This window comes from Ovis canadensis, chromosome 2, assembly GCF_042477335.2.
Source record: "Ovis canadensis isolate MfBH-ARS-UI-01 breed Bighorn chromosome 2, ARS-UI_OviCan_v2, whole genome shotgun sequence".
Taxonomy (NCBI): domain Eukaryota; kingdom Metazoa; phylum Chordata; class Mammalia; order Artiodactyla; family Bovidae; genus Ovis; species Ovis canadensis.
Window position 1 is genome coordinate 244,813,486 of NC_091246.1, and position 144,179 is coordinate 244,957,664.

The window sequence follows — 144,179 nt, forward strand, 5'->3', positions numbered from 1 at the left end:
ATTCTATCATTTCAAGTTTATCTCTTAAAAATGAAGTACTATGTACAAAATGAATTTGTCAGTCAAATTCCATTTTGGATAAGGATTCAAATGAACTCCTCAGTTGACCTAAAAGCAGAAAGGGTTAGAATCAAAATCTTTCAAGCTATTCCCTGGCAAGGTGGAGATTCTGAAGTAGTTGTAATTCATAGTGCTGGAAAGCAATACTGAAAAATTCTTTGAAACCTAGGGATACCCTAAACATGCTTAGAAAAGCAGGGAGGAAGCAGGTGATTCCCACTCCTAGAAACATGATAGAATTGAGTTCTGTCTAACACTGAGTTGAGTTCTGGTCTGCATTTAGTGACCAAAAGTAAGTTTCACTCCCATGACTGAGAACTGCCTCTGAACAGAAGGGGAAAAAAAAACACACACACACACAAAAACAAAAACTGAAGGGAGAAGGCTCAAGGTGTTTTAATTTGCACTGACTGAAGCATAATTTCATTTTGACATTTTTGCTAGTGGTACAAGGGAGTGTATCTCCACTCCTTAACAAAACAAAACCTGTTCAGGGAGCACAGATCTAGCAGCTAACAAGTTCCTGTTCTTGAATATTCACAGAGGAAGTGGCCCGCATGACACTTCTACTCTACCCTATACTACAGTACTAGTTTTAATTCACTTGAAGAGAAAACTTTCCATAAAGAAAGGAGAAAGGGAGAAAGAGAAAAGGAAAGGAATAAAGAGACAAACAGAATTTGTATGTTCAGACTAAACCCTTGTGATCCTTATAATCAGAGAATTTAAAGCTATAAGACAGCAACTGAGGACACTTGGGGCCTATGGGTTAAGTAACTTGTTCAAATACCTATAGTGAGTAAATAAGAGAGTTAAGATTCTCCAGGCCTTCTGTACCCCAGTCAAGTTTTTGACCTCCAAACCAATGGTTTTCAACCATGGTTATACCTGAGAATTATCTGGAGCTTTAAAAGTCCCTATATCCAAGCTATAACCCCTGCTAACTAAATTAGAATCTTGTGGTAGGGGTACCAAGATATCAGTATTTTTTTGTTTCTAATGTGAAGACATAGTTAAGAATATCACTGCCCTAAACCATGGTGCCCTCAAGGTGGGCAAAGCACAGATAAGGATAATTCTGTGAACAGGTTTGTTAGGCCCATTTAGCAGAACCTCTTGGTAACTATTACAAGTTCTAGGCCATTGCAATTCTAGGCCAAGGTCATATTTGCAGCCCATGATTACTATTACCACACCACCATGGGATTATATAGTATAATAGAACAGAACTATGGTGGCTTCATTTAACCCAAACTGAAAAGTGTTTTGTTTTTTACAATCAAGCCTTTTTTTTCTTGCCTGGAGTATTATAAATGATGTATTCAGGTCCAACTATAATTTAGAGCTGAAGGGGCAGTGATAGTAGAACCAATGAATTACCTCTGAAGCTGCTGCCTGGGCCTCTGTGACACCCCAACAGCTCTATTCTGTTCTTCAAGGAAAGGGTCTCTTCCACCCCCAAACCAATCCTCACCTGATCTCCAGTTTTCTTGCAGGTCTCAGTTTTTCTCTGGACAGCACATCATCGGATATCTACTGCATTAGGATGTTAACGCATAGAAACTTATAATAGAAGGTTTTAAAATGTTTATTTGTATTATGAGGGTGAAATGATGCAAGAGTGCAAAGAAACTTAAGTATTTAGCCCTTGTTTCCCTGCTGTTCACATTATTTTAGGAAAAGAAGATTAAGGAACATTAAAAGGAATGGAAGAAGTAAATATAAATATACCTAGCCAAATCCTCTAATTCACTAAAGGATGAACTGAAATTGTTGGCCCAATTCACATTTATTGAGAACCTAAAAAAATTACTTCCCCCGTAACCTCCCTAGACCTGTGAAAAAGGGGAGTGGACAACATTTATATTACAAGACAGCAATCTTTTATTGAAACATTTTTTTTGGTCTAAAATTATGCATGGAGAGATTAACCTCTTGTTCATAAATTAGGATAATTCTAACATCACTATTCCAAACCAATATTATTTACAAAAAAAGTACCTTTTCTTTGTTTTCTTGCCAGTTCACAGGACTAAATTCTAAATTTTAAACCAACTTCAGTCTAGCTTTTAAAATTTCCCTGCCACCAAATGCCCAGCAAACCTTATTAGGGTAGGGGGCAGCCTTTTGACGGCAACAGTCATCATTTACCAGGAATGTAGAACCACAACTGAGCAACAACAACAGAAGATTAAATCATTCCAAACAATTCCTGTTTGCTTTCCAAAAGCATGCTTTGTCTAATTCTCCCATTCTATACAGACAGGTGGGAGAGGAACGCCACAGAGCATCGTAATGTTGATTCAATTAACCTCTTCAAAAAGTGGACAAGATGGTTTAGCATATATATGGATGAACTGCAGTCAATGACACTAACAAGTAATAAACTTTAAACCCAGATTAACACATATTCCCCAATAGCTGGCCAGCTCAGATCATTACTTCTCATTTAATCTGGATCACATGTGCAATTTTTTACTCTCTAGTTAAATACATTGCCAAAATTTTTCAAAGCATATAGGGAACAGGCTTCTTAGAAATTCAAATTAAAATGTTAAATAATAAAAGTTGCTGGCTTATTATACAGTTTCTGACAAACTCCAATGTGCTGGGTGACCGAAAGTAATTCTATCTCAGTTGCTAGTAAAAAGGTAAATCTTGTATATACATAAAAAGACAATATTACAAGACTGTAGTGTTAGCCTACCGAAACAAGAATATCTAGAATGGAATTTTAAGTAAACACTTGGGATGATGAGCAATCAGAATACAAGAGAAAAGAAAATCCACATAAATTAATTCTTAATTTGAGAAATCAATAAAATGTATACACAAATTGATAAATACTGTCTCCATAGGTCACTAATTCCAAGGACTAGTTAGTAGTTAGTTTCTAACTAAATTATTACAAGACATTCTGGTGTATTCTCTCTTCTTATGATCAGTTTGTTCTGGCAAGACTCCAACAAGCACTTGCCCTTGAAAACAGCTCAGCGGGAGAAGGCTGGAGGCAATCACTTCATTTATTAACTAGCCACAAAATAAATCCCAAGATTACAATAATCACTGACAGGACAAGCACCAGGATACAGATCTTCTTGCGAGATTTTTTCTGAGGAGAGAAATATGTAAAGAAGACACTCATGAAACAAGTAAAAAATGTTTATAAAACTCCAGGAGTGCTTCATCAGTCGGGCTCCTGGTAATGCAAAATTAAACTGTGTATGACTATGCAGACACCTTCTCAAAAATCTCAAGGTACCAGTGCTAGACAGCAGTGCAAGTCCTCATTCAATGCTCCCAAATACAGTTTTGCAAAGGAACTGTTTATGTTGCAAGGTGTTATTTGCCATAAAATAAGTTATTTGTACATGTATATTTGAATAAAGGTTTTATACCTATTATAAAATTTTATGTTCACTGTAAAAAATACAGACAAGCAGAAGAGAAAATAATCACCCACAGATAAAACAGCTGACATTTTAATTGTATTTTCTTCTGATCTTTTATCCAGGCAAATTTATCTGACAAAATTGGAACCATACTGTATCATGTCTGATGGTTTTCTCACTCAATATTTTAGAATAAAATTTGTGATATTATAAACTCTTCATAAACATCTTTTAATTCCCACATAAAATAACATGAAGTGGATGTAGATAATTTACTTGACTGTTCTTTACTGTTGGATATTAAAGTCATCACTCACTTTTTAAAAGGAAACTACTGTTAAATACAATTTCTTTAAGAACAGTCCCAGGGGAAGTACAATTATCTTAGGAACATGGTAAATGACTAAATGCTATTTGTTTCTAAAAACCCATGCAATACCAGGTTGAGGAGAAATGAGAAGGACCTCATTCACAACATGTGTAAACTGAGGTGAAGACCCAGATAAAGTTCGTAAAATCAGAGTTTCAAATAATATGTAGAAAAATACCACTTTACAGAAAGTAGAACAATTAACCCCTATTTGTTCACAGCAAAATAACCCTCATATGATAAGCCAACTAATTCATACATAAACAGCAGTCCAAGTTGAGCCTCTGTCCATTTTCTGTGGCAACAGTCAACATAAATTATCTGCAAAGTCCTACTTTGTACCTATTACTATCCTAACTGAAACAAATTTCATCTGTTTAGGTTAGAAAATTAGCCTTACCCCAAATTAGGTATCATGCTAGCTTATCGGGATAGCTTTGTAGCTAAGAGGCTTTTATGTCAGTTTATTCAAAGTTTGATGCCTTTTTTGTAGATCTCTCTGCAAAGGAAAATACTAAAAATGGGGCTGGGATGGCAATTACGACTGCCTGCCTCCAGCTTAAGACCAAACAGACGGCTGCAGCTGTTCTCCATGTGTCAGTGACTCTGATGGCCCCTAGAGTCTACAGCAGAGTGACTTTCTTTTGTACCTGCTTTTACCTGATAGTAAGCAGCTCGCTGTAGCTGGTCAGTGGCTCTTTCTACATGCACCTCTGAGCTTTCCACGTTGGCTTCTATGCTGTCTGCAAAAGAGAAGGGCAGAGGATGTTTTACCACAGTTGGATGTTTCAAGACTGCAAACTGAAGAGCATTCTGATGCTAAGGGTCCTGTTCACCATCATCACTCCAACTATCCAGCCATGAGATCAAAAGTTACCAACCCCATAAGAGAACAGCCCTCTTCTTTGGAAATAAACACTGAAGAATTATTTAGAGGTAGAGGGTTATGAAGTATGTAAATCATCCACAACAGTTCAGAAAAAAATCAGGTAAATAAAAACAGTGCAAATAAAAAGCAAATGGGGTAGAATGTTAACAAGAAGTAAATCTAAGTAAAGCTTATAAAGGAGTTCCTTGTTATTTTCATTTTTGCAACTTTTTGTGAACTTGAAATTATTTCCAAATAAAAAGTTTTTTTAAAAAAGGGTTTCAAATCCCATAGTTGTGCAAGTTTCTGGAGATAAAAACTGAGAAGCTGACAGCAATTTCCCTAAACAGCCAGACTTAACATGAGGCTACGGCAAGTGAATGGGCTATTCATGGAAGCCTCATTTTAATTTCCACATTTGACAAGGTAAGAAAATTGCTAAGAAAATGAATTTAGTGATTTTTAAATGGTATTCCTAGATTCCTAAGACACAGCTTACCGACTTCTTTGCATACAAAAACTATCCACTCACCTTTATGTTAAAGGTATCAATAATACATACCAATGATATCACCTTGGTCATGGATCATCATGGCCAAATCTTTAAATATCTGATTGACATCCAAAATATCAGCCTAAGGAACATACACACAAAAAAATTAACCAATATTAAGTAACATGTTGGAAGATTCATTTCCTCTACTTACCTAAAGTTCTGGCTATTAACATAACACATGTGTTTTTAAAGCTTATAAATCATGCTTTCTCTATAAACAGAAAATGAAAATAAAGTTAATTATTAACACTTACTAAGTGACTTCTGTATGCAGAGTACTATGCTGGTAGGTAATTAGAAGCACAGTCTCTTGGAGCCTATCAGTTACAGAGGACTGTTAACCCTCCACAGTCTTGTTCAACCTTAAATTGAGAACTTCTTTGGACCTCCCTACTAAAATGTGGACAATGACAGTACCCATCTCATAGCATTTTCAGAAGTACTAGATAAAAAGTTCTTCAGTTCAGTTCATTTCAGTTCAGTTGCTCAGTCGTGTCCGACTCTTTGCGACCCCATGAATCGCAGCACGCCAGGCCTCCCTGTCCATCACCAACTCCCGGAGTTCACTCAGACTCACGTCCATTGAGTCTGTGATGCCATCTAGCCATCTCATCCTCTGTCGTCCCCTTCTCCCCCTGCCCCCAATCCCTCCCAGCATCAGAGTCTTTTCCAATGAGTCAACTCTTCTCATGAGGTGGCCAAAGTACTGGAGCTTCAGCTTTAGCATGATTCCTTCCAAAGAAATCCCAGGGTTGATCTCCTTCAGAATGGACTGGTTGGATCTCCTTGCAGTCCAAGGGACTCTCAAGAGTCTTCTCCAACACCACAGTTCAAAAGCATCAATTCTTCGGTGCTCAGCCTTCTTCACAGTCCAACTCACATCCATACATGACTACTGGAAAAAACACAGTCTTGACTAGATGGACCTTAGTTGGTAAAGTAATGTCTCTGCTTTTGAATATGCTGTCTAGGTTGGTCATAACTTTTCTTCCAAGGAGTAAGCGTCTTTTAATTTCATGGCTGCAGTCACCATCTGCAGTGATTTTGGAGCCCCCAAAAAATAAAGTCTGACACTGTTTCCACTGTTTCCCCATCTATTTCCCATGAAGTGATGGGACCGGATGCCATGATCTTCATTTTCTGAATGTTGAGCTTTAAGCCAACTTTTTCACTCTCCTCTTTCACTTTCATCAAGAGGCTTTTTAGTTTCTCTTCACTTTCTGCCGTAAGGGTGATGTCATCTGCATATCTGAGGTTATTGATATTTCTCCCGGCAATCTTGATTCCAGTTTGTGCTTCTTCCAGCCCAGCGTTTCTCATGATGTACTCTGCATAGTAGTTAAATAAGCACGGTGACAATATACAGCCTTGACGTACTCCTTTTCCTATTTGGAACCAGTCTGTTGTTCCATGTCCAGTCCTAACTGTTGCTTCCTGACCTGCATATAGGTTTCTCAAGATGCCGGTCAGGTGGTCTGGTATTCCCATCTCTTTCAGAATTTTCCAGTTTATTGTGATCCACACAGTCAAAGGCTTTGGCATAGTCAATAAAACAGCTGCTGCTGCTGCTGCTGCTGCTGCTAAGTCGCTTCAGTCGTGTCCGACTCTGTGCGACCCCATAGACAGCAACCCACCAGGCTCCCCTGTCCCTGGGATTCTCCAGGCAAGAACACTGGAGTAGGTTGCCATTTCCTTCTCCAATGCATGAAAGTGAAAAGAGAAAATGAAGTCGCTCAGTCGTGTCTGACTCTTAGTGACCCCATGGACTGCAGCCTACCAGGCTCCTCCGTCCATGGGATTTTCCAGACAAGAGTACTGGAGTGGGGTACCACTGCCTTCTCCACAATAAAGCAGAAATAGATGTTTTTCTGGAACTCTCTTGCTTTTTCAATGATCCAGCAGATGTTGGCAATTTGATCTCTGGTTCCTCTGCCTTTTTTAAAACCAGCTTGAACATCAGGAAGTTCACGGTTCACGTATTGCTGAAGCCTGGCTTGGAGAGTTTTGAGCATTACTTTATTAGAATGTGAGATGAGTGCAATTGTGCGGTAGTTTGACCATTCTTTGGCATTGCCTTTCTTTGGGATTGGAATGAAAACTGACCTTTTCCAGTCCTGTGGCCACTGCTGAGTTTTCCAAATTTGCTGACATTATTGAGTGCAGCACTTAAAAGAAAGGGTATTATATGGTAAATGACTAATAAGTGGTATAGCATTTACCTCAAGCAGAGAAGGAAGACTATGGCAGAAGAGGCAGGACTTAAGAAGCCATATACATAGAACAAACAGCCCAGTTTGGCTATAACATGGATGTGATATTATGATTCATAATAAGAAATATGTATTTGATCTTTGTCTCAACCGGAGCACAGAGCTCCTAAAATTTTTTTCTAAGTGATAAAAGAGATAAAGATGTCCTTTTTAATTCAAAACAAACCCTTTCAACCACTCCTAAGTATGTTAATAGCTTGGCTTTTGTAAAAACCCCTAAGGATGGGGACTAGTTGCCAGGGGAACCAACCTGGTGTTTAGTTGATTGGAACTTTCAGCCCCAATTCCAACCTCTGGGGAGGGGTGGAGGGCTCAAGGTTAGATCAATCACCAAAGGCCAATTATTTAATTAATCATGCTCATGTAACCAGAAGTTCAGAGAGCTTCTTTGTTAGTGAACACATGGAGATATGGGGAGTGTAGTAGGCCTGGAGAAGGCATGGAAGCCATGCATGCGTGCATGCTCAATCATTTCAGTCATGTCTGACTCTTTGCAACCCTATGGACTATAGCCCATCAGGCTCCTCGGTGCATGGGATTCTCCAGGCAAGAATACTGGAGTGGGTTGCCATGTCCTCCTCCAGAGGATCTTCCTGACCCAGGGATAGAACCCATGTCTCCTGAATCTCCTGCACTGCAGGCGGATTCTTTGCCACTGCACCACCGGAGAAGCCCCATGGAAGCCATGTACCCCTGGCCATATACTTTGCCCTATGCATCTCTTCCGTCTGGCTCTTCCTGAGCTGTATCCTCTTATAATAAACCAGTAACCTAATGAGTAAACTGTTTTCTTGAGTTCTGTGAGCTGCTCCAGCTAATTAATCAAACCCAAGGAGGGGATCATGAGAACTTCCAATTTCCAACCTGTTGGTCAGAAGCACAGGTGACAACCTGGATTTGCGACTGGCACCTGAAGTCGCAGAAACGGGGGTCAGTCTTGTGGGACTGAACCTTCAATCTGTGGGATCTGAGGCTAACTCCAGGAAGACAGTATTAGAACTAAGTTGCACTGTAGCGTATCTTGATGATGTGGCAGAATTGCTTGATGTGGGGGGCAAAAACACATATTTGGTGACCAGAGTGTGGGAAGGATAGAGTGGGAGTAGAAGAGAAGCACACCGGAGTGTGTTGCTGCACTGTTAGAGCAGGGTTTGCATGTTAGATGCAGGAAATGACTGGACACGAAAGTGCAACAGCTAAGGAATTAGACCTTGATTCTGTTGAACGTGAAGTGCCCATGACACTCCTCTCCTCAGCTCCACACATCTCATTCTACTCTCGGCTGAATGGGATTTCTCATGTGAAAGAATCAATTAGATGATTAGTAGCAATAGATGAAAAAGAAAACACATGACATCTTTGAAGTCAAACTTCTGGCTTTCCCTGATGGCTCAGCCGGTAAAGAATCCACCTGTAATCCAGGAGACACAGGAGGTATGTGTTCAATCCCTGGGTTGGGAAGATCCCATAGAGTAGGAAATGGCAACCCACTCCAGGATTCTTGCTTGGAGATTCCCTTGGACAGAGGAGTCTGGCAGGCTACGGTCCATGGGGTCACAAAGCACAAGTACGAGCACAAGGATGAACTGTTTCATCAAAAAACAGAGGGCAACAACAAAATTCTGTAAAGCAATTATCCTTCAATAAAAAAAAAAAAAAGAAGAAGTATCAAGAGAAAAAAACAGAGGGCTCTAGGGCAATGTGTCTCAACCTTGACTGCACTTTGTAATCACCTGGGAAGTTTGTAAGATAAAAAATGCCCTCACCCAGGGCTTCCTGTGGATGTTTGTCCATTTTTAACCTACAAAAAAATAAGAAAATCACATGCAGTTCAAACTAGTAATTGGTGGGGGGATGAGAAGAGGTGGGGCATTAAAAAAAAAAATCTCCAAGTGATTCTAAAAGTACAGTCAGGGTTTGAACCACTGCCACAGATGAAGGTCAAGGAGGAGATCAAAGTTTCTCCTCTCTACAACCCTCCTCCCCCCACTGTCCCCAAGATGGCAGTCTTCCATCTCCATGGAGAAAAGTACTCAGGTTTAAGGATATTTTACTGGTCATCATGCAAAAAATTAAAGTTGGAAACTCAGGTAAGAAAGGCCTTGAGACTTCTCTCTCAACCCTCACCTCAAAAATTGTTCCTGTTTCTCTGACTCACAGATGGGATACCCACAATTTGTGATTGGACTTTCAGATGAGCAAAAATGGAGCAAACTTTTTGGCCTGTCTTTACTCTGGGTTATTCAGGCTAAGCAAAGGGCTCTCCGTAGAGCCCCACCGAACCTAGAGACTGGCATTGAGGTTTGGGGACAAGGTCTTAATAAAATATTTGTTGGCCTTGTTCTGTTCTCCATGGGTATTCTCATGGAGACCTTATAAAATATGGTGACTGAAAAGGGGGTCCAGGTATCCTCAGGCACCATGACCAGTACCATCCTAGTGAAGTGTGAAAGTTGCTCAGTCATGTCCAACTCTTTGTGACCCTGAATCCTCTTTGTGGCCTGATTCTCCAGGCCAGAATACTAGAATGGGTAGCCGTTCCCTTCTCCAGGGGATCTTCCCAACCCAGGGATTGAACCTAGGTCTCCCGCATTGCAGATGGATTCTTTACCAGCTGAGCCATCAGTGAAGCCCAAGAGTACTGGAATGGGTAGCCTATCCCTTCTCCAGCGGGTCTTCCCAACCCAGGAATCAAACCAGGGTCTCCTACATTGCAAGTGGATTCTTTACCAGCTGAGGTACCAGGGAATCCTGATATGGTCATAAGAGTAGGTCAAATTCACCATGATTACACTGACACATAATATGCAAACTGTACAACTCATTTCATCCTTTTTCATAATCAATGAGAGAAAAACCAGATTGCAGATACACTGAGTCAAACAAAAAACATGACCTGGCCCTCACCTCCAGCTGCCGAATCGCTGTCTCCCTCTCTTTAATAAGCTCCAGGTCCTGTTCGGTGATGGCCACCTCATCCTCCTGTCTCTGCATCTGGTTCCACTCCTCATGGCTGCAGGGAGACAAGCACATGGGCTGATTCCTCCCCGCAAAGGTGTACCTAAGACATATCATCTCTGCTGTCAGCAGAGCCTGTCCAAAGACGGTACCAGGCCTCCAACTCCTCTGGTAACAATACAAGTCCCTGGGGGTTACATTCTTCACATCCAGAGGCAAAGAACTGGTAACACCAAGAAAACCAAGTCTCAGCTTTCATGGGCAAAACTAAGAGAAGGCAGAATTACAAGGGATGGGACTCCTTGCTGTTTCCATCCAGGGATACACGCTATAAAGTTGCTAGACAAGAAGCAGGCAGAGATTTGAAATCTCTGGCCCATTCTCTCCCAGGACACTCTCAAAGTGCAAGCTGTGTTGGCATCTCAGGTACTAAATGGGTAGAGAAGAGCAGGTTAAGTGACCTGTCAGTGCCTCACCAATTAGTCTGACAGAATTATATCTCCTGGTTTTCAAGGATTTCTTTGAGGCTATTAAATGTCTCTTAACAGAAAAGCAAAGTGAAAAAGCTAATGAAATGTTACAACTCTTCTTTTCTGGTACCATATTTAGAAGAAAGGCATATGACTTATGAGACATGGCACTTTGAAAATTCAGCATTAAATGTACCTTTCCAGTAGTACTCATAAATCACATGTCATCTCCACAATACTTAGAGAACTTTCTCCACGTGCTGGAGATATAAAACTGAGTGAGAGGGCACTCCAGGCCTCTGAGGCACTCAGAGTATAGGGGTGGCAAGATAGATGCACACCTGTGACAAAACACTTTATGTTCTGAACTAGTACCATCAATACATCTCTATGGAATTAGTTAATTCAGTTTGGAGGAGGAAGGGGATGTCTTGTAGATACAAATCATTTGCTTTTTCTAGGGTTGCCTCCATTTTAGGGATGAGTAAACAGAAACCCAGGAACTTTGAAGAACTAATATCCGAATTATAGGTAAAATCTCAGCCCTCCTAAATTGTAGGTTTTGGGGGTTTCTATTTATTCCTCTTGAGTCAAACCCTCTCCTCAACACACAGACATCAGAGATTTCTTGAAAGTTTTTTATTCACTTTGAAATTATCCCTTTCATAATTCAAAGATCATGGAAAAGCCCACTGTTTTGACTTTTTTTAATTTGATGGATTATAAATTACCTACCCCAGGGCTCTTGAGAGTCCCTTGGACTGCAAGGAGATCAAACCAGTCAATCTTAAAGGAAATCAGTCCTGAATATTCATTGGAAGGACTGATGCTGAAGCTGAAGCTCCAATACTTTGGCCACCTGACGCGAAGAACTGACTCCCTGGAAAAGACCCTGATGCTGGGAAAGATTGAAGGCAGGAGAAGGGGGTGACAGAGGATGAGATGGTTGGATGGCATCATCAACTCGATGGACATGAGTCTGAGCAATCTCTGGGAGCTGGTGATGGACAGGGAAGCCAGGCGTGCTGCAGTCCATCAGGTCACAGAGTTAGACACAACTGAGAGACTGAACTGAACTGACCCCAGGGGTCCCTTTATTTTTCCTCCTTTTTTCTCACTGATTTTTAAAATTAAAAGGAAGTATAAAGTATAAAATCCCATCTCAACTATCTACCTTAGAACAATTCCTTTACCTGTCAAAGGAGACGAGCTGTTCCTCTCTCTGCCTCTCCTCCGCCTAGAAAGTAGATGGCATTATTGCTGCTGTTATTCACAAACATGTCACAGACACAGACACACACACACACACACACTCACATACACACAATGACCTCCTTTAGCTACAGTATAAAGAAGCAACATCCTTTGACTCTGATAGGATCTATAAGATGACACAGGGCTCTGGCAATCTGTCTTGACTAGGAATGGGTGTGAAGTAGTCAAAAGCCAATCTGCACTCCACTTTGGGTTCAGAGTCAAAACTATACTAAGTAGGATGGAAAGAACATGGTAGGAGAAAGGAATAAAAACTAATAACAGTGATAACATTTTTAAATCTGGAGAGAGGTGGGTTAAGGGAAAGAATGGAAAACGTGAAAGCAAACACATTTTCAGAACTTGTAAAGATTTCTTTTAAAAATAGACCTTTAAAGCATATCGGGTTCTAAAGTGACAAACTGACTTCAAAAATCAGTCTAATGATACATTACTTTTGTAATTTAACAACTAAGAAAAAAGGTTAAAAGAGCAATCTATTTTTTTAAAAATTCCCTTTTTTTATAACAGTAATCAAAAAGTTAAGCAACATAAAGAAAATTTCAAAATTCTACCCACCCAGAGGAATACAGTGGGGTTTTTTAAATTATTATTAGTTTTCACTCTCTCCCCAGATCAAGAAACGGAACACTGCTTGTGTCCTAAAGCCTACCTCTGTGCTCTTCTCCAATAACCACCACCTCCCTCTCCTCCACAGTAACCATTATCCCGACTTTTTGGCCACCATTTTCTTGTATTTTTAAAATATTGATATATATCAATATTTAATATTTTATCTGATTTTGAATTTTACATGAATGGAATTATACTGTTTGTATTCTTTCATGCTTTGATTGGATCAGATTAGATACGCCAGATCCATCCCTGATGCTAAATATAACTATGGTTCATTTTCTCTGTTGTAATATATTATAGTACCACCACGTATTTATCTCTTCTATTGTTAATTGACATTGGAATGTTTCTGACTGAATGTTGCTATGAACACTCCTGTACTTATATCTTTGTACAAACATACAAAGTTCTCTGGGGTAGAATGGCTGGGTCATAAGGTGTTTTGAAGTTACAGCCAAATGTTTTCCAGTGGTTTTTCCAACTCATACTACCACTGGTCAGGTAGGAAAGTTCCTGTTGCATTACATCCTTTGTGTACCCTGGGCTGTTTATTACACTGCAAAAATTATTTGCCAGTATTCTTTGGGGGCTAGGATAAAAGATGTGTTAACAAAGACGATTTGTATTTGCTTTTGTTTGCGTGAAGGTACTCAACCAGACCAGGACTTCTAGAAGCTTCTTCAGGCTTCTGGACCATTCAAGTAGTATGAATTTGGACAGCAAATCTGCCTGAAGGTTACTCTGTGGTATAATTTACCGTCTGGATTTCCCCTCCCTCCTGCCGTCCTCAGTGTTAATGCAATCTTTTTAGCAGTCTGCTAAGGAACAGGAGGGCTTACTTTTCATTTTTTTTAGGGCCCAGTTTAATTTGCAAGCACCTTCTCTTACAATATCCATCTTGCATGGACCCATTACTTTGACTTCATGCCATAAGGACATCAAAACTGAATTTACGTTTGCCCTCAGTAAATATAATCGGTGGAAAAGTAGTTTTTTTCGGTGCTCTGCTTATCTCTATGGGTTCACACCTTCTCTTAGGCTTTGATCTTAATATTTTCATGGCTCTTCGATATTTTTGAGACACTGAGTTGTTAAAATCTAGTATCTGTTAATTCTTTTCAAAGGGAAGGCTAGTCCAAATAACCTGGCCTTCTACATTCTAGGAAACGGATTTAACCTTTCTTTTTAAAAAGCTTTTAACATAAGATCAATATGACAATGAGAAAAAAGAAAATTACACATGATTCTACCTGTCATTTTTGTAAATCTTTGTGCACATTCCTTTCCAGTCTTTGACCGTATGTACACTTTTTTAACAAAGGTTATACCAATCTGACATTTTCATAGCAGCTAATGTCCATATTTATTATTCGCAGGGATAGTAAGCAAAGACAAATGGTAAAAAAAAATTTTTTAACTTAGGAAAGAACATCCTGAAATTTGCAGAGACCTTCTTTTGGAAATAAACTCACAGAAAGACGAGATCCAGCTCTTGCTCGGGCAATGCTCTCCTTCTCCTTTTCAGATACCCTTCTCTGCACAGCCTGGAAACTGTTTAAGGCTGCAGAGAAGTCATTCATGAGACGTTCCTTCTGAAGTTTCTGCTGGCGCTGGGAAATTAAACAAGAACTTAACATTTCATATTAACCCAGAATCATTTGGTTTTAATTCCCTTTAAAAGCAAAAGTACACCCCCTAAAAATTCCCAACTAGGAAAAGAACTATGAAATAGGCTCTTCCTTAAATGAATGAACTTGCTCTTTTCTAACTCAAATCTCTGGTTAATACTATAGGCCAAGTCAGAGTTTTCCTTCTTTCATTCTTACAAACCTGTGAACTAGGTGTCTTTTACCATGTAAGGGAATCTCAGAGGGAACCACAGTTCAGAATTTTAGTTCCCAGGAGAATCTAAAAGCAGAATAAACACCTATGGATTTAGACTAGACTCAGAGACTGTTTCCTTGCTACATGTTCAACTGTATTCATCTATAGTTAGTTCACAGCTTACCTGAACACCACAGAATCGTTTGCCTTTACACTGAAGTGAGGTTCAAAATCTTTGAGAACCTAAAAGCTTATTCTGCAGAGTTACAGGCTATGTTTATTTAGCTTACTGATACTATGTCTCAAAAAGCACATACTGAGAGCACTTGCTATAGTCAATTGGTACTACAGGTTATACAGAGGCAAGTATAATCAGTAAGAATCCAAGTGGTCAAGGCCTCAAGAGGTGGTGGACACTAAGGGAAGAGTAAGGCATGAATAGTAGAGAAGGGGAAAGGCAAAGCCATGCAAGGTAACTGTGTGAGCAAAGGCATGGTGGCAGAAATTTGCAGAGGATTTATAAAAAGATAGTTTGACTGGAACCAGAGGTTTTTTTCATGAGAATAGCTAAAAGATAAAATTGAAAACATAGGGAAGGAGCTGGCCACTGCAGGTTTTATATTTATTCTTTAAAGATTTGCTTACTTGGCCATACTGGGTCTTAGTGGCACACGCAGGATTTTTGATCTTCGTTGTGGCATGCAGGGCTTCCCAGGTGGCACTAGTGATAAAGAACTCACATGCCAACGCAGGAGACTAAGAGACGGGGTTCCACTCCTAGTCTGGAAGATCCCCTGGAGTAGGGCAGGGCAATCCACTCCAGTATTCTTGCCTGGAGAATCCCATGAACAGAGAAGCCTGGCAGTCTACAGTCCATAGGGTCACAAAGAGTTAGATATGATGGGAGCAACTTACGACCCATGCACTCAGGCATGCAGGTTCTTTAGCTGTGGCCTGTGGAGTTTTTAGTTGTGGAATGTGAACTATTAGTTGTGGCATGTAGGATCTAGTTTCCTAAGGATTGAACTTGGACCCCCTGCATTGGGAGGGCGGAGTCTTGGCCACTGGACCACCAGGGAAGTCCCCACAGCAGGTTTTATTTTATTTTTTAAATTTATTTTTGGTTGTCCAAGTCTTTGTTGCTTCACACAGGCCTCCTCTAGAGCAGGGGTTACTCTTTGTTGCAGTGCGAAGGCTTCTCAATGCAGTGACATCTCTCATTGCGGAACACAGGCTTTAGAGCTCAGGCTCAGTATTTGTGGCTCACAGACTTAGTTGCTCTGTGGCATGCAGGATCTTCCCAGATGAGGGACTGAACCTGCGTCCTCTGCATGGGCAGGCGGACTCTTAAACACCGGACCCCCAAGGAAGCCCACCCGCTGCAGGTTTTAAATGCCAAGCTAATGAGTCTGGGATTCAAAGAGCAATGAGGATTTCTATGAGGGGACCATGATGTGTACAAAATGATAACTTCCACAATGGTGAACACAATGGAATGCGAAAATGAAATAAGTCAAAAAGATGACCACAATAATCAAGGTTTAAGGTTAGGAAGACATGGTATCAGTAATGAGAACACAAAGAAATGAGTCTAAAAAACATTATGCGACTGGCTGTGGGAAAGGAGGATAAAGTCAAAGGATGACTCACATTTCACACCTGGGAGAGAGATGGTAACACTGAAAGCAAATTTAGATGAGGGACTTTTTATCCCATTCCTGAGATTTTAATTTTTACATAAACATTAAATAATAGAGGGGAAAAAACATCATTCCTCAATCTCACTATCCAAAAATATTATCTTTTAAGTATATCATAAACATTTTCCATGTTAACATACTCTTCACAATTCAGTCTTTGCTATACAATACTCCATTAAGTTGATCTAGTAAATTTTATGTAAGCATTCCTTCTAGATTGTTCTATTTTTAACTATTACAAATAAATAAAGCTAAAGTAAGCTCTATTGTAACACTAATATTTATACAATGCTTATCACATATCATATTGTTATAACCACTTTATATAATAACTCATTTAATCCATCTATCAACCTATACTATTAAAGTACCTATTTGACAGATCTGGAAAATGAGGCACAGAGAGGTTAAGCAATTTGCCTAGGATCATATAGTAAATGGCAAGGGCAGAATTTAAATCCAGGAAACCTGGCCCCAGATTGCATAGCTGGGTTTTTTTCCCTTAGAACTTAGAAACATTTGCATGAGTGGAAATATTAGGTCAAAAGGCACAAACTTTTTTTTATGACAATAAGTACCATCAGTCAGCTTAGTGAGGGGTTTGGGTGAAACAGAAGGGATTCATTAGCGTATCAAAGAGGCGATGTCAGAGCAGGAATCAGCAATATGGGCCAAGTACTTAGAGGTGCAGGGGCAAGGGATTGAAAAAGATTTGGGGACCATGTCATAAAAGTCACAGGAAATTCATAAAAGTAGAAAAGACTCCTGGGAGAGAAAGCATAAAATAACAAAATTAGAGGATCACTGGTAGCACCTCGGGGCACACCCACTTCTAACAAGACACAGAGTCAGAGAAAGACGCTGAGACTCAACCTGGGGTAAGAGAGACAAAAGGCCAGAAAGGGGTCACCAGAGTCAGGGGACACGAAATCTACTTTGTTGTCTTTACTATGGAAATCATGGGAAGAAAAAGGAAATTTCAGTAAAGACAGGATGAACAGGAGGATCAAATAAAACAAAGAGAAATGAATAAAAATGCAAAAAACCTCCACTGGATTTGGCAATTAGAAGATCACTGATAACAGTGCGTAAGTATGAAAGAAATGTGAAAGTACGATGTATGGTTTGATAGTCCAGTAGCAAAAAGATGAGTGACAGGGCTAAGGTTAATTAGATAAAGAAACAGTTGAAAAGGAAAAGAATATTCAGCACAATAGGAAGAAGGGAATCCAGGATTTATATTTCACCAGAGATAATACCTCTGTGGATTTGTTTTATGTTCTTAATGATTCAAACTTTGCCAACAAAGGTCCATCTAGTCAAGGCTATGGTTTTTCCAGTAGTCATGTATGGATGTGAGAGTTGGACTATAAAGAAAGCTGAGCACCGAAAAATTGATTCTTTTGAACTATGGTGTTGGAGAAGACTCTTGAGAGTCCCCTGGACTGCAAGGAGATCCAACCAGTCAATCCTAAAGGAAATCAGTCCTGAATATTCATTGGAAGAACTGATGCTGAAGCTGCAACTCCAATACTCTGGCCACCTGATGTGAAGAACTGACTCATTGGAAAAGACCCTGAGGCTGGGGAAGATTGAGGGCAGGGGAAGGGGACCACAGAGGATAAGATGGTTGGATGGCATCACTGACTCAATGGACATGAGTTTGAGTAAACTCCGGGAGTTGATGATGGACAAGGAAGCCTGGCAAGCTGCAGTCCATGGGGTCACAAAGAGCCGCACATGACTGAACGACTGAACTGAACTGAATGATCCAAGATAATGGAAGGAAACAAGAAGATGCATAATCCAAAAATAATTTCTATTTGATTTTGGAATATATTAGTTTTTTTTTAAGCAGATTGAACTTTCTATTTTGCTTATGCTTCTATTTAACACTTTGCTACTGTTCAGCTGCTCAGTCATGTCCAACTCTGAGACCCCCGTGGACTGCAGCACATTCTGTTGACATCAGACTCTTAGATTCCCTTTTTTTTTTTTTTTTACTGCTAAAACTATCTACAAGTGTGTATTCCCTATGTGGACAGCTGGGAGAGGAAAGGGGTGATTTGGGAACAATTTGAAAGAATGAATGGCAAGGGGAACTGGTCCAGTATGAGAAACAACCAACACAAACAGCACACAGGCAGTCAAAGGGTGATTATGTTAAGGTGACTACTTTGTAGCAGGATGACAAAGCACCTGGTTTTGGTTCTTTTCTTTTGTGCAAGGGGACGCCAAAAATCCAAAGACTGAACACATACTTCATTAAACGCCTTGCCAGGAATGAGTTAAACTGACAATTTTCAAACTTTTTAAATGGAGATCCAGAATAAAAATGTGACATCTTGACCTAGCATCATATATACACATATGTGTGAAACAAAAGTTTCATGTAACAGTATTTCCCTTAATTACATGGTTACACACTCTGATGTTTCTATTCTGTTTCATTTCTTTTAAATGGTGATCACAATACACTAAAATTATATTATGTTCCAACAGTTACAATTCACAGACAACCCAGGAAGGGGAAATGGTAGGCTTCATCTTTATAGCCATCAGAGATGAAATATTATTTTTAAAAATTCACTAATAAAAAACAATGTAAGTTAAGTGCTCCCATGAATGGTATAGAAACTAAAGCAAGATAAAATCACAATAGTCTAAGATAGAGAAGATTTTTGTCCTAGAAGAGACAGGATGTGAGGCAGACCGTGAACAGTAGGTTAAAAAGTCAAGCTACAATGGAAGGGACACATTTGACTTCAAGAACAAGTGAAGGAAAGGCATGGCATATCAAGGGAACATTGAATTCCAATAGAAACTGTGTCTTTAAAGGATATAAATGGTCACTGAAGAAAATGACTTGAGTAGAGAAATCTTTCTCAGAGCATTTCCTTAACTGGAAACCTACAAAAACGTGACATGAAAGTGACTGCAAAGTAAAAAAAGACATTTGCTTGAAATTTATAGATACTGGACACAAGCACACTAGAATCAAGCCAGAAAGCATAAAGCTGCTAATCAAATCCCAGTAAGATGTAAACACTGAGATTCTTCTTCAGTTAAGCCCATTTTACTAATATATTAATATATTATTGCTAATTATCACAGCAGCTACCCATATTGAGTACCTACTAATACCTTGCAAGATCTGGTACATGCATTCTTTCTGTTGTCACAGTAGATACTTATCCATTTTATGGATAAGAAAATTGAGGTTCAGTTTGAAGGCCAAGTTTGTTTCACATGCCGCCTCTCCAAAAAAAACAATATTTTTCTTATTCAAAATAAATAAATCAAAACCCCAGAAAATACCAACCTGTTCTGAAGTAGATAAAGGAAGGGGCAAGGACCCCAGTTCCTTCAGTAATTCATTTGTTTCCTTGGCAAGCTGATTTGTAGAGTGTTGTAACTGTTGCCTAAGAGAGAAAAGATGTGCTTTAGGATATTCTCACTTCTTGAGAGCTGTTAGGATCAGTCTGGTCTCAGAGCATCTCAAGATGCAGGGAATGAAAAGGCACCTGAAGGAATGGGTTCCCAGATGCTCAGGTTCATAACAAAATTCCAAAAGTACCACCTAGTCAAACTCACTTCAAGTTGTCTTCACGTTACCGAGTAGAAAGAACCTACCTCAATGAAAACTGCTGATTAGGTATTTTAATTCTTTGGGGAGAAAAGAAAAGCATTCTCAGCAGTTCTGATAGAAATACAAAAGCAGCTGCCCCCACACCTCAATCTAATAGTTTTAACATGCTGAACTCTCTCTGAAAATTCTCACGCTGATTTGCCCAAGTTCTGCATGGTTACTGTCTGTCACAGTCCACTGACTAGTGACAGAATCCACGCACTGGGGGTTGGATGAAATGTGCATTAGAAGCATAGCTTCTACCCTAGGGAACAACCTCCGAAGATCAACTCCCACGTTTGTGCTTAAAGCTGGTGCTTTTTCAGCTTTATCCTTGGCTCCCTACCTATGCTTTATGCTTGACTTTCTGGCTCTTTCCTCCAAAACAAAGAAGCCCTATACTGTGTTAAAAAAAAAAAGTAAGGAGCAGAGGGGAAAGGAAATTAAAGAGGGAAAAATGTGTGGGATTGAAAGGTACTGGAAATACAAAAAAGATTCCTTTCAGTCATGGTTTCTCCTACTATCTGGCCATTTCTGCAAAGGTTTTAAGGGAGGACAGAGAAACCACACTACTAATTACTAATATTTTTTCACTGCAAAGGGGTCTCCAAGATAGAAGGAAAAAGAAAAAAAGCAAAACCAAAAAAAATTTTTAAAACCATGAGAGTCAAAACCAACAGGGAGTCAAAAAACCAAAAAACAAAAATGGGAATTTCCTGGTGGTTCAGTGGTCCCCTCTTCCACCGAAGAGGGCACAGGTTCAATCCCTGCTTGGTGAACTAAGATCCAACCAGCCATATGGTATAGCAAAAAAAAAATAACAACAATAAAATAAAAAACAAAAGCTCCCAAAAAGAGTCAATCCGAAGCTTGAGCATCATGGACAGTACTAACATACCCACAGCTACCTCACGTCTCCCTCAAAAAAGCTCAAAGTACTAACAGTAAGTGATTCTCTCACTTCCCAATGTCTAGGACAGGAAACAAAAATAGTGTTAACGATGAAAACTAGAACTTATAAGAGCAGAGACAGAGTCAAGGAGGACATAATAAAAAGAAGCTATTCCACTATTCTCTCCTCGGGTCATTCCGAATACACTTCTTTAATATTATATACAGCTGGAAATCCAACAGATTAGACAAGCACTGTAGATCATCAGGAGGCCTGTGCCAACAAGGAAGCTCATGTAGGGAGAATGCAGTTTAAGAGTGGTAGGGATTCCCTCTCTACTTCCCTAAATTGTTCTGCTAAGCAGTCCAAGGGAGGAAGAAAAGCAGAGTCTAAGGACTCTGAGAGGCAAGGGAGATCACAACCCTTTAATGTAGTCTGTTGCTCCTCTTCTAGATCCAGCTATGACCTCATGTCCCCACTGCCTCTTGTGCAGACTTCACAGGCCTGCAACCTAAGCCGCCAAGCAGCAAAAGCATTAAGTGTGTCCCCAAAAGGCCCTCACAAATCCCAACCTTGTTAGGAAGCTACTCACAGATTTTCCTGTAGCTTGCTTGAATCCTGCTTAGTTCCTAGTTGGCTCATCAAGTTCTTTATCTGAGCGGCTGGGAAGAGGAGGAAAAAAAAAATTATTAAAAAGAAAAATACATTCATCACAAGCACCCTGGGGAGAGGGGAAGGGATAAATTGGGAGACTTGAGACTGATATATACATACTAACTATATATAAAGTAGATACCTAATAAGGACCTATTGTATAGCACAGGGAACTCTACTCAGTACTCTGCAATGGTCTATAAGGGAAGAGAAACTAAAAAAGAGAGCACATATATATATATATATATATATATATATATATACACACACACATACATACATATATATATACATATATATATATCTGATTCACTGTGCTGTATACCTAAAACTAACACAACATTGTAAATCAATTATACTCCAATAAAAATTAAAAAAAAAACCAAGCACCCTAATTCTCAGATCACTGGTCTCTCCCCATATCCTGAATAAGTATGTACAACTAATAGGAAGCATGCTATGATCAAGACCCTGGTCTTGATCTTCTAAACTATTCTCTTCTAAATCTACCTGTGAGATCTACCTTTCTCCTAGAGAGTAACTATGACACTAAGCAGAAGGTGGTGGTTTTATTCGTCACTCCCAAAGAACTTCCACATTCTCCCAGATTTCCAGTGGCACTGGTTAAAATGTTTGTCTCTTTTGGAATGGCCTTGATACCAAGTATCAATTCACAACAATAAAAATTTAAATTCATGAATACAAAATAATTTTCTACAGCAAACATCTTTGGAAAGACAACATACATTTATCATTGATAATAAGTTACCACTAGCTGAGCACTTCTATGTGCCAAGTACTATATTAGGAGCTTTGTATACATAATCTCATTCATTTTCATAGCAACAGTCTGAAGTAGATGTATGTTCATTTTGCAGATGAAGAAATAGATTGAGAACTTAAATATCTTATGTAAGCACACACACAAAAAGAAGTAGGGCAAAAAATTCAATCCCAGGGACATCATACTCCAATACCTATGTTCTTTTAACTATGCTGTCTGTAGACAAATAGTACATTGCTTTGTTCAGATTACTCTACCAAGATATTGTGCTAAGATTAGGAATGGTCATATTTGAATCCTAGATGTTTAAGCCCCTAGCCCTGGACTAGGAAAGCAGAGTTCTGGAGGAACTGATAGTCAGAAACAGACTGGCTGGGAATCTGAACACCCTTGTCGCTCACTGACTTCTACAACAGGAATAGAGCCCCTGATTTCCTATGTCCTACTTTCTATCTTCTTTTTCTGTTGGCAGAGAAGATGGGGGAGATTCATTCATTTATAGAGCCTGAAATTTTATTGTATGACTTTTCTGTTTGTTTGCATGCTTGCATTTTAAAAGCATTCACTGTCTTCTATAGGGCTTCCCTGGTGGCTCAGAGGGTAGAGCGTCTGCCTGCAATGTGGAAGGCCTGGGTTCGATCCCCAGGTCAGGAAGATCCCCTGGAGAAGGAAATGGCAACCCACTCCAGTACTCTTGCCTGGAAAATTCCACGGACGGAAGAGCCTGGGAGGCTACATATAGTCCATGGGATCGCAAAGAGTCGCACATGAATGAGCAACTTCACAACTATCTTCTATTGCAAGAAGCTGGAATACAGAACATAGTAACAAAGTACTTTTTGTCCGGGGGAAACATACTTATCTTTAAGTTTCACCAGAACTGCAAGAGATAATATATCACAATAGGCATAGGGCTCCTCTGGCCAAAAGACAGTTTCCTTTGTGAGGGCCTCTCCTATCCTCTCAGGTTTAACTCCAGTTTCACTTGTGAAACACCAGACTGCTAAATGACTAGCTTAGGGGAAGAAGATGAGGAAACCAGTGCTTACTGTAACAATTTGTATCTATCATAGGAACAGATTATATACAAGGCTTCAATGTCCAATAAAAATGAAACTTCACTTATTAGAATTTTAAATTTTAAAAATTAATTGTTCCTTATGATAGGGTGCTTCTTAAATAACAAAATTTGGCGGTCACAGTCATAACCCTGACCTTAATTTGGTCACCAAGAGTAGTAAAAAGGCAAGCTTAGTAAGGACCAGTTACCTTACAAAAACACAGATGTGTTAATAGCTTCTAAGTCTGTTAAGAAATAATAACTAGCCAAAATCTTCTAGGTGATTGCTGAGTGACTCTACAGCTAAGGGAAACTGAACAACCTAGCCCTTAACAGCATCTAGGAGTTATTTCTCCTGCAAAAAACTAACAAACGGAAACCTCAATTAAATGGAGTTGGGAGATCCCAAGGGGGAGCTCTCACACCTACCAGATAGCAGAGCCCAGCAGGAACACTCCTCTACGCCAATGAAAAGCCATGGACTCTGGGTTTGCTGTATTATTACCAACCTTCTTTTACCCTTTCCTTGCTAGGAGGGGGCTTGCACTTGGCTTGCCCTGATTGCAGCCCCCAAACTGCAACTCTCTGGTAACTCTGAATAAAACTGTCTTTGCTGGAGAAATATCTGGCAGTCTATTTTAGGTCAACATCCGTAGCCCAGATCACTGTGCCATTATGGGTGTTACAAAGCAAAAGTTTCCACAGTCAAGAATATATATGTGTGTAACACTTCAAATCATGATTTTATCTTAAAGACCATCTTTTAAGCAAAAATATAACTCCAATTTTATAACAGAAATATAGATTTCACATGATTAAAAAGTTGCCTTTTGACAAACTTTCCTAAAATATAACTATTCCATTAAATGGGGATTTTTTTAGCTTAATGGTTCCATAGGAAAATGTAAAGCACTATAAAAGATTACATTCTGCTTAAAAAAGCATTATGTAAGATATAAATAACCATTTTTCATCACTAAGATGTATAATGTCCTTCTTACCTAAGTCTAATGGGAATCAGAATCAAAGCCATCAACTGACTGGACAAACAAATAATTTAAGAAAGAGGACAGACATTAGCAGCTACAGAGTGTTCACCATGTGCCAGACACTGGGCTATGTACTTGATGTGGTATAATAAAAAGCAAATTTGGTCTTTGTTCTCAGTTCCTGGCAAACAGTCCCTAAAAGCCTTGGAATTTCCTGAGTGATAGGAGTGTCTTTTGTTATTCATAAAGGGCTCCTTTGGAGCATACAGAGCTTACCTATTGAGGTGACCTGAACCTCAGATATGCAGATGACACCAACCTTATGGCAGAAAGTGAAGAGGAACTAAAAACCCTCTTGATGAAAGTGAAAGTGGAGAGTGAAAAAGTTGGCTTAAAGCTCAACATTCAGAAAACGAAGATCATGGCATCCGGTCCCATCACTTCATGGGAAATAGATAGGGAAACAGTGGAAATAGTGTCAGACTTTATTTTGGGGGGCTCCAAAATCACTGCAGATGGTGATCGCAGCCATGAAATTAAAAGACGCTTACTCCTTGGAAGAAAAGTTATGACCAACCTAGATAGCATATTCAAAAGGGGAAACATTACTTTGCCGACTAAGGTCCGTCTAGTCAAGGCTATGGTTTTTCCCGTGGTCATGTACGGATGTGAGAGTTGGACTGTGAAGAAGGCTGAGCACCGAAGAACTGATGCTTTTGAACTGTGGTGTTGGAGAAGACTCTTGAGAGTCCCTTGGACTGCAAGGAGATCCAACCAGTCTATTCTGAAGGAGATCAGCCCTGGGATTTCTTTGGAAGGAATGATGCTAAAGCTGAAGCTCCAGTACTTTGGTCACCTCATGCGAAGAGTTGACTCATTAGAAAAGACTCTAATGCTGGGAGGGATTGGGGGCAGGAGGAGAAGGGGACGACAGAGGAGATGGCTGGATGGCGTCATGGACTCGATGGACATGAGTGTGAGTGAACTCCAGGAGTTGGTGATGGACAGGGAGGCCTGGTGTGCTGCGATTCATGGGGTCGCAAAGAGTCGGACACAACTGAGCCCTGACAGCCTTAGGGTGGGTAGGATTTGTCACCAGAAAGACCAAGTAATTGGCAGGTTGGAAATTTCAGTTCCACCCACCAACCTCTGAGAAGGGAAACTGCGGGTAGGGAGAGGAAGTACAGATTAAACTCTATAAATTCCTGAACTAGATTTGATGAGCTTCCAGATTGGTGGACTCCCCAGGTGGTTCAGTGGTAAAGAACCTACCTGCCAATGCAGGAGACTCAGGAGACACGGGTCCGATCCCTGAGTCAGGAAGATCCCCTCGAGGAGGGCGTGCCAACCCACTCCAATATTCTTGCCTGAGAAATCCCATGGACAGAGGAGCCTGGCACAGTCCATGGGGTCGTAAAGAATCAGATATGACTAAGTGACCACACGCACACAAGCACTGACTGGTGACCACACGCAGATGCAGGGAGGGTGTCAGTGCCCAGAGAGAGAATAGAAATTTGAGCTCTTCCTACATACCTTGTTCTAGGACTCTCTTCTATCTGGCTGCTCCTGAATTATATCCTTTTATAATAAACCAGTCCCTGTTGGGTCAGAGGGTAAAGCGTCTGCCTGCAATGTGGGAGACCCAGGTTCAATCCCTGGGTCAGGAAGATCCCCTGGAGAAGGCAATGGCAACCCACTCCAATATTCTTGCCTGGAGAATCCCATGGACAGAGGAGCCTGGCAGGCTACAGTCCACAGAGTCGCAAAGAGTCGGACACGACTGAGCGACTTCACTTTCTTTCACTATAATAAACCAGTAAGTGAATGTTTTCCTGAGTTATGTGAGCTGGACTAGAAAACGAGCTGAACCTGGAGAGGGGCTCATGGAAACACCTCCAATACAGCTCACTGGTCAGAAAGACAGATAAGAACCAACACTTACAATTGGCATCTGAAGGGGGTGGGGTTGGGGGAGCCTTGTGGGACTAAGCCCTTAATTTGTGGAATCTGATGCTAACTCCAGGTAGTGTCAGAATTGAATTAAACTGTAGGACACCCAACTTAAGTCCAGAGAAACTGACCACTGGCGTGTGGTAAACCCACATACCTGGTGTCAGAAGTATTGAGAGTGGAGGAAACATCAGAAAAGCGCTTTCCCTTCACTCCTGATAAGCATTATCTTCCTGTTGTTGTGCTAGTTGCTCAGTCGTGTCCAACTCTTTGCGACCCCACGGACCATAGCCCGGTGGTTCCTCTGTCCATGGGATTCTCCAGGCAAGAATACTGGAGTGGGTTACCATTCCCCTCTCCAGGGGATCTTCCCAACCCAGGATTGAATCCCAGTCTCCTGTATTGCAGGCAGATTCTTTACCTTCTGTCCCACCAGGGAAGCTCCTTATCTTATTAGATAAGCATTATTACTATGAAGACCTACAAGACCTTTTAGAACTAACACCCAAAAAAGATGTCCTTTTCATTATAGGGGACTGCAATGCAAAAGTAGGAAGTCAAGAAATACCTGGAGTAACAGGCAAATTTGGCCTTGGAATGCGGAATGAAGCAGGGCAAAGACTAATAGAGTTTTGCCAAGAAAATGCACTGGTCATAGCAAATACCCTCTTCCAACAACACAAGAGAAGACTCTACACATGGACATCACCAGATGGTCAACACTGAAATCAGATTGATTATATTCTATGCAGCAAAAGATGGAGAAGCTCCACACAGTCAACAAAAACAAGACCAGGAGCTGACTGTGGCTCAGATCATGAACTCATTATTACCAAATTCAGACTTAAATTGAAGAAAGTAGGGAAAACCGCTAGACCATTCAGGTATGACCTAAATCAAATCCCTTATGATTATACAGTGGAAGTGAGAAATAGATTTAAGGGCCTAGATGTGATAGATAAGAGTGCCTGATGAACTATGGAATGAGGTTCGTGACACTGTACAGGAAACAGGGATCAAGACCATCCCCATGGAAAAGAAATGCAAAAAAGCAAAATGGCTGTCTGGGGAGGCCTTACAAATAGCTGTGAAAAGAAGAGAGGCGAAAAGCAAAGGAGAAAAGGAAAGATATAAGCATCTGAATGCAGAGTTCCAAAGAATAGCAAGAAGAGATAAGAAAGCCTTCTTCAGTGATCAATGCAAAGAAATAGAGGAAAACAACAGAATGGGAAAGACTAGAGATCTCTTCAAGAAAATTAGAGATACCAAGGGAACATTTCATGCAAAGATGGGCTTGATAAAGGACAGAAATGGTATGGACCTAACAGAAGCAGAGATATTAAGAAGCAGTGGCAAGAATACACAGAAGAACTGTACAAAAAAGATCTTCATGACCCAGATAATCACGATGGTGTGATCACTCATCTAGAGCCAGATATCCTGGAATGTGAAGTCAACTGGGCCTCCAAAGCTAGTGGAGGTGATGGAATTCCAGTTGAGCTATTTCAAATCCTGAAAGCTGATGCTGTGAAAGTGCTGCACTCAATATGCCAGCAAATTTGGAAAACTCAGCAGTGGCCACAGCACTGGAAAAGGGCAGTTTTCATTCTGATCCCAAAGAAAGGCAATGCCAAAGAATGCTCAAACTACTGCACAATTGCACTCATGTCACATGCTAGTAAAGTAATGCTCAAAACTCTCCAAGCCAGGCTTCAGCAATATGTGAACCGTGAACTTCCTGATGTTCAAGCTGGTTTTAGAAAAGGCAGAGGAACCAGAGATCAAATTGCCAACAATGCTGGATCATGGAAAAAGCAAGAGAGTTCCAGAAAAACATCTATTTCTGCTTTATTGACTATGCCAAAACCTTTGACTGTGTGGATCACAATCAACTGTGGAAAATTCTGAAAGAGATGGGAATACCAGACCACCTGACCTGCCTCTTGAGAAATCTGTATGCAGGTCAGGAAGCAACAGTTAGAACTAGACATGGAACAACAGACTGGTTCCAATTAGGAAAAGGAGTACGTCAAGACTGTATATTGTCACCCTGCTTATTTAACTTCTATGCAGAGTACATTATGAGAAACGCTGGGCTGGAAGAAACACAAGCTAGAATCGAGATTGCGGGGAGAAATATCAATCACCTCAGATATGCAGATGACACCACCCTTATGGCAGAAAGTGAAGAGGAGCTAAAAAGCCTCTTGATGAAAGTGAAAGTGGAGAGTGAAAAAGTTGGCTTAAAGCTCAACATTCAGAAAACGAAGATCATGGCATCCGGTCCCATCACTTCATGGGAAGTAGATGGAGAAACAGCATCAGACTTTACTTTTTTGGGCTCCAAAATCACTGCAGATAGTGATTACAGCCGTGAAGTTAAGACGCTTTCTCCTTGGAAGAAAAGTTATGACCAACCTAGATAGTATATTCAAAAGGGGAAACATTACTTTGCCGACTAAGGTCTGTCTAGTCAAGGCTACGGTTTTTCCCGTGGTCATGTGTGAATGTGAGAGTTGGACTGTGAAGAAGGCTGAGCACCGAAGAACTGATGCTTTTGAACTGTGGTGTTGGAGAAGACTCTTGAGAGTCCCTTGGACTGCAAGGAGATCCAACCAGTCTATTCTGAAGGAGATCAGCCCTGGGATTTCTTTGGAAGGAATGATGCTAAAGCTGAAGCTCCAGTACTTTGGTCACCTCATGCGAAGAGTTGACTCATTGGAAAAGACTCTGATGCTGGGAGGGATTGGGGGCAGGAGGAGAAGGGGATGACAGAGGATGAGATGGCTGGATGGCATCACTGACTCGATGGACGTGAGTCTGAGTGAACTCCGGGAGTTGGTGATGGACAGGAAGGCCTGGCGTGCTGCGATTCATGGGGTTGCAAAGAGTCGGACATGACTGAGCGACTGAACTGAACTGAACTGACACTGAGGCTCACACTGTTCCAAAACTCATTCCTTCATTTAGAATACCTATTCTACAGTTATGTGCTCTAGAAGACATTGTTCTCAAGAAGCTTTCCTTTTTAGGAGAAGAGATAATAAGCATGTATCAGGTAGTGGTAAGTGCTATAAAGAAAAATAAAATCAGGTAAGGGTTGGAATAACAGGGTAGGGAGAGGGTACTAATTTACACAAGGTAGTCAAAGATGACCTCTCTGATAAGGTGACACAGAGTAGAGACCTAAAGGAAGTGAAAGATCAAACCATGAAAATATCTGGGGGAGAAGTTTTGAGCAGAGAGCATGAAGCACAAAGTCCCGAAGGCAAGAGCACTTGCTGTGATGGAGAAACAGGGGGCCAGTGTGACTAGAGAGAGATGAGAGAGACGGGGGGAGCCAGAATACATAGGGCCCTGTAAACTGGAGCAAGGCCTTCCAATTTGAATGAAATGGGAAGCCCCCGATGGTTTTAAGCAGTGTCATAAAAGTGAAAGTGAAGTCGCTCAGTTGTGTCTTTGCGACTCCATGGACTGTAGCCTACCAGGCTCCTCTGTCCATGAGGTTTTCCAGGCAATAGTACTCGAGTGGATTGCCATTTCCTTCTCCAGGGGAATCTTCCCGACTCAGGGATCAAACCATGGTCTCCCGCATAGTAGACAGACGCTTTACCACCTGAGCCACCAAGGAAGTCCATAAAAACCAGAATTCAAATCCAGGGCTAATTCCAATAACTATATATTTTTTTAATGTCACGTTAGACTCTCTCATAGGCATAGGGACCTTTAGAGGAAATACACAGAATGTAGTGACTTAGGGCAGGCTTCCATTTGCCAGTGTTGCACTTTGCCCCACCCTGCTTATCTGACAGCTCCCTAACTTAACAGCTCTCTCCTCCAGATAGGCTGATGCCCTTGCTCTAACCCGCTCCCTTCCCTAAGGCCCTGCCACCTTTGGGAAGGTTCCTGCATATTTACTGGAGTCCAGCAGAGTGCCAGCACGCAGGGAGCAGGAAGCAATTGCTGATTAATTCAGTTAGCCTCAGTTTTGAGACTTCCCTGGTGGCTCAGACAGTTAAGCGTCTGCCTACAATGCAGGAGACCCGGGTTCGATCTCTACGGGGGGAAGATCCTCTGGAGAAGGAAATGGCAACTCACTCCAGTACTCTTGCCTGGAAAATCCCATGGGAGGAGCCTGGTAGGCTACAGTCCATGGGGTCCCAAAGAGTCAGACACAACTGAGCAACTTTACTTCACTTCCTCAGTTTTATGCTATGCCACTTTCAAGGCAGCAGATGTGAACAAACATGAGCTAGGCATCATGAGACCTAAATTCTAAGCCAAACAGGACCACTAACTATATGTACGGCACCAGATAAATCATTTCCTGTTGCTGGGTCTCTTTCACCAATTATATATGATATTCAGGTTTAACTAACACATATTGAGTACTTATTGTCTGTCACAGTACTTACTATTTGTGTGGGCGGGGCTTTCTTCCTCATTCAATTATTACGACTACATAAGGACTAAATGACCTCCAAGTACTCCCACTACCGCTCAGTGATAAAAGTCAACAATAATGAAGAAGCTCTAATGCCAGAATGATGCTGTGTAACCAAGCAGTTTTTTTTTGCAAGCCAGAGTTTGGCTGAGAGAGACTCTGCCTCTCTGTACAAATGGGACTGGACTGACTATACACCTCTGGAGAGGAGGGACCACATTCTACTCATTTTTGTATTTGCATAACCACACATGCATACACACTCCTCCAGAAAATAACTGGTTACAGGGTGACACATAAAGGTAAATGTTACTAGTATGGCAGTTCAAGGAAACAGATCTCATCTTATTGACTGTCTTTAGATAGAGCATTCTCTTTAGAAATTCTATAGAGATTTCAAAATTTCAAGTTGTTAATCACTGATCAAAATGTATTAAATGCCCTAGAGAGCAAAGGGGATTTTACAGACTATGGGGGAAAAGTCAATTTAAAATCAGCTGTTCTTGGCTTAAACTCAGCTGAGAACTTTTTTTACCTAGTCTTTTCTGACTTCTTTTGTTTGCTCAAATATGTAAATTGGGAAGCGTCACTTGTTAGCTAAGCACCAGAATGAATCCAAGCTTTCATTAATTCTACTCAAATTCCTGAATATTGATATTTTCCTAAAAGTTTCCAGCAAGATGCCCCAAAACTCAAATGATAAGGACAGTAGCGTCTTTGTTTACTGGAAGTAGAATTCTTTGTATAATGCCCTCCATAACCCCCAACATCAGAGTTTATTTGAAAATAGTGACTCAATAACCCATCTGTTTCACAACCAAGAACTGTATCACTTGAGACTTCCCTGATGGTTGAGTGGTTAAGAAGCCACCTGCCAATGTGGGGGACATGGGTTTGATCCCTAGTCTGGAAAGATCCCACATGGTGGGGAACAACTCAGCCTGTGTGCCACAACTATTGAACCTGAGAGCCTAGAACCTGTGCTCTACAAGAGCAGCCACCGCAAGGAGAAGCCCACACACCATGACTAGAGAACAGCCCCCGCTCTCTACAACTAGGGAAAGCTCCCGGCAGCCCGGCAGCAACAAAGCCTGAGCCCGGCTACAAAAATAAACAAATAACTCTTGTTAAACAGAGAAAAGAACTGTATCCCTTAAACCTAAAGCACAAAAAGAAACAGTTACACACACACTTATTTTTCCCTTGAATGCACTTAAGATGTTAAAAAGTAAAGTGATACTTTTTGGAATAATTTTTATCAAAATGGGTTAAATCTAAGAGTTTTCTGGTCAGCTTAGTTAATGAGAAAACTTTTCTAAGCATTCCAGTAAATGAAAGTTTTACTTTTAGATTGATTTGTTATATTTGGGATGAAAATCACTGGGTATCTATCCTCTATGAAATGCTACATAATCTGGAAACCAGATGACTAGGCCAAATGTAAAGAAAAGTTCTTCAGTTCTGTGTAAGCCATTTTGTTATTTTTAAAACTAGGCCTCAATTTCTCCTATCACGGACCTCTCATGTTTAAAAGCATGTCCTAGCTAAAACTTTTATAAGACTACAAAGCAAACTAATTTATTGCACATTACAGCTAATATCTACACTAGGAACTGCTCTAAACTGAACACTCGTCGTGGACTTTTAGCTGATATCAGCTTTGAGCAGAATCTGAATCTCCAAATGAACCTTAGTCCATATCAGTCTAGACACACTGAAAGCAACTACCATAAAGGTAAACAAGCAAACATATATTCAAGGAAAGAATCGTATTTACATAAAATGAGAACATGATAGCTTATGTTAGCACATAAATCATGACAATGAAGCCATCTCAGCGTCTTACTCTGAAAATTAGGTTTGCATTGTTTTTGCAAAGCTATCGTGAAAATGACCTGACTTTTTAGCCACTATAATAGGAAAGCGCTAAACTAAACTAAACTGAACATGAACACTGAATATAGAAGGTATAATCTTCTATTTACCATACCTATGACAGAACACACAACGGGTTAAGAACATAGACTCTGAACTGAGACTACCTGTGTGTTATTCCCAGTTCCACACTTCCTAGTAAAAGCCTCCACTCCTTTGTGCCTCAGTTTCCTCACCTAAAAAATGGGAATAACAAGAGAATCCTCATGTGGCTGCTGCGAGGCTGACATTAAGACAATATGAAGCTAAATTCAGAACAGTGTCTGGCACTTAAAAGAACTCAATCAAGGATAGCTATTATTATCAAACTCGAGACCAAGAAAAATGTACTTAGCAATGATAAAAATCAATTAGGTACATACTGAATGCCAACTATTAACACATATCCACTGCAGTGCCAGGCCCTGTAGTTAAAAGAGAGCTGTACAATGCATGGCTGCTATCCTCACAAAACTAACAGTGATCTCTCAGTTGGAATAACAAGGTCAAAAAGCATGAATTAATCACAGAATACAGAATAAAGTAAGTGCTAAGCTTGCAAATTCAAAAAGAAACACAAAATGACAGTTAACATTTCTTAAACAATGTTGCAGGCCTGCTTCAAGCACTTTACATAAATTTCCTCATTTAATTCTCATGAAGTAAAGACTGTTAACTCCACTTTATAGATGAGGAAACTGAAACAGAGAAGTACAGCAATATGCTTACATAGCGAGTTAGAAGCAGACCTAGGACTCAAACCCAGGCAGTCTGACTCCTGAGACCGCTCATTTAACTACTAAACTATAGTGGAGCAGGGGACTCAACCAATTATATTCCAGCCGGGCACTACACTAGGTACTTTCAAATAACCCATTTCACCAATAGCATTCATTTTACAGATGGGGTAACAGACAGAAAGGGGAACTGCTCCAGGCTAACAGTACAACATAGAGGAGCAAGAACTCTGTCACAGATCTGCTAAGCCTAACTCCCAGGCTCCTGGTGACTTCATTCTTTGAAAAGCAAGGGAAAGCTAAGTTACAAGGGGCAGGATTTAAGCACAACTCAAAGGATTTGTATAATTTAGGTGGTTTGCGAGGTAGGGAACAATTGAAGAAAGGAGGAATAGAATGAGCAAAAGCTTGCTCCAGAAATCAATGTTTAGGGATGTTAAGAAAAATGGCCTGCCTGGAGCAAAGGGTGACGAATAGGAGAAAATATGGCTAATTTGGATTAAGATGACAAAGACAGTGGAAGCAAAGCGGAATGCTAAGACCTGATGCAGCAACAACAGCCAGCCACTGTAGGCTCTTGAGGAGGTAAGAGGGATTTTAGACATATTGCTGATAGCATTGTTGGGATGAACTAGAAAGGATGTTGAGATCATGAAGACTTCACAAAGAGGGCAATGAAATAAACAGCAAAGGGAAACAATTTTAAAAGAACAGCCTACAGGATTTCACACAACAGTCAATTTTAAAAGTTTAGCTGCTTTTAATTTTTTAGTAAACAAAATCATATCAGTAAATTAGTAACATTAAAGAACAGACATGCTGTTCTTTAATCTCTTCAGAGATAACTTGGAGCCTGTTAGGTTATTGCCCTCTATCTGCCCAGACCCTTCGTTTCACAACAGGCGGAGTCAAGCATTTTTCTTCTGTTGCCCACACATACTGATAACAACCATCTGTGCCAGGCAGTCAACCTTAGCTATACCTGTAACAACCCACACAGTGGCCTGCCGTATTTCAGCCTGAAAGGCTCAGCAATTCCAAACCCACAAATGCAGCTGAAAAGTTGAGAAAAAAGAACAAGCTATTCTCTCATATTTTCAATAAGTACAGGTCCTTGCAGGACTATATGGATGCGGGCATACGTCTGAGGCGGGGTGGGGAGGGTGGTGTCACATCCAGACTATACACTTAGGTACACTGGCCAAGTTTGGGGAAGGGGTACCAGCCTGGTAACTGGGTAGAGACGATGTCACCCTACCCATTCCCAACTCCCAGAGCCTCACTAAACAATCCCAAAGGGAAAATTTCAACTCACACTGCCTAGGGTCATAAGATGTGGTAGGAACCACACAGCACAAGGTAAATGAGGCAGGGAGAGGTGGAAAAAATCTCATTCATTCAAATCTACTAAATACAATTTACTGAGCATCAAGACCCTAAATAATATGATCCCTGGCTATCTCCAGGGCCTCTTTTCCTACTATGCTTCCTTCTCTAACTGCAGTCCAGACACATTAGTCTCCCTGCCATTCTTGAAGGCACTGAGGTCTTTGCTCTTGCAATTTCCTCGGCCTAGAATGCCTTCCCTCAGCTACTCACATGGCTCTCTCCCTCACTTCATTCAGGGCTCTACTCAGAGAGGCCCTCCTTGACCATCTGATGTAAGATAAATAGCACTTCTTTCTCTGGTTACTTTGTGTCTCCTTATCCTGCTTTATTTTTCCTTCATAGCACTTATTATTTCTCAACATTAGTTATATACGTGTATGCATGCATATGTATGTATATACACACATTCATACACACATATATATACACCCACTAACAGGGCAGGGTTTTGTCTATCTTGCTCGTCACTCCATCCCCAGTGCATAGCAGGTGCTCAAAGAATATCTGTTGAACAGCAAATGAGTGAATCTATCATATGGATAGATCTGAGGTAAGTACTAGAAATATAAAGATGAATAAGTCATGTCTCATTTCTTCAAAGGCACTAACAATCTAGCAGGAGAGGTAGACAAACCACAAGGGGAGAAAGTTCCACAGCTCAGGTATTCCCCATAGCTTCCTACGAAGAGTTCAAAAAAAAAAAAAAGTCACTTCTCACCTGCTGAAGTGTTAACTGCTACAAAACTGTAATATTAATTAAAAATTTTAAGAAAGCTAAATGTTGGTCATAAGAGACAGATCTGGTTTCAAATTTCTTAGCCTGTTTCCTAACCCATAAAAAGAAATAATACTGGTAATTACTTCAAAGGGTTGTTACAAAATCAAGTTAGATAATGCCTGTAAAGCACTTATATCGCCTGGCACACAATATGCATAAAAAATGTTAGCTGTTAATGTTATTAATGGCTGAATCCAACTATTACTTGAGCCTGATGCCTAACCAAGAGCTAAATCTTATGAATTCTATCACCAAAGACACCTCTCCTATTCTTTCTTTTCATTTTCAGTTCCTAACTGGTATCTCCGATTCCAGTCTCTCCCTTCCAACTCGATTTACACATTTCTACAGAATTAAATCCAAACCCATTAGGTTAGCACTTAAAGCCCTTCATATCTGGGTCCCAGCTTAAACTTTCCAAGTCTACTTTGCACTACGTTCTAGAATCCACCACGCTAGCCAAATTAAACAACTCTACTTTTCTATACACAGCACATGCTTTCCCCTACCATGCCTTGTTCATTTAATTCCCTCCTAAATGCCCTTCTCCTATTTACTGTAAAAAGTTCAAATCCTTTCCACCATCTTTCCAGCCAGACCTAACTCAAATGCCATAATGCCTTCCCTGGTCCCTCCCACATGAAAAAGATGTCTCTCCTGACTACCTATAACTTTATTATATCTCTTCTATAGCACCAAATCCTTTCAGTTCCTATGTATGCCAAAGGCTCCCTGCCAGTTCTTATACACAGTACATGCATGATACTCAAATAAATGCATACAGACTGAACATTTCACAAATAGACATTAAAATTAGATTTGGTCTCAACAACAAATTTTTGGCTTTGAATCAGAATTTTCTGATCTAGCCTGTATTACAGCTCCCTCACAAAAGGAAACTGGAACACAAAGTACTATACTTCCTAACCAGTGGTCATATATTTAAAAAATATTTTTATATTTTGGCTGCACCGTGCAGCATATGGGATCTTAGTTCCCCAACCAGGGTTTGAACCTGTGCCCCATGCAGTGGAAGCATGGAGTCTTAAATTCCCTGGACCACCAGGACAATCCCACCAGTGGTCATATAAATTTTTGTTTCAAATTTCTGGATTTCACAGATGACATAGTCTTCTTTCCACTTCTAAGGCGCCAAGACTCAAATGATTTCCATCAGAAACTTTCCCTCTCTCAAATTCTACATTACATATTAAATTTAAAAGCTAAGTGGTATTTTTCTTTAAAATATAGAACACAATTGTGATTCAGGACCAACTAGTTCTACCTATTAACAAGGTACAGCCAAGCTCACAAAAACACAATAATAAACAACAAGGATGATGATACCATTCCTTCCAAGTAGTTGCTGCTGCTGCTGACCTCCTGTTTATAAGTCTCTGAGCTGATCTTCAGGCACAAGATTTAACTCATCTACAGTCTCATTTAGACCCTAACAGTGGGGAAGCAGTTTTAAGACAAGCAATGACATTCTGAAATCCACCACCAATTCTACCATGTCTTACTTGCTATGTGATTGTGGCCATGTCCCTGAGCTTCTCTGTGTATCATGCTTGTTCAAAAGAGTAACTAGATGGGGAAGGAAAACAAAAGACTCATCAGCTTGAAATCCAAAAACACGCAAATCTTCTGCTACAAAAGACAAAATACTGTAAACTGAAGTGTCTTTGGTGAATTCTCTTTTATTAAAATAGAAGTCATCTGACCCCTTGAATACAAATCATTGTAACTGACTTCCAAACATTACAGGAAGAACTGTATTAAAGTCACCAAAACACATGCATTCTCCACTCTGCTTAATTGAAAGCAGCTGACTTTCAAGAAGCCAGAAGCTGAGCAGAATGTAAAGTCTAAACCAGTAAACAACTCCCGATCCAAACTGGTCAAAGAGAAGTGGGTGGAGGGAAGCAGATGACAGGAAAAACTCGGCTGACCGCTGCATCAGGTCGACTCACTCACTGCTCTGGAGCAAACACACCCTCCTACCCTGGGGCTGTCAGGACTGCTGTCTTAGCCCCAAAACACCTTAAGGGCAGAACTCCTGAGAAGAAACTCGAGCTTCAGTTGAGGCGCCGGACCCTCAGGGTGCCTGGGCCTGGCAGATTAGGGGATGGCAGCCCACCGTGTCCAGAGCGGAGCGCCCGAGACGGCCTCAGGTGTGGCTTTGGCAGTAGCCCCGGCTGGGCTCCGCCGTCCCGGCAGCCTCGTCAGGACGGCCCCCGCCCCCCTCAGCCGCCGCGGTACCCCGGCTCACTGGCTTGGCTGATCCGCTGGATGTTGCCGCTGCACGTCTGGATGATGCTGTTGAAGTCCCGGAGCGGGGGCCCCGAGGCCCCCGGGTTCCGGTACATGTCTAAGGGACCGTAGGACATGACGAGGAGCAGACAGCGACTCGACCTGCACCGCGCTCCTACCGGAAACAGCCGCCAGACCCGACCCGCAGGCTGACAGGGAAACCGGGAAGAGAAAGGGCGGGGACGGGATGAAGCTGCGTGCGCACTAGCCCCGCCCCCTCGCGACGCGCTCGCGACCGCCCCGGCTCGACCCGCTCCGCATTTGCGCAGGCGCCGCCGGAGCTGGCGGCTGAAAGGTAGCTTAGAGACGCGACGCCCTGGAGTTTGCGGGGCGGAGCGATGACGTCATGCCGTTGGGACTTGGATGAGAGAATCTGGGGTGGCGGTGTTGTTTATTGTCAGGGCACGGCGACAGAAGGCAAGAATTTTTCGATTAGCATAAAATTGTACCACATGATCTCAGCCCTAACATCCTATCCTGGTCTATTCTGAGAACTTAGGCCCAAATATGGAGAATTCGACAACCTTGAAACCCAGATCCGTAACCAAACTCCTGAGATTCCTCACTGTTTTCATCCCCTAGGGTTTTGGGAGGATTTTTTAAGCACTTTTATGGTTTACAAATCACTTTCATTTCTCTCTCCACCCCTCTTCTAGTCTGCGTGCTTAGTCGCTCAGTCGTGTTCGACTCTTTGCGAGCCTATGGGCTGTAGCCCGCCAGGTTCCTCTTGTCTCTGGAAGTTTCCAGGCAGGAATATGGGAGTGGGTTGTCATTTCCTTCTCCAGGGGATCTTTCCTCACCCAGGGATAGAACCAGCGTCTCTTGTGTCTCCTGGATTAGCAGGCGGATACTTAATCAGTGCGCCACCTGGGAAGCCTAAACAATAAAATAATAATAATGAAAAGATTTTTAAAGCACATATTATGTGTGACACACACACACACACCCCACTGCAGTTCAGTTATTCATAAGCTGTTTCACGCCAAGGGACGATGTCCTAACTATTCTTACCTTCAGACTAGATAACGGACCCTATGGACTGTAGACTACCACTCCCCTCCATCCGTGGGATTTTCCAGGCAAGAGTACTGGAGTGGGTTGCCATTTCCTTCTCCAGAGGATCTTCCCAACCCGGCTTTCCCGCATTGTAGGCAGATGCTTTACCATCTGAGCCACCAGGGAAGTCATAGATAATGGACAATCTATTTTTAAATATTGAAGTAAAGTAACAACAGAACAAGCATGATCATTTTCCCTATTTCAGGTGAGAAAGTTAATGCCACAGAGGTTAATTTGCTTTTCTGAGATTTGACTGCAAAACCCAAGCACTAAGCTAATCGTATTGTCATCTTGCTATGTCCTTAAAATGCATTCTCATATTACCAAATTCATTCTCCATCTACATCCCTCCAAATAGCTTCTTCATCTATATCCCAAACCAGGATTTCTTAGAGAACTAGATTCTCAAATTTTTTAAATCATTCCCTTAAGTAACTTGTAATATATGACCTCAGTGTTTCCATAGAAGACTGCATTTTGTGAGCTTATGGTAAATGGAAAAACAAGTGTAGATTTTGCTTTGGGGAAGATCAAAATAGACATAAGTGAGGGGAACCTGGCAGTAGTTTTTGTTTCTGTTTTTATTTTTTTTTCCGTTTTCTCCACCCCACTTCACCCCAGTCTGCTTTGCAATCTCTGGGGAATGACCAAGAGAGGAAGCTTCTTGCCTGTGTGGGAGGGGACCCTTAATGGGTGAATGAGCCTGCATACAGCCTTAGAGCTTTTATAAGCAAATCTGTCTCTATTTTTTTTGTTGTTGGAGCATTTATAAGAGCATTTTTTTTTCCTCTTTAGAAAAGGACAGGTGATATTTGGGGGCTCTCATTCTGGTTTTTAAAACCATATATATACTTTTAGAATCCATAGTTTTATATGTTTGCCGGCTAAGTCGCTTCAGTTGTGTCTGACTCTTTGCAACCCTGCGTCTCTTCTGTCTCCTGCATTGGCAAATGGGTTCTTTACCACTAGCGCCAACTGGGAAGTCCATAGTTTTATATATCTTGCCAGCAAAGATCCATATAGTCAAAGCTATGGTTTTTCCAGTAGTCAGGTATGGATGTGAAAGTTGGACCATAAAGAAGGCTGAGCTGAAGAATTAATGGTTTTGAGTTGTGGTGCTGGAGAAGACTCTTCAGAGTCCCTTGGACAGCAAGGAGATCAAACCAGTCACTCCTAAAGGAAATCAACCCTGAATATTCATTGGAAGGACTGATGCTGAAGCTGAGGCTCCAATACTTTGGCCACCTGACATGAGAGCCAACTCATTGGAAAAGACCCTGATGCTGGGAAAGATTGAGGACAGGAGGAGAAGGGGGTGACAGAGGATGAGATGGTTGGATGACATCACCTACTCAATGAACATGAGTTTGAGCAAACCCCGGGAGATAGTGAAGGACAGGGAAGCCTAGTGTGCTGCAGCCCATGGGATCACAGAGTTGGACACACCTTAGCACCTAAACAACAATGGTAGTATTGTATGGACTTCCCAGGTGGCACTAGTGGTAAAGAATCCCCCTGCCAATGCAGGAGACCTAAGAGATGCTGGTTTGATCCCTGGGTGGGGACGATCCCCTAGAGGACATCATGGCAACCCACTCCAGTATTCTTGCCTGGAGAATCCCATGGACAGAGGAGCCTAGCAAGCTACAGTCCATAGGATCACAAGAAGTTGGACATGACTGAAGCGACTTAGCACACAGCACACATAGTAGAGTAAATCAGTATTCTTGTCTGGGAAATTCCATAGACAGAGGAGCCTAGCTGGCTACAGCCCCTGACAAGAGTTGTACACGACTTAGCAACTAAAGCACCACCATAGTTGGGGAAGGAAATGGCAACCCACTCCAGTACTCTTGCCTGGGAAATCCCATGGACCGAGGAGCCTGGTGCGCTGCCATCTATGGGGTCGCACAGAGTCAGACACGACAAGCGATTTAGCAGCAGCACCACCACCACCACCACCATAGTAAATCATGTACATTGTACTTTTTACCTAGAAAGTAGCCTTGGGAATGTTTTCATTTACATTTGACTCTGTTCAACGAAGTGAAGTTCAGTAAAGGTTTTCATCCTGGTTTGAAGTGGTGGTTGTTATTGCTGGTTTTTCTCCAACTAAAATAAGAAGTTGTTTTCCATCTGTGCCATGGCTATCTGTGCTGTCACTTGTAGCAATACATTTGTGCCTTGCAAATACTAGATGTCAAATGAGTATATATTGAATTTATACATGAATAATAAATAATAAGTATCATTTCTTAAATGCCCATCCAGGCAATGTGAACACATTTTACAAAGTTATTGGTAATTCCCAAGATGAAACCCATCTGATAGAGACCACCTATGGTCTGACAGATTTATTAACTTAATGCTGCAAAAGGGACTACAAACTAGAGGAATTATGGGGCATCTCACCAAGCACAGGGAGAGAGAGAATTATTCTAGAATTTTTAAGGAAGGACTGTAGGTAACATTTAAAAGAAGCAGTGTTTTTGATAGCCTCAAAGCATACCAGGCTATGTGTAAAGGGATTATCATCGGGCCTGAGCTAACAAGAGGACTCAGAATCCTGTTTCCTTGGAAACTAACAACGTGAAGATAAATGTGGAATGCTGTATCTAGAAACCCCTTATCTGAAGCTCTGCACCTGGGTTGGAAATTGAGGCTGCTTCTCTGTGTCAAAGTCACTCAGATGCTCCAGGCAAGAGTGGAATGTTCCGGTCTTACTGATATTTCAAATAGCAGATTTTCTGAAAAAGCACCACTTTTAGAAAATGAGATTTCTCAGCATTGTGTCTTTTTTGCTAATTGACAAAAACTGTTTCTCATAGTTTGAACTCATCAAGGTGAGATTAGCTCCTTGGTAACAGATGAAGAAACTGGTGTTCTCCAGAGGTCTGGATGCTTGCCCACCATCATGCAGCTATTAAATTGCAGAGCCATGATTCATGCATATTCTATGACCCAGTAATTCTACTAACTATATACTCAACAGGTGTGCATCATATGTGTTCCAAAAACCAAGTATTAGGAAGCTCATACCAGCACTTTTTATGACTAAGCAGAATTCATCTGTATTAATTTTTATTGTGTTAAGATTAACATACAATAGAATACACAGATATTACACGTTCATGTCAATGAATTTTGACATTTGTATATACCCACGTACTGTGTTAGTTGCTCAGTCATGTCCAACTCTTTGTGACCCAGTGGACTGTAACCCGCCAGGCTCCTCTGTTCATGGAACTTTCCAGGCAAGAATAATGAGTGGGTTGCCATTTCCTTCTCCAGGGAATCTTCCCAACACAGGGATCAAACTGGTGTCTCCTGCATTGCAGGCAGATTCTTTTCCATCTGAGCCACCAGCCACCAGGGAAGCCCATACACCCACATAACCACCACCCCAATTGAGAAACAACATTTTCATTGTTATCAAAGAAAGTTTCCTCAAACTGTGGTCCTTTTTTTGCGGGAGGGGCTGCACTGGGTCTTCGTTGCTGCGTTTGGGCTTTCTCTAGTTGTGAGCAGGAGCTGTCTCTAGTTGAGATGCTTGCGCTTCTCAGTGTGGTGGTTTTTCTTGTTGCAGAGCATGGGCTCCAGGGCACATGGACTTCAGTCATTAGTTAGGGTTGGAGGCTCAGTAGCTGTGGTACACGGGTTTGCCCCCGGGCATGTGGGATTTTAGTTCCTGGACCAGGAGACCAGGGACTGAACCTGTGTCCCCTGTATTGGCGGGTGGATTCTTAAACACTGGACCTCCAGGGAAGTCCCAGCTGTGCTCCATTCTAATCAATTCCCCTCATCCCCAGAAATCACTTTCTGATTTTTATCATCAGAGATTGGTTTTGTCTATTCTCAGGCTTCATCAAGAAGGGATCATACTTTATCCTTTTGTTTTTTGATCATACTTTGTCTCCAGTTCAAAGCTATTATGAAGAAGGCCAGAGAAGCTTTGTTTTTTTCTTAGATCTATTTTGTTTTTATGTTTTAAAAATTATGAAAATATAATAACACATTTACAGGAGACTTGGAAAATACATAACAAGGTTACATATAGTTCTATTATATATTATAGTTATTTTTTAAGTAGATAAGATTTTTGGTTGGAGCTTCAATATCAAACTCTCAAAAATTAATAGAATGAATATACAGAGAAGTCGAAGGATATAGCAGACCTGAAAAGTACTATGAACCAATTCAACATAATTAAGATTCATACGATTTTCATGCAACGATAGGATACACATTTTATTCAAGTTCACATACATTATAAACTAGGAGACCCTGGAACATATCTAGGGACATAAAACAAGGTGCAAAAATTTCATGGTCAAAGGTATTGAAATCATATAGATTCTGTTCTTTTATCACTGTGGAATTATGTTAGAAATCAATATCAAAAGACATTTGAAAATAATTTTCAAGTGCAATATGACATTTACCGAGAGAGATCTTTGACTTAGCCTTTGAAAGCCACACTAAAGTTAGAAGACTGAAAAAATGCAGAGGGTGATTGCAGAAAAGAGAGCATTAAAATAAGAGATTAATATAAAGATACTTTTAAAATCTCATGTATTTGGAAATTAAATGTCCATTTTAAAGTGATGGGTGTATCTAAGTCATAACAAGGAAAATTAGAAAATAATTTGCAAGGAATAAAAATGAAAGGAGAATTTACCAGTTTGTTGTATGGAGCTGAGGCTGCTCAATACAATTAAATACAATGTGGAGTCTTGAATAAGATATGAAAACAAATAATGGACACTAGCATAAAATTTTATGAAATTTGAACAAAATCAATACTTTAGTTAATAATACCATTCAGTTCAGTCGCTCAGTCGTGTCTGGCTCTTTGCAACCCCATGAACCGCAGCATGCCAGGCCTCCCTGTCCATCAAAAACTCCTGGAGTTCAGCCAAACCCATGTCCATTGTGTCGGTGATGCCAGGCAACCATTTCATCCTCCATCGTCCACTTCTCCTCCTGCCCTCAATCTTTCCCAGCATCGGGGTCCTTTCAAATGAGTCAGCTCTCCACATCAGGTGGCCAAAGTATTGGAGTTTCAGCTTCAACATCAGTCCTTCCGATGAATATTCAAGACTGATTTCCTTTAAGATGGACTGGTTGGATCTCCTTGCAGTCCAAGGGACTCTTAAGAGTCTTCTCCAACACCACAGTTCAAAAGTATCAATTCTTCGGCACTCAGCTTTCTTTATAGCCCAACTCACATCCATACATGACCACTGGAAAAACCATAGCCTTGACTAGATGGACCTTTGTTGACAAAGTAATATCTCTGCTTTTCAATATGCTGTCTAGCTTGGTCATAACTTTCCTTCCAAGGAGTAAGTGTTTTTAATTTCATGGCTGCAATCACCATCTACAGTGATTTTGGAGCCCAGAAAAATAAAGTCAGCCACTGTTTCCCCATCTATTTGCCATGAAGTGATGGGATCGGATGCCATGATCTTAATTTTCTGAATGTTGAGCTTTAAGCCAACTTTTTCACTCTCCTCTTTCACTTTCATCAAGAGGCTTTTTAGTTTCTCTTCACTTTCTGCCATATGGGTGGTGTCATCTGCATATCTGAGGTGATTGATATTTCTCCCGGCAATCTTGATTCCAGCTTGTGCTTCTTCCAGCCCAGCGCTTCTCATGATGTACTCTGCATATAAGTTAAATAAGCAGGGTGACAATATACAGCCTTGACGTACTCCTTTTCCTATTTGGAACCAGTCTGTTGTTCCATGTCCAGTTCTAACTGTTGCTTCCTGACCTGCAAATAATACTGTGCTGCTGCTGCTAAGTTGCTTCAGTCGTGTCCGACTCTGTGCAACCCCAGAAACAGCAGCCCACCAGGCTCCCCCATCCCTGGGATTCTCCAGGAAAGAACATTGGAGTGGGTTGCCATTTCCCTCTCCAATGCATGAAAGTGAAAGTGAAGTCGCTCAGTTGTGTCTGACTCCTAGCAACCCCATGGACTGCAGCCTACCAGGCTCCTCCGCCCATGGGATTTGCCAGGCAAGAGTACTGTAGTGGGGTGCCATTGCATCACATGTTAATTTCCTATTTTTTTAAACAACATAGTATTTCTTTATATTCTCAGAACTGGATTAGAAGTTTCAAGTTTCAAGCCTCATTCAAATTTTCTTTTTTTAAATCACTAATATAATAAATATTCTAGACTTTTAGCAGTAATACTAGATGCCAAAATACATGAAACTATATCAAAGTTTTGAGTGAATATAAATTAGAAATGTAGTATTTGTATCATAGTAAGTCAAACAAGTAGAATCAAATGGCAAAAATTCACAAGTTTTCTAAAATATATATATTATACATGATTATATATGTATACATATTATACATACTAGTTATATGTATATTATATATATGCATAAAAAAGTTTTTCTACTATGCTTAATAAAATCTTGATAAAGAACAACGGTAACCAAAAAAGAGGGACAGGAAGCAACAGTTAGAACTGGACATGGAAAAGATGCTTCACAATAAACTATGGAAAATTCTGAAAGAGATGGGAATACCAGACCACCTGACCTGCTTCTTGAGAAATCTGTATGCAGGTCAGGAAGCAACAGTTAGAACTGGACATGGAACAACAGACTGGTTCCAAATAGGAAAAGGAGTACATCAAGGCTGTATATTGTCACCCTGCTTATTTAACTTCTATGCAGAGTACATCATGAGAAATGCTGGGCTGGAAGAAGCACAAGCTGGAATCAAGATTGCCGGGAGAAATATCAATCACCTCAGATATGCAGATGACACCACCCTTATGGCAGAAAGTGAAGAGAAACTAAAAAGCCTCTTGATGAAAGTGAAAGAGGAGAGTGAAAAAGTTGGCTTAAAGCTCAATATTCAGAAAACAAAGATCATGGCATCCAGTCCCATCACTTCATGGGAAATAGATGGGGAAACAGTAGAAACGGGGTCAGACTTTATTTTGGGGGGCTCCAAAATCACTGCGGATGGTGACTGCAGCCATGAAATTAAAAGACGCTTACTCCTTGGAAGGAAAGTTATGACCAACCGAGATAGCATATTCAAAAGCAGAGACATTACTTTGCCGACTAAGGTCTGTCTAGTCAAGGCTATGGTTTATCCTGTGGTCATGTATGGATGTGAGAGTTGGACTGTGAAGAAAGCTGAGCACCAAAGAATTGATGCTTTTGAACTGTGGTGTTGGAGAAGACTCTTGAGAGTCCCTTGGACTGCAAGGAGATCCAACCAGTCCATTCCGAAAGAGATCAACCCTGGGATTTCTTTGGAAGGAATGATGCTCAAGCTGAAGCTCCAGTACTTTGGCCACCTGATGCAAAGAGTTGACTCATTGGAAAAGACTCTGATGCTGGGAAGGATTGGGGGCAGGAGGAGAAGGGGACGACAGAGGATGAGATGGCTGGATGGTATCACGGACTCGATGGCCGTGAGTCTGAGTGAACTCCGGGAGATGGTGATGGACAGGGAGGCCTGGCGTGCTGCGATTCATGGGGTTGCAAAGAGTTGGACATAACTGAGCGACTGAACTGACTGAACTGATTCACTGGAAGGACTGATACTAAAGCTGAAACTTCAATACTTTGGCCACCTCATGCGAAGAGTTGACCCATTGGAAAAGACCCTGATGCTGGGAGGGATTGGGGCAGGAGGAGAAGATAAGATTGTAAGAAGGTAAGAGGGTAAGATTGCTGAATGGCATCATCAACTCGATGAACATGAGTTTGAGTAAACTCCGGGAGTTGGTGATGGACAGGGAGGCCTGGTGTGCTGCAATTCATGGGGTCACAAAGAGTTGGACATGACTGAGCGACTGAACTGAACTGAACTAAACCAAAAAAGAGGTGGAGAAATTGGAAAACATAAACTAAATGAAGTGAGAGCACTGAATATGAAATAGGAAAAGTGAAACAACGGGATAAAAGCAAAAAATCATTATACAGTCCAGTTGTTTTTAAACGTGGTTGCTCACCAGAAACACTTCTGAAGCTTTGGAGAAAAAAAGCAATACCTGGGCATTTGTATTTTTCAAATAATCGCAAGATAATTCTGATATGCATCTGGATTTTTAAAAGTAATTACAGGTTTTTCAATTTAAAAATGTTAATGTAGTGTTAATGATGTAGAATTCTATTATTTTCTGTTGCAGAGCAGCATTTATTTCTACAGGTTCCAAACTGGAGACAACCTAAATGTCCATCAGCAATCAGATGGATAAACTGTAGTATCACAGAGCATGAAAATTAATGGCTTATTACTATGTGAACAACATGGGTGATTTTGTCCAAACATAATGTCTGGCCAAAGAAGCAGACAAAAATGAGTACATTCTGTATTATCATCCTCTGCTGTCCCCTACTTGTTTTGCCTTGAGTCTTTCCCAGCATCATGGTCTTTTCCAACGAATTGCCTCTCTGCATTAGATGGTCAAAGTATTGGAGTTTCAGCTTCAGCATCAGTCCTTCCAGTGAATATTCAGGGTTGATTTCCTTAAGGATCGACTGATTTGATCTCCTTGCAATCCAAGGGACTGTCAAGAGTCTTCTCCAGCACCACAGTTCAAAAGCACCTATTCTTTGGTGCTCAGCCTTCTTTTATTGGACCATAACGAATAGTGAAGGTCAGGGAAACCTGGTGTGCTCCAATTCATGGGGTCGCAAAGAGTCGCATACAAGTTAGCGACTGAACAACAACAGCCTTCTTTACGGTCCAGCTCTCACATCCATACATGACTACTGGAAAAACCATAACTCTGACTGTATGAGCATTTGTCAGCAAAGTAATGTCTCTGCTTTCTAATATGCTGTCTAGGTTTGTCATAGCTTTCCTCCCAAGGAGCAAGTGTCTCTTAATTTTGTGGCTGCAGTCACCATCTGCAGTGATTTTTGAGCCCAAGAAAATAACATCCATCCTTGCTTCCATTTTTTCCCTTTCTATTTGCCTTGAAGTGATGGGACTAGATGCCATGATCTTAGTTTTTTGTTGAGTTTCAAGCCAGCTTTTTCACTCTCCTCTTTTACCCTCATCAAGAGGCTCTTTAGTTCCTCTTTACTTTCTGCCATTAAAGTGGTATCATCTGCGTTTCTGAGGTTGATGATATTTCTCCCAGCAATCTTGATTCCAGTTTGTGATTCTTCTAGTGAGGCATTTTGCATGATGTACTTTGCATATAAGTTAAATAAGCAGGATGACAGTATACAGCCTTGTCGTTCTCCTTTCCCAATTTGAACCAGTCAGTTGTTCCATGTCCTGTTCTAACTGTTGCTTCTTGATCTGGCTACAGGCTTCTTAAGAGACAGGGAAGGTGATCTGTTACTCCCATCTCTAATAATTTTCCATTTGTTATGATCCAAACAGTCAAAGGCTTTAACACAGTCAATAAACCAGATGTTTTTTGGAAACTCCCTTGCTTTCTACATGATCCAACAAATGTTAGCAATTTGATCATGCAACTTCAGGCATGTATGTCCTAAGTTGTTTCAGTCATGTTCAAGTCTTCATGACCCTATGGACTGTAAGCCACCAGGCTCCCCTGTCCATGGCATTCTCCAGGCAAGAATACTGGAATGGATTTCCAGGTCCTCCTCCAGGGGATCGTCCCAGAGATTGAACCCGGATCTCCTGCATTGCAGGTGGATTCTTTACCCACTGAGTCACCTGGGAAGCCCTCACAGCTTTGTACATCCATCAAAATCCTTTGATCTATACACTAAGAAGGATAAATTTTGCTATATGTAAATTATATCTTATTAAAGTTAAAAATGGCACTCTAAAGATCAGTGAAATGAAGTTGCACATATGAAGTGGGTAATATGGAACTGAAAAAAAAAAAGGACATATTAATTGTGGTTTTGGTGAACGTTCTGGTGACCTAAAAGTGATCTTGGAACCAAGTAACTTTGGAAACAAAAAACAAGTGAACATACATGTTCATTCTATTTTGTCACTGTTGTTTTCCCTCTCAAGAAACAGAAAATATAGATTCTGTGGGAGTCTTGCATAATAATAACTTCCCAAATCTAGGGCATACTATGTGTCAAGCACTGTTCTAGAGACTTCTCAGTTCAGTTCAGTTGCTCAGTCATGTCTGACTCTTTGCGACCCCATGGACTGCAGCCCACCAGGCTTCCCTGTTCATCTCCAACTCCCAGAGCTTGCTCAAACTCATGTCCATCGAGTTGATGATGCCATACAACCATCTCATCCTCTGGTGTCCACTTCTCCTCCTGCCTTTAATCTTCCCCAGCATCAGGGTCTTTTCCAATGAGTCAGTTCTTTGCATCAGGTGGCCAAAGTACTGGAGTTTCAGCTTCAGCATCAGTCCTTCCAATGAATATTCAGGACTGATTTCTTTTGGGATTAACTGGTTGGATCTCCTTCAATGCAAGGGACTCTGAAGAGTCTTTTCCAACACCACAGTTCAAAAGTATCAATTCTTCGACACTCAGCTTTCTTTATGGTTCTACATACATTATTTAACGTATGTAGGATCATACATACATTGTGTAGAAGGAGACTTCCGTATACATTATTTAATACTCACAGCAACCCTAAGGTAAGTAGAGATAGAATTCAAACACAGGCAGTCCAACTTCAGAGCTAACCACAGCCTGACACAATCTCACTTTTCAAGTAGAGTCGATAATCTGCTTCAATGCCAGTCTGACAAGCACTAGCAGGCTAAGTGGTTATTGGTTCCAGTCATAAGTAAGAAATATGAACTCCTTCCCCCCAAAAGGTAACTTTCATTCCTGCCTTCAAAACCCAGAGATTCACATAGCTGTTACTCCGTCTTATAGATCAAAGGCCAACGTAGCAGCCAGCCTCCCAGGTGGAGCCCGGTGGTCTGCCTGCTGATGTGAACGCACCTGGGTAGTCTCATTCCACACTGAAGGGTCAGTGATTTGTTCTCTGTAACCAGCAGGCTGTGGAAACATTGAGGTGTGACAGTCAAACATAGGCCATGAGACATTGCAGCTTCTGCCTTGCTCTCTTGAATTTGGTTTGGTTCTAAAACCCATTCCCTACGCGGCAGTTTCTATTTTAAAAAATTGCCACCATGGTGGTTTCCATCCCACATGCTCTTCTACTTTGTCACCTTCTCATCAAGAGAAGGGATCTATGTCCCTTCCCCTTGAGTCTGGGTGGACTTCTGCTTTGACTAATAAAATGCTGCAGAAGTGAGGTACTGTGACCTCAGAGGACAGGTCAGAAGATGAAATACAGCTTCAGATTTGTTCATTGGATCACTTGTGCGATGGAGTCCTGAGCCACCATGGAAGAAATCTGATTACCTAAAGGCTGGGGAAGGCCAAGCTCTATATGGAGGGGCCCATTCCATAGGTGCTTCAGTCAGCATTACTAGACTTTACCATCTCAGTCCAGGCACTAGATACACAAACAGAGCCTTCAGAGAGATGATTTTCCAGCTCCAGTAAGTGTCCTTCAGCTCTTCAATCTGCCCAGCTGAGGACCCAGAACTTAAGCAACAAAGACAAGTCATCCCCACAGTGCCCTGTCCAAATTCTTGATCAACCGGGTCTGGGGGCATATTAAAATGGGTGTTTTATAAAACTAAATTTTGGGAAGTTCTCTGGTGGTCCAGTGGTTAGGACTCACTGCTCTCATTACCACGACCCAGGTTCAATCCCTGGTCAGAAAAAAGAGACCCACTAAATTTTGGGGTAATTTGTTGTGTAGGAATAATAACCGCAGCACTCTTCAGCTCCTGACAGTTTGGGCTTTCCCCAAAACGGCCCCTCCTCCAAGAATCTAGATGACCATTAGCTGAGGACAGTTATACTGCAGGTAACATATGGTCTTAAACTGCAAAGGATGGGACCAAAAGTCTGCTAAGTTACTTTAAGGTCTTTTGTTGAAGAGCTTCACTTTCACTTCACTTTCACTTTCCTGAAGAACTAGATGATGTCTCTCTCTCTTTATATTATACTCTTTCCCTCTAGCGGCTTTTAAGGCTGAGTGAATGAGTAAATTAAAAAGCAGAGACACCACTTTGCCGACAAAGGCACATATAGTCAAAGCTATGGTTTTTCTAGTAGTCATGTATGGATGCGAGTTGGACTATGAAGAAGGCTGAGTGCCAAAGAATTGATGCTTTCGAACCACGGTGCTGGAGAAAACTCTTGAGTCCCTTGGACAGCAAGGAGATCCAACCAGTCCATCCTAAAGGAAATCAACCCTGAATATTCATTGGAAGGACCGATGCTGAAGCTGAGGCTCCAATACTTTGGCCACTTGACATGAAGAGCCGACTCACTGGAAAAACCCTGATGCTAGGAAAGACTGAGGGCAAGAGAAGGGGGTGACACAGGATGAGACGGTTGGTTGACATCACCAATTAATTCAGTGAACATGAGTTTGAGCAAACTCCAGGAGATACTGAAGGACAGGGAAGCCTAGTGTGCTGCAGCCCTTGGTGTAGCAAAGAGTCAGACACAAGTTAGCATCTAGACAACAAATGGGCAAATTAAGAGAATTCACACAATAAAGATGGTCATAAACATAGTCTACTGTCTTAGTCTGTTTGGACTTCTATAACAAAATATCACAGATTGGGTGGCTTATTAAACAGAATCTCTCAAAGGCCCCACCTTCTAATACTACCATCTCTAGGCATTAAGATCTCAACATATGAATCTGGCAGGGTGCATGGGTTAGTCACTCAGTCCTGAGTCTCTGCGACACCATGGGCTGTAGCCTGCCAGGCTCATCTGTCCATGGAATTCTCCAGGCAAGAATACTGGAGTGGGTAGCCATTCCCTTCCCCAGAGGATCTTACCCACCCAGGGATCAAACCCGGGTCTCCTGCATTGCAAGCAGATTCTTTACCATCTGAGCCACCGGGGAAGCCCCTGGCAAGGAGGGAGAGCAGGAATAAACATTCAGACCATAGCACCTATTAAACTATCTTTTATTTAGAGGAAATACACTGTCACTGAGCCTACAGAAGAGAATGACCAGGATGTGACAATGACGTCCGAAAGGCACTTCTTACTGATTTAGAAACCTACTAGCGCCAGGGTTTCAAACCAACACATTCCTGTCCTTGAGATGGCATATCAAAAACCTTTCATTCATACCGTATGAAATCCATCCCATATTAATTGTGAATAATAATGGTAAATATAAAATCAAGGAACAATGGCATTGTCCAATATTCTATTAAATGGGGGTCTCATGAGGAGAGTAAGTTTGTCAATTGTCTTCCCTGCTGTATATTCAGTGCCCACCAGAACTTACAAGCAAGCAACTGAACTGAATAAATATAATCACAGAAGAAAGAAATCAGTTTGCTCTCTGATGGACATAAAACTCCCTATTAGCACCGCTAGGCTTTTAATTGTTTAAAGTCTACAAGCAAGACAAACTGACTCTTTTCTAGGTTGAAGGGGATTATGGAATATGTCTATTGGTGAACCAACAAGAAATAAATGAAAAAACAAGGAAAGCAATAGTTATACTTGAGTCCATATGAATTTTTATTAACACACATTTTTCAAAGTCTGTACAAACCAAAACATTCCTGTTTTTTAAAATGTCCATTATTACAAACATACAAATAAACAAAAGGTGTTACCAAAAGTTAGCTACTCAATTTTATGGTAAAACAGTATCATGATTTTTAAAAACCAAAATTTCAAGACTGAGGTTTCTTCCTTCTCTTTTTGGAACTCGTGGAAAGTTAGAAAATGTATGGATTTGCTTTATATTAAATGCCAAGACCTTAAAAAAAGATTTAGTATAAAACTAAATATGTTTTTACATTGTCACTTCAGGTAACAGAATTTCTCAAGTCTTTAAAATTAAAAAAAAAAATCCATGACTGCAACTTTTTTCACAATCTTTTCCCCATAGTCAATGTAAATGCATCTGAAAAATATTATCTGACAGTTTGTCTTTACCTAAAATTTTCTCATTCAAAAAGTTACAAAACTATTTAGCACTGCCATTTCCCTTGCTTAGAAGAGAAAATTACATCCCCTACCAGAGTGATAAGCAACATGACCCATTGTTCCTCTTATCTGAAGGAAGCCACTCATTTCCACGTCTCTGTCCAATTAAGTGCATGGCTCCACTCGTGAGAATGTTCACCAATTAGAAGCCTTTGCTCCTGGGAAATGCCTAGTAAGTTAAACTTACTGCTACACTTCTGGTAGCCTGAGGTACAAATGTCATCTGCCCTTATGATAACCTCTAACTCCAGTATCGACCCCTGCGTTAAAGGATTCCAAAGTAGCTGGTTTTACTGTTTCATGGCACACCACACATCTCTAACTTTCACAAACATCACAGAGGACCTGAGAGTATGGCTAGAAATGCAAATCTATCCTCTCACATGAAAAGTAAATCCATGTGCCTGCTGGGTCAAGAAGGGAAAACAGGACACAACTCAGGTTGGGGCCAAGCTGCTTTTGAGAAGCACCTGATTTCAACACATTTCCATTAAAAGCAGGGAGTGTACAGGCGGCAGTGGGTGAGGAAGAGTGGGGAGACAGTACATACAGGGATACCATTCTCCCAGTTACACTCAGAGTCCATACTTGAGCAGCTCATACTAACTTCCAAAATGCTCTGTAGTCCAAATCTTATCCCATTTTGAATTATTTAAAAAAAAGCTATCCGACAATGGCCCAGTATGACAGCTGATATGAGTGTTTTTTTGTTTAAAAAGAGGTGGCAGTGTGAGAAGTTAAAATCAGTCACATAAAACAATCAAGGAAGGAGAGGGAGAGGGAAGTGTCCAGTACAACCTGGACAACCTTTCTTTCTGCCCTTACTTAGAAAGACAGACTCTCCAAATCTTTGCTACCTCCCTCAAGCATCTTCTTACATGCTCTTCCAAGAAACCCTCCAAAAGGCACTTAACTCCATACTTATATATTGAATTGTTTCACCTTAGCAATCAGTTTTTAAGACTCCAAGGTAACAAGAAAGAAAAGATCTGACTCTTTCACTAAAAGCTAGAGAGTAGTACTTTTTTTAAAAAAAGAAGCATCACTTTTACAAGAAGAACAAGCTAGGCTACCATTATTCCTTTATCAAGAAAAAGTTTCTTTTTTTAAAAAATAAATAAAACTCTGGCTATACATAGTACAAAGTTCATACATAATATACCTGGAAAAAAACCCAAGGGTATACCCTGAAGCAAAAGGTTTATTGGAGAGAAAAAGTCTCTTCCATTGTACCAAGTCTTAAGGTGGCAGTTTTCAAAGTTCAGAGGGTGGCAGTGATATGTAATTAATGCCAAATTGCTTGCTCATGGGTATGGCAGGATGCAGTGATGGACCAAAAAAAAAATCATTCTGCACATAACACTGAGCAGTGACTACCACAAAAAGGAAAAAAAAAAAAGTAGCAAAAGAGAGACAATAGTACTGAGAGAAGAGCTGGGGGTAGAGTGGAGAGAGGGGAGTGGGAGTGAGAGAGTAAGAGAAAGAGAGGGGAGCTTGAAACCCCAAACATTCAAGCATGCAGTCATAACACAGCACAAACCAGGTGTTTCCATTCAGCCCAACGCAGTCACACAAAGAAAGATAACTGTAATAATATAGAGATTTCTTAAGGAAGCTTGCAATTCCCAGAGAACAGCCAGGTTGCCACCCTAACCGAGGAATCCATTTGCTGTTGCCGGGAGCGTTCTTGTGGTCTCTCATGGAGAGGTTATAGCTCCTGACTTCTCTGACTTCTTGCTCTTGGACAAGGCAGCTGCCTGCTTCAGGAGCTCCCGGTTTTTGGCCTTAAAAAAAAAAAAAAATCAGTGGGCAAAGGAAGTTTTAGCAGGATAGGATGTTTTTCATGCAGATGCTAAGGGAAACAATGTAGAGGTCAGGAAGAGGTGAACAAATTCTAGAGGCAGAAAACAATAGAAAAGCTCTAGGGTTTGGTTGAGAGGGAAGAAAGTATTTGCTGGAAGTTAATCAGAGTACTTGCACCTCCTGGGATCCATTATTATAAACGGATACTCTATGCAACACAAACAAACCATGGAGTGCCTTAGTGGGCTAGATAAACAGAATTTACAATTTAGACATCTGGAATCACATCTAGTTTATCCAAAAATCAAAGAACACTTTTATTAATTCCACTGTTTGTTGACGTAAAAAGATTAGAACACATCCAAGAGAAAATAATAAGAGTCATCTATAAGGTGATTTAATGTTAACTGACATATCAAATTTCTGAGAAAAAAAGAAATCTAAGAGAAGATCACTTAAAATATCAAGATGGGCAAACAGTGGAAACAGTGTCAGACTTTATTTTTGGGGGCTCCAGAATCACTGCAGATGGTGACTGCAGCCATGAAATTAAAAGACACTTACTCCTTGGAAGGAAAGTTATGACCAACCTAGATAGTATATTCAAAAGCAGAGACATTACTTTGCCAACAAAGGTCCGTCTAGTTAAGGCTATGGTTTTTCCAGTAGTCATGTATGGATGTGAGAGTTGGACTGTGAAGAAGGCTGAGCGCCAAAGAATTGATGCTTTTGAACTGTGGTGTTGGAGAAGACTCTTGAGAGTCCCTTGGACTGCAAGGAGATCCAACCAGTCCATTCTGAAGGAGATCAACCCTGGGATTTCTTTGGAAGGAATGATGCTAAAGCTGAAGCTCCAGTACTTTAGCCACCTTATGTGAAGAGTTGACTCACTGGAAAAGACTCTGATGCTGGGAGGGATTGGGGGCAGGAGGAGAAGGGGATGACAGAGGATGAGATGGCTGGATGGCATCACCAACTCGATGGACGTGAGTCTGAGTGAACCCCGGGAATTGGTGATGAACAGGGAGGCCTGGTGTGCTGCGATTCATGGGGTCGCAAAGAGTCGGACACGACTGAGCGACTGAACTGAACTGAAATACACCAGAGTTACCATATTAAATAAACAGAGTTACCTGCAATTGTTCTGTGACTTCTTTGTGGGTTTTCTCCATCTGGTTCATTTTGGCTCTCATCTGAGATTCTTGGTATTGAAAATCAGCCTTCAACTCTGTGATCTGAGGGGGAAAAAAAGGCAGAGTGACCAGAAGAAATTTCTGTGCAATGAAAAATGTTTTGGTACCAGAGAGCTAAATAGTCCCCTAAATTAATGAAACCCAGGGCTCTCCTAAAGAGCCATACCTAAATCAAAGCCAGGGAACTGTGGCTTTGTATCCTATTTTTTTCTATTGATTTCCTGAAAATTATATAAAATTCTGCATTAGCATGTCTGCTACTGACCATTTGCTAGAAGGTTTTAGATATTTCATGTACTCGGTATAGGCAATAATCTTTCAAATTCTCAACTCCAAGTAAATCAATGATTATAACAAATATGACTGATAGTTTGAGAGAAGCCATGAAAATAACAGCTGCTGTCATTTACTGAATTTTTTCCCTGTTCCAGGCAAACTGTTTGATTATATTATTTTATCCAATCCTATGATAACCTGTGGGATAGTAGCATTATTCTTCCCATTTTATAGATGGGAACATCAAGGCTTAGAAAGGATTAAGCAAAGTGGTTAGCAAGTAGCAGAGTCAGAATTCAAACTCCAGGCCTTCTTCTATTGACTATGCTATTTAAGGAGCACAGACAAGAGGTATTAAATCAGAGAAATGAGGTGTGAGCTAAGTTTTGAGATACAAGTAGCAACTAGCACATGAGGTACGGAAAAGGGCATCCAAGCAAAGGGAACAGTATGGGCACAAGCAGAGTGCAAGATAATGGAGAACTTATTCAGATGACTGATGAGTGTGTCGGGAGATGAGGCCACAGATAGGAAGGCATGATGCGGAAGAGCCTGTGTTCTAGCCAAGGAATGTGATCTTGATCCTGAAAGTTATGGGAAACAATCTACTATTTGTTTTTGCTCCTTTTAAAACCCTAACTTTGCAGGAATTCCCTGGAGATCCAGTGGTTAGAACTCGGTGCTTTCACTGCTGTAGGTAAGGGAATTAAGATCTTGTGACTGCAAAGCACTAGAGACGAGTATTCATTTTGTCTCTATTTTGCAAAAATCCTTTCTTTAATGTGCCATTCTGATCTAGTTCATAAAGAAAATATTCTTGGGTCTGCTTTCATCTGACAGTCATGTAGTAAACTGAAAAGAATACTGGTCTCTTCCCACGAACTTCCACCTTACTGGCAGAGCAGAAATGCAGCTCAGTAGAAAGAACGGGAGGGTCAGAAAGATTTAGGTTCATTCCTTTGTTCTGCCTTTTACCAGCTGTGTGATTTGGATGGGTTGTTTAATCCCTTTCGGTCCATTTCCTCATCTATAAGATGAGGTAGGAATCAGATACAAAGAATGCACATCAAGATTTTAACATTGCAGGACTTCCTTGGTGGCCCAGTAGATGGGAATCTGCCTGCCAACACAGGGGACACCGGTTCAATCCCTGATCCAGGAAGATTACACATGTTGTCGAGCAACTAAGCCCTACCACCATAGCTTCTGAGCCCATGGGCAGTAACTACTGAGCTCGTGCGCCACAACTACTGAAGCCCAGTACCTACAGATGCACTCTGCAACAAGAGAAGCCACCAGAATGACAAAAAGCCCACGCACCACACCAAAGACCCAGTGCAACCAAAAATAAGTTAAAAAAATGTTTTAACATAAATGTCTTTGTTAGCACTCATCATAGCATTCCGAACACAGTGGAAAACAACATACAGCCTCGGGGAGAAAACAGAGCTAGAGGAAGGAACCCTAAGGGGAAATATATTGAAGGCACTGTTATCTATGAATGATGATAACAATTCCTACCTCAAAGTGATATGGGGATAAATGAGTTAGTACATATAAAGCACTTAGAATAGGGATAAGCAGATAGAGGTGTGTTAGTCGCTCAGTCGTGTCCGAGTCTTTACAACCCCCTGTGCTCTTCTGTCCATGGGATTCTCCAGGCAAGAATACTGAAGTAGGTTACCATTCCCTTCTCCAAGGGATCTTCCCGACATAGGAACCGAACCCCAGTTTTGTGCATAGCAGGCCAAAGCATCCAATAAAAGTTAACTATTATTATTAGTTATTAGAATAATAAGGTAAAAACGAGACATTCTCTAAGAATCTGAAAGTAAGAAATAATAGAATGAATCAGAAAAAGGACATAAAAAAATTCCCCTAAAGAGGGGAATATGATTCTTAGACCAGAATAAGACTTCACTGAAGATAATAACGAGCTTAGAGAATAGGTCACTCAGGAAGGGAGTTGTCACCAATGGAAACAAAGTGATGTAGTGACTACAGGAAGGCCTACCACAATATTGTCCGGGGACGAGGCAGATTTGAGTACTACTGTCCCCTAGACACAGCCAACCCAATAATAGAGATGGAGGCATCAGGTTCCCTTAGCCTGAGAGCATTAAAAATTCCAACTATGTAACTACTTCCTCTTGTCCCAACTCCATGCTCACTCAGCACCCTCTGATTACAAGCTCCCTGAACAGCTTACGCTGAGAAGAGTAGCACTCTGCTATATGCCCCACTATGAAATAAGAGGTGGACACTGTGGTTTTACACATCATCTCTGTAAGCTTAGTGAACTTCAGTCTTCCCTTAGAAGTGCAAGCTTCTTCCAAATGAAAGAAAGAAAAATCAACCCTCTAAACCACTTGACGGAAGGGGATTGACAACAGTTATGCCATGTCACGATCCTCGAAGACAGCAAGCTCCTCCCTAGGACATCCCAACCTTGCCACTGGATATCTCTCTCAGAGCTTCAGTGGTATGTATCCAACAAATATCCATTAAACAGCGAGCATCGTTCCCTATACCACATATCTTACCCGCTTGCCTCATTCTGACCTGAGAAGCGCTAACTAAGCAGTACCTTCTTCTCTTTCTCTAAAATCATTTGATCCTTTTGATGCAGCATCTTCTTCAGAGTGGCCACTTCCTCCTTCAGTTGAGCAATGATGACAAAGTGGTCAGTGCCTGGTGAGTCCAGAGCCAGATCTGGGGAAAAGCTGAGGGGGAAAATGGAGGGGGAAAATATCAGTTGGATGCATAAACTTTTTTCTACCTGAGGTCACATTACAGGCCACTTGACTGCAACTTCAAGAGCAGGAGCAACTAGTTGAACCCCAGCCATCAAGCACAATACATGCCCGATCTGAGAGTATTTGCTAAACTGCACAAGCAAGGTGGCCATCAGATAACTATACCAACCAAAGCCACAGCCTGCAGCATTTCTGCAGCATCTTTGCTCACAAGCATGCTGTGCATGCGTGCTAAGCCACTTCAGTCGTGTCCGACTCTGCGACCCTATGGACTGTAGACTGTCAAGCTCCCATCCATGGGGATTCTCCAGGCAAGACTATCGGAGCGTGTGGCCATGCCCTCCTCCAGGGGATCTTCCCAACCCAGGGACCGAATCCCTGTCTCCTACATCTCCTGCACTGGCAAGTGGGCTCTTTACCACTAGTGCCACCTGGAAAGCCCACCTTTGCTCACATTCGGGACTAAAATAAATGCCACCTCATAAGAGCCAAAGATATTTTGTTTCAGGTTCATTGAAGATCCCTAGTTATTGTAGGTGAGAGTTATAATTTTTTGTGATTAGATAATTTCCCTAGAATCTGGATAAATTGTAATTTCATGCATTTTTATTTAAAGATCCCCATAGAGATTTTGACTCTTTGTTTTCTGCTCCAAAGCCCATGCTGTGGTACAGCTGCGGAGAAGCTATTGCTTTCCACCTCAGGTACAATCTTTTTAAAAAGTGATAAAAAAAAAAAAAGAAGATGAAATTAACAGCAAAGAAGCCAACTTCCCCTACTACAATTGGCCTGTGCGCTGTCACTTCCAGTATCAACAGTTCTGTGATATTTAGTTAGGAAAGGAACAAAAAGGTGGCAAACTGCAAAATAATATCACAACCTGGGTCTTCAACAGAGTCCTCCCTGTGATGGTCTCTGAGCACTACATTTTGTCAAAGTGCCAGGTGAACTCTGTCCTTTTAGTCGAGTGTCTTAACCAGGAAAGTTTCAGGGAAGTTGTAAGCCCCTGAGATTGCATATGCAATTTTATGTATACATACAACAGGGTGGTTTCTAGGATGGGGATCCAAGGCTCTCCTTAGTCTGGTCAGAGGTGTCTTAGACCCATACAAGTTAAGAAATCACTGCCAAGAGAGTTCAATTCTACCCTTCTCTAGAGACCTACCCAAAGGAAACTCTTTACTTTTCACAGGGCAACCTGTAAAGTAAAACACAAACCGGTTTTTCCTAGAAAACTGCAATACTGATTCCCAACACCCTATATCAATATAGCAACTACTCCAGATCCCCCTTGCTGTTGGATCTTTCCTACACCTTGAATAACATCTAATAACCATCAATTTTCTACACAGGTAGAAACTCCAAATAACATGGGGAACTGCTGGACAAACCTCCTCATAGTTACCAAGTTAAGTGTTTCTACGGCTAGAATGGGAAGACAGTCCATTGATAAAAATATTCTGCCCTCAGTCTACACAAAACATATGAGAAGGATGTCAGAGGAACAATGGATCACTGCTTTGCTAACTAATAAATATGCAGAATTACTGGGTAACAAAAACAACATGTAAAATAATAAAACAAGGCATGCAGGAGAAAATATTAAAAGGATCCATCACGGTCTCCACCAGTTTCCAAACTTGCTGAGGGGCTGTCTTCCCTCAACCCAACAGAATCTATTTAAACCCATAACCAGAGTGACAAATAAAATGGAGTAATGGGCTAATATGCTCCACCTGCTTTTTAAACTGAAATATAATTGACATATAATATTATGTTAGTTTCATACATAATTTGACATTTGCATATATCGCAATCACTCTAAGTCTAGTAAACGTCCGCCCATATATAATTATCATTGACTACATTCTTTATGTTGTATGTTACATCCCCATGACTTATTGATTACATAACTGGATGTCTATAGCTCTTAATCTCCTTCACCTGTTTTGCCTATCCCCCAACCCCCAACCTGCTGGTAACTACCTGTTTGTTCTCTGCACCAATGTTTCATTTTGCTTTGTATATTAGACTGACATATATGTGAGATCACGCAGTATTGGTCTTTCTCCAACTTATTTCACTTAGCATAATATCCTCTAGGTTCATCCAGGTTGTTGCAAATAACAAGATTTTGTTTTTTATGACTGAGTAATATTTCATTGTTTGTGTATACACACACACCCCCACACACGCCACAGCTTTTTAGCCATTTGTCCATCAACAGTCACGTAGGTTGCTTTCATTATCTTGGCTCTTGTAACTAAAGCTACAGTGAACATTGGGATGTATATATCTTTTTCAAATAGTGTTTCTGTTTTCTTTGGATAAATAACTAGAAGTGAAATTGCAGGATTATATGGCAATTCTATTTTTAATTTTTTAAGGTACCTCCATACTAGTAGCTTCACCAACTTACAGTCCTACCAAGAGAGCACAAGGGTGCTATTGTCTCCACATCCTCGCCAACATTTATCCGACAGCCATTCTGATTGTGAGGCAGTAGCTCACTGCCATTTTGATTTGCATCTCCCTGATAATTAGTGATATTGAGCATCTTTTCAGGTGACTATAGGCCATCTAGAGAAGGCAACAGCACCCCACTCCAGTACTCTTGCCTGGAAAATCCCATGGATGGAGGAGCCTGGTAGGCTGCTGTCCATGGGGTCGCTAAGAGTTGGACATGACTGAGCAACTTCACTTCACTTTCACTTTTCACTTTTATGCATTGGAGAAGGAAATGGCACCCCACTCCAGTATTCTTGCCTGGAGAATCCCAGGAATGGGGGACCCTGGTGGGCTGCCGTCTATGGGGTCACACAGAGTCGGACATGACTGAAGTGACTTAGCATTACCATAGGCCATCTGTATGTTTTCCTCGGGGAAAATGTCTATTCAGGTCCTCTGCCCATTTTTAAATGGAACTGTTTCTTTTTTCTTTTATGTTAAAATATATGAGTTTTTTGTAGATTTTGGATATTAACCCGTTATTGGATATATAATTTGCAAATATCTTCTCCCATTCAGTGGGTTGCCTTTTCATCTTGTGGATCATTTCCTTCATTGTGCAAAGGCTTTTGAGTTTGATATAGTCCTTTGTAAAAGCAAAAGTAAACAAATAGGACTATATACCCTGAGGATACATATCCAAAAAAAACTGCTAAGACCAATGCCAAAGAGCCCATGTTTTCTTCTAGGAATTTAATGCTTTCACAGGTCTTACATTTACGTCTTTAGCCTACTTGGAGTTATTTTTGTCAGCAGTGTGAGAAAGTAGTCCAATTTGATTCTTTTGCATGTAGCTGTCTAGTTTTCCAACACCATTCAATGAAGGGGCTGTCTTTTCCCCACTGTACACTCTTGCCTCCTCTGTTGTAGAGTGACTGCCCATATAAATGTGGATTTGCTTCTGGGCTGTTTATTCCCTTCCATCAGTCTGTGTGTCTGTCTCTGTGCCAGTACCACACTGGTCTTCTTGTTTTGTTTTTGGCTGAGTCAGGTCCTAGCTGCGGCACATGGGGTCTTTCACTGTGGAGTGCAGGCTCTTCATTATGGCACACAGGTTCTCTAGTTGCAGTGCGTGGGCTCAGTAGCCCAGCAGCATGTGGGATCTTAATTCCTCAGCCAGGGACTGAATTCACGTCCCCTGCATTGGAAGGCAGATTTTTAAATACTGCTCCACCAGGGAAGGCCCTAACCCCATACTGTTGACTACTGCAGCTTTGCAGTACAGTTTGCAATCAGAAAGCATGACACTTTCAGGTTTGTTCTTCATTCTCAAGATTGCTTTGACTCTACCTGCTTCTTGAGGGAAGATTCTTCCCATACCAATAAATTGCTGACAAATCTCATTGTGTCTTTCCTGTGTTAGGGACTGTACTGTCTAACTCTGTAACTCCTGATGAATAAGAATCGCTGGGAATCAAAATGAAAAAAGATGGCTAGGTTACTAAGGCAGAAAATCAGATCTAATCTCTCTCTAAACACCACCAAAGACAGGGAACTTGCTATTTACCCAGGAAGCTCAACATTCAGAAAACGAAGATCATGGCATCTGGTCCCATCACTTCATGGGAAATAGATGGGGAAACAGTAGAAACAGTGTCAGACTTTTTTGGGGGCTCCAAAATCACTGCAGATGGTGACTGCAGCCATGAAATTAAAAGACGCTTACTCCTTGGAAGGAAAGTTATGACCAACCTAGACAGTATATTCAAAAGCAGAGACATTACTTTGCCAACTAAGGTCCTTCTAGTCAAGGCTATGGCTTTTCCTGTGGTCATGTATGGATGTGAGAGTTGGACTGTGAAGAAGGTTGAGCGCCGAAGAATTGATGCTTTTGAACTGTGGTGTTGGAGAAGACTCTTGAGAGTCCCTTGGACTGCAAGGAGATCCAACCAGTCCATTCTGAAGGAGATCAACCCTGGGATTTCTTTGGAAGGAATCATGCTGAAGCTGAAGCTCCAGTACTTTGGCCACCTCATGCAAAGAGCTGACTCATTGGAAAAGACTCTGATGCTGGGAGGGATTGGGGGCAGGAGGAGAAGGGGATGACCGAGGATGAGATGGCTGGATGGCGTCACAGACTCGATGGACGTGAGTCTGAGTGAACTCCAGGAGATGGGGATGGACAGGGAGGCCTGGCGTGCTGTGATTCATGCGGTCACAAAGAGTTGGACACGACTGAGCGACTGAACTGAACTGTCTTTTCCAAAACTTAATAGTTTCTCTTTTCCAAAAACTTAATAGTTTGGAATGTCTCATCCATTGGTCCTGGATCTGTCCTCAAAGGCCACAAAGAATTAAGTCTAATCTTTCAGGTATATTTTAGAGGAAGAACACAATAAAATGATAAGGAAAGGAAAAGAATGTCTTAGAAACAATAAACCACAAAGTGTGCCTGGAAGTCGCTCACTGTTCATTGCCCATCAAACAATAAACAAAAAAGACTAAAAAGTGCATTTCTCAGGGATGGAAAGCTAGGAATGAACTTGGATTTTCTTCAAATTGAAGGATTTTTGTTATAATTTTGAAAAACTATAAAATATTGAGATGGAAGCTGTGAATTTTATAGGATACTAAAAAAGACTAAGGCATTTTCTAAGTATAAAACCATGAGAAAAAAAATTTTTTTTAATTCTATAAAGTAATGGGTTCTCTCTGTATGATATGGAAGGCTAATAAATAAAGAAAAAGAGAAAAAATAAATCAAATATGCCTCAATATTTAAAAAATAAATAAAGAGGACTTTCCTGAAAGTCTAGTGGTTATGATTCTGCACTTCCACTGCAGGGCTCTCGGGTCTGATCCCTGAATAGGAAACTAAGATCCCATATGTTATGTGTGTGGCCAAAAAAAAAAAAAAAAAACAAAGAAATATGATAGTATATGGTCAATGGAAAACTGTTAAGAGAACAATCTTTTGAAGACAGGAGAGGATAAAAATGAAAGAATAGAAGCATAAATTTAAAAGTGGATTGTGATTAAAAACTGAGAGGGAGTCACAATAGATAGTAAAGAAACAAAATTGGTAATATTTACTCCAGAACTGAATTCAAAATAGATATTCAGCAAAAAAAATTTTTGGTTTCCATGATATTGAAAAAAGGACTGTTCATGGCGAAGGAAATGGCAACCTACTCCAGTATTCTTGCCTGGAAAAGTCCATGGACAGAAGAGCTTGGCAGGCTGTGGTCCACAGGGTTACATGACTGAGCACGCATGCATGAGGGTGGAGGGAGATGGGCTAGTAGTAGTAAGCTGGTAGAACCAAAAAATATAAAGGACAGTTCAAAAAACGTCTTGGACCTCCTCAGTGGTCCTGCGGTTAAGATTCCATGCTTCCATTGCAGGGGATGTAGGTTTGATCGCTGGTCAGCCAAAAGAGAAAAAAAAATAATTAAAAAAATGTTTTTCAAGTCCTGTCAGAATGTTCCCCAAGTGAAGGAAATGCAAGAAAAAGTTTTACCCTCTGAGCCACTAGGGAAGCTCCTAGTAAAAAGGGAAGAAAAAACGTAATTTACCTTGTATATAAACTTTTAAAAGAAATGTAAACAAGTGAAACAGATTAAGATTGCTAATGCAGGAACAAAAAGCCTCCTGATGAAAGTGAAAGAGAAAGTGAAAAAGTTGGCTTAAAGCTCAACATTCAGAAAACTAAGATCATGGCATCTGGTCCCATCACTTCATGGCAAATAGATGGGGAAACAGTGGAAACAGTGTTAGACTTTATTTTGGGGGGCTCCAAAATCACTGCAGATGGTGATTGCAGCCATGAAATTAAAGGACAGTTACTCCTCGGAAGGAAAGTTAAGACCAACCTGGATAGCATATTACAAAGCAGAGATATTACTTTACCAACAAAGGTTCGTCTAATCAAGGCTATGGTTTTTCCAGTAGTCATGTACGGATGTGAGAGTTGGGACTGTGAAGAAAGCTGAGCACCAAAGAATTGATGCTTTTGAACTGTGGTGTTGGAGAAGACTCTTGAGAGTCCCTTGGACTGCAAGGAGATCCAACCAGTCCATCTTAAAGGAGACCAGTCCTGGGTGTTCATTGGAAGGACTGATGCTGAGGGTGAAACTCCAAAACTTTGGCCACCTCACATAGAGTTGACCCACTGAAAAAGACTCTGATGCCGGGAGGGATTGGGGGCAGGAGGAGAAGGGGACGACAGAGGATGAGATAGCTGGATGGTATCACCGACTTGATGTACATGAGTTTGGGTAAACTCTGGGAGTTGGTGATGGACAGGGAGGCCTGGCATGCTGCAATTCATGGGGTTGCAAAGAGTCGGACATGACTGAGTGACTGAACTGAACGGAATGCAGGAACAGTCAAATGCCACTTGCATATGTATGCAAATAATTTTTGTGGCTGCAGAAAAATTTTTTCCAAATTTTCAAATTATTAGGTTGCTTTTTTAATTATCATGCATATTTAAAGAGAAATTTATTTTTAAAGATCCTTCCCAGAGGACATTATGAAAGATCATGCATCTGAGTTAAGGATCAGCATCCTAATTGAGGAAAACAATCATGGCTGGTAACCAGATGCAATAAAACACTGAACAGACAGTTTAAAGTCTTTGGCTTGGTGAAGCCATAGCAATAGTCGGCAAAAACAGTGGCAGTATCTCAAAAACAAAATGACCTAACAGAAGGCAAACTTTAAGGCCTGTTGGTTAAACTAAAGGCTATGAATGAGATTTTTCGGGTCATTCAAACATAGCACACATCATCAACAGCACAAAGCAGAAATGATGAGTCTAAAGGCTGTGGGTCTTGGCTTAGGCCTTCATAAAGCAGGGCATTCAGAATGGTTCATTCCCTGAAAAAGTTTTTACAGGATCATGCATCCTCGCAGATGTGAGAAGACAATCAGCGCCACATCCACTTTCTTCAGAATGGTCAAACTAGCTGCTCAGAGAACAAACAATAACAGTAAAGCTAACCAGAAAGATGGTCTTTATGGTTCCTTCCCCTATGTAATTAGAATATCTAAATCAAGCATTTCTAGAAGGATCAATTCAAGAAGTTTGAGGCCAATGATACCAGAAATACAAAAAAAGTCTGCAGAGTCTCAAATCAAGTTAATGAAAAAGCCAACTTCATAGATTCTATGCATACCCCTAAATAAACAAAATTCAGCCCCAGTAAGCCTATATGCTGGTCTGCTCCCATATCTACCACTGTCTGGGAGAGAGAATGGAGAATGGGAGTTTTCAGAATGGAGATGATTCTAAGGATTTTAGGGATGAGTGTGCCAGGTGGTCTCACTTCAGAATGCCCAGCCTGGAGGAACAGGCCCCAAGACTCTGTTGAGAAGCAGCCCACTACACCAACATGGATGGGGCATCCTGGATATGAGGAGAAAATAGCTTGGAAGCATCACTAAGAAGGAAAGGGGAAAGTGAGGAATAAAAATGCATTCAGAAAGGCTTAAAATGAAACAAAAATATTCAAATGCATCTCCTTCCCTCCTGATTCAGCATCTGCAATGGGTTATCTCCCTTAATGCTAAGGAAGCATGGATTATCCCTCACAGACTGAGCAATACTGCTTTAATTCTAAGTTGTCAGGAATTCCCTGGTGGTCCAGTGGTTAAGAGTGAGCACTTTCACTGCCACAGCCAGGGTTCAATCCCTGGTCAGGGAACTAATATTCCGAAAGCTGTGCGGTGTGGCCAAAAAAGAAAAATTACCAATCTGTCTCTGTTTTGCCTCTGCAGACCAACTCCTGCCCTGCCTGGAGAAGGCTGTAGGCACAGATCACAATAAAAAGCCTGTCTTTGAATTCTTGTGAGGAAGTTATTTGTGGACTGCAGAAAATTCAACTGCTATTAAATCCAGTTATATGTTCTAGACAAGATTATATTTATAAACTAATAGCAGTATTGTTTATTTATCAGGTAAGTGGCTAGTGTAGTATCGCTGAGAAGTTCACTGACAACCATAAACTAGCTCCATGACACACCCTAAAATGTATTCCTGCTTCAGGAACTGTGTATGCATTTCAAACAGGAACATGCACACACACTTGAACTGGCTTACCTATCTCCATTGGTTGTGATCGACTCAAACTTGGATTTTTTCTTTGGGATTTCATTTTGAATTGAAGACGTAGAAAGGGTTTTCTGACTTTTAATGGCAAAAAAGAAAAAAGAGAGAGAGAGAAAGAGAGATACACACACTTTAGAAATCAAAGATTAATAAAACATCACAAAATGAAAGTCCTGTCAAATGGGACCAACATAATATTGTACCTATTCTATGCAAGAGCTAATTATTTTTGATCATTAAAATTCACCCAAGTCTTAATTCCACAGATGCATGGATAGCTCGTTTCTGTAGTCCTTCCCCAATTTTTAGCTGTGATTAAATATTATCTGCTTTATTCATAACTATGAGAACAAGTCAATAAAACCTTAATCAGAAGCATAATCCATCTTACAATTTAAAAAGTACTTTCACATTCATTGTTCCCCATGCATCTTATAACACTGTAAGACAGATACAAGGGATTATTTCTATTTTGCAGAAACTGAGGCTCATCAACACTAACTTACCTACCCAGGGATATACAGCTAGTTAGTAGTGAAGCTTTATGTATCTGAACACCAAGTCCAGTTCTTCTTCACTCTGTTTCTGTAAATCTTCTAGTAACTAAGAGTCTCATGACAACCATAAAGATCAGTTTTAGTCTCTAAAACTCGTCTGCAACCCTTTTACTTTGATGGATATAAAACTGCCAAGCCCAAAGGATTTTTCAGACCTTTTCTTATTGGCCTCTTTTCAATATTTGACACCACTGATCATGCCTTCTCCCTATCATGTCCAACTTTATAACTGACAAATATAATTGTACATTAATTAAAATGTATGAGGTGATAATTTTATATATATTATAGAATGATTACTACCAAGATCAAGATAATTAATACACCCATCACCTTGCATACCTGATTTTATTTTTTGGCTGTGCCACGTGGCTTGTGGGATCTTAGTTACCCAACCAGGGACTGAACCTGTCTCCCCTGCAGTGGAAGTGCAGTGTCCTAACCACTGGACTTCCAAGGGAATTCCATTTTATTTATTTTAGTGAGCATGCTTGAGATAGCATCACCAACTCAATGGACATAAACTTGGGCAAACTCCAGGAGACAGTGAGAGCCAGGAAGGCCTGGCGTGCTGCAGTTCATGGGATCGCAGAGTCAGATATGACTTAGCGACTGAACAACAGGCTTAAGATCTACTCTCAGCAACTTCCAAGCATACAGTCACTGAGCTGTACATCAGAACTCAGAACTACTTCTAATGAAGTTTGTGCCCTCTAACCTACACCTCCTCACTTCCCTCTCCTGTTGCACCTGGCAACCACCATTCTATTCTCTATATCTATGAAATCAGTTTTTAAGATTCCACATAAAAGTGTGGTGTGTGTCTTTCTCTCTGCCTCATTTCACTTAGCACATGCCTTCCAGGCTTATCTGTGTTGTAGCAAATAGCAGCATTCCCTTCTTTTTTTATGGCTGGATATTCCAGTGAATGTTTATATCATATTTTCTTCAACCATTCATCCCTCCAAGGACATTCAGGTTGCTACCATATATTAGGTACTGTGAATAAATGAATGGAAATGCTGATCTCAGTTCCTTCAGATATATACTAAGAGTGATTGCTGGGATCATATGATAGTTTTATTTTTAATTTTTTGAGCAAACACTATACTGTTGAGTTCTTTATATATTTTATTAACCCTGATTAGAGATTTGGTTTTCACATACTCACTCCATCCTTGAGTGCTTCTATAATCTGTTTTCAGTTTCCAGCCTAAGTTGTATCAGTCAAGAGTATGGTTTTAACAACTATTATAGTGGGTGGAAATGATGTTCCCCTGATCATCTCCATGAGAATCATCTGAGAGGTTTATAAAACAGATTCCTGGATTCCATCCTAGATCCTACCGAATTAAACTCTGGGGTAGGGTCACAGAAATCCACATTTTAAAATTAGCTCTGCTACCACCAACTCTTATATGCTACCAATGGCTCATGTTCAAACCTCTTCTGAATTATAGCCTAAGCTCCTACTAAATAATAATCTTTTTTAATATCAGATCTTAGTTTCTTGCTACTTCCAGAACATTTTATTTTTGACTGGGCACAGACACAGAGGTTGAAGCTCTCAGAGGATAGCTTCTGTTCTTGACAATCTGTTCCTTGCACTTTTCTTTGGCCTCCCTTGTTCTCTTGGCCAAAAGTTTAGCATATTCTGCAGCCTCTTCCTTATTTTCTTAGTACACTGTTTCTTCAGAGCAATATGCTGACATTTGTGCTGCAGAACATGTGGAGTAAAAAGACGCTGAATTTTGGGTGCTTTGGTCCTGGTTTTCTCATCATCTCTGCTGCAGGGCTTCCTCACAACATACTGGTGGACATTATCTTCAGTCAGTTCAGTCGCTCAGTCGTGTCTGACTCTTTGTGATCCCATGGACTGCAGGCTTCCTTGTCCATCACCAACTCCCGGAGCCTGTTCAAACTCATGTCCATCGAGTTGGTGATGCCATCCAGCCATCTCATCCTCTATCATCCCCTTCTCCTCCTGTCTTCAATCTTGCTGAGCATCAGGGTCTTTTCCAGTGAGTCAGTTCTTTGCATCACGGGGCCACAGTATTGGAGTTTCAGCTTCAGCATTAGTCCTTCCAATGAATATTCAGGACTGATTTCTTTTCGGATTAACTGGTTTGACCTCCGTGTAGTCCAAGGGACTCTCAAAAGTCTTCTCCAACACCACAGTTCAAAAGCATCAATTCTTTGGCATTCAGCTTTCTTTATGGTCTAACTCTCACATCTATACATGACTACTAAAAAAACCATAGCTTTGACTAGACGGACCTTTGTTGGCAAAGTAATATCTCTGCTTTTTAATATGCTGTCTAGGTTGGTCATAGCTTTTCTTCCAGGGAACAAACATCTTTTAATTTCATGGCTTCAGTCACCATCTGCAATGATTTTGGAGCCCAAGAAAATAAAGTCTGTCACTACTTCCCCATCTATTTGCCATGAAATGACGGGACTGGATGCCATGATTTTCGTTTTTGAATGTTGAGTTTTAAGCCAGCTTTTTCACTCTCCTCTTTCACTTTCATCAGGAGGCTCTTTAGTTCCTCTTCACTTTCTGCCATAAAGGTGGTGTCATCTGCATAGCTGAGGTTATTGATATTTCTCCCGGCAGTCTAGATTCCAGCTTGTGCTTCATCCAGCCTGGCATTTCGCATGATGTACACTGCATAAGATAAATAAGCAGGGTGACAATATACAGCCTTGATGTACTCCTTTCCCAATTTGGAACCAGTCTGTTGTTCCATGTCCATACGGTTTTTTTAACTGTTGCTTCTTGATCTGCATACAGATTTTTCAGGAGGCAGGTAAAGTGGTCTGGTATTCCCATCTCCCTAAGAATTTTCTAGTTTGTTGTGATCCACACAAAGGTTTTGGCATAGTTAATGAAACAGTAGATGTTTTTCTGGAACTCTCTTGCTTTTTCAACAGATGATCCAACAGACGTTGGCAATTTGATCTCTGGTTCCTCTGCCTTTTCTAAATCCAGCTTGAACATCTGGAAATTCTCAGTTCACATACTGTTGAAGCCTCGCTTGGAGAATTCTGAGCATTACTTTGCTAGTGTGAATGCACTGGTCATAGCAAACACCCTCTTCCAACAACACAAGAGATAACATAGATGTCACCAGATGGTCAATACAGAAATCAGATTGATTATATTCTTTGCAGCTGAAGATGGAGAAACTCTATGCAGTCAGCAAAAATAACACCAGGAGCTGACTGCGTGTGGCTCAGATCATGAACTCCTTACTGCAAACTTCAGACTTACATTGAAGAAAGTAGGGAAAAACACTATACCATTCAGGTATGACCTAAATAAAATCCCTTATGATTATACAGTGGAAGTGACAAATAGATTCAAGGGATTAGATCTGATAAGAGTGCCTGAAGAACTATGGACAGAGGTTTGTGACATTGTACAGGAGGCAGTAATCAAGATCTTTACTTCAGAGATTATAAAGTTTGCAGACTCTAACTCTTGGGCCCCAGGTGGAGTCCCAGTATTACCAGTAAATCTAGGAATATCCTCTTCTCCCTTTTTGACAATGACCAAATTGAGGACACTCAGACTGGCATTCACAGTGCAACCCATGCAGATTTGCTCTTTCCTTCTCCAGTCTTCCTTGGCCTGTAACAGAATACTCTTTAACTCAGTAGTAGGTGAACACTGCCATGGGTCGACACCCTGCTTCGTGGTTCTTTGCCTGTCATTCCCACCACTGATTCAAACACATAATCCCTCCATTCTTTACCTGGAGCATCAGCAGCAACTTCCACGGCCACTAACTTCTCACAGACAGTACAAAGTCTGCGTTCACTGTCCACTGTATTGAGTTTCTGGCAGCCAGTGGCTGCGAAAGAGATATTCTGCTTCACCTTGGAGCAGCTGATAGCCTCAAAGGTGCCACAAAAAAGAGCTAAATAGTTCTTGACACTTCAAATTCAACTTTCCAAAACCGAACTTCTTTTTTCCCCTTCTGATAGTCTCTCAGATAAGGATTCACTCACTCATCCCAGTAAGAAACCTGAGAATTATCCTTTATTCACCCAGCTCCTGCCCATCTACCTGTTCAACAGATTACCTAATTTACCCATAATTCTCCTTATGAAATATCTTCCTGAATCTACCTCTTCGATCTTTAGTGCCACTACCTGAGGGTCTCTATTAACATCTCTTTCTGGACTCTGGCCAATAAAGCTTCTTAACTAGCCCCCAGCCTCTTTTTCCTCCAGTGCATTCTTCACAATAGTCTGGGTTAATCTTTTCTTTTAAGGTAGATTTGGTCCCTGCCCAACACAGGTCCTTTCAGTGGCTTCCTATTAATATTACTAATATCAAGATCATGTTACTTACCAGGTCTGCCGGATTCCTTTCCATCCCATTTTCCAGCTCCCAATCATAAGCTCCAGCAAAATAAAAGGATCTGCTGTTCCTAAGTTCCATGTGGTCTTATGCCCTCCATGTCTTTGCAATTACTATTCCCTCAGCCTAGGATGTCTCCACCCATTCCTTATCTGGCGATTCTGACCTATCCTAAGATCTAGCTCCAATGTCACCTCTTCTCTGATCTCTCATTGCTTGACCTCCCCAGGCAGTTAATTACCACAACCTCTTATGCCTGTATCTTGACATGCTTTCACTGTGATACCCTCAGATTATCCTGCAATAATTTGATTACAGGTCTGTCTTCCCTACCAGGCTGCATACTCTCAGAAAACAGTGATTCTTTTTACTCATTTCTGCATTCCTTGCAGAAAATCTGGTCCATGAAAGTAACTAACAATGAACAAACGAAATCATAAAGGTAATGATAACAATGCATAACCATCATGTACTGAAGCTTCCTATATGCCGGTTATAAAACTAATCACTATTCACATAGCATATAATTTATTTTCACAGCAACTCCATGAGTTAATATTTCCCTCATTTTACATATGAAAAAACTTGCCCAAGATCCCATACAGAGAACTTGGCAGACCCAGGATTCAATCCAAAGCCAGAACTCTTAACAACACAACAGAGTCTCTGAAAGGAAGCTTAAGACAACAATGAAGGGACATAATTTTGACTGGATCCTATAAGGACAAACCTAGAATATCTATCAATCCCCTAGCCAAATATGCATAAGAAAAACTGCATTTCCTCAGACTGTGGAACGTCCGGTCTTCTAGGGAGATAATCACTCTTAACGGTGGGGAGAACAAGACACAACACAATCAAGTCAGAAAACCCTAATGCCTTATGGACGTCTCTCTGGCCCTTGGATGATATATGAATTATAAAATACATCAGAGGAGATTCCCTCTGTAGATTAGTAACTAGAGAGAAAATATGAAAATTTAGACAAAATAGTATCTTCCATGACTGCTTGTGTATTACATCTGACCTACCAGAACCTCTTGTTCTATCTCAGGCATCCTGGGGTTACCTGTTGTAATGGCTGCCGCCACTCAGTCGACTATACTGCTCCTTCTCCTGGTGGCTGGCACGGGAAGAGCTGCTCAGGTGCTTCCTCTGCTCTTTGGTCTTCTGAAGGACCCGTTTGTATGAAAGTGTGCATAGCCAGCATAGCAATTTCCCATCTACCTGAAAGATGAGGAGACAAAGATAAAGAAGGAATGTGCTAGTGAGGAAGCTAAGAACTTGGGTATTAGGAGCTAGAACCCCTGGTTAAGTCTGGATCTGCCACTCATGAGCTGCGTGACCTTATGTGTAAGTCACCTGGGCACTACTGGGATCAATTTCTTCATCTATAAAATGAAGGATAATAATATGTACCTCAGAGGGCTGGTGCAAGGATTCAGTGACATAATGGAGGTAAAGCATGGTGCAAGGTACATAAAAACTGCTTAATAAAATATCCACTGGAGAAGGGAATGGCAAGCCACTTCAGTATTCTTGCCTTGAGAACCCCATGAACAGTATGAAAAGGCAAAATGATAGGATACCAAAAGAGGAACTCCCCAGGTCATTAGGTGCCCAATATGCTACTGGAGACCAGTGGAGAAATAACTCCATAAAGAATGAAGGGATGGAGCCAAAGTAAAACCAATACCCAGATGTGGATGTGACTGGTGATAGAAGCAAGGTCCAATGCTGTAAAGAGCAATATTGCATAGGAACCTGGAATGTCAGGTCCATGAATCAAGGCAAATTGGAAGTGGTCAAACAAGACATGGCAAGAGTGAACGTCGACATTCTAGGAATCAGTGAACTAAAATGGACTGGAATGGGTGAATTTAACTCAGATGACCATTATATCTACTACTGCAGGCAGGAATCCCTCAGAAGAAATGGAGTAGCCATCATGGTCAACAAAAGAGTCCGAAATGCAGTACTCGGATGCAATCTCAAAAACGACAGAATGATCTCTGTTCGTCTCCAAGGCAAACCATTCAATATCACAGTTATCCAAGTCTATACCCCAACCAGTAACACTGAAGAAGCTGAAGTTGAAGAGTTTTATGAAGACCTACAAGACCTTTTAGAACTAACACCCAAAAAAGATGTCCTTTTCATTATAGAAGACTGGAATGCAAAAGTAGGAAGTTAAGAAACACCTGGAGTAACAGGCAAATTTGGCCTTAGAATGCGGAATGAAGCAGGGCAAAGACTAATAGAGTTTTGCCAAGAAAATGCACTGGTCATAGCAAATACCCTCTTCTAACAACACAAGAGAAGACTCTACACATGGACATCACCAGATGGTCAACACTGAAATCAGATTGATTATATTCTATGCAGCAAAAGATGGAGAAGCTCCACACAGTCAACAAAAACAAGACTAGGAGCTGACTGTGGCTCAGATCATGAACTCATTATTAACAAATTCAGACTCAAATTGAAGAAAGTAGGGAAAACTGCTAGACCATTCAGGTATGACCTAAATCAAATCCCTTATGATTATATAGTGGAAGTGAGAAATAGATTTAAGGGCCTAGATGTGATAGACAGAGTGCCTGATGAACTATGGAATGAGGTTCGTGACATTGTACAGGAGACAGGGATCAAGACCATCCTCATAGAAAAGAAATGCAAAAAAGCAAAATGGCTGTCTGGGGAGGCCTTACAAATAGCTCTGAAAAGAAGAGAGGCGAAAAGCAAAGGAGAAAAGGAAAGATATAAGCATCTGAATGCAGAGTTCCAAAGAATAGCAAGAAGAGATAAGAAAGCCTTCTTCAGGGATCAATGCAAAGAAATAGAGGAAAAGAACAGAATGGGAAAGACTAGAGATCTTTTCAAGAAAATTAGAGATACCAAGGGAACATTTCATGCAAAGATGGGCTCGATAAAGGACAGAAATGGTATGGACTTAACAGAAGCAGAAGATATTAAGAAGAGGTGGCAAGAATACACAGAAGAACTGTACAGAAAAGATCTTCACGATCCAGATAATCATGATGATGTGATCACTAATCTAGAGCCAGACATCTTGGAATGTGAAGTCAAGTGGGCCTTAGAAAGCATCACTATGAACAAAGCTAGTGGAGGTGATGGAATTCCAGTTGAGCTGTTTCAAATCCTGAAAGCTGATGCTGTGAAAGTGCTGCACTCAATATGCCAGCAAATTTGGAAAACTCAGCAGTGGCCACAGGACTGGAAAAGGTCAGTTTTCATTCCAATTCCAAAGAAAGGCAATGCAAAAGAATGCTCAAACTACCGCACAATTGCACACATCTCACATGCTAGTAAAGTAATGCTCAAAATTCTTCAAGCTAGGCTTCAGTAATACGTGAACCGTGAACTCCCTGATGTTCAAGCTGGTTTTAGAAAAGGCAGAGGAACCAGAGATCAAATTGCCAACATCCACTGGATCATCGAAAAAGAAAGAGAGTTCCAGAAAAACATCTATTTCTGCTTTATTGACTATGCCAAAGCCTTTGACTGTGTGGATCACAATAAACTGTGGAAAATTCTGAAAGAGAAGGGAATACCAGACCACCTGACCTGCCTCTTGAGAAATCTATATGCAGGTCAGGAAGCAACAATTAGAACTGGACATGGAACAACAGACTGGTTCCAAATAGGAAAAGGAGTACGTCAAGGCTACATATTGTCACCCTGCTTATTTAACTTCTATGCAGAGTACATCATGAGAAGCGCTGGGCTGGAAGAAACACAAGCTGGAATCAAGATTGCAGGGAGAAATATCAATAACCTCAGATACGCAGATGACACCACCCTTATGGCAGAAAGTGAAGAGGAGCTAAAAAGCCTCTTGATGAAAGTGAAAGAGGAGAGCGAAAAAGTTGGCTTAAAGCTCAATATTCAGAAAACGAAGATCATGGTATCTGGTCCCATCACTTCATGGGAAATAGATGGGGAAACAGTGGAAACAGTGTCAGACTTTATTTTTGGGGGCTCCAAAATCACTGCAGATGGTGACCGCAGCCATGAAATTAAAAGATGCTTTCTCCTTGGAAGAAAAGTTACGACCAACCGAGATAGTATATTCAAAAGCAGAGACGTTACTTTGTCGACTAAGGTCCATCTAGTCAAGGCTATGGTTTTTCCTGTGGTCATGTATGGATGTGAGAGTTGGACTGTGAAGAAGGCTGAGCGCTGAAGAATCGATGCTTCTGAACTGTGGTGTTGGAGAAGACTCTTGAGAGTCCCTTGGACTGCAAGGAGATCCAACCAGTCCATCCTGAAGGAGATCAGCCCTGGGATTTCTTTGGAAGGAATGATGCTAAAGCTGAAACTCCAGTACTTTGGTCACCTCATGAGAAGAGTTGACTCATTGGAAAAAACTCTGATGCTGGGAGGGATTGGGGGCAGGAGGAGAAGGGGACGACCAAGGATGAGATGGCTGGATGGCATCACGGACTCAATGGACGTGAGTCTGAGTGAACTCCGGGAGATGGTGATGAACAGGGAGGCCTGGTGTGCTGCGATTCATGGGGTCGCAGAGTTGGACACGACTGAGCGACTGAACTGAACTGAACTGGGCACGTCCCTGGTGGTCCAGTGGTGAAGACTCTGTGCTTCCACTGCAGGGGGCAGAAGCTCAATCCACTGTTGGGGAACAAAGACCCTGCATGCCATGGGGCATGGCCAAATTTTAACATGCTAATTATATTTATTTTTTTATTTTGTTTTTCTTCAACTTCACACACACCAGAGCAAAGTTCCCACAAGAATTTCAAAAGACAGAAATATCTCCATAGTTCTCACCAAAGAAAATACAGCAGGGAGAAGATAAAACATATAATTTGTACTTTAGCTTTCATACCTTATAGATGACTCATAAAGTGGTATGCTGGATATCTTTTCTCAGATGGAAAGAAGGTTTCCAGAAAAAGACTGATGGGCAAGTAGCTTCCAGGGCCCCAGTCCCTGGTGGTGACTACTATGGCACTTTGTTTGAATCAGAAAAAGTCGATCACTTTGGGCAGAAGCACCTCTACACCAAGGTGCAGAGCACAGGGCTAGGAAAGCAAAATGGGGCTTCCACAATCCTCTGAAGCTGGGGCCCCTCTGTACCACACTCAGATTGCAAGCCTGAGTTTGTGAAGTGGACTAGTACAAGTGGTAGGGCAGCAGAGCTATTAGCTCACACTTGCGAGGGAATGTGCTGATATTTTACAGAATTTCAGTTTGGGGCATTTTAGTTTTAGTCTTGGCAGTTTAGTTTTTAATTTTGTCTTACCTCTAAATTGGACCTTCTGCCCTATTTTGAACATGGGTAGGTAAGCCACACCATTATTTATCTGAAGTATTTTTCAATCTTGTTAGCAAAAACCTCTTTGCCCCTCACTCTCCTAACCTATTACATTAGCAACTCATGGATCTGATCTATCCACTTCTTTCCAACTCCACTGCTTCCACCCAAGCAAAGCCATTCTTATCTCTCACAACTACAAGACTCACCCAGGGACTTCGCTGGTGGTTCAGTGACTAAGACTCCACACTCCCAATGCAAGGGGCCCAGGTTTGATCCCTGGTCGGGGAACTAGATCCCACATGCCATGACTAACAGTTTGCACATCTCAATTAAAAACATGCTGTAACTAAGACTTGGCGTAACCAAATAAATATTTTTTAAAATGACTCACCCAAATGATCTCTCTGTTCTTCTCCCTATCAACCATTCCTACATAGGTGCCAGAGGACTTCTTAAACGTAAATCTGATTATAACTCTCCTCACCTTAAAATCATAGATTATCTTATATAAAAATTTAAATTTTTTACCATGGCCTACATTGACTTAAATGTAGCCCTTACTTGCCTTTATAATCTCACTCCCGTGCTCACTCTGCCTCCTTATTTATTTGGCTGCACTGGGTCTTAGTTGTGGCATGTGGGATCTTTGACCTTCACTGCTGCATGCAGGATCTTTGATTTTCTTTGCAGCACGTGTGATCTAGTTCCCTAACCAGGGATTGAGCGCTGACTCCCGCCCCAGCGTTGGGAGCTCAGAGTCTTAGCCACTGGAATGTCAGGGAAGTCCCCCAGGCTCATTACTCCTGCCACAGGGTCTTTCCATAGGTGGTCTCTCTTCCCAGGATCTTTGCCCTCCAGAGATTTCCATTGCAGCTTCCTTCTCGTCAAGTTCAGTTTCAGGTCAAATGTGATCTCCCTGCAGGTCCTCCTGAATGCTCCACTGAAACTGGCCTCCCCAGTCACTCTCTACCAGAGACCCTGTTTCTTTATAGCACTTACATCTAAAACCTGTGTTCACTCAACACCTTGTTTGTTCTCATCCATCTCTTACATATGTAGATAAAAGCTCTGAGAGAATAAAGTGTCTTTTGCTTAGTTCATTAGTGTATTTCCAATACCCAGAACAGTGTCTGATACTCGACAAGCATGTAATTATTTGTTAATGAATACATACATGAATTTTGAAACCAAACTTCAATGAGGTGCATTTCATGGTTATGGGATGTGGCTTAAGGCCTGATTTTAAAATACTCTAGGAGACCTTGGCCAGGAAAGAGCTTTCATTGAAGACAGGTTTGAAAACAAAGCAACCGCATTGAAAGAGAGCATTAAACATGAAAATCAAATACTGAACCACAGGACATGTTATTTCAATCTTCCCTTCACAAATAAACTTTAAAAATAGAAAATTACTCTCTGAGAATTAAACTATCATAAAGAAATCATCACAGATAACACTGAGTACTTATCAAGTGCCAGATTCCTTCTGAAGGCATTTACACCCGATAACTCAACCTTCCTAACAATGATGACGTCTGATCAGCCTCATTTACAGATGAGGAAACTGAGGCACTGATAGATTAACTTGACCAAAGTCACACAACAAATAAGTGACAGAACAAAGACCAACCCAGGCACTCTGAGTCCAGATTATGCATGCATGCACGGTCAGTCATTCAGACGTGTACAACTCTTTGAGACCCTATGAACTACATAGCCTGACAGGTTCCTCCATCCATGGGAGTCTCCAGGCAAAAAATACTGGAGTGGGTTGTCATTTCTTCCTTCAGGTGATCTTCCCAACCCAGGGAACAAACCCACGTCTCCAGAATTGGCAGGTGGATCCTCTACCACTGAGTCACCTGGCAAGCCCACTGAGTCCAGATTATCCACCCTTAAGCCCTAAGATTAGTTTCCTTAAATTTGTAAATAAGTGATTGATGATACCTATAATTATGCAAACTCTAATCATAGGATTGTAACTAGAAAGTAGAAACTTAATGAATTCTAATGTAATCTAATTAATAATAATATAGGTACCATTTCCTGAAGTACAGTATGTCCTAGGCTCAAAATTAAGTGTTTTATATGACATACCTATATCAATTAAATCTCCTTATGCCCTCCTATGTCACTGTTATTCTCATTGTAAAGATGACAAAACTAATGCATAACAGGAGTAAGAACTTTGCCCATGATGATCCAGCTAAGCCAGGAGTGGGATGGAACCTACATTTGTGGGACTGAAAACCCTGTGCTCGCTCCAACTATTATATGTTACCTTCTGATTACCAATTCAGCTTTTCCAGTATCTTGATTCAGGGAAGAAGTGCCCTGGTTGGCAGGCAGAAGTACTCTAGTCACTGGCAAGTTACTTCCTCCCATTGTAAATTAATGAATTGGGTTACAAGAGTCAGCTCTTGAGAGACTAAGCCAACTCTGAAAAGCATCTCTGGACACTGAGAATTTCCGTACAACACTCTTTCACTCAAACAATATTTATCAAGTACCTACTATCTATAAGAGATGGGAATACCACACCACCTGACCTGCCTCTTGAGAAACCTATATGCAGGTCAGGAAGCAACAGTTAGAACTGGACATGGAACAACAGACTGGTTCCAAATAGGAAAAGGAGCACATCAAGGCTGTATATTGTCACCCTGTTTATTTAACTTATATGCAGAGTACATCACAAGAAATGCTGGGCTGGAAGAAGCACAAGCTGGAATCAAGATTGCAGAGAGAAATATCAATAACCTCAGAAATGCAGGTGACACCACCTTTATGACAGAAAGTGAAGAGGAACTCAAAAGCCTCTTGATGAAAGTGAAAGAGGAGAGTGAAAAAGTTGGCATAAAGCTCAACATTCAGAAAACGAAGATCATGGCATCTGGTCCCATCACTTCATGGCAAATAGATGGGGAAACAGTGTCAGACTTTATTTTTGGGGGCTCCAAAATCACTGCAGATGGTGATTGCAACCATGAAATTAAAAGATGCTTACTCCTTGGAAGAAAAGTTATGACCAACCGAGATAGCATATTAAAAAGCAGAGACATTACTTTGTCAACAAAGGTCCGTCTAGTCAAGGCTATGGTTTTTCCAGTGGTCATGTATGGATGTGAGAGTTGGACTGTGAAGAAAGCTGAGCACCAAAGAATTGATGCTTTTAAACTGCGGTGTTTGAGAAGACTCTTGAGAGTCCCTTGGACTGCAAGGAGATCCAACTAGCCCATTCTAAAGGAGATCAGTCCTGGGTGTTCTTTGGAAGGAATGATGCTGAAGCTGAAACTCCAGTACTTTGGCCACCTCATGTGAAGAGTTCCCTCATTGGAAAAGACTCTGATGCTGGGAGGGACTGGGGGCAGGAGGAGAAGGGGACAACAGAGGATAAGATGGCTGGATGGTATCACCAACTCGATGGACGCTGAGTTTGAGTGAACCCCAGGAGTTGGTGATGGACAGGGAGGCCTGGCGTGCTGCAATTCATGGGGTCGCAAAGAGTTGGACACGACTGAGCGATTGGACTGAACTGAACTGAACTGAACTACTATGTGTCAGACTGCTGGGAACACAGCATGAAAACAAGATGGACAAAGAGCTCATAGTCCAGAGAGGGTAGGCAAACATGTACGCAAATAAACAAGATAATTTCTCATAATGTTACGTGCTATTGAAGACAATAAACAGAGTATATGATAGAGTGACTGAGCGTTAGTAAAGGTCCCTGTGAGAAGGCGGCAACTGAGCTGAGACCTGACATGAGGAACCAGTCATGATGCTGTGGAGAAGGCTGTGTATCCAGCACACCCAGCCAGCACAAATGAGACGAGCACGTCTGAAGGACTCAAGGTAGACAGTGCAGCTGGACCAAGCGGAAAGGGGGGAGAGTAATGGGTGATGAGACAGAGTCAGGTACCGGCCTTGCAGGCGATGGAAGGAGTTTGGGATTTATCCTAAGAGCAACTGGAAGCCACTGGAGGGTTTTAAACAGACCAAATCTATACCATTTTAATTCCACCAAGGTACCATCATTCCACATAGACCTTTATCTGTATCATTTTCTTGTGATCTTCAACTTCAACAGAGAGAAACATCTGAAGAGCTAGATTGTAAAACTGGTAATACACTTACCTTGCTTAAGTCACAATCCCTACAGAGTTTTGTAGAATTTTGCCAATCACCATTTCACTTATAAGGGATATTGATCACTGTAATTTAGATTCTCATGAAACACTAGCTAAATGTTAGAATATAAAGGTCCACATTTTATAAGTGAAGAAAACAAAGGCTGAAAAGCTTCCTCAAGGTCAATAACAATTTGGAGAGGAACTGAGAAATCAGTCTCTGTTACATGTCTTTTTAACACAGTTGGCCCATCTTAATTTCTCTGAAAGAAAAAAAGAAAAACACAGAGACTTACCTTCTTTCTATCATCTTTCCTGTCAAATGCACACTGCTGCTTGCACTGTTCACAAGAATACGGTGGTCCGTACTTCTTCTCTGAATTTGTGCAACGCTGACACTTGTTGCCAATAAAAGCTGCGATTATGTTGCAATACTGACAAGGTTTGGGCTTTAAGAGGAAAAAAAAGGTGTCAAGTAAGTACACTATAAAATACCAGTGCATTTTTTAATGCAATGATTTCTATTATACACGTTCACTAATCAATGCAAAAATGCATTCCCAACTTTATAAATTTCCTTTTACATTGATCAAAGAAAGCCCAATTTCTCATACCAAGTAAAGTGTTTTTATGCACAGGACCTACTGATTTTTAAATAAAATAACAAAATCCCATTAGCATATATGCTGGAACTTCTCTAACAAATTCAACAGAACTAGCTCTTTGGAGAAACCAGCAAGCGCTTCCAAATCTCTGAAAAGGCCTCTTTGCCATTATCAGTGTATAAACATGTTGGGAGAATGCCTGCAAGAACACAGTATGCTGAACCTTAACACTGGAAAAAAAAAATTATTCATCAAAATGAAAGTCAACTGTTACCAAACAAAGAGCTCACACCATAGGATTCATCTTTCCCCTTCTCTTTACATACTGGTTACTGAAGCTTCTCAAGGAAAATTATATCACAAACCTGTTATAGTGACTATAAACACAGAACTCATTAATACTAAGTATTAGCTAACTTTGAAAACTAAAATACTAGATACATTTTTCTGAGAAATTTTTACATAACTAGGTCTTCTAATTAAAAAAACTGTAATTATATTAACAGTTCGCAGAAGGTAAGGTCCCAAGAGACCAGACTACTCACTGTTAGGTGTGGAGAAACCCTACTTACCGTTCCATACAACTGCACGTTCTGAGCACATTTCTTGCATATAGTATTAGTTTTACTGTTAAGGAAGAAAGAGACACAAGGCTTCGTAAGGAGAAAAAGTCATTTGACTTAGAACATCTCAAAAGAGATTCTTCCTTAACGCCAAGGAATGTTTTCATTACTAAGTGCCAAGGTAAAAAATGGTTTGGATATTAGATTAACTGAAGGTTGAGTTATCTGGCCATGAACCCTTTTAATTCTTTTGTAGTTTCAGCTCAAATAAAAAAGGCTTTGGTTTAAGTGGAGAGTGAGCTGTTTCTGATTATGAAATTTCCAAGTATTACCCAGTAAAATTATCAGATATGGAGAGGACAATCAAAAGAAATATTATGTCAGATGAAAAATGTACTCAGAAAAGAAATTAATCCTCCTTAAGTCAGATGACCAGGTGAGAAATTTGAGATGAGGAATAAAGTATTTGTGTTTGGGGTATAAACTCAGAAACTCTATTCATGTTGACCTTACTCTGTCTACATTCTCCTCGGTAAGCAAAAGTATATGAAAATCCCAGATGTGGAGAAATAGATGTGAACATTAAATATTTTTTCAAAATTTCAAGTACTCTAGGAGCTAAGCACTGACAAAAATAAACACACCCTTTCCCTTGTGAGGGGACTTCCCTTGTAGCTCAGTGAAGATCCAGGTCACAGTATTTCCAACTTGCCTAAACTGATAAATTGCCTTGGAGAAAAGAAATCATCTTCAAATAAAGTCTAACCCTTCTCACAGGAAGGTACAAACAAATACCTGATGTTTAAGAACAGTTTAAACAATATTTGAGGGCTAAAAACAAAATCACATAAAAATCCAGTATATTCACTACTTTGATTTTTTCCCCCTACTATTCCTATCAAAGTGACTACAAAGTTAAAAGCCAGAAGAAATACCTCAAAGTAGAAAAAATTAAGTTAAAATGAGATATTCAAACAAAATATTTCCCAGGGCAATTTTCTGCCATTAAGAAAAGGCAGTTCAGGGACTTCCCTGATGGTCCAGTGGGTTAAAAAAAAACAGCAGTTCAGGAAGTGAAGTACATTGAAAAAGACCTCTAGAAAGAGAATTAGCATCAGTGATGCTGTGATGTTGAACATTTGGTTTATCTTAGATTACTCAAGGAGTGGGATATATATATCAATATATATAAATCTTCTTGACCCCTCAGAAAAAAATGCAAAAAAACCTATAATCCATCTTGAATTAATTTTTATGTATGGTATGAATTAAGGGTTAAACTTCATATCTCACCCTACACACAAAAACTAATTCAAAACGGAATCACAGGCCTAATGTAAGAGCTAAAATATAAAGCTTCTAGAGCATATTCTATATGTTTCCATTTATACGAAGTTCTTGAGCAGGTAAAACTAATCTACAGTAGAAAGGAAAATCAGAACAGTAGTTGCTTGGAAAAAAGCAAGGAGGGTGGGGACTGACTAGGTTGGAGTTATAATCTCTGGGGTGACAGTAATGTTTTATATTTTGATGGGGTTTGGGGTAAAACAGATGTATACTGTTTTTAAAACTCATCGAATGATGCAAATAGGATGTGAGCATTTCACTGTGTGCGGATTTTACCTCTAAAAAAACATGTTAAAACAATAAACAAAAATTGAACTCTAGTTAATGATATGCATGCTGAAGTGTTTAGGGTCAAGTACACTAATGTTCACAACTTTAAACTGCATCACAAATAAGATGTATCAATATACTGATGGACAGAGAGACGGACAGATGCAAATATAGTAAACTAAACGTAAATTGTAGAATTTAAGTAGTGGGTAGATGAGTGTTTACAGTCTAGTGTTTTTTGGGGTTTTGTTTGAAAATACACATAACAAAATGTCAGGGGAAATAGTCCCAAAATTGAAACGACGCTGACTGAACTCAGGCTTCTAGGTCAGTGTATGAGCTAGCAAATAAGACCCCATCCTGCTTAAGGTAATATTACCTACAGCTACAGTTCCACAAAAAAGTTGAACTTGCTATACCACTCAACCACTCTGCTGCCATTAAAAAGTCCCCCATAGATGTGTGCTCCTTTCACACCCAGGTATTTTTCACACTTCTCAAAATGAGATTCACACAAGGTAAGTGTAAAGGCAAGTGAGTTTTTTCAAATGTGACTAGGGCTAACAAACCCTTTATCAGGATTGTCACATTTCCAAAAGTATCTTCTTTGAGCTTATAATTTCTTCAAACTCTATGTATAACCGTACTAGAACACAAGACTCATGTTTTCTGTTGTGGGATTGCTTTCTTAGTGTCAAAAATATCCAAACCACAATATGAAATTATCGAGGATGAAAAACAAGTAATTTGTAAGCAATTAATGAATAACTAGATAACAATGTGTATTTTGCATCCATTGCGTTATAACCGGAAATGGCAGCGCCTGTGTCTGATACAATTGATTACCTCTCCTGCTGGTATTCAGTCCTACAGTAGGTACACTTCACAACAGGGTGTGCAATCCGACATTCCTGAAATGAAACGAGGATACAGCTTTAACAGGCAGTCAGAAATGGAAACAGTCTTCAGGAGGAGGCAGAAGATGGGAGTACTATTCCAAGCACAAGCACTGTGCTTGACTGAGTCACTTTAACTTTCTGGGACTAATTTTCTTCGTCTGTAATACTGGCATCACCACCCTGCATTGATGTGGGAGTTAAGTAAGAATTTACATGGAACTAGTCATAAATTGTAAAACAAAGGTATGAATAAGCCTCAGACATGAGGAATAAAAAGCCCTGAATTCTAGTCCGGTTCTGCCTCTGCCACTGCGTGATTTTTCAGCAGGTTCATTTGTGAAATCAGAGTACTGCATAAAAATTATTGCTTACATACATAAAACTCCCTTAAAAGCAAATACACACGTACACACAAATATGTATTTAAGGCCAAAAAGGCACTCAACTATTTGAGTTTTGAGATCTCTCATACCTAGTTAACAAAAAAGTGTCAAATTTACGGCCATTTGAGGCAATAACGATTGCCTCAACACAATTATGAGTTATCCATAATAGACACACAAACTCTGGATTAATCTGGAGATATCTCGACATCACTCTACAGTCGTCTTGGTGACTTTTAACTGTCACCTCATTGGAGAAGGAAATGGCAACCCACTCCAGTGTTCTTGCCTGGAGAATCCCAGGGATAGCAGAGCCTGGTGGGCTGCCGTCTACGGGGTCGCACAGAGTTGGACACGACTGAAGCGACTTAGCAGCAGTAGCAGCACAGCATCTCTATTCATTTAAATAGGCAAAGAAAGATGAAGCAACTTAAACGAAAAAGAGAACTTGGACCTTCAAGGGTAAAAACTGAACAGCAGCTGGTTAGGGGGAGGACCGAAAGTCAATAACTAGACGCTGAAAAAACTCATCCTTTTGCTTTATGCGCTTGATTGCGGGGCTTTATTATGAAGCCTGTCTACCTCTGACTCTGAAATTGACTGAAAAGTGCCCATGAGGCGCCCGAGTTCGAGGCAATCTTCCCAGGCAGCACCCGACTCTGGAGTTTAGTCCCAGGTGGGGTAGGAGGTCCCTAAGTCTGAAGCCCATCAGATGCCGGCGGGGGCTGGGAGCTGGGCGGGGGCTGGGAGAAGCCAGCCCAAGAAGAATCTCCGGCGCCGCTGCTCCAGGGCGAGCCGGGGACCAGGTGTCCCCTCCCCCGACCTCACGGGGTCCGAGAACAATCCCTCACGGTTGCTAAGCACCCGGACACGCCGGCCGCAGGGACCTGGACGGGGCCTGGGTCTCCCCCACGTGCCCCGCCGTTTCCCGGCGGGGCGGGTGCGCCTCCTCAGCTAGGCGGGCCTGCCACGCCCTGGCCAGTGGACCCCGCCGGGCGTCCCCGCAGAACCGGGAGATCCGGGCCGCGCCTCGAGCGTCCCAGTTCCCGGCCGCCGCCCCAGCCCGCGCACCTTGCACAGCTGCTGCCCCTGAGACAGCGCCTCGAAGGGGAAGCGCTGGTGGCACTTGGTGCAGGCGTAGAGCGCCGCCATGTCCGGCCCGGGCCGCGATCACCGCCCCGCCGGCCCGGCCCGCCGCTTTATCTGACAGTCTGAGGCACAACCTGGCGGCGGCAGGCTGCGGGCTGCGGCAGGCAGGCGGGCCCTCGGGTGCGAGCGGACCAGGGCGGGCGCGGCAGAGCTAGATGCCCGTTCACTGGTTCATTTGGACGTCTATCAAGGAGAAAGGGCCGGAACACAGAGCTTCTTAGGACTCTGATTCGGTCTGGACTGGAGTACGCCACTTATGACGCGCGCGGCCTCGATTATGTAAAGCGCAGTCACGCGGGGGCGCCTCTGGGAGGGGCGGTCTCCCGCCCGGGACCTAGGAAGCGCCTAGGCTCCTCCCACTCCTCTCTCGGCTCCCGCCCTCGCTCCTCCTCTCTCCGCCGCAGGCGCAACAGCGCCTCTCGCGATACCTTCGCAGAGTTGTGATGTTTCAGTTTCCATGGAGTTGCCCTTTGGTAGCGTGTTGTGCCGAGTGCGGTGCATTGTTGAACTAGAGCACGGTCGTCACTGCGAGCCTGAAGAAGATTGGGGGTGGGGGGAGCGGGCGGGGGCGGCGCTTGTGAGAAAACAACCCCAACCTCAGAGCCAGAGGGCCCTGCACAGCCCTCTAACTCGAAAAAGTAGCGGAAGCAGGGGAAACAACTTGGACGAATGTTCTCTGAGACTCCTAAAAAAGAGGGACCTGGTCTAGGGTCTCTGACCTCCAGAGAGAAAGAGAAGCCCCAGAGAAAGCACCCCTATTTTGTGGAAGAGGGGTGCTGACCCTTCAGAAAGGAAAAGACAGATACTAAAGCGAGGCTCTCCACTGCTGAGAGTTCTTGTACCCTCGAGGACGCCTCCAAGTGGGATGCAATTGGCCTGAGGCCTGCTCTCTACTGCGTCTTATCCAGTTGCACCCTCAGTTTATATCTCTCGAACAACCACCTGGCATTTCCTGGTTAGATCTGGCCACCGGAAAGCAAGCCCCATCCTTCCAGCTACTCTGCCTCTTTCCAGTCCCCACTTCCAGTTCCCAGCCTGGTGCGTCTAGGGGCTGTCCAAGGAACTACAAAGTTTTTATTCTTGAGACTGGCAAAGCTTCCTGCAGTGCTGACCTTTCCGAGTCTCTGCTTCATAGCTGCTCTGGGGCTATTACTTTTGACTCTGCCAACCACCTGAGCCATACTAATTGCAGTTTTACCTCAATGTGCGGATTTGTTTTCTAGTTTTAAACAACCGAGGGCACATTTATAGCTTATAAATCCCGCCTCCACCAAATTTTCTCTTTGATACCCAAATCCAGCCCCCTACTTGTGATTTTGCCAAAAGTTGTGTATTTGTTTAAAACTATGTATTTATTTTTGGTTGTGCTGGGTCTTGGTTCCTCTGCGCAGGCTTTGTCTGGTTGCACTGGTGGAGCCTCCTGTCGAGTTCTTCCCATTACGGAGGCTTCTCTTCCAGGGCACTGGCCCTAGGGCACATGGTTTCAGTAGTTGCAACCGGTAAACTCTAGAGTATGGCTCAATAGTTGTGGTGTAGGGACCTTTAGTTGCTCCTCACCATATGGAATCTTCTTGGACCAGGGATCGAACCCATGTTCCCTGCATTGGCAGGTGAATTCTTAGGCATTGTACTATGAGGGAAGTCCCAAATATGTGTATTAATCAACGATTTAAACTCTGGAGTTAGAAAACTAAGGTGCAAAATCAGTGCTCCATGTCTACTGGCTCTATAACCTTAACCTTCTAAACTTCTCACCATGGCTGAACTGCTCAGAGCCTTACTTTTCTCAGTTGTAGAATCAGGTCATTGTGGGGATCAGAAATTGCAGCTGGAGGGGAAGAGGGGAAGCTGCTTCATGGGTAAGTGGTTTTCCTTTGGAATGAGGGAAATGCTTTGGAACTAGATATGACAGGGACAGAGCAGGTGATTAAATAGTTAATCCCACCAGGGGATATTAAGTGGAAAAAATATGGGCAACCCCTGTAAGTTAATGATTACTTAAGAGAGCAGATTTGCTTAACAAGAGAACCGTGCAGCAGAAGCACAAGACCTGCCCTAAGCAATAAGATAATCGTGACATTAGACCCACCTACTTCCCAGTGAGCTCAGTAAGTTAATGATCTCTAAGACATGCTCTTTGCACACGTAAAAACAAAACAAAGCATGTTTGTGGACCTAGCTTGACCATGTAGGGACAAGAAAACTTCCATGTTCAACCTGGAGGAGGAGCTGATGATGAAAACATGACGTGTACTCAAGAAAAACAAAAAAGCTCCCCCCTCCCCATTTTTCCTTTGATTATAAAACTGTAGCCCAGTAAGTTCTCAGGGTACAGCATTGGTAAGGCTACCCACTTGTAAGCCTTGCAAGTTTCCTATTCTAATAAATCACTTCTTATCTATCACTTTGTCCTTGCTGAATTCTTTTCTGTACCAAGACATAAAGGACTATGGTTCCAGAGGGCCCCTGAAACACTACCAAATGGAGCTCACCAAACATTTTCAGATAGAGATGTTGTTCATCACAACACATAACACTGTGAATGTATTAATTGCCAATGAATTCTTCACTGCTCACACACATACTTCACACTGGGGTATGGGCCTCGCTGTGTTTCTATCGCCTCCAGTTCTGATCTCCACTGTATTATTTACAAGTTTTGCAACTACCTATTTACTTGTTATCCATCCATCAGACTATTGCATCTGGAACAGAAACACTATACCTGGGTCCTGTATCCTTTTCAACCAGTGCAAGGATAATCAATTCACTCAACAAATATTTAAGTATTTACTATATGCCAGGCTCTGGCTTAGGCAGTGGAGATACACTGGTATATAAAACTGATGTGATCCCTACACTTGTGAAGCCAACAGTCTAGAGGCAAAGACAGCTAAATGGCAAGGACTGTGAATAAAACACACACACACACACACACACACACACAAACGCTGCAGGGATAAAGAACAAAATTGAGGGGGAAAGGAAGGAGGAGTCACATGGGTAGAGAAGAGGTCAGGGAAATTTTTTCTGAAGAGATGCCAAGGTCTGAAGTTTGAGGACTTAGACATATGACTTGGCCAAGAATGTTCTGGTCAGAAGGAAAGGTTATGATCTTGAGGTAGAATATTGCTTGGCATTTCCAAGAAATGGAGGAGAGGCCAGTATAACTGGAGCTTAGTAGGACAGAAGGCAAGTAGAGAGGTCAGCAGGAGTCATCAGGGGCCAGATGTATAAACCCTGTACACCTTGATATGGATATGATTTTTTTCTCAAAACGCAACATATGAAGTATAATACGAAAGAACTCATAGGCAGTTTTTAAGCAGAAAAGTGACAGAATTCTCCTTTTTGAAGATTTTCCTGGCTTCTGTGCCGAGACTAGACTGTGGGGGCCAGCGTAAATGCACAGAGGTCACTGAGGAGGCTATGGCAGTCATCCAGGTAAGAGGTGATGATGACAGGTTTGAAGTGGAGATAACTAAAAAGAGTCAAGATACATTTTGAAGATAGAGTCAACAGGACTTAGAGATGGACCGGATTTAGGAGGTGGTGAGAGAAAGGGAGAGATTATAGTCTATGTGCCCGGTTGTGTGTGGATGATAGAATCATTTCCAGCAAAAGGAAAGACCAGAAGAACAGGTTTCAGAGACAAAGCCAAGAGTTTTATATATAAATAATTAAAGTTATTTATTTTTAATTGAAGGATAATTGCTTTATTGTGTTGGTCTCTGCCAAACATTAACATGAATCAGCCATAGGTATGTCCCCTCCCTCTTGAAACTACCTCCCACCTCCCTCCCCATCCCACCCTTCTAGGTGGTTACAGAGTCCCGGTTTGAGTCCCCCTATTATTATATTTCTTTGGCCACAATTTGCCTCTATGGGATCTTAGTTCCCCAACCACAGATCAAACTTGGGCACCTGGCTGTGGGAGCTAGAAGTCCTAACCACTGGACCGCCAGGGAATTCCCAGGAGTTTTATTTTTGACATTCAGTTCAGTTCAGTTCAGTTGCTCAGTTTAGTCTCTTTGCGACCCCATGAATTGCAGCACGCCAGGCCTCCCTGTCCATCACCATCTCGCGGAGTTCACTCAAACTCAACGTCCATCGAGTCAGTGATGCCATCCAGCCATCTCATCCTCTGTCGTCCCCTTCTCCTCCTGCCTCCAATCCCTCCCAGCATCAGAGTCTTTTCCAATAAGTCACCTGTTCGCATGAGGTGGCCAAAGTACTGGAGTTTCAGCTTTAGCATCCGTCCTTCCAAAGAACACCCAGGACTGATCTCCTTTAGGATGGACTGGTTAGATCTCCTTGCAGTCCAAGGGACTCTCAAGAGTCTTCTCCAACACCACAGTTCAAAAGCATCAATTCTTCGGCACTCAGCTTTCTTCAGAGTCCAACTCTCGCATCCATACATGACCACAGAAAAAACCATAGCCTTGATTAAAAAGACCTTTGTTAGCAAAGTAATATCTCTGCTTTTGAATATGCTATCTAGGTTGGTCATATCTTTCCTTCCAAGGAGTAAGTGTCTTTTAATTTCATGGCTGCAATCACCATCTGCAGTGATTTTGGAGCCCCCCAAAATAAAGTCTGACACTGTTTCCACTGTTTCCCCATCTATTTCCCATGAAGTGATGGGACCAGATGCCATGATCTTCGTTTTCTGAACGGTGAATGTTATGTTTTTGACATAGTAAGTTCTAAATGTCAATGGGACATCCATAGGGGGACATTGTGTAGGCAGTGGCTCTAGTCTGTATATCTCTAGAGGGGAGACCTGGGATGACCACAGCTTGGGGGAAAATGATCCACATATATGTGGTATTGAATGCCTGGAGACTGGATGGTATTACCTTGGAAGCCTAGAGAGAGAAGATAGCAGTGCTCCTTCCTTAGTCAAGAGGAGGTTCATCCAACAGAGCTCTGGTCAGGAGGAGATGTCTGCAAAGGAGCCATGAGCAAGAGAGTTCGGAGATGAGAGTGGTTTCACCAAAGCCCAGAGGAAAGCAGGGAGACCTCACTCAACAGTGTCATCAGCTGTTGTTGTGCTTAGACACTCAGTCGTGTCTGACTCTTTGTAACCCCGTGGACTGTTACCCTCCAGGCACCTCTTTGCAACCCCGTGGACTGTAACCCTCCAGGTACCTTGGTCCGTGGGGATTCTCCAGGCAGGAATACTGGAGTGGGTTGCCATGCCCTTCTCCAGGAGATCTTCCCAACCCAGGGATTGAAACCAGGTGTCCCTCGTTGCAGATAGATTCTTTACCAGCTGAGCCACCAGGGAAGCGAGGGCAGTGACTGATGCTTCCTGAACTAATCTGAACACACACCTGTGTTTGCTGAATGTCTAGCTGGTCAAACCTTATCCCTTCTTTCCTTTATCGAGTCTCCCTCCTTGTGTCTTTGGATTTGTCCCTGTGGGAGCAGTAAGAAAAGAGAATATTTCTAGCAGGATTGTTCACACTAACGGAAGAAAAGGGTGGGGGGGATAACCATAAACAGAATAATGGATGTCTGAATTGTGCTGTGCTTAGGGTATTATGGAAGTACACAAGAAGGGACACTTAGCTTCAATGAGGTCAGCTCTCCTAGAATGTCACTGCTTGCCTCCTATTCACAGTCTCCTGAAAATCTTCATGCTAAGGAGGTGGTGTAGGACCAGGCTGGAAGAGGGGGAGTTGATAAAAGTTGAAACTGGCTTCTGTTATCAGGTGTAAATTCTTGATCCACAAACTCCGAAATAAAACTTTTCTAAAAACTGAATTTTAATTTTTTTAAAAGCTAATTTTAAAAATTTATTGAGATATAATTGACATGTAACATAATTTAATTTCTATATTCAGTTCAGTTCAGTCACTCAGTCATGTCCGACTCTTTGTGACCCCATGAACCGCAGCACACCAGGCCTCCCTGCCAAGGTCCAGCCCCAGTGGATCCAGGGTAGTTCAAAGCGGGGACGGCGTTGGCGTCTAAAGATTAATTGTTTAATTAATTAAAGGTATAGAGGGAGATTAGGAAGAAATAGTGTAGTAGGAAAATAAGTGGAGAAAAGAGGCTGAATAACTTGGTTTAGGCAGAGAACCAATAAAACCCCAAGACAAGGGGTTTGCACCACCTACGTAGGCCACAGGCGTCTTCCCCGTCTCCCGAAGGAGTGGAGACACAAAGTGTCCCCCTGTTCAGATCTTAGAAGCCCAGGCAAAGTAGTATGCTTGGCGAGCCTCCGCGCTCCAGATAGGAATTCAGCCAGAAAAGAAGAGAATGAGAAAAGACCACACGGGGGAAACCAGTCTTTCCAGGAACTGGTCCGTTTCTTTATTTTCCAGGTCCGCTTTTATACTTTTTGTTATACATAGAGATAAATGGAAAATACAAAGTCACGCAGGGTCAGCAGTCCTGACCCTTATTGAAACCACGCTTTCTTTCTGCATTCCTTCCGATATACAAAGTTCTCAGGTGATTTACATCATCTTCTGGCCAAGAGGCCTGCTAACATTTTATGATCCTTTCTGATGATGATTAGTCAACCAGAAAACTTATTTTCTCCAAAGGTGATTTTTCTTAAGTCAGGCACCACCCTCCGAAGGCACCAGATAAAGTTGCATTCCTACAGGGTAAAGGTGCAATGGGCTATAATCAAAGAATTTAGCCTAAGGTCTAACGTGATTAATATCAAGGTTAATACTTATTTCTCCTATATGCTAGTTATATTCATGTGTATAAGGGGCAAGGGATATGGAGGCTTAGCAGCAAATATTGGCTCAACAATGAAACCCTCCACTGGTATAATTTCTAACTAACTCGCTAATACTATACTAATAATTTTCTAACTTCTCAAAAGAATCTGTTTTTAGGAAGTTTAAAGCATCTCGTGCCTCTCACAGTTGGGAGGCTGTGAACAATCACGTGGCCAGACAAACCTGTCAGGTAGGCTAGAGAACCATCAGAGGAGTTTTTGGACTGAAACACTCTTGTCGTGCCCAGGAGATTTATTAACTGGAGTCCTAAGTTACCTCCTTTTCAGAGAGAGGTGGTGGGGGATAGCCCCCTGTAATGTCAGCAGTGTTAGTGAAAGCATAATGCAGTAAGGTAGGCAGACTCTGGTTTTGGGGGTAGATGCTCGAGAATCTCCAGGAGGACCCCTGAGGCTTGATCCCACCTTTGCGTATTGTCAGGCCTCCTTCCTCATGACCTTTGCATGGACAGAGGAGCCTGGTGGGCTACAGTCCATGGGGTTGCAAAGAGTCAGTCACAGCTGAGCAACTAACACTTGGACTTTCGATTCCTAACCTGGCCCTTCCCATCTGGTGTCATTGTCCATGTGGCTTGCTGCCATGTCCTCCTCTTCATGTTTGCCAACAACATTGCCACGCCTACTCTGCTCAAGGCTACCACAGAAAATGTGCCACCGTCCCCTGTGCCACCCTCAAGCGCAGGGAGTCACATCCATCAGCTATTCCTTTTCTACTGCTCCCGGATTGGATTGGGTGTGGGGACCTAGGGTAAGCCTGGGCTGCTGTTACAAGGAGAATGAACAATCACTCAGCACCTTGAACAAGACGGCAGTTCCTTTTTCTCTTATATAATTGTAATGGACTGAATATGTCCTCCCCAAAGTCACATGTTGAAACCTGATCTGGAATGTGATAGTTATTTGCAAGTGGAGGCTTTGACAGGTGGTTAGCTCAAGAGGCTACCCCATCACCAAAGGGATTAGTGCCCCTTTAAGAGAGGCCCTGGAGCACTCCCTGGCTCCTTTCACCGTGTGAGGACCCAGAAAGCACATGTCCTCATCAGGCACTGAATCTGTCAGCCCCTTGTTGTGGACTCCCCAGCCTACAGAACTGGGAGAAATAAATCTCTCTTGTTGACTAGCCACCCAGTCTATGGCCTTCTGCTGTAGCAGCCTGGACTAAGACAGTCGTGGTCAAAGGACTCACACTCCAGGTCATCTGGTGGCCGTGCTCCCTGTTGTCACACAGGCACCCAGGTTCCTTCCCCTGTCTATGTGCTTGAGGCTGGTTCACGTGGGGTTCAACCAGCAGGAAAAGGATAGAGTCCTGGGAGTCTTCCCCCTTTCAGTTAAAAACAGCTCAATTTTCCCAGTTGTTTGGGTCAAAAATGTCATCCTTGACTCCTCTTTTTCTCATATCTCACAGCTGGTCTGTCAGTAAATGCTAGGTATCCCTCACTAGTTGCATTCCTATTCTCCAAACTCAGAAACCAAAAAGACACGGATAAATATTTAGAAGTGTCCTTCAGTATCTGAGCCTTTACAATTACAGCCATCCTTAGACCTAGGTCCTATGTTTTAGGAGGCCCTACATATATACCAGGTTTCCCCAGGGGCTCAGCAGTAAAGAATCCACCTGCAGTGCAGGAGCTTCAGGAGATCCAGGTTCAATCCCTGGGTGGGGAAGATCCCTTGGAGGAGGGCATGGCAACCCAGTCCAGTATTCTTGACTGGAGAATCCCATGGACAGAGGAGCCTGGTGGGCTACAGTCCACAGGGTCACAGAGTCAGATGCGACTGAAGCGACTCAGCACGCATGCATACATATATCACACACACACATCAAATAAAGAACATACAAGTGCCTCTGATTGTCAGGTTCTGAAGCTCAGCACTGGCACAGGACAACTTAATCATAAATATCTGCTCTAGGACTAGCGCCATTCAGTCCCCAGGGAATGCTTCTAAAATCTCTTGCCCTATGTCCTCAAAATAAAAGTTGACGGTGTTGATTGCTGTAAGGTTTACAACTTGTGTTCCTGCCAACATCAGAGACAGACACTGCTTCAAAGTCTGGGGAAGATTGAGAGTTAGAAGAACTTATGCAAGAGAAACACCAAATCGGTTGACTTGCCAGATCCTTTCTCTCTGATAGCATGAATGTAGTCATAAATCCTTGCATGACAAAACATTATTTACCAGTAGTGCCCAAGTGTCCATTTTCTTGCATCTCTTCCAGTTTCAATTCCAAACGAGAGGTCCTCATAAATAACCTCAGCAAGCACAACAGCTGCACATGGCAGCAAAGGGAAGTTTTCCAACTAAACAAGTCATATTACTCATCTGGGCTTCCCTCATAGCTCAGCTGGTAAAGAATCCACCTGCAGTGAGGGAGACCTGGGTTCAATCCCTGGTTTGGGAAGATCCCCTGGAGAAGGGAAAGGCTACCCACTCCAGTATTCTGGCCTGGAGAATGCCATGGTCTGTATAGTCCACGGGGTGGCAAAGAGTCAGACACGACTTTTACTTTATTAGTCATCTGTATATATAGATAGATCTAGATCATATGTGAAGCATAGTACCAGTTCTTTCTATTAGCATTTTCACAGATACTGCACAGTAAAATGGTAGAAATTTTCTTAAAAAAAACAAGATTTGATAAAAATCTTCCAAAACGAAATGTATCAGCTTTCAATTTTGATTTAAAATGTTATATTAATAGGTATAGCTTGCTTTTTTATTTGTATTTATGATTTAAATCTTCTGGAGTAATTTTTTAAAAGTTAAATATATAAGAAAATTTTAATTTAAAATTTTCATATTTATTTTAGTTATTTTAGTGAAAATATACACAAATTTGTGTGTTCTGAAAATAATTACATTTTAATTTAATTATTTTATATTTTCTTTTTAAAATTTATTAATTTTTAATTGGAGGATAGTTACTTTACAATATTGTATTGGTTTCTGCCATACATCAACATGGATCAGCCATAGGTACATATATGTCCCCTCTTTCTTAAACCTCCCACCCCATCCCACCCTCCCAGGTTGTCACAGAGCATTAGATTTGAGCTCTGTGGGTCATACAGCAAATTCCCACTGGCTATTTTATGCATAGTAATGTATACGTTTCAACGCTATTCTCAGTTTGTCCCACCATCTCCTTCCCCAGCTGTGTCCGCAGGCCTGTTCTTTATGTCTGTGTCTCCTCTGCTGCCCTGCACATAGGTTCATCAGTGAGATCTTTGTAGATTCCATACATATACATTAATATATAATATTTGTTTTTCTCTTTCTGATATACTTCACTCTGTATAATAGGCTCTAGGTTCATCCACCCCATTGGAAGTGACTTAAGTGGATTCCTTTTTATAGCTGAGTAATATTCCATTATATATATATGCCACAACTATTCTACCCATTCACCTGTCAATGGACATTTAGGTTGCTTCTATGTCCTAGCTATTGTAAATAGTGCTACAATGAACACTGGTGTAACTGTGTCCTTTTCGATTACATTTGGAAATAGTGGCTGTTCTCCATAGTAGCTATATCAGTTTATATTCCCACCGACAGTGCAGGAGGGTTGCCTTTTGTCCATGCCCTCTCCAGCATTTATGTGAAAACAATTACATTTTAACTTTAATTCTTTAGCTCAGAAGTTAGTAAACTTTCCTATATAGGGACAGAGAGTACATACTTTAGGCCTTGTTGATCGTTAGTCTTTGTCGTAACTACTCTGCACTGTAGCAAGAAAGCCCCCATAGACAATATGTAAATGAATTAATGTGGCTGTGATCTGAAAAAACTTTATTTACAAAAACAGGCAACAGGTTTGATTTGGCCCGCAGGTTATAGTTTCCAAACGCTGTCGGCAAAACACAGATTATGTGAAAAAGAGTTTGAAAGGTTTACTTAGTTATTTTTGGCTGAACTGGGTCTTCATCGCCGTGCTCCAGCTTTTTCTAGTTACAGCTAGCAGGGGGTGCTCTTCACTGTGGTGCCATGGCTTCTCTTGCTTTGGACCACAGCCTGAGGCTTGCAAGCTTCAGTAGTTGCCTCAGGTGGGCTCAGTAGTTGTGCTGTATGGGCTTGGTTGCTTCTCAACATTTGGGATCTTCCTGGACCAGGGATCAAACCCATGTCCTCTGCACTGGCAGGTGGATTCTTAACCACTAGACTACCAGGGAAGTCCTATGTGAAAATTTTGACTGTGAAAAATTGTTAGTAATTTTGCTGAAACAAAATCAAGAAAAACACATTCTAGGTGCGCCGGTACCCTTCAGTCCCCCAGAAACAGATCTGTAGTTAAACAAGTTGGATTTATAACTCCAGCAGTGAGGGAGAACACATACCACTGGAAATCACTGGACGTTTCAGAGAGTGTTAGGATCCTGTTATAGGATCCCGGGTTGAATGACTTGGGGGAAGGTCTGAGAAAGTGAGGCATTGCTCCAGATTAGATGTCAGAAAGCAAAGGCAATTCTGTGGTTGGGGGTATAAATTTGACCTATAGAAGGAGGAGACTAGCACAAGGGTAAAACTAGTTTGTAAGAAGTATACTTGGACTTCCCTGGTGGATCAGCAGTAAAGACTCTGCCTGCAATGCAGAGACCCAGGTTCAATCCCTAACTTGGGAAGATCCCCTGGAGGAGGGCATGGCAACACATTCTGGTATTCTTTCCTGGAGAATCCCCATGGACAGAGGAGTGTGGTGGGCTACAGTCCACAGGGTCGCACAGTCAGACACGACTGAAGAGACCAAGCAGCAGCAGCAGTCACTCATTGTGGCTAAGGGGGTTGTTTGATATTTTATGGATGGCACAGTGACTTTGTTGGCTATGCTTAGACAAAACATAAAGTGGCCTTGTTTTGTCTCATTTAATCATGGTCTCAGAGTAACTTCGTCTGAGGCTGGTATTCAGTGTGGTCACTTATGTTCAATACCATGACCTAGCTGTGAGGGCTAAGCCCTCCTCCTCTTTCTTTTTTTCTTTCTTATATGTGCTATGCGCTTAGTCGCTCAGTCGTGTCTGACTCTTTGCGACCAAATGGACTGTAACCCGCCAGGCTCCTCTGTCAATGTAGATTCTCCAGGCAAGAATACTGGAGTGGGTTGCCATGCCCCCCGCCAGGGTATCTTCCTAACCCAGGGATTGAACCCAGGTCTCCCACATTGCAGGCAGATTCTTTACCAGCTGAGCTACCAGGGAAGCCTTTCTCATATGGAATAAATACATAATAACTTATTAATTGTGTATATCTATATTTTTTATTTCTCATCTAAGTGTTTCCGGTCCATCAATAGAACACCCAGATATGTACTAGGATAATTTAGTCATTTTAATAAGCTATTGGTCATATAAAAAACATAGTTTTTCCATATATTTTTTTCATTTTGTCATTATGAAACTATGTTTGTTAAAGTATGAAGATAGAAGATGCCTTAAATAATAGATTTTTGTCTTGATTTAGAGTTTTTAAATATTTAGACATCAGCTGGTGAGCTTCCATTTACAGCATTGTTCCAGGCCCTGTAGAAGTGGGTGGTGAACCTTTTTATTTCTCCCTCATCAGACTCAAGGTGACATGACTACTATCACGTCAGAACTTACCATCCAAGCTCAGAAACCAAATAGATTCAGACAGTGAGGGATAGTCAGGATACTTTCAGAATTCAAGCACTTCTCACACCCCTGTTGTCAAAACTCTGGCCCAGTTAGACTCAGTTCAGTTGCTCACTCCTGTTCGACTCTTTACAGCCCCATAGACTGCAGCACACCGGGCTTCCCTGTCCATCACCAACTCCCAGAGCTTGCTCTAGCTCATGTCTATAGAGTCAGTGATGCTATCCAACAGACTGTGGCCCCAGCCATTTGCATTTCTCCTCTGGGGTGGTGGGTATTATGTCAACTCAGCTAAGCTGCAACTATGTTTCCCAGAGTTCCTTTCCTTGTATAATTTTGGGTGACAATTAGCCCCAGAGGGAGATTTAGGCAGGCTCTAGAACAGTGAAATGAAGCTGCAGCCATGCTTATGTTTGGACAGCTGGCACAGGGTCAAGTGCTGCGCAGCTCATGCATGTTTTCACTGATCTGCTGCCCACCTCCCCCAACGGTGTGAGGCTGCAGCCGGGCCACAGCTCCTCCAGCACGCCCTTCCTGCCCCAATCTCTGCCTTCAGCTTCTCCAGCTCCAGGAAGTGTTGATGAAGGGCACCAGTTTCTCTTGCTGGTCATCATCAAAATTGAAGACGTAGAGGTAAGGAGAGAGAAATGAGGGGAGGGGGGTCTACAGATTCCATTCATCTTCATGGTGCCAGTTTGACCCTGCCCTCCACCATTTTATGTCCACCTTTCAGAACACCCATCATTTAGGACTTACCTGCTAACTCCTAGCCCACGATCAGATACGCAAGCAACAGCTGTACGTAAACTGTGTAACCAGCACCCATAATTGCACATGGTCAAATACCTCTAACAAATGCCTTCTTCTTATCATTCCTAATGGTTCTGCTTCTCTGATGGAACTCTGATGGATACATCTGGATTATTGCAACTGACTCCTAACTGGTCCCCTCGCGTCTGTCCCTGCCTTCCTGGGCAGCCAGAGTGATCCTGTTAAAACTTTTCAGACATGTCACTTCTCTGCTCAAATCCCTCCAATAGCTTCCCATCTCTACGTAAATGCCAAAGTCTTTCCTGTAGCGGCACAGATTCAGTTTAGATGTCTCCCAGAAGTCTGTATCCTTGCCTCATCTCCAAACTTGATGGGCTGCCTCAGCATCATCAGGAGGCAAGAGCTAGCCTTTGGCATGAGCTCAGTTAAGCCTGCTGCAGTAGGAACACCAGAAGCTTTGGCACTCACGACTGACCCAGCTGGACTTATGAAGGCTCTGGCTTTCCCAGCAATGGGCCAATGGAAGGAGTTAACACAATTCCAAAGCACAGACTGTTAAGACCCTGTTGGCAAGCATGAGGCTAGACAATGAAACGTTGCCGACATATAAACTCCTCACACTTCTTCCTTACTATAGACTATTCCAAGACACACTGATTTCATGTGACCTCATTGAAGAGATTCGTGTGACCAAGCAAGTGACCTTGATTTTTGTGGAGCTCGGGCTAGCTAAGTAAAGCACTTAGCTTGTATTTCTTTCCTCCCTTCTCTGTTGCACTTCTCTTTTCCCCCCTTGCTTTTGCTTCCTTGGGATTACAAACCACAAGGAAGCATTAACATACAATCTTTGATTCAGGCTCCATTTTCTAAGGAATGCACGCTGATATTTACTGCCAGAAGAGGTTCTAGAAAACAGACCTCTGGGTGTGATTTTGTAGTTGAATTTCTCACCCATGTGAAAGCAAGAGGGATCTCATTGCTGGTAGCAAATGGAGTGATAATAACTTTGCCCTTCAGTTGGCATCACAATTAGTAAAGCTTTCACTTGTGGTGAAGGGAAGGCTACATGGGGAAAAAGCACAGCCAATCACATTTTAAGTGGCAGAGTTGCAAATGTCTCTACAGGTACAGGGTCAGTAGATGTCCTATATCAGTGTCAAAGTCCTGATAGGGAAAAAGTAAGGCCCTGAGACCTGGGTTAGGAACATCAGGGTAGATTAACCTAAGATGCTTTACCTCATAAGTTCTCCTGGGTGGCAGAAGCAGCTCCTGCCCTCTTGCTAAGGAATAACAGCTTCTCCTTATCTTGAGACTATACAACAATCTCACATGAAGCAGATCCCTCATAAGATATTTGTTCTCTTCAATACAAATGTCATTCCCATCACACACTCAAATAACTGGAGTCAGTTCCTAGCAACTCCTAAGTGGAGAGATTTAAGTGCTGACCCAGGAAAATTAAGCTACAAATCAAAGGAACCAAAAGGTCTAGCAAAAACATATGTGGGAGTGGCCTTGGGAGTTTTAGACATGGCAGTAGGAGGCAGGCATAGCAGAATATCAGACTGGCTAATGGGGAATCCATCATCATGAACCATGTTGTTCACTCGCCCAGTCATGTCTGACTCTTTGTGACCCCATGGACTGCAGCACTATGCATGCTGCTAAGTCGCTTCAGTCGCGTCCAACTCTGTGTGACCCTATGGACTGTAGACTGCCAGGCTCCTCTGTCCATGGGGATTCTCCAGGCAAGAATACTGGAGTGGGTTACCGTGCTCTCCTCCAGCGAATCTTCCCGATCCAGGGATCAAACCCCATCCCTTACATCTCCTATATTGGCAGGTGCGTTCTTTACCACTAGTGCCATCTGGGAAGCCCTCAGCATGGACCAGTCTGAAGTAAATCAGGCTTTAATTTGCATGCAAGGATGCCTGAGCTGGTCTCTGGTAGTTTCCAAAGCTGGTAACCACTGGGACTTCCCTAGCGGTCCAGTGGATAAGACTCTATACTCCCAGTGAGGGAGGCTGGGATTGGGTTCGTGGTCAGGGAACTAGATTCCATATGCCACAACTAAGATCCTGTATGCCAACCAAAGATGCTGTGTACTGAAACTAGAGACCCCACATGCCACGATGAAGGTGGAAGGTGCCATGTGCCACAGCTAAGACCTGGCCCAGCCAAATCAATAAATAAACAAATGTATAAAAAAATCCAACAAAGGCAGTCATCGTCAGTTCCTTCCCTCCCTTTATGTACACGCCACCCCTCACATCAGAAAATGGAATCTATTTCTCTGCCTCCTTGAATCTGGACTGGCCTTATGACCTGCCGTAACCCACAGAATATGGCAGAAGTGGCACTGATCCAGGTTCAGACCTGGCCTTTGAGAAGACGGGCAGCTTCCATGTCCTCCCTCTTGGATGCCAGCTGCCATGTAAGAAATCCAGCCACATGGAGACACTCACACTGTGAGGAGGTATGAGCTAGCCATGCAGAGACACCATACTGAGAAAGAAAGATGCCTAACCAGCCAAGATGTTCCATCCATTCCAATTGAGCTGCCATTTCTGTGAATGAAAAGGACATCCTGAACGTTCTACCTCCAGCAACACCTGCAAACAACAGATGAAGCATTCACCTGAGCCTAACCCAGATTGCAGAATTGTCAGAAATAATAAATTGTTGTCATTTTAAGACTTTAAGTTTTGGGTGGTTTGTTATTCAGCAATAGATGATTAAAATATTATCTTAATAGGTTGCAAGTGTGCTTGATTAAAACAGGGTGATGACCTACAATAAATGAGGTCAAGATGCTAGAACATCCTTGGTAGAATATTTAGGAAGAGGTCAGAAAGTTTAAGGAGGTGGGAATGTAAGATCTAAGAACTCAGCACCAACATTCTCTAGGAGGGCCCACAGGACACTCTGCACTAAGTCATTAACGGGTTCATGATAAAGGGGGCACCAGAATTATGAGTAGCTCAGTGGTGACTGTTTTGGGTACCCTAGGATCAAGAGTAAGAGATGCTGCTGTAGAATTGGGATCACTAACGTCAATAGTAATGTTGGGATTCCAGAATGGCAGAGGCGGCATCCAAGATCAGGTGAATATAACTGCTGCCAAGGGCAGCAAGGCCAGAGTGAAAGTAAGGATGCCTCAATCTGCAGGAATCTATGGCAAGTTGATTATGGGGATGGGATGGATGGATAGCTCAATGAATGATCCTCTATTTTTGCTTTTATTTTTTAGTAAGAGCTGGTAAGCAGAAGAGTGACATCAGCTGCTACAATAGAAAACCACCACAGTCCGCCATCTAGATTCTAGATCTAAATTCAGACCCAGAACCCCTTGGCTACAGGAGAGGCCATTTCCCTTCAGAAACAACTCTACAGTGAGGCCATAATTATATATAGTAAATATTCCTCCACTCCCTCCCCAAAGGAATCTGGTGCCATTTGCCAGGATAACTGTGTGTTGGAAAAAGGACAATATTCAGAATTTTAAAAGATTGTTAAAGAAATGGAGTCTAACTTGACACAAAACACCATCACAGTTCTCTGGCGAGAGTGGGGAGTAAAGGAGGCCAAGTGATGCAGATGGGGTTTGGTCTAAGTCCAGTGGGTCCCATAGAAGCTGACAGAATCCTGTCATTGGTTCCATGATCTACGGAGTAATGGCTATTATGACAGGAAGAGCCAAGCAGAAGCTCCTGAAACTCCCTGCTTTAGTCAGGGTTCTCCAAAGAAACAGAACCAATAGGAAGTGTACATATATAGAAAGGGAGTGATTTATTTTAAGGAATTAGCTCATGCAATTATGGAGGCTGGCACGCCCACAATCTGCAGGATAGACTAGCCACCCGGACAGTCAGGAAAAAACTGATGTTACAGCTGGGCCCAAAGGCAGACTGCGGGCAGAATTCCCTCTTCCGAGGAGGAGTCAGTCTTTTTTTTCCTCCTAAGGCTTTTAACTGATTGAATGAGGCTCACCCACATTATAGAAGACAATCTGCTTTACTCGAAGTACACTGATTAAATGTAAATCTCATGTAAAAACTACCTTCACAGCAACACCTAGAGTAGCGTTTGACCAAATATCTGGGTACTGTGGCCTAGCCAAGTTGACACATAAAATTGACCACACACTGCCCTACAGATGATTTGTGCAGTATTATTTCTGATCTAAAACTTTGGCTGAGCTTGGAGTCCCCATCATATCCCCATTCAATTCACCTGTCTGGCCTCCAGGAAAACAGATGGATCATGGCAGATGATGAATAGACTACTGTGAATTTACTCTTGTGATAGCCCCCATCAGAGCTGCTCTTCAGGATGTGGTACCTTCACTGGAGCATATCAGCACAACTCCAGCACTTGCTTGTGCGGTTGTTGATTTAGCAAAAGCTTTCATTTCAATACTCAGAGAAGAGATGATCAAAGGCAGTTAGTTTGCCTTTACATCACAATACTACAATAAGCACCTTTACTCTCTCCCCTGAGGGCTTTGTTAGCTTACCCGCTCTCTGTTATCTATAGTCTTCAGGAACTTTGATCACCTTGAGATCCCACAGAACATCATATTGGTCCACTATATGGGTGACATCATGCTCACTCACTGGATATGAACAGGAAATGGAAAGCACCATATTCGCCAGAGAGTAGAAGAAAAATTGCATGAAAATTCACGGTCCTGCTACAACTGGGAATATTTTTAGGGGTTCAGTGTTTTCTGAGGCATGCCAGGGCCAGTTATCTAACCCCACACATCTCTTAGAAAAATGCAGTTTTTGGCCAGAGCAGTGGAGAGCTCTTTGGATTTTGGAGTCGGAATATACACCCTTAGAAGTACTTCTCCAACCCTTTATTAGGTGACCTGGAAAGCTGCCAATTTTGAGTGGCACCCAGACCAAGAGAAGGCTTTATAGCAGGTTCAGATCATAAAACAGCCAATGCTGCCACTTTGGATTATATGATCCTGCAGAGACAGTGTTGCTGGAGGAATCCGTGGTGGATATAGTTTCTGTGGGGAGTCTCTGAAAGCTCAGATAGAAGGGCTGGAATGAGGACCCCTAGGATTCTGGAGCAAGGCCATAATTACCGTGGTCCATTTGAACAAAAAGGTTCTTCTGTGTCTCTGGGTCCCAGTAGTGACTGAGCATGTGACCACCAGAGGTCAGGTGGCTATATATCTAAAGCTAGATGTTATCAGATGAGCACAGCAGCAATCCAACAAGATGGAAGTGGTACATTCAGGGCTATGCTCAAAGGATCCAGAGGCATGAGTAAATCAAATGAACAGACATCTCAGACTCCCATGACATCTAACTCTATGGATTTGACACTTCTTTAACTCATACCTATGGCCTCATGGAGGATTCCCTACAACCAACTGATAAAGAAGGAAGAGAGTAGAATATATTTTATAGATAGATCATTGTAGGCAGAAGATGCTTGCTCCTTGGAAGGAAAGCTATGACAAACCTAGTCAGAGTATTAAAAAGCAAAGATATCACTTTGCTGACAAGGGTCTGTCTAGTCAAAGCTATGGCTTTTCCAGTAGTCATGTATAGATGTGAGAGTTGGACCATAAATAAGGCTAAGGGCCGAAGAAACCAGGTAATCCTAAGGGAAATCAACCCTAAATATTCACTGAAGCTCCAGTACTTAGGCCACCTGATGTAAACAGCAGTCTCATTGGAAAAGACCCCGATGCTGGGAAAGATTGAAGGCAAAAGGAGAAGACGGTGGCAGAGGCTGAGATGGTTAGATAGCATCACTAACTCAATGGACATGAACTTGAACAAACTCTGGGAGATAGTGAAGGACAGGAAAGCCTGGAGTGCTGCAGTCCATGAGGGTCAAAAAGAGTTGGACATGACTTAGTGACTGAACAACAGCAACAGAATAGGCACCAGCTGGAAATGGACCACTCTATTATAATCCCAGGTAGGGGCAGCCCCAAAGGACAGCAGTCAATCCTCCCTGGGAGCAAAACTCCAAGCAGCATACATTGTCATTCCCTTTGTGTGTGGGAAGCGGTGGGCTGAAGCACAGACACACACTAACTCCTACTGACTAGCAAATGGTTTGGCTAGTTGGTCAAGAGCACAGAACAGGAAGGGTGGGATTTCAGAGACAAGCAGGTTAGGGTAAGGGGCGTATAGATGGGCTTATGGGAGTGGGTGCAAGGCATGCAGATCTCCGCGTCTCGCACTAACACTCACCAAAGACCATCAAGGCTCTCCAGCAGCCATCCTCTAAACTTAGCCACCCTGCTGTTTTGCAAAAGACCCATAAAAGGATGGCCCAGGTGGCAAGGATGGAGGCTATGAATACACCTGACAACTTGGGCTCCCTTTCATCAAGGCTGACCTAACAACAGCCAACAACTAGCCAACCAGGCAGCAGCAGGCAGCTGCACAGAAATGTTGGTTAGGGAGAGCAGCCAGTCACCTGGGCACAGGTCAATTACATCAACCCCTTTCCAGCTTGGAGAGGAAATGATTCATCCTTACTGGAATTGTTCAGTTCAGTTCAGTCGCTCAGTCGTGTCCAACTCTTTGTGACCCCATGGACTGAAACATACCACGCCTCCCTGTCCATCACCAACTCATGAGTTTACTCAAATTCATGTCAATTGAGTCGATGATGCCATCCAATCATCTCATCCTCTGTCGTCCCTTCTCCTCCCACCTTCAATCTTTCCCAACAGCAGGGTCTTTTCCAATAAGTCAGTTCTTCACATCAGGTGGCCAAAGTATTGGAGTTTCAGCTACAGCATCAGTCCTTCCAATGAATATTCAGGACTGATCTCCTTTAGGATGGACTGGTTGGATCTCCTTGCAGTCCAAGTGACTCTCAAAAGTCTTCTCCAACACCACAGTTCAAAAGCATCAATTCTTCAGCGCTCAGCATTCTTTACAGTCCAACTCTCACATCCATATGTGACTACTGGAAAAACCATAGCTTTGACTAGACAGACCTTTGTTGGCAAAGTAATGTCTCTGCTTTTTAACATGCTGTCTGGGTTGGTCATAGCTTTTCTTCCAAGGAGCAAGCGTCTTTTAATTTCATGGCTGCAGTGATTTAATTTCATTCACAGTGATTTTGGAGCCCCCAAAAAACTGGAAAAAAACCTGGAATTGTTATTTACTCCAAATATGGGTTGCATTCTAGTTCTTCAGTCATCACCATCCAAAGGTTGAAAGAATGCTCAATCCAATACCCAGGGCAGGAAGACCCATTTTATGGCAAAGGATCTGAGACAATGGCCTCATGAACATGGGCTTCACTAGTGTTACTACATACCCATCAGCCAGAAGCAGCCAGGTTAAGAGAACAACGGAATGATTTCATTTCCACAAGCTTTAATCTCCTCATCTGCAAAACACGATTATAAATAGTGACAGTACTTCTCAAGACTGTTGTGAGATTGGATATCTTTCCTGGACCCTTGAGTGCAGCAAGTGCTCAATATATGACTTGCTGTTTAGTCGCTGTCCATGGGGTCTCAAAGAATCGGAAACAACTGAAGCCACTGAGCACAGACGCATGCAAGTCATGCCTGACTCTTTTGTGATCCCATGGACTGTAGCCCACCAGGCTCCTCTGTCCATGGGATTTCCCAGGATTCCCAGAATACTGGAGTGGGTTGTGATTTCCTTCTCCAGGGGATCTTCCCGACCCAGGGATCAAACCCAAGTCTCCTGCATTGCAGGTGGATTCTTTACCTCTGAGCCACCGGGGAAGCTCTTCAATAAATGGTAGGCATTATTATTAATTCAGTTGAATTGTGAGAGACTTTCTGCCTTAGGAGGAACTGGTGGTCTAAGTGGCTAAGCCCAGTAGGACTGTGGATCCCAGTCTAGTTTGACCTGCTTTGAATACTTTGAGCTGTTCAGAAAGTCTCCAGCTTGAATTACATCTTTTAGCCACTAGGCAGCTCAGCAGAGATGCTGTCCGTGAGCAGAACTGGAAGGAGGAGAAAAGATGCTGCAAGGGCACGAGAAAATGAAACAGGAAAACGAAACTGGAAACTCTGATGCTGATTGGCCACTTAGAGGCAATCTGCAAGGGCTATAAAAAAACCAGCCTGAGGACTGTTACTTCACTGCTGTTCCCTTCTAGCAGCAGGCTCCATCCAGGCAGGAAGATTCCTTCTCTGCTCTCCTCCAAGGTAAACCCAGAAGCTCTAAGGTGTGGGTGTCAAGCTGCCAACCTCTGCCAGGCTGCCTGCCTGGGAGCCTCATTCCATAAGAGCTAGAATGCCCATTCCTCAGGGAGGCTATACTCCTGAGTGCCTTGGACCAAGACTGGTCTGAAGGGATGGGTTGGTGGGCTTTTAGGGGCTTGGGTTGCAAGCCCCTAAAGAGTCATGAGACTTAGCTATAGGTGCTGTGTCAGCGGTCTGTGGCCTTAACCCTGTCACTTCATTTCTCTGGGCTTCAGTTCTGTTAAAATGAGGATCAAGCTACTTCACCTGCCCAAAGGACTGGATGATTTCTGAAACCCCTTTATTATAGGATCTAATGTGATGGTGAGTTTATCTTGAAGGATAGATGAAGTGATCGGAAGCAGATGTTCAAAGTGTGGGTGTGGCATCAGTTAACTGTGGCTTTAAATCTTGACTCTGCTTCTTCCTAGCTGGGTTGGTTCGGAAGTATCCCCTTTCTGAGCTTCAGTGTCCTTATTTATAACATGTGGTTAAGTACAATGGTACCTACTTCATGAGGTTGTTATAGGTATAATTAACCTTGTGCCATAAAGTGCTGAGTACGTGTTCAGTCCAGGGGAAGTTTTGGGGGAATTTCTGCTTGTTTGTTTTTATTTCAAGGAAAACACATTGAATGAACAAAGATCACATTAAAGGTAAACTGTGGTGGGGGCAGGGAACTGTGTTTCTATTTTGTGGTATAATGGAAAGAGCATAGGTTTTGGATTCTGACGGTCTTGAGTGTGTGTCTAGGCTGCAGGATTTGGGTGTGACCTTGGGCAAGTTCCTTTACCCCTTTCTGCTTTCTGAAAAATAAAGTTAATCTGAGGCAGTATGTGGTGCCTGTAAATATTCAATGCATTGGAAGAATAAATCTATCAACAACCATTGTTTAGAAAATCCTATGTGACAGGTACTGTTCTAAATGCTAGGGATACAGCGGTGCACAGTTGCAAAAACCCACAGCCACCCCCTAAAATAGGCTCTATTAACACCCCCACTTTAGGGTTAAGGAAACTGAGGCTCAAAGAAGTCCCAGGTATCCTGCTTAAGGTCACACAGCCAGAAAAAAAGCCAATTACAAAAACCACAGTAAGGATACTAGCTGACTTCTGGTGAAGTACATGCCAGGCATAGTACCAGAAGAGGATTCTCTCCTGTAATTCTCACGACTAATAGAGTGGCAGAAACATCAGTGCCGCCGGTGCAGCGAGGAAACGAAAAGCCTGTGGCTCTTTAGAGGGGGTCCTGGGCTCAGTTCAGAGGATCCTGCTGCTTTTTGTGGACTCATCCTCCAATTCAAAGGGAATTACCACCGAACGGGCGTGGTTCCAATAAGGGGACCGTCTCTTTCCTCTGCCCCTAACCCAGATACGGTGACAAAGCCTTGAGCTGCGCCACCATGCGGCAGAAGGCGGTATCGCTGTTCCTGTGCTACCTGCTACTCTACACCTGCGGCTGCTGCGGGGAGGAAGGTAAGGATCTTGGTGCACCCAAGGATAAAAAAGCGGAGAGTTTCAGGATCCCTCGTTTAGAGACCCAGGCATGCCTCTGAATGAGAGGAGCTATTCCAATGGACAGCGCGGGGCGGCGGGGGGGGGGGGGGAGGGGGCGGGGCTCCCTGTAGCCAAAGTCCCAAGTTTGAATCTCTTCTCTGTCCGTTGGTCCATTCTCTCGAAATGTATTCAGGCCAGTTCTGTGCCAGGCCCGGCGACCTGGGAAAAGCCGCTATCTTTCATTGAGGAGCTCCAAAATGGGAGGATGGTGGTCCTACCTGTCCTGGTGGTCTGGAGCTTCGGGCACCGAATAGGGGACCCTTGCTCCCCACTGGACTTTGTCCATTCTCCTTCCAGACGGAAAAAGACGCTCAGAGGAAAACAGCGACTCGAGCTTCTGGGGCATGGTGACCTACATGGCCGTCGGAGGCGGTAGGTCTGCAGCGAGGGGAGCGTGGGAAGATGCGGGCGGGCCCTGCAGCCGGCGTCCCTCACCCACCGCCCTCCTCTTCCTCCAGGACTCATGGCCGCGGCACTGCCCGTGCTGGGCTTCGCGAGCACTGGCATCGCCGCCAACTCGGTGGCCTCCTCACTGATGAGCTGGTCGGCCGTGGCGAACGGAGGCGGAGTGCCGGCCGGGGGGCTGGTGGCCACGCTGCAGAGCCTGGGTGAGTCCGGGCAGGGTTCCTGGAGGCGGGAACACCCAGGCCAGGGGCCTCCTTTACTGCCCTGAGCCCTTTCCACAGCCTAACTCGGCTCTACACACCATGGGGAAACTGAGGCACGGTCCTGGGGATTAAGGAACTGACTCAAATTCTCCCATATAGTTAGTACCACCGCCAGTATTCAAGCCCAGTGAATAGGCCTTCTTGCTTTCAGCCTGTAACGCCAGAGGCCTCACTGATGCTCTGGCTAAGTCACAAGTCTCAGTTTCCCCGTTAACCAGGATAGGCATCCTCAGTTTGTCACTTTATGAATCTCATCCATCCATCCCAGAAAATCAGAGTGGCAACGAACCAGGGAGAGGTGACCCAATTCAATCTCATGCTCAGCCTGGTCTTGCATTCTTGAGCATCGTGACGGGGACAGACACAGAGCACAGCGTGGTGCTTCTGGAAAACATGCTTTCACTTCTCTTTCTGTCTCCCCATCCAGCTCTGTCTTTTCTTTTTCCCTCTCTCCCTCTCTCTGAGGCCTCCCACATCCTTCCGAAAAACCACCCCTGACAGACCGCCCCTCTGCCTTCCCCTCCATCTTCCCCTAAGTTCTGGATGACAAAAGCCCAAAGAAGCGGCCCAAGAAGACGGCCCTTCTCAGAGCGGGCAGCGGGAAGACAGCCCGAGCCACACCCCCAACGGTGGGAGAGGAAGGGTGTGGGCAAGCCCAGCAACAGTCCTGTGCTGTGTGACGGCTGTCCTCTCACGAGTCACAGGGTTGTGACAGGTTGTCCTGTCACACATGGCACTGGCAAGGTTGACATGTCTCACTTGCAAACCACCAGCTCCCACCGAGGCCTCCACCAAGGAGGCGGTCAGCATTACTAATAGCACAGCGTGTCCACCGCAGACGTGAAGAGAATGCGCTCTTATTTTTGTCATTTTCATCTCGGATTTGAGATGGCAAGTTGGGAGGGTGGCGACGGGAGTCCCTTTGCAGGAGTCCTGTCCCCTCTGGGCCTCTGTTCCTCTAGCTGGAAATAAAAAGGGTACACTTGACCTGTTGTTTCCCGACATTTGGATTCCCGGGCCTGGTGCCTGGGTTCCAAGGGACTCGGCTGTCGTTTGCATTACAGGCGCTAGCGGTGGCAGTGCCCTCATGGCCAAGATCGGGGCCTTTCTGGGCTATACTGTCCACAAGCAAGTCGAAAGCAGACAGAGAAGAGAAGAGAAAGAAAAAGAGTAAGCAGAGAGAAAGGAGAAGAAGTAGCCAGCAGCTCCCTGGAAGCCCCGCCTTCCTCCTTGTCTTCCTTTTCCAGCTGCAGTCCAGAGCTTCCTCTGTCACACTTGGCAATGACTGAGGTTAAAAAAAAAAAAAAGAAACACATGCACACAGAATAAACGTCTCTCAGAAAACACTCAGTCCTGCTGTGAGTCGTGGTTGCTATGAGAAGCCCAACAAGATCTGGCTCTGGTCTGCCTCATCCACACACCCCACCCCCATTTCCCTCCCTAGAGCCCATCACAGCTCCTGGAGCACGACCAGCTGGTTTTGCCTCTGAGCCTTGGTGTGTTCTGGTCTCTTGGCCTAGGACGTCCTTCTGAAGCTCACAGCCCACCTCAGACATACCTCGTCCTCTGGGACTCCTTCCTGGCAGAGGCTTCTTGCTACCCCTGTCACAGCCTGGGCGCCCAGGCTGCATTTCACAGGGTGCCTGGGGAGGCAGATTCTGTTCTCAGTGAGCGAAGCTTCCAGCTATGTCCTTGATCAGGCAGAGATGGAGAAGCCAGATCTCTAGTCCCCAGAGAAGCGCTAGAGGGGTCTCCCTCAGATAAGGCCAGACCTTTGTCATGGGGAAACGGTTTAAGAGCAGCTTTTGGGGGGTAGAGGTGCTCAGCGAGGCCTCCCTTCCTTTAGAGAGCTCTGGGGACAGGGTGGGGACTTTGCAGCTGGAGCCCACACGCCTTCTGAGGGGGAAGGGGAGGCCCAGCCCTTGGGAGGATCTGAGGTTCGGGAGGCCTGTCCAGGGAACCAGAGTGCCAGGACCTCAGCAGGGGGGAGAAGGGCAAAGAGGCCCCAGAAACCACTCTTCAGTAAAGCTCCAGCTGGTTCTGGCACTAATGCAGAGACAGACTCTGGTTCCGGCCTGAGTGGGTGTGCCAGCCTCGATTCCAGACCAGCCTTCTAGAGAGATCCGCATCCCCAGGGAAGTGGCCGTGTGTGAACCGCAAACGCCGGTCACTAAAGGGCCCAGCCAGCTGTCCTCAGGCCTCCCCCACCCCGCCCCACTTCTAACCCAGAACTTCCCCTTTGATTGCCAACATGCAGAGGCGGCTAAGAGGCTACATCGTGCTCACTCCTGTCTCCAGGGCCAACGCCACCCTGCGGGTGGCAAACGGCCCCAGCTGGCTCGCCCCAGGGCACCAGAGAAGCTGGGTTTGTTAAAGAGGGGGCACAGGTGCTGGAGGCCCCACTGGCACCTCAAACACCGTCTCCACAGTTTGTTCCAGGAGCGGAAGCTGAGCTGAGTGCCCTGCCCTGAGAGTCAGCACAGGGCATCAGCTGAGCCCCGCCTCGGTGGGCTTCTGCCCATGTCTCAGGCGTCACACTCCCCCAGGCGTGCTAATTGCACCCCAGTTTGTCCACAGAGTCGATATCCCAGAGACGGAAGTGTGTTCCCTAAGCCCCTTCACAGAGGGCACTGCGTCTCACTCATATCGCCTCCCCAGTGCCTGGCATACAGCAGGTGCTCAATATATGTGCAGAGAACTTGAGGCCAGTCTCCTTCCATCCACCTGTCCCTTCACCTCCCTCAACCTTCATGGGAGGCAGGGGCTGGACCGCTTGTTCTTTTTCCTGGGGAGCTCTTGATAATACCCGCTGTCACTGCCATGCAGGCCTCAACCCCCTTTAATGCTGTGGTCAGGTAAACACAGGCCCCTAACTTTTGCTCAATATTCTCTACCACAGGTGAGGCTGAGTTTTCCATGAAGCAGTGGAGCAGAGTGGTTAGGGGTGTCCCTCTGGAGTCCCACAGACCTGGGTTCAAAGCTGCCCTGCCCTCTCCTACCATGCTTCGTGCCCTGCACAAGTTCCCTCACTGCCCTGCGCTGCACTTCCCTTCCCTGTAAACCGAGAACAATAATAGCCTCTGTGTGTTGGTTGCTCAGTCGTGTCTGACTCTTTGTGACCCACGGACAGTAGCCCACCAGGCTCCTCTGTCCACAGGATTCGCCAGGCAAGAATACTGGAGTGGATTGCCATTTCTTATGAGATTAGATGAAATCATGAACAGAGTTTAGCACGATGCCTGACAAATGCTAAACACTCAGTAAATGTCCATTATTATGACTAGGGACCTGCATAAAGCAAAGAGGAAATAGCCAAATAAAACCAAGAATTAGATAATCTAACTTTGGAGCCTAGGTTTACTTTCTAGTGCTCACAGCCCTGGATCTTCTTTCTTCCTAAGGGTGGGCATCCTGCCCCCAGGGGCATACACCGTCCTTAGATATCGTATTGTCCTGAACAGCATTTAAGGCCAGAGAGAGGTGGACCACTCCGGCCCCAGATTTTAGACCTGAGGCCTCAGCAGTTCTCAAGCTGAGTGACACTGGCCGTGACCCGTCTTTAAGGTTATCCTGTGCCTATCACAGGATCCCTTTGGGCCGGTACAGGATAACTCTTGACTTTCATTCCACAGCATTTACTGGGCACTGACTCTGTGTCTGGCACTGTGCCAAATATTAAGGACACCGCAGTGGAAGAGACCCAGTTCCTACCTACTTGGAGCCCCCTGCATACAAATTAGAAGCCCCTCAGAATATTCATGACCTCCCCCCCTTTCTCCTTCCCTGTCACCACCTCCTTGCCCCCATCTCCTTTCACCCATCCTTGTCAACTTTCATGGACCACAATCATCTTGTCTATAAAGTATGAGACAGAATGATGAGCGTAAACCCAGAATTCGCTAGTGCACCAAATCAGGAGTCGCTAATCACCTTTGGACTCCTCCTTGGCAATGGTCTTCCGAAAGACACAACACCAAATCCTGGTCCAGCTCCAGAGTGGGGCACTCAGGCAGGTTACTTGCCTTCCTTGAGTCCCAGCTTCGTCATTTTTAAAACAAGGGGAGGTTGGACATCAGAGTCTCTGGGCACTTCCTGCTCTAAAACTGCCGAGCCTGAAGCACAGCCTTCTGAATCCCCTATGTCTGTCAGGTCCCAGCCCTCTGAGATTTTATTTTTGGAAGTGGCCAAAAGCCACCTTGCGGTGCCAACTTCGGTGACTAAGGTGGGTGATGGTGCTGAGAGATGCCTATTTGGTCACAAAGAAGGGTGGCTAGAAACTAGCAGGGCCGTTCCTCACTCTGGGACCGCACCCTAAGACAAATCCAAAAATAGATCCCATCTGCGTGGCTGACTTGATGGAAAACAACGTTGAGGTCCTCTGACATCATCATTTCTCTCTGGACCTCAAGATCCTAGGCTATAAAACAGAGGAAGGGGAGAGCTGGACTCTCATTTAGACCTAGAATGTCTTTCCAAAGAGCTCAAGTTAGAGGAGTCTTGCTCTTTGATAAAAATCCCTTTATCTAGAGATTTATTTTATTCTTTAAGGAGCCCCCTGGCCCCCAAGACCCTTGAAAGTCCACTCACTCCCTCTCCGGGCAGGCTTCCCACAGTCCCATTGTGCTATGCACGAGTATGACCACCAGGTGTCAGTGCCGTCTCAGCCTGAAAGCCGCCTCAGCCTGACTCATCCTCCCGCAGCTCCACTGTGATCAACAGCTCTCCCTGGGGCCAGCCCCACCAAGGATGCTAGAGACTAAAATGATTCAGGCTCTGCGCCGGCTCTGCGGCAAGAGCTCCTGAAGCTCACAGGAGTGGTCAACTCTGAGGATGCCTGCAGGGCTGCCCTCTCCTCTCCTTCCAGGCCCTCGGTCCTGCAATGCTGGGATTTCCAAACTCCTGACCACAGCAATCAGGACACCCTGCGACCAGGTTTCACTTCCAGGCTCACAGCCTGTGCTCCCAGACTTGAGTCATGGGGGATTTAAAGACAATGAGAGGAGCACTCCACACAGACCCTTTTTGTCTGGGCAGGAGATGGTGATGCCCGGAACAGGGCATCTCTGGACCCAGCCTTGAAGGAGGCCTGGGCCAGGAGACAGCTTGGGTCAGCAGTAGCTGGAGGGAGTAGAGGCAGAGGAGGCCTGTGGCTTCCTGTGAAGAACTGAAGAGCCACTTCCTTTAAGCTAGCCAGTTGTGGGGGAGGGGCAGAAGGTTAGGGAGCATGGACGTCCTGGCTCAGGGGGAGAAGGCGGCCCTAGGAAGACCCTATGAAGAGGCCCAGAGCAGCCTTCTATTTCCTTTCCCTCTGTGGTTTCCATGAAACAGACAGGACTGACAGGCAAGGTCACACCTTTCCAGGTTCTGTGAAGCCACAGGGAGGTCAGATTAGGGGAGGCTCATTTGTACCAGATCAGTAAAGGAATGGGGTCTTGATGGCTCAAAGAAACAGGCCCAAAGGTACCTCCAGGTATGTAGGAACCTAGGCTAGACATTTGACCAAAGGGGCCCCCTACCTCCACCGACCTTCCAATGATAGCCTTCTTTACTCTGGGGTCTCCACTCAAATATCACCTACTCTGAGAAGCCCTCCTTGACCACACTTTAAAGAAGCCTCCTTTTTTCTCACTACCACAGCAGTTTCCAAACTTATCTACAGCTGGAATTACCTGGAGGGATCAAAACATGCTGATATGTGTCTTACAAAAATTGTTATTTAACTAGTTTGGGGTGTAGCCTGGGCTTTGGAAGTTAAAAAAAAAATTCTCTGGGTGATTTTTATGTGCAGACAGACATGTGTGGGAACCACTAGGCTAGCATGTCATCCTGTTTTAATTTTCTGTATAAGGCCAGTAAAGAAATGGAGACTTGGACGTCCTTGGTGGTTCAGTGGTTAGAATCTACCTGCTAATGCAGGGAACACTGGTTTGATTCCTGGTCTGGGAAGATTGCACATCCCTCAGGGCAACTGTGCCACAACTACTGAGCCTGCATTTTACAGCCCGTGCTCTGCAACAAAAGAAGCCACTGCAATGAGAAACCTACACATCGCAGCTAGAGAGTAGCCTCAGCCCACTGCAATTAGAGAAAGCCTACATGCAGCAACAAAGACTCCACACTGCCAAAAAATAAATAAATGTTTTTAAAATAAAGTTTTAAAAAGAGAACATCTTCTTTTAAGAAATTAAAGAATGGAGCCTTGGTTGCTTCAAGAAACAGACCCAAACAGCCCCAAATTCAAGTGTAAGGAACCTCAGAACCTAGTCCCAAACACCCAGATCCAAGGTTTTACTTATATCACCTCATTTAATCCTTACCACAATCTCCTTAGGGGTTATTAGGATCCTCATTTCACAGAAAAGAAATGAAGGTAGAGAGATGTCAAGTCACTTCCCCAAGGTAAACAGCTGGCAAGTGACAGGCCAGGACTTGAACCCAGTCAACCTCACTAGGACAGTGCCTGGCCTCCAGAGGGGACTCTATAACTTCCCAACCAGGGAATTTAATTTTAATCTCCTCCTGCCTCCCCCATCCAACCCCATTCAACTGAGCAACCAGGCAACCTGTAGATCTGTTTTCTAATTATTTCTTGAGTCTGTTCACCAGTCTCCACCCACATGGCCCTCCTCTCAGCATCCAGGTCACTACCCTCAGGCCTAGAGGGCACCCACAAAGTCCTTCTAAGAGGTTACCCTGTGTCCACTCTTGATCCTTGTGTTCACTCTTATTAATTCTCCACACAGGGCCAAGATCTGAAAACAAAGGAGATCAAGTGACACTTCCCCCAAAAACCCAACCAGTAGCTGCTCATCACACTTAGAATAAAGTTCTACTTCTTTAATTTGGCCCTTGAGGTCTTTAATAATCGGCTCCCCCAAATCTCCAGAGTCTTATCTCACTGTGCTTCCCCTCCCCCAACTCTTTTCCAGCCATACTGGCCTCTTTCCCCTTCCCAGAAACCTGCAAGAGCCTGCCAAGTTCAGTGTCTTTCCACAAGTTCTTTCCTCTGCTTGAAACACTTTTGTCGCTTCAGGAGTCAGCTGGAAGGTAACTTCTCCAGAGACCCGAGCCCCCAATCTAAATTCAACACTCCTTTATTCCGGCAGCCGGTTCCGTAAGTTGCTAGAATTGATCACGGTTGTAATAAAAGCATGATGGGTGTAAACATTTGTTACTGTCAGACTTGCTCACTAGACTTGAGCGTTCTGAGACATAAGCACAGGACTCATCGGCGTTTATCACCAGCACCCAGCTCAGCGCCCGGCACACAAGAGACGTGCCGAAGCTTTGGCTGAGCAGACAGTTTAGATGGACAGCTGGATGCACAGACCGATGAATGGGTGGATGAGTGACTGAGGGAATAACTACATTTTAAAACTTAGAAAACGATTCACCTGCCTATATATTTCTCAGGGTAGCTATAGCTACGTGCGCGATTTACAAGGGAGTTATTTTCACCCTTCGACAAGCCCCACCCACTGGTCCTTCGAGGCTTTTCCCAGGCCCGGCCACTGGGCGGGACTTCCAGGGCCGGATGAGTGACGTCATGGGGCGTGCCCGGAGTCGGCCTCTGCCTCCTGATTGGCGGGCTCCCCGGGCCGCGGCTCTTGCCGCCACTGCCGTCGGCGTGGAAGCCGTGGGAGCTGAACCGAGGGACCTCGGCGAGGTGTCCCCGTGGACCTCGGCGACGCCGTCTGCAGCTGCGCCGGCCTCAGCTCATCGGGGTCCCCTGGGGCACGTCACGTAGCGCTGAGCCTTTGACCAGGCTCTCGCTCTTCTGCCGGGAGATGGGACAGCGCAGGGGGCCCGCGTTGCGGCTGAACCGCTCCCCGCAGAGGGCGGGGCAGAGAACTGGCGACCAGACCTCTACGCGCCCGCCAGAGCGCCACTATTTCTGGCCTCTGACCTCAGCCAGGAAAGTCCCAGAAACACAGCCCCACACACCACCACCACCACCACCCCAACTCTTCTGGACACGCTTCATCTCTTCCCCAAACCCCCACCCCAAACTCAGACCCCAAAGAGCTGGCTGAGGAGTAGCACTGGATTCCTTTTGCCTCCGCCAGACTCCATGCCCGCCCTGTAAGGCGGGAGATGCTGTCCCCATTTTACAGACGCATGAGCTGGGGTTTCTGGTTGGATGCTGTTTATCTAAGGTCGCACAAGTGAGACTGTGGCCAAGCCAGGGTAGACTTGAAAGCCCAGCCTCTTTCTTCTACCTCTCAGCTTGTTGTCTCTTATCTACTGACCCTGCTTACCAGAACATCGTGAGGTCCTGAGGGTCCACGGCTCCCGGATCCAGCTGGATCCTACCTGCACTGGGGCCTCGGGAGCCAGCTAAGAGCTGACTGTATGCCAGGAGTCGCCCCTTCCTTCTGTACTTGATCACCACTCCCCCAAACCACGGAGGGACCTAGACTAAAATTAGGCAGTGGCCAAGCAGCATTCTGGTAACCATCAAGTCTCTGAAACTAGACTGGGCCAGTTATTTCCTGCATGACCTTCAGTGGTTTCCTTTGTTGGAGCCTCTGTTTATCATTTGTAAAGGGGGAATATTATCCCTCCCCGGGGTCTCTGTGTGCTGGTCTCCAGGAAAACTGCTCTTCTCTCTCCCAGCTCTCCATACTACTATAGATAATAATGTTTAAATCCTCAATAATTAAAACACCCTTGAACCCTCTCAAAGAGCATGGCCTCCTCTTCAGGGTCCCTGTGATGGCAAAACGCCAGTATAAACTGCATATAACCTGGTCCTTGATGGAAGTCACAGATCCTGGGTGGGGCAGGCAGCAGGTGAGGGGAGGGGGTATAGCTTCCCCAGCTTCAGCCCCTCTTGGCCTCCATCTCTGCTGAGAAACTGGCTCTCTCATCACTTCGGCTCACTCTCGGTTCTGTGGCCTTTGCAGAGCCGTTCCCCAGGGGAACCCTGCCTCTCCTGCCTCCTCCTGTTATCCTCTCTCCCTTCCCCCCACCAGTTGTTTATCCATGCCTACTCTGTGCATCCGTCACTTAATAAGCTCAGTGCCAGTCCTTGCAAAGGAGGAGACTGACAAGGAAACCGAGTTATAATTCATTCACCCATCCCCAATGTTATTGCCCTCTCCAGTTCTGCCCTCAGCAGTGCAGTCTGCTCTCTCCTCGGCAGCTTGAGCCACCCTGATAAAAGGGAGGTCAGAACATGTCACTCTTCCGCTCAACTCCCTCCCACGGCTCCCCAGCCCAGAGGAAAAGCCAGCGTCCTTGCTGTGACCTGGACGGCCTGCCTGAGCTACCTCATCGCCTCCCACTCTCCCCTCTGAGAGCTCCATTGCAGCTGCACGGGCTGCCTTGCTGTTTTTCAACATGCCAGGCATGCTCCCGCCTCAAGCCTTTGCATTTGCCCTTGGTGCCGCTGGAATGTCTTCCCCAGATATTCAGGTGACCTCCTCCCTTCACTCAGGTGTCACCAACTCATTCAAGGGCTTCCTTGAAATACTGAATACTATGTCCTACTTGCCTTCTGTCCTTTTATCTGCTTTATTAATGTTTTCTTGGCATTATCAAGTGACAGATAATTATTTGGTTATTGTATGTTCCCCTACTTACAAGAGTGTAAGTCCCATGAAGTCTTCTACGGTTCCTTACCCCTCAGGAAAAAAAAAGGGGTGGGGGGAGGGTGACGAAAGAGTATCAGGAAACTATAAAAAAGAAAGGCAACATTCACCATACTACTATAGATAATAATGTTTAAATCCTCAGTAATTAAAACAACTTGCTTTTGGTGCAGGAAGAGACAAAGGAATGGGCTGGACTAGAATGTCCAGAAATAGACCCAACTGTACAGAAGAATTTAGTACTTGGTGAAAGTGACATCTCAAAGTGAAGAATGAACTCTCTAATAGTGTTGGGACAGCTAGGTAGCCAGTTGGGAGGGAAAATGAGATCTCTACCTCACATAAGAGCGCTAGGATAAGCTCCAAAGGGGTCAAAGTTTTAAATGTTAAAAAATTAAAATAAAAGCACTAAAGGAAAACGAGAGAATGTGTAATCTCAAAATGGGAAAAGTCTAATTGATGACTCAAAAACCAATATGTCATTAGAAAAGATTGATAAAATCAATTATATAAAAATAAAAAACTTTTGCATGGAAAAAAATCATATAAATAAAAAAATCACATAAATCAAGTCATAAGATGAATGGCAAAATAGAGGAAAAGATTCACATCTCAGATCACAGACAAAGGGTCATCTCTCTAATTTATAAAGAATTCCTGGAAGGCCACTAAAAGGATCAACAATCTAGTAGAAATAGGCAAAGATATGAATTGACAGTTTGCAGAAAAGTAAATACAAATGGCTTTTAAACATATGGAAAGAAGATCAAACACAATTGAAAAAAACGAAAATCAGGAAAAACATGGTGGGATACCATGTCTTATCTGTCTGGTGAAAAATCCAAAAGTTTAATAATATACTCTGTGGGCCTTTCTGTAAGGAAACCATACTCTCACACCTGCAAATATAAATTGGTACAAGTCCCCAAAAGGGCATTTTGGCAAAATCTATCAAAATTACAAATGCATCCAGATATTCTACTTCTGGGAATTTATCCTTCGGATATACTTGCAGAAGTGAGAAATGATGTATGGACATGATTATTCTCGGCAGCGCTGTTCGCAATAGCAATAGACTGAAAACAACTCAACTGTCTGTTAGCAAGTGCTGAGTTAGGCAGAGTACAATTCATCCATAAAATGAGATACTATTTAACTATGAAAGAGAATAAGGGAGATCCATGCATCCTGACAGGGAAAGGATATCTATAAGGGATAGTAAGTTTTAAAAGCAAGGTACAGGTACTTGCCTGGTGGTCAATGGCTAAGACTCCATGCTCCCAAGGCTGGTCAGGGAACTAGATCCCACATGTCACAACTAAGACCCAACACAGTCAAATAACAAATAAATTTTTAAAATAAATAAATAAAATTTTAAGAAATATATGTTTAATTTTAAAAAGCAAGATGCAGAGCAGCATATATGATATTCCACCTTTTGTAGGAAAAAGGGGGAGAATTATATATACAGCTGACCCTCTAACAATTCAGGGTTACGAGCTCTGAATCCCTGCACAGTCGAAGATCTGTGTACTGCTATGTCCACCTCAAAAAAGAAGGAATTGATAAATGACTCACACAAAAGCAGGAAGTGGGGAATTCGGGCTAGTGGTCCAGTGGCTAAGACTCTGTGTTCCCAATACAGGGGTGCTGGGTTCGAACCCTTGTCAGGGAACTAGATCCCATGTGCCACAACTAAGAATCTATACCGCCAAATAAATAAAAAATAAATATTTGAAAGAAAAAAAAAAAGCAGGAAGTGGGAACAGTTCAGATAGAATCAGGATTCAAACTTCAGTTCTTTTGATTCCAGGTACTGGGATCTCTAATCAAACACAAACTTTCCCCCACACAATTAATTTAAAGATCTGTAAAATGAAATCCCTTGAAATCTCCTACAGATCTTAATATACCCATTTTACAGCTGGGGTTTGTCCAGGTACCATATTTATTGGGAAAAAATCCATGTATAAGTGGACCCACACATCTCAAACCCATGCTATTCAAATGCCGACTGTATATTAATAATCTTACTGAAAGGCAGTATAACCAGTGATTAACAGCACAGGCTCAGAAGCCAGACTGCCTGAGTGCAAATGTACTTTTGGGTGCCAGGCTGGGTTCAATAGTGTCCCACCAAAACTGATGTCCATCTGGAACCTGGGAATGAATGTGACCTTATTTGGAAATAAGGTCTTGTTTGCAGATGTCATCAAGGTAAGACAAGGTCATCCCTACATTCAGTAAGACTGGTATTCTTATAAGAAGAAGAAAATTTGGACACAGAGACAGGCACACACATATGAAGACGGAGGCAGAGACTGGAGTGGTGCCTCTGCAAGCCACAGAATTCCGAGAATTGCTGGCAGCCACCTGAAACAAGGAGATGAGAGGCTTGGGACAGATTCTCCCCCAGAGTCTCCAAGAAGGACTGAACCTGGCTAACCCCTCAGTTTTGGACTTTTAGCCTCCAGAATTGTGAGAGAATAGGTTTCTATTGTTTTAAGCTACCCCGTTTTTGATAATTTCTTCTAGCAACCCTTGAAGCTGTAGTAGTAATACAGCTACTTAGAAGATGTGTCAACTTGGGCAATTTATTTAGCCAGCCTCTCTGTGCTCCAGTTTTCTCATTGGTTCTGGAACCAATCCCCCCAGATACCGAGGGACAACAGTCACCAAGTCTCTATATTCTTGGACCAGTAATTCAGCCTACCTGGGCCTCAGTTTCCCCATATGTAAAATAGGAACAATGAGATTGACCTTTCTGTACATTTACTGTGCACAGTAACCCAACAGGCACCTCACATGCATCATTTCACTTCATCACATAGCAGATTTTATTAATATACCCATTTTACAGATGAGGAGGTTTAAGGAGTTTAAGCAGCTTGTTCGAGGTCACATGGTCAGTAAATCAAGGAGTCAGGATTTGTCTAGAGGCCAGTGTCAGGGCTATGGAGAGAAGGCAGTATTAATCAGTTCAAGCAGACCCTGGGTCAGACCCCAGCTTGTTCACTCATTCACTAGTTGTGTGACCGTGGATAAGTCTCTGGAGCTTTCTGGCCTCCAACCTTATTAACTGGAAGAATGACTCTACTTTACAGGGAGATAATGCACGTAGAATGTCTAGAAGAGGGCCTGGCACACAGTAGGTGCTCAATAAAAGAGGGTCCCTGCCCCCTTCCTTCTTTGCCTTCTCCCTTCCTTCTTCCCCTCGTCTGGTAGGGATTTCAGGCCTGTGGGCTAACCTGGCTGAACTGAGACACTGTTGGTGTTCCCTCCTCCCATACTGATGAAGATCGGAGGACTTCTGGGGGCATCCCCACTCCCAGGGTCTCTCCATTCCCAGGGAGCCTCAGCCTGCGGTCTCCAGTCTGAGGTACACACAGCCCAAGCGGAAAGGGGCGATCCCAGCTCCAGGCCTGACACGGAAACCACAGCACTGTGCCACCTCATTGCACAGTGTGTGAGTGGCTGTGATGTGCACACAGGAGACAGAAGCATTGGCACTCTAGTGCAGGGAAGTGTCTGACCCTCTGCTCTGTGTTGAGTGACCTGCTGGGGCCACAACCTGTTGGGAGGAGAGCGCGTTGTGTGGACGTCTGTTGGCACGGTCCAGCTGGTACTTGTCAAAGTGACAGCCCAGTAGGTCGCTAAAGCTATGCGTGGTGGAGCAAACAGGAATTGTACCCCAAGGGCCTGAGTCACCCATACTGGCCCACTCTCTTCCGCCCACCGCCCATTGACACCACCTCAGTTAGCACCCTGGCCCCCAAGGGCCTCGGTCTCACAGGCTACAGGAAATACCAGGGAGCACTGGGGCAGAGTAACCGCCCCAACCCCAGCAGGGCTCCTATACTAAGGAAATAAGCAAGCCCCCCATAAAACAGGAGGGGCTGCAGGTAGACTGCAGAAACATCCTTGGAAGCAAGGGTCTGTACTCAGCAACGCTCCCCACTTCAACCGGGAGTCCCATACTTGAGAAAGGGTTGCTGAGGAAAGGAAAGGAGTCCTGCCCAGAGGCAGAGGGATGGCCAAGTTAACCTGACCGTTATCTGGAAGCTCCAGGGTGCCAATGGGATGCCACATCAGGACTGGCTTCTTCTTGGTGCCACTGACTTGGAGGCAACATTGGATATTGGACCCCAAGGCCCTGGCCACCAGCATCACCTTAGAGGCCATACTGAGCGACTGTGTGTGTGGCTGAACTGGAGTTCGATAACCAGCCCTGAGGGGTGGGAGAGAGCGTGAGACTGGACTTCCAGGGACTCCAGAATCCCTGGGCTGCAGATCAGAGATGAAGGGGTTCTCTGGCAGCCTCCAAGGCCATACACCATCTCCACCACTACTCCCACTCACCTCTGAAATATCCCAGTCCACCCCATGAAGAGACTTCAGCTGCCTCTGAAGGACTCCTGATCCCTCTGAAATAATCCAGCCTCCCCCAGAAGACTTCAACCTTCTCTCTAACATTCCAGCTTCTCTCTGAAATACTGTAGATCCTCTTCACTCCCCATAATACTCTAGCACAGAGGTCCCCGACATTTTTGGCACCAGGAACCGGTTTCATGGAAGACGATTTTTCCCCAGACCAGGGGTGGGAGGATGGTTTCAGAGTGATTCAAGCACATTACACTTACTGTGCACTTTATTTCTATGAGTATTTCTATAATTAGTTCATATTATTTCTATGACATTAGCTCAACCCTCAGATCATCAGGCATTAGATCCTAGAGGTTGGGGACCCCTGTCTAGCATCTTCTGAAACAACCCAGCCCTTGGTGAAGTCCTATAGCTTACCCGCCCTGCATTAGACATTCCAGTCATCTCTGGAGTACTCCAGCCCTTGCTTTGAAACTGCACTCCACTTTTAAACTGCAGCTCAACTTTAAATGTGTGCTCCAAGTTCAGCACTCTTGTTTTCTGTCTGCAATATGCCAACGTCCTTAATACTCCTCACCCAACTAGAGTACTCTAGTCCTCACTCTCATTATAATCTCCATCCCCAGTGAAGATCTTCCAGCCCCTTCAGTAACACTCCAAGTCCACTCTATAGCCCAAAACCTCTGGAATGTTCTGCCTGGCCCCAAAGATAGACTCCCAGGCCTGCCTAGGACACACTGCAAGGTTGTTCTTACCCTGGCACTCAGTCTGCTGGTTCCCATGCCCTCCTAGGCCTCATATGGCTGCTGGACGTCAGCATAGCGCGCAGTGTCAGTATCCCTTCTGGGAGGAGGCCCTCACCAGCTTCCTCACAGTCTTCCAGCCAAACAGACTCTCCTTCTAGAAATCTTCCCCCAGCTCTGCCCAAGTTAAGAGCCCCACTGACCAAACATGATTGTAGTCCCCAAAGGTTAGGGGCACCCAGGGTCTGGGGGACAGTACCCTGCTGACCTGCCTGGTTGACTGGTCAGGAGCTCCCTGCCTGGGTCAGCCACCCAGGGTAATCCTACAGGTTCATTCAGCCCCAGCACCTGGCCGGTTTCCCCCTTGCGCCGCTCTGAGACACCTGTCCTGTGGCTCCATAGGTCTAAGATAATAAGGCAGTTAGGCCCAGTCCAAGTTGCCTCTGTTCAAAGAACACAGTGACCCACTATGGCCCCCGAGTCACCAGGAAGCAGAACTGGGCCCATGAGGAAGGTCTGGGGGGCCACCGGCCCTTTTCTGTGCTTATTTAAGTGTCACCCACTGGGTCACCCTTATGTGAATGTAGCGAGAATCTAGCAAGCCCCTGACCACAAGGTGGCTCCATGGAAGGGGTTATTAATTATGGGTTAGCAGATGGAAGGAACTAGGTTCCAAGCCCAGCTCTGTTGTGTTACTTTAGGTAAATCACTTCCCTTCTCTGAGCTTCAGTGGTTTAGTGGAACAGGCAATAATCCCTTTTAAAAAAATATTTAGTTATTTGGCTACATTGGGTCTTAGTTGTGGCACTAGGGCTCAGTAGCTCCACGGCATATGGGATATTAGTTCCCTGGCCAGGAATTAAACTGTGTCCTCTGCACTGAGAGGTAGATCCTTTTTTATTTTTTTAATATTTATTTATTTATTTGGTTGTGATGGGTCTTAGAGCATGTGGGATCTATTCCCATGGCCAGGGATCGAACTCGGGCCCCCTGCATTGAAAGCACAGTCTTAGCCACTGGACCACCACAGAAGTCCCTGGACGGCAGATTCTTAACCACTGGACCGCCAGGAGAGTCTCCAGATGATAACCCTTATCTTGCCCTGTACCAGTTTGCTTCAAGGCTCAAGTGAACTAGTACAGAATGAATCTTTCATTTAATAAACATTTATTGAGTGCCTACTATGTACCAGATCTGCATCAGACATAGACATAATATACTTATTATTTCTCCCTGCACCAACCAGTTTATGAGCATGAAGAAGGTAGAGTAAAGAGTGGTAGAGGAGAGATTCCAAAACTCCAATTCAGACATCCCTCCCTGGCTCCTAACAGCCTGTTGTATGCCTGCTATGTACAAGGTACTTTCAAAGGCATCATATCCTTTACTCCTCATCCTGGGAGATGAGGAGTTCTGGTTTTACTGATGTAGAACTAAAGCTTAGAGTTGTTAAGCCATGGTCTACGATAACATAGTAATTTATGGGGCCTAAACTTTGGGCCATCCTGCCTTTGACAAAGAAGAGGTCAGAGCAGCACCACACCCCGCTGCCCTCCATGAACCAGGTCTGTTCCTGGAGCCAGGACCACTTCTGTCCTCCGAGAGTCCCTGGTCCATACAAGACAAGAAGACTAGACTCCAAGCCAGACATCTGGAGGTTGAATAGCCCTCATAGGGCATCTTGTCCCACCCTGTCCTTGTACAGATCAGGAAACAGAGGCCCAGAGGTGGGTAGACACTTGTTCGAGGTCACACAGCCCATGCGCGGCCCTGCCTCTTACCCCAGTGAAGACTTGCTGTGTACTGGAGTGGGTTGCCATTGCCTTCTCCACTGTAAAAGACAGAGCATGCCAATAGCCCTCCTTCCCAGGTGGTGCTTGTGGTAAAGAACCTGCCTGCCAATGCAGGAGACATAAGAGATATGGGTTCGATCCCTGGGTCGGGAAGATCCCCTGGAGGAGGGATGGCAACCCACTCCAGTATTCTTGCCTGGAGAATCCCATGAACAGAAGAGCCTGGCAGGCTTGGTAACCCACTCCAGGATCCTTGCCTGGGAAATCCCATGGACAGAGGAGCCTGGCTACAGTCCATAGGGTTGCAAAGAGTTGGATAGGACTGAAGCGACTTAGCACAGTACAGACCAGAAGTGATCAACAGCCAGAGAAAGGGGGGGGAAAAAAAAGTGCTGCCTGCCTAGGAGACTGAGCCTGGACAAGAAAAGAGGAGAGAGAGGCTGCCGGTCAGGGGGACCGCTGGGCCAAGGGTTGGCAATCGGACTCATGTGCATCACCAGGGGGTCCATCCCCTGCCCATACATGAGGCCAGTCCACCAGGATGCCCTCTGTGGTCACCCTGGTGCCTCCTGAGACCAACCATTCTGCTGCTGAGCTATTCTGAGAACGTGGTTCTTCCTGTTCCTGAACTGAAACTCGGCCGCCCGAGGCTGCGCCCGCTGGTCAGAATTCTGTTGTCCGGGTCTCCAGAAGGAGCATCAACCCAGAGCCACTGGGGTAGGGGAGCGGCTCTATCAAAGTTCTCGCCAGTGAGCCATCTCCTACTTCTCCTTGAGAACCCATCAGACACTCCCTCCTCTGGGGAGTCATCCTTCTCCCTCAAGCAAGGCTCATTCCTTCCTTTATTCAACTTATTTTATTTTTGGCTGTGCTGGGTCTTTGTTGCTTTGCCTAGATGCAGTAAGTGGGGTCTGCTCTTCGTTGCAGTGTGCTGTGGCTTCTCCTGTTGGAGAGTATGGGCTTTAGGGCACGTGGGCTTCAACAGTTGCAGCTACTAGCTCAGCAGTAGTTATGGTCCATGGGCTCTAGACCGAGAGTTCAACAGTTGTGGCACAGGGGCTTAGTACTCCAAGGCATGTGGGATCTTCCCAGACCAGGGATCAAACCTGTGTCTCCTGCATTAGCAGGCAGATTCCTATCCATTGCACCACCAGGGACATTCCTTTCATTCTTATTTTCAACCAACGTCTATCTACTGATGTGCTGGGAACTATTGATATGCTGGGAAGATCTAGGGACAAAACCCCCGCCCTAGTGGAGCCGAAAGCCTGAGAGGGAGAAAGGAAAACACATTGACCAATACACACCATGATAGCTGTGTTTTTCCCAAGAACTCTCTAGCCAACTTTTATATGTTACATTTGGCAATGATGTTGTCTCTTTGGTCTCTTTTCATATAGCACAGTGACCCCCATCTTGCCTTTAAAAAAAAAAGACAACAAGTTTTTCAAATGACCATGTCAGTGGTCTTCTAGAATGTTCCACATTATAGGTGAGTGTGAAGGTTCCCTCTAGTATTGTTTATCTTCTTCCTCTAAATTCGGTATCGCTTGTAAGTGGAAGTTAGGTGGAGAGCACAGATTGGCAAACATTTTCTGTAAAGGAGCAGAAAGTAAATATTTGGGGCTTTGGAGCACATACAGTCTCTATTGCAAGCATTCAGCACCACCATTGTAGCATGTACACAGCACACAAATGGAGCATGGCTACGTTCCAGTGCAACTTTATTTAAGGATGTTGAAACTGAGATTTAATGTAATTTTCATATGTCATGCAATATTATTTTTTGATTTGGGGGGAAACATTTAAAAATGTAAAAACTGGGACTTCCCTGGTAGTCCAGTGGTTAAGAATCTGCTTGCAATGCAGGGGACACCGGTTCGATCCCTGGTCCGGGAAGATCCCACAAGCTACAGGGCAACCAAGCCCACGTACCACAACTACTGAAGCCCCCACGCCTAAGAGCCTGTGCTCCTCAACAAGGGACACCGCTGCCGTGAGAAGTCAGAGCACAGCAATAAAGAGGAGACCCGCTCGCCACAACTAGAAAAAAGCTGGATGTAGCAACGAAGACCCAGCACAACCAAAGAAATATTTTTTTTTAATATAAAAACCATTCACAGTTCATGGGCTGCACAAAAACAGGCAGAGACCATCTTTGACCCATGGTTTGCTAAGCCCTAATTGGATTTAGGTTAAGCATCTGTAACAAGAATTCTTCATAGTGATGGTGATTATCTAACAGTTATCGAAGGAGGAGTCACAAGGGCCAACTTACACCAGTTACGGGTGAGTTATGGGATGTCCACCAAATCTCTCCATTGAAAAGAGAGAGCCTCTTTGCAAAAGCCCGGTCAGCTGTGCAGGACTCCTGCACCCCGTGAACACTGTATTCTTTACAACCTTTCACCTAGGGACCTCCCCATGGTTAAGTGGTTAGGAATCTGCCTGGCAACGCAGGGGACACGGGTTCAATCCCTGGCTGGGGATGCTCCCACATGCTGCAGAGCAACTAAGCCCCGTGCACCACAACTACTAAAGCCCATATACCTTAGAGCCCATGCTCCGAGACAAGAGAAGCCACCACAACCAGATGCCCAAACACCGCCAGCTAGAGAGCAGACCTTACTCTCTCCAACTGGAGAAAGCCCACATGCAGCTATGAAGACCCAGCACAGCCAAAAAAAAAAAAAATTTTTTTTTTAATTCAAAAGAATTCCCTTTAACTAGTGTTTTTGGCACCTTCAATGCACTGAACTGTGGCCTCTGTTTAAATTCATAAGTCAAAGCCAGAACCCCAATGTAACTATCTTTGAAGATAGGGCCCTTATGGAAATAATTAAGCTTAAATAAGCCATAAGGGGCCTCCCAGGTAGCAATCCACTTGCCAATGTAAGAGACACAGGAGACATAGGTTCAACCCCTGGGTTGGGAAGATCCCCTGGAGGAGGAAATGGCAACCCACTCCAGTATTCTTGCCTAGGGAATCCCATGGACAGAGGAGCCTGGTGGGCTACAGTCCATGGGGTCGCAAAGAGTCATACACTGAGCATGCATTCATATACCCAAAGCTGTAAGGATGGGGCTGTAATCCAATGTGTATCCTTATAAGAAGAGACAGTGGAGAGTGCCTTCTCTCTCTGCCAGGTGAGGACACGGAGATGGTGGCCATCTGCAAGCCAGGAAGAGAGTTCTTACCTTGATCTAGAACTTCTAGCTTCCAGAACCGTGACAAATAAATGCTTGCTGTTGGAGCCACATAATCTATGGCTTTGGTATGGCAGACCGAGGTGACTAATGCAACATCATTGAGAGTTCTTGCCTAAATCGATTATCAGTTGAGGCTACAAGATGGAGCTTTTCTAGTTCTCGCATTCCTTCTAGTATATTAGGTGACATTTTTCTACAAAGGAAAGCTTTCCTTCAAGTAGCAATGAATAGCAGCCTCTCCAAAGAAAGGCAGGATAAACGCTACATTTTCTAAGGGAAAGTTTGGAGGTTTTGTGTTTTTTGGGGGAGTGGGAACTTCTAGAACCTGTTTGTATGCTGAGAGGTTAATTCTTTGGAGAGGGAGAGACATGGTACAAGAGAGGAGGTCACAGAAGGTGTAAAGTCCTAAAAAGGTGGGAGGATGTGGAGTGCAAGTGGAGGAAGGAAGGGGAGGGCAGAAGAAACGACGTGAACTGGCCTTCTGGGTGGACGTACAGGGCCAGCTTACTAAGAAATGTGCCGGAGGATTGCTGGGCTTGGTTGCATGCATGCTAAGTCGCTTCAGTCATGCCTGACTCTATGCGATCCTGTGGACTGTAGCCCGCCAGGCCCCTCTGTCCAGAATTCAGAATTCCTCTGAATTCTCCAGGCCAGAATACTGGGGTGGGTTGCTATGCCCTCCTCCAGGAGATCTTCCTGACTCAAGGACTGACCCCACATCTCTTATGTCAGCAGCATGGGCCCGCAGGTTCTTTACCATGAGCACCACCCGGGAAGCCCGCTGGGCCTTGTTAGTGTTCTTGGAATCTGGGAGCTGTCACCCTGTCTGGCAGGTGCTTTTCTCTTCCACACCCAGAGAAGGTAGACAGTTAGATTGCTGCAGGTCTGGGGCTTTCCAGGCAAGCACCCTGGAGGGTGAGGGGTGTGGCACAGGGGCACCAGCACAACTGAGCACGGAATCCAATATGGCTGAAAACAGAAGTGAGAGCAAGAGTGATGGCTGGATGGGAAATGGATAGGAGTGCTCAGCTGCTTGCTGGCCCTTGTGTTTAGTTTTGATTTCAGTTTTCAGAATTTATTTAAAGGAACATGCAAGCATGGGAACTGCAAGCACTGATGACAGTGGGAGAGGGTGTTCAATAGGCCCCTCCTATGGCCTCCTTGTCCTGCACCCATCGTGGGGAGCAAGGGCCACATAGAGGGCAAGGACTGGACCTGACTCCTGTTCGAGCCTCCACCACCCAGCCTGGCACAGGCTAGTGACAGGGAAAGTTGAGTTTGATTGACTGAATGAAAGAATGATAGCAAACACTTGATACAGCACTTACTATGTACAGGTCACTAGTACAAGTCACTTACTGTGTATGAGCACACTGATTTCTCCCAAGACTCCTGTAAGGTAGACACCCCCATTTTACAGATGAAGACACAGAAGCACAGAAAGCTAAAATAATTTGTCCAAAGTCATGCAGCTAGAAAGAGGCAGAGCTGATCTACAGACCAGGCAGTCTGGGCCCAGAGAGTCCGTATTCCTCATCATCAGGATATTCTGAATGGATGAATGTGAGTCATAGAATCGGCTTATCTCTGTCCTGGGTGAAGCCAGGTATCTCTTGAGGTCAGAGCCCAGATCTGGTCAAGAGAGAGCCAAGTCAACCAACAATGAACTGAGAACTACTCTGTTCTAGATTGGGACACCTGCCATAAAGGAGACAAACTCAGCACTAAGGGCAAGAATAAAGGGACCTCCTTAGCCTACGTGGTCAGGGAAGGCTTCTCTGAAGAGGCGGCACTTAAGGTAAAGGACAGAAAGGAGCCAGTGCTGTGAAAAACAAGGGAAAGAGTGTTCTAGGAAGAGGAAACTGCATATGAGAAGATCTTGAGGCAAAAAGTTAATGTATTCTAGGAACTGAAAAAGATTGCAGTGTGGCTGAAGAGGAAGATGGCCCAAAAGGAACTTAAGAGGTGGGTAGGGGCCACGACTCTTCCGAAGCCACGAAAAGGGTTTGGATTTAGTTATTTTTCACTATTATTGAATTGTATTTTTGTTATTCCAAGCAGAATGGGAAGTAAGCCATTAGAGTTGGGTTTTTTAGTTTAGTTTTTTTTTTTTGTCATTAGCGTTTTAAGCAAGGAACTTATGTGGTCTGATCTGTATTTTAAGAGCAGAAACAGTTCTGTTCTTCCATTCATTTGGATAGTCAGTCATTGATTCTTGGATATTTTCATTCGTTCTTTAATTCTTACATCCATTTATTTTTTCACTGGACTTTCATCTGTTTGCCCGCTAGTTCCTTTGCTTCTTGATTGACTCATGCACTCCTGTACTCAGAGAACCTGCCTCTCTGTGCCAAACCTTGCCCGGACTCCAGGGGCCTTGCCAACAGCCAGACACAGTCCTTGCCCTTGAGGAAAACATATTCCACACCCCACACCCCAGGAACCAGTGGTCACCAAGCAAATGATGCCGAGTGCTCTGCGGAAAATCAGAAGCCAGCCTTTGAAGGATGACAGAGCCTGATAGATTGGGGTGGGGGGTCCCCAGGGGCAGGGACCAGTGCCCTTCACGTCTGTGGTCCCTAAGCCTGACACCTGACCGGCAATGATAAATATCTGTTTGTTAATTGAACAGGTGGAACAATGGTCAGGCAGGAAGTACTTGATGGTGGGAGGTGATAGGGTCCAGCCAAGGTGAAGCCACCCTCCCCAAGTCCCTGCACCTCCAGCTCCTCCCCTGTGCCTTCCTCCCCACTCTTCCTCCAATATGAAAGGCATTCTTACCTGTACCCGACTGTTCTCTGCTGCCCCGCAATCATATTGAGACAATTCACAGGCATCCCTGCTCACACACAGAAACACACATGCCTACATAATGCGTCCCTGTTGTTGATTCTAAAATTGCAGTCATCGTGTTCATTGCCTACAACCACACACTCACACATCTGTGCTTACGCCCCCTCCCGACCTCCCCACCATATCCCAACACACATACTTCTCCACCAAACAGCCCTCCCACACACATCTCATCCTCCCCTGACAAGAGAGATTCTGGTGGTCCTGGCTGAAGGCTGAAGAAGTAACAGTGGTGGAAACTGAACCCCAGGTTGAGGGGAGGGGCATCGAACCCTACTAGTTGGAAAGGCTAGAACTGTTGTGATAGAAATTGCTATACTTAGTTTTTCTAAAAGTTGGGGGTGGGGTGGGGGAGGCTGACACCCTCCTGCTTGCTCAGTGTAGCGGAATGACTGATTCCTCTGAAAAGCAGAGAAGGGTCTTCTGCTGCTCCTCGCTGTCCCAGAACCTTTCCAGTGCCCAGTCTCCAAGGATGGCAGAGCATGGTGACTGGAGACCAAGTGGCTCTGGTAACAGCAGCCTTGGGTCAACTGGCTGTGAGAACTCGGGTTAAGGCCTGTCCCGGTGTGGTCCTCGAGTTTTCTCAGTTGCAAAGGCCAGAGAGCAGAGCAGTGATGGAGAAATGCCCCCTCTTAACCTCAAAGGCAATAATTCTAAATGAGCAGGTGCTTCTGGGTGTGAGGAATCTGACCCTTTGAAGGGAGTCTCGGGGAAGTCTGTGCTAAGGGTTCAGATCTGGGGAGAGGAGCCGGGGTGGGGTCGGGGTTGCGGGGGGAGGCCTGGGAAAACCGAGCAGCGGTAACTCGGGGGGAGGTGGGAAGCGGGGGCGGGAGGGCCTGGGATGTGAGGGCCCCTCCCCGCTGCCGCCGGGCAGCTGGCTTGGGGCTGGGGCGTGACTGCAAATTCTCCCCGTCGCCACCGCCACCGCGCGCCGCCGCGGCTGCAATAAGAGAAGTCCGAGGCGGCTTCCTCCTCCCTGACCAGAGGGGCCCGCGGTCAGAGGCGGGCAGCACCCCCGTTTGCTCGCCCCCACACCTGTCGGCACTCGTGGCTGCTGGGAGCCCCGGCCGGCTAGCCCCGGGGTCAGTCAGAAGCGGTCTCGCCTGGGACCAGGTAGGAGCCGTCGGGGGAGCTGGGAGGGCCGGCGGTGCCCCGCCCCCAGTCCCTTCGTGGCTGGGAAGAAAGGGGGACGTGGGGTGCGGAGAGGAAGCCCTAAACCTGGGGAGGGGAGCTGACGGCGTTGAAGGCCAAAGGGTCCTCACCCCGCAAAGGACATAAGAAGGAAAACGGAGGAACTCTGGAAAGTGAAAAGCTGATACATTCTGGGGAGAGGGCTGAGGGAAGGCCCGGAAAGTAGACTAAAAGGGCTCCCCCAAAAAAGACCTGGTGGGAACCTGCAAAGACGAAGCTGGGAAAGGGCTGAGTCGGAAGAGGAAAACTGAGGGGATCCTCAAAAGGGTCTGGGTTGAGAAACTAAGAGACCTTGAAAGTGAGAATCTGGGGAGAAGCTGAGGGGTCTGGAAGAGAGGAAAGACTTTTAGGCGGGCGGGGAGGGGTCTGCCAAAAAGGAGTCAAGGAAAACCGTTTCTGGAGGACGCGGAATGTGGGTCGCAATCCCGAGGGTCCAGGAAGCCCCTCTATCCGGAATCGGCAGAAGTCGGAGGTGGGGTGAGGCCAGCGGCCGGGAGGGGAGGGGAGGCTGTCACAAGCGCCCCCCTAGAAGCTCCAGCCCGGCACAGGTGGGCGGGTCCGGGCTGGCGAGGGGACTCCTGCAACGCGCAGGAGGCGTGGGTCCTGGTTTCCTGGGGAAGTCCCCGCCCTCGGCAGGGATGGGCCTCTCTGGGTGCCCCCTCCCCTCCCGCAGCGGTGATCTCGGTCCACGTTCCTCTCGGGATCCGGGAATTGCTGGCCGCCCCGACGGAAATCCTGCCTTTGACCGCGATTGCCGGGAGGGGCTGTCTCCATGGTAACAAGAGGGCGGAGGGACTTAGCCCAGCTCTGGGCTGCCTCGGGGCTCAACGCCTGCGCTGCCCTCCGTGGTCTCCTCCCCCACCCCCATTTTGAGTCCTTAGTTCGGGGCGAGCTGCGGGGCCGAGGAGTAAGGCGAGGATGTGCAAGTGTTCAGGGATCGGGGCGGTGGGGGATCTGCAGTCTCAGGGTTTTAGCCAGACTGGAAGCTGGATTGCTGTGTGGCTTTAGGCAAATTATGCGGCCTCTCTGGGCCTTAATTTCCTCATTTGCATTGTGTAGGAAATTATCCCTGCCCCTACCCAGCTTCCATCCCCCAGCTTATCCCCAGTCGTGGGATTCGGATAGACTAAGCTGTTTCCCCCACCCCCACCCCCACCCCCACCCCACCCGGTGTCCTGGGGGTAGCCTCTTCAGTTTCTCATAAGCATAGAGCTGGACCAGAAAGCCTGACAGGGCCTCCAGGGACCAAAACACAGGTGACTTCTTATAAAATAAATATTTGTGAGTCTGTTGAGGCCCCACACTGGGAAAGTCAGCCAGTTTGAGACTGTCCTTGACCCTTCCCCTTATTTATTTTTTTGGTGATTTGTGTGTGTGTGTTTATGATATAAACACTGGTTTGTCAGCAAGTTTTGCTCTTCTCAATTCCAAATAATGCAACGTTCAAGAATATGCATTTTATTGAAACTTTATTTTCTTTTTTAAAATTGTTTTATTAAAAAAAAAAATGTTTGGTCATGCTGCGTGGCACATGGGATCTTAGTTCCCCAACCAAGGATCAAACCCATGCCTCCTGCATTGGAAGCGTGGAGCCTTAACCTCCGGACTGCCAGGGAAGTCCTGAAACTTCATTTTATTGAAACCAGTGATCCCTGAGTCTTTTGATATCGTTCCATCTGTGAGTGTGGTGGTGGGAGACCAAGGCTCTGTTCCCACTTCTCAGATGGGAAGATGGAGGTTCGGGAGTGAATAACTGACAGGTCAGCATTAGGGACCCAGAAGCCGGGCATCCTGTCCCTGATGTGGTGACGGATGTAGACAGAACTGAAGCCTACATTCCCTCCTCATCCCTACCAAATTCCATTGCCCTCTGGAGAGGAGAGGGAAGCCGGGTTGGGGGGGGGGGGCGGTCAGTGGTGAAAGAACATATGGGTTTCCTGGGCTGTGTGGCTGGTTCTTGCTTTCCAGTGGGTGTGAAGCTGTAAGTGAGGGTGGAGAGTGTTTGTGAGTATGGTTTGGGCTTTGAGTGAATGAGCTTGAGCATGTGAGCATGTGTGTGGGTGTTTGGGTGTTCTCTGCAGCCACCTGGGGCTGATGTGGCAAAGGAAGTGGCCAGACCTTGGGAGGATGGGTAGGGGGACCCCGGGGCTGGGGAAAGAGGACCCAGAGCCCTTCCTGCACAGAGTCAACCAGGCTGGCTTCTGACTGGACCTGGGGAAGGGACTTCCTGTCTGGGCGTGCTGTGAAATTCAGACTCCTACTCCTTCAGTTCCCCCTGGACCAGCTCATGGCTTTCTATCCCCCAAGAATCTCTCAAGTCTCTCAAGATCTCTGTTTTAGAGGCTAGCGGGTAGGTTTTCAGCAACCGATGAGAAAACACTTATACCCACAAGAAGTAGAGAAAATTCAGCTGACACGGTGAGGACCCTGTGGAGGGGAAAGCTAGTGTGGCCCCTCCCTCACCCCCACACACTGGCTTTACCAAAGTGATAGAATCAGAGCTGGCTATGTCTTCTTAGCCCCTGGGTGTTAGGGGTGGGGGTGATAGGCCTGAGTGATGTGAGATGGTTGGAGGTTCTATGAGAGATGAAGGCCTCAGTGAGGGAGATGGAGGCTCAGGAAGGGCACTGGAGCCAAGGAGGGGTGGAAGGTCTCAGTGAGGAATGGAAGCCTTCATCAGAGGGTCAGGCCTTGGTGAGGGATGGGGTGCGGCGAGCCTGAGACTCAGGCCTGCCCACCAGGCCAGCCTGAAGCCCTGAGGAGAAGCCGGAACTCTTGCTGGATGGTGGTTTCCTGCCCCTGTTCAGTCCCAGTTCCCTTTTGGTGAAATCCCCCAGGCGGCTGGGCTGGCTCAGCCCTCCCACCTCACCCTGAGCACTTCTCTTTCTTCTCTGCCTCGTCACTTCTCCTTCCTCGGCCTTGGAGGGGGCTTCCTCAAGGGAAGGGGCCAGAAGTGAAAGTTCACCTAGCAACTACAGTGCCCCGGGTGCTCTCAGGGGCTTGACCACAATTGAGGCTCAGGAGCAACCCCAGGAGGCAGGGATTGAGATTCCTATTAACAGGCGAAGAAACTGCAGCTCAGCGAGAAGTGAAGCGACCTGCCCAATGTCTCAAGTCAGGTAGAATTTGAGCTGAAATCAGTTTCCAGATCCCACAGATACTTGGCAGAAATCAGGGGGGAACAGGACATCTTGTGTCTACATCAAAGCCCTGATGTGGTGTTGGGAGGTATAGACCGAAGAAAGGATGGGTGCATCTGGGGCTCCTGTGTCCAGGAGGAGGGGTGGGAGGCGGGCAGTTTCTCCGCTTTATGGCCAGCTGCCATATATATGGCAGGGGTGGTATGAGCAGTTGTCCGGGGACTGGGTAGGAAATATGACATTCACCAATCAGGGAGAACATGACCCCCTTGCTCAGGCTTTGGAGAGCACAGCTGGGAACAGAACTCTGTACTTGAATTAATAGTCCTGGCTTTGAATCCCAGGTCTGGCTGTTTGACCTCCAGCAACTCACTTCCCCTCTCCACACAAGAAAGAGGTAGACTGATAAATCATCCCTGGGGGCCCTTCTAGCTTTGCTGCTTGTGATTCTCAGCCTCCCTTAACCACAGTGGCCAAGAGCCTTCCTAACAACTGCACGGAAGATACAGATGCAAAAACAGATGCTCAGAAGGCTGATGTCATTCAATCAAGGCCTCAAAACTTGGGAGGGCCACACAGAGGGAGAGATGCTGAAGGTGGGAACACCATGGTCCAGGATTGGACCTCAGTTCTGACATCCACAACCTGATCTTGACCCAGATCAGACTTTGGAAGCCAACTCCTGTCAACCAGATGTCCAAGAGGCCTGTTTATTAACAGACTCAAGTCCCTGCAGTGACCAGAACACTTGTGGCGGGTCTCTGAGCCACTCCCTTTGTAAGCAGGCAACCTATATCAGCCCTGAGAAAAGAGAGACTTGGATTCAGATTCTAAGGGCTATTGAAAATCGGTGGTTGCTCAGAGACCCTGGGCAGGTCACTTCCCCCTCACTGGGCTGTAAGGAGGATTCAGGGTGTGTAGCACAGGGCTTGGCACTCTGTGGGGGCTCGTGAAGGTACATAACTGTATTGCTTTCACGAGGACTTCAAAATAAGCAGTGCTTAAGATGGACTTTGGAGCCAAATTGCTTGGGGTTGTGTTTTAGCTTCCCCTTATTCACTGTGTAGATAATCTTTGGGAAGTTATTTAACACTTTTGTGACTCGGTTTCCTTATCTGTAAAATAGGGGTAATAATAAAACCTACCTCATAGGGTCACTAAATGAGATCAATCATGGGACTTGCTTGGCACTGTGCCAGGCACAGAGTGACGTGAAGTGAAGAGAAGTGAAAGTTGTTCAGTTGTGTCTGGCTCTTTACAGTCCCATGGACTGTAGCCTGCCAGGCTCCTCTGTCCATGGAATTGTCCAGGCCAGAATACTGTAGTGGGTGGCCATTCCCTTCTCCAGGGGAATCTTCCCAACCCAGGAATGGAACCCAGGTCTCTCGAATTGCAGGTCTTTACTGTCTGAGCCACCAGGGAAGCCCCAGGCACAGAGTAGGTGTTTAATACTTTAACGTTTTAAAACTAATAGTTATTTACCTTCCCACCCGCTTCCCCAGACTTCTGGAAGTCAAATTATGCTCCTAGGCATTGGTGGCTTGTAGCTGAGTTGAGAGCTAGTGGAAGACAAAGATTCCTGGGGGCTGTTTCCATGCAGATGCTGAGCAGAGAGGCCCCTCCGTGTTCCCTTTCTCTTTTGTCTGTCTTTGCCTCTTTTAGTTCTCTCTGTCTCAACCCCTCTCTTTCTCAGTCTCTGTCTGTCTTCGTCTCGCTGCCTCTCATTTCAGTCTCTGTTTGTCTCTTTGTTTCTTTCCGGCAGCGGTATGCTGGAGCCAGCTACCTAGTACCGGCCCTGGGGAGCTGATTCTGCAAATCTTTTTCCAGCCCAGCGTTCAGCAAGTCACTTCAGTAACTTGAAATCGGCCATGGTGGGAATATTTACACCATGGAAATCAGCAAATGCTACAAATCTGGGCCTTTTTATTCCCCCGTTTCTTTTAAGAGTCAGTGTACCAGCACACCCTCACCCCTGCCCCGCCCCCCCCCCGCCCCCCGCCCACACCATCAACCTTGCCAGGGCTCTCCCTCTGCCTCCTTCTCGGAGGGTCTCTAAACCCCCTCCCAATTCCAGGCTTGCAGAATTAGGGGATCCCCTTAGGCTGACTTTTAAAGATGGGGGTAACAGGTACCTGCGTATTGTTGGAAGTGGCAGCATCATGTCTAAGTGGGAACTCAAGAGATCGTATAAGTTTGAAACTTATCGAGAGGAGCTCTGTGTGGATCTGTGACTGGGGGAGGGGAGGACTACATATATCTCTGGGTTTCCTGGTGGGGGCTCAGTATACCAGTGTGTGCTTGAAGGAATGGCTGGAAGCCTCTGTGTCTGTGACCAGGCAATGGAGAGAAGTGGTTCAGATTCTGGAACCAAGCGCCAGGATACCTCATCTGTGTGGCCTTGGGCAAGTTTCTAAACCACTCTGTGCCTTGGGTGCCTTAGCATTAATCATAATCCTTAACCTTGTCGAGTTGTTGTGAGGATAAAATGAGGTAATATGTATAAAGTGTTTAATGCAGTGACTGACACAGGGGAAGGCTATAATGGGAGAGGCTGTGTGTGTGTGTGTGTGTGTATAGATGGGTGAAGGCTGAAGGTGAGTGTCTATTCATAGATGTCTATGTCTGTGAATTTGTACAGAGGAGCTCAGAGAGAGTCCATGTGAGGCACTGTTGTGTAGCTGAGGGGACGGGGTGTCAGTGTGCTGGGAGGGCTGTGTGCCTTCTGAGATGTGCGTGTGTCTTCCTGTGAGAAGACCTCCATTCTCACCCTGTAGGTTGTGTTTTCCTCTTACCCCCATCTGTCCCCTGGGTGCCTGAAATCCCCTCCCTTGGCTCAAGATGCCCCTCCTCCACCTCTGCGTCTATTCTCTCCCTGAGCCTAACCAGCCCTGTAGCCCTTGTAGCCCTTCAGACAGTGGCTTCACCCCAGGGGAGGGGTCTTAAGGTCCTGAGGTGAAGATCTCGGCAATGGCTTGGTGAACAGGGGCTATTTTGGAGCTCAAACCACAGCCCGCCTCATAATTCACCACATGGGTGTCACCCCCTACACATACACGGGAGAATGGTTGCAGCGGAGCATGAGACAGGCTGGCGGGTCTAAAGCGGGGATCACAAGGCACTGGTGTGACAGAGCCATCAGCCAAGCAGCTAGACCCAGTGATCCAGGAAGGTTTCCTGGAAGAGGTGAGTGGTGCAGGCTGGACAGGTGGGCAGGACCCATAGAGAGGAGAAGGGAACCAGACTCAGGAGTCGAGAAAGGCGAGGCGGGACACCTGTCCTGAGGGTCCTCTGGGAGAAATGAAGGCACACCGGGTTGGCCCCACCCTAGAGCTCACATCCGGAGAAGGCAATGGCACCCCACTCCAGTACTCTTGCCTGGAAAATCCCATGGACGGAGGAGCCTGGTGGGCTGCAGTCCATGGTGTCGCTAAGAGTCGGACACGACTGAGTGACTTCACTTTCACTTTTCACTTTCATGCATTGGAGAAGGAAATGGCAACCCACTCCAGTGTTCTTGCCTGGAGAATCCCAGCCTGGTGGGCTGCTGAGTCAGACACAACTGAAGTGACTTAGCAGCAGCAGCAGCAGAGCTCACATCTGAGGAAGTCGAGCCCTTTCCCCGGCAGTTCCTCTCTGAGTGTTGCAATGGCAGAGTTTCTGGCAGGGTGTGGAAAGCCCTTGCTCAATGACCTGCTTGCCTTGTCACTCAGAAGACACAGCTACCGGGAAAGCCTTGGCTCCCTTGGGGGCTTCCCAAGGGACCTGGTGGTCCTGACTTCTGACCTGGGCCTTTCCATGGTGTGGAACAAGCTCTGGAGGTAGGTGGCTCTGGAGGTAGGTGTCCATCTTCCCTCGACTATTCAATGTAGTCCTGGGACTGCTGGGGTTTACCCAGACCAGGGAGGGGTGCCAAGGCAGAGCTCAGAGGGAGGGCTTGGTTTTAGGAGACAGTGACCAGAGGCCTAGAGGGAACTGAACAGGGCTGATAGAAATCCTGTTAGAGACCTGGGTCTAACCCCGAGATGTGCTTACATGAGTGTGCGAGTCTGTGAGCCTGAGTGGGCAACCTGTGTGCACGTGCGTGTGCGCACGTTGCCGTGCCGCGAGCTTGGGCTCGTGTGAGTTGGTTGTGTCGCTGTGTGCTGGTGCTGCTGAGCCTGCTTGGCAGGGGTGTGCTGTGAGTGCCGCGGGTGACTGTGCCGCTGTGTGTGCTGCTCGTGTGCTGATGTGTCAGGTGGAGATGAGTGTGAGAGGGCTGGTGTGGGTGGTGGGTCTTGTGTGAGGGTGGATGATTAAGTGAGCCATGGAGGCCAGGAGGAAAAGGAAGGAGGAGTCCTGTCGGGGCAGAGCCCAGGCCCCTGGCTTCCCTGGAGAGGACGCGTGTGGGCATCTGGCCGCCAGAAGCCTGGCAGGGACTTCATCTTCTGTGTCCTCTGTCCAGCCCTCAGGTCTCCGGCCCCTCCTGAGGACCATGCCACAGCCCTACTGACGCAGGAGTAGGGGCCTGAGGGGTGAGTGGGGGCTGAGGGCTCCCCGGGTCAGGAAATGGGGTGGCGGTGGCCTTTCTGGGCCCCACAATTCCTCACAGCCCCTTCCTCCTACAAGGGCCCTGTTGCTAGGTAACAGATGGGGGAGCGAGAGTGAGGCAGCTTGAAAGGCCAGAGGCTGGACCCACGACAGGAAATGGCCTTGATCCCCCTCTGCAGGGACTCTCCAGGTGCAGGCACACAGGCCTCACACACACTCACACATAAACACGCATTGGCACACAGACATGCGCACATGCACAGACATGCACATACCCACACGGACTGACGCAGACCTGCACACAGAGATACACGCAGGCAGGCACAAATACTCCCACACAGGGCTGCATGCACGGTCATGACACACAGACGCACTCACTCACACACACCTGCAAACACAGAGACACACACATACATGCTGACACAGAAACGCCTGCATATGGACACATTCCAACAGACATGAGCACACAGAGACGTTTCATACAAGAACACACTCACATACACACAGACATAGACATTCACAAAGAGCTGCCTAGATACACACAAAGACACGCACCCACGAGCAAAGTCACAAATACTAAGAGACACATGAAAGACACACACACGCAAGCACTCTGAGAGGGGTCATCACACACACACACACACGCAAGCACTCTGAGGGGGATCATAGAAACCCAACACACTGAAGCAATAGGAGGCAAAAACATGTACATAAACACAGAAACATCTTGAAACAGAAAACCAGTCCTGTGGAGGAGATATATACTCTCCAGAAACACTAAAGCAGCTGTGGGGGAGGACAGAATGGAGACCCTGCCCCCCTTTATCCCTCACTTAGGGATAACTCCCCCCGCCAGGCCTGAGTGAGGCAGCTGCACGCCTCTGCACACTATATGTCTCACGTGGACCCCTGAGTGAACCATGCCCCCCTTCTGTAGCAGGGCACCTGGCATGGGCTGTGTGTTCTGCAAGAAGTTGGAGCCGGGGGCCAAAGAGGATGATGGTCTGGAAGGGGACTTCAAGAACTATGGGGCTGCAGACCGCTACGGCCCCGACCCTACTCAGAGCCGGCCTGCATCTTCCTTTTCCCACATCCCCAACTACAACAGCTTCTCCCCTCAGCCCGCCAGCCCCGCCTTCCTCGATGCGGGCACCATCCGGGGCATCTCAGGTGAGGCCAGGGGGCTGGAGGCAAGCACTGACTGGACCCTCACAGGACCTCAGGGGAGAAGAGACTTGGCCTTGTCCTTCAGAACCTCCAGGATGACTTGGGAGACACAGCCCTGCTTTTAGCGCAGTCTGAGGGAGCCTGTCCAGCCCTACCCTCAGAAACTCCCATCTGAGGGGCAGACAGAGCTCTGTTCCCCGTCTGATGAAAGGACTCTGAAGACAGTTACCAGTGGGATGTCTGCATGGTGGGGGAGAGCAGAAGGGACTCACAGGGAGCCCCCAGGGGAGGAGGGATGAGCTCGATGGTGTCTGTCCTCAATCCATAGGGTCCAAATCAGAAATCCACTGGATTCCAAAGACCTTTGAGCTCCAGGGCACTGCCGCAGTGGAAAGGCAGAGAGCCTGTCTGAGGAACAGGACTCTGGGGGTGCAGCCTCCGGGAGCCCTCTGATGAGTAACCCTGACTCTGCAGGGATTGGGGTGACCATGTTCATCGCCCTTTATGACTATGAGGCCCGAACGGAGGATGATCTCACCTTCACCAAGGGCGAGAAGTTCCACATCCTGAACAACACGTAAGTGATCAGGCCCCCCCGGCTCAGGACCCAGAGAAGAATCTTACTGGTCTTTGTCCTCGGGAAATGCCAGTCTAACTGGAGAAAGAGACAGGACAATAACAATCTCTGGGTAACTGCTACTATGTAGGGGAAGCCTGAGGAACTATGCGCACGGAAAGAACACCAATCACGGCCTCTAGGGTACTAGTGATCAGGGTAGGCTTTCTGGAGGAGATGATTTCTAAGCTGAGACCAGAAAAACGAAGAGACATTGAAAGAAGAGGTGACAAAAAAGGAAGAGAGTTAGAATGAAACTACATGATGACTTCTGGAAAC

General features: G+C 44.2%; 4 protein-coding genes across 18 annotated transcripts in view; 2 read left to right on the forward strand and 2 right to left on the reverse strand.

The window, feature by feature from the left end:
* Positions 1-432: 432 nt before the first annotated feature.
* Positions 433-38,075, reverse strand: STX12 (syntaxin 12). Its single transcript, XM_069578882.1, has 9 exons — positions 37,853-38,075; positions 21,471-21,540; positions 19,681-19,780; positions 14,307-14,444; positions 12,138-12,181; positions 10,424-10,529; positions 5,253-5,325; positions 4,483-4,565; positions 433-3,172 (listed from the first exon to the last, which is right to left on the reverse strand). Exons 1-9 carry the CDS (start codon positions 37,968-37,970, stop codon positions 3,080-3,082), a joined length of 825 nt encoding a protein of 274 aa, XP_069434983.1. The 5' UTR covers positions 37,971-38,075; the 3' UTR covers positions 433-3,079.
* Positions 38,076-52,445: 14,370 nt separating this feature from the next.
* On the reverse strand, positions 52,446-87,381 carry FAM76A (family with sequence similarity 76 member A). 2 transcript variants are annotated; one of them, XM_069578883.1, is made up of 9 exons: positions 87,031-87,381; positions 85,524-85,588; positions 83,070-83,124; positions 82,189-82,341; positions 73,527-73,684; positions 67,523-67,609; positions 58,803-58,938; positions 55,880-55,981; positions 52,446-54,727 (listed from the first exon to the last, which is right to left on the reverse strand). In XM_069578883.1, exons 1-9 carry the CDS (start codon positions 87,109-87,111, stop codon positions 54,641-54,643), a joined length of 924 nt encoding a protein of 307 aa, XP_069434984.1. In that variant the 5' UTR covers positions 87,112-87,381; the 3' UTR covers positions 52,446-54,640. The 2 variants fall into 2 exon arrangements, with proteins under 2 accessions (XP_069434984.1, XP_069434985.1); XM_069578884.1 differs by lacking the exon at positions 67,523-67,609 and having other exon boundaries at positions 87,031-87,360.
* A 20,815-nt stretch (positions 87,382-108,196) lies between these two features.
* On the forward strand, positions 108,197-112,034 carry IFI6 (interferon alpha inducible protein 6). Its single transcript, XM_069578885.1, has 5 exons — positions 108,197-108,424; positions 109,832-109,935; positions 110,314-110,388; positions 110,475-110,624; positions 111,749-112,034. The coding sequence occupies exons 2-5, from the start codon at positions 109,863-109,865 to the stop codon at positions 111,856-111,858; spliced, it is 408 nt and encodes a 135-aa protein (XP_069434986.1). The 5' UTR covers positions 108,197-108,424; positions 109,832-109,862; the 3' UTR covers positions 111,859-112,034.
* Positions 112,035-134,057: 22,023 nt separating this feature from the next.
* The window catches only part of FGR (FGR proto-oncogene, Src family tyrosine kinase), a 19,204-nt gene continuing 9,082 nt past the window's right edge, over positions 134,058-144,179 (forward strand). Inside the window, exons 1-5 of one of the 14 annotated variants that reach the window (XM_069578887.1) lie at positions 137,366-137,569; positions 139,353-141,408; positions 142,032-142,101; positions 143,055-143,287; positions 143,759-143,861. In XM_069578887.1, the coding sequence (XP_069434988.1) occupies positions 143,068-143,287; positions 143,759-143,861 (323 nt within the window). In that variant the 5' untranslated portion in view covers positions 137,366-137,569; positions 139,353-141,408; positions 142,032-142,101; positions 143,055-143,067. Of the gene's footprint in view, positions 134,373-135,075; positions 135,226-137,365; positions 137,570-139,352; positions 141,425-141,539; positions 141,709-142,031; positions 142,102-143,054; positions 143,288-143,758; positions 143,862-144,179 lie in introns of those variants that run through there. The other 13 variants (XM_069578886.1, XM_069578888.1, XM_069578895.1 and 10 more) reach the window with 13 other exon arrangements.

Bases quoted from the DNA above. Each gene is read 5' to 3' on its own strand.
- FAM76A (XM_069578883.1), bottom strand. From the start codon at position 87,111: ATGGCGGCGCTCTACGCCTGCACCAAGTGCCACCAGCGCTTCCCCTTC. The intron at 73,685-82,188 runs GTAAGTCTCTGT...CTCATCTTTCAG, and splicing joins GGAAAGATGATAGAAAGAAG to GTAGATGGGAAATTGCTATG. The intron at 54,728-55,879 runs GTAACTCTGTTT...TTTTTTTTTAAG, and splicing joins AAGTCACAGAACAATTGCAG to GCCAAAAACCGGGAGCTCCT.
- IFI6 (XM_069578885.1), top strand. From the start codon at position 109,863: ATGCGGCAGAAGGCGGTATCGCTGTTCCTGTGCTACCTGCTACTCTAC. The intron at 109,936-110,313 runs GTAAGGATCTTG...TTCTCCTTCCAG, and splicing joins CGGCTGCTGCGGGGAGGAAG to ACGGAAAAAGACGCTCAGAG. The intron at 110,389-110,474 runs GTAGGTCTGCAG...CTCTTCCTCCAG, and splicing joins CTACATGGCCGTCGGAGGCG to GACTCATGGCCGCGGCACTG.
- STX12 (XM_069578882.1), bottom strand. From the start codon at position 37,970: ATGTCCTACGGTCCCTTAGACATGTACCGGAACCCGGGGGCCTCGGGG. The intron at 21,541-37,852 runs GTGAGCCGGGGT...TCCTCTTCCCAG, and splicing joins CCAGCGGATCAGCCAAGCCA to CCGCTCAGATAAAGAACTTG. The intron at 3,173-4,482 runs GTAAAAGCAGGT...TTCTCTCCTCAG, and splicing joins AGCGAGCTGCTTACTATCAG to AAAAAATCTCGCAAGAAGAT.